Below are 142993 nucleotides of genomic sequence, written 5' to 3' on the forward strand. Positions count from 1 at the left end.
GTTTTTGTAGCAATCCAGTAATTTACAATTATTGCTACCACGACACGTATGATTGCAGATCAAAACATAAATAGAAATTTTTTTGAAAGTTTGTATCTGGTTTTATCAAACTAAACTCCTAACTGAACTTCAGAGTAAAAAATTGCAAAATCAAATTGCTAACTTAAAATAATCCTTTTTTATCAACAAGATTGGCCAATTTTTGTGCAATTAGATCAGAAAGTTCTGGGCACACAATTGACAAAACACTACTTTTCAATGTTTTTTGAATCACGACTGTAAGAGTTTTAATACAATATATCACTCGATCTATGCTGATGAAAATTTGTGTTACCTGATTTCACGTTAAGAAATCCATTTCAAAAACCAGCAAGAATATCCAGTTGATGCTGACAAAATAAAGAAAATGATTCTTTTTTCAGTCTTGTGTTTTTTATTTGTGTTACGAGAAAAACCGAACGAAATTTTTGCAAATAATTTTGATTTTCTTTAAAAAGTTTTAATATGAAGAAAGCTTAGAAAAACTTCAAAAACTCTCAATGAAATAAAACTTAGTTATCACTGCTCAATTTGAATTATAAAAAGTGGACTGTAATAGGCCTATTATGAGCGTGCTCGCTCACTTTATTTGAGCAAAATTAGAGAAAAAAAATCATGAATTCAATTCTTTTTTTTTCAACACCGAGAAATTTGCTCGTAACTTTTTCAAGTCGTTCGAACTGCAAATGTAAAGGAGTTCAAGTAAATCACTCCATAAATATGTTTATCTGATATTCTGCGTGAAAAACTAAAAATTTTGAAACACACTCGAGTAAAAAGTTCTTCCCCACTTCCAGAGATCGGAAAAAAAATAAAACCCACTCAAAGGCAAACTTTCGCCCCTTTTTCACTGGTCGGCTCATAAACACAAAGTTAAACAAGTTAAACAAAACTTTCATGTATTTTTTGTTATTCATTTTTCGAAGACAACGTTTGTCGATTCTGCCGAATTCACTAACGAACCATTTAATTTTATAGTTCTTTCTTCACACCAGACAATAAAGTGACTTTTTATGATTTTTAGGTTAGTCGAACATTCTGTGCCACTTGAGCAGCAATCGACGATCCTCGTTATCCTCTCTGTATTTGCTCACAGCAGTAAGCTCCTGATTCCGAGAAATTTTTTTTCCTCTAATTTCTTATGAAAATTCAAAACTATTACTACGTATGACCAAGAGAATTTAAAAAAAATTAGAAAAATTAGTGGTTTTTGAGTATGCAGATTAAATTTATTTTTATTAAATTACAGCTGGTAGTTAAATCAGCATGACAGACAGGAAAAAATTATATTGAAAAACTAAGTTGAGAAAGTCTACGACGAGCTCAATTTTCGGAAACTTAAATTGAAAAAGGTGCAACTTACTTCAATTTCTAAATAAATAAGATCCTCTAAATAATTTGGAGTCAAGTCATCCAAATACAGAAAAAACCGATATTAAGATCGACTGAGTTATGCAGTATCAAAAAACCGCATTTAAAATAATCACCCAGTTACATTTAAAAAACTTGTCTAAGAAAAACGCCTTAAAATCCACATAGAACTTTTGAGAAATTATCTAACCTCGGTTAATAACAAATCCACTAAAAGCTATAAATCTGAGGTAAGGATGTTGTTGACAGTTACCCTACATGCATTGATCAAAGCGTAAAATAATACCTTTGAAACCGTCTCACAGTGAAATATTTCAAGAGTTGAGCAGTTCTCAATCAATGTTTTCCATGAACAGACGGCGAAAATTCTCAAAAAAATCAATATCTTTGCATTATCCTTGTTTATTGCATGGGAACAAAAACTGCTTGTTTAAAAACGAAGACTCGAATACTCCGACTGTTATTTAACAATGAAGTTGTTTGTGGAGATTTTTTTTTCGAAAGAATAATAGTTTTAACAGTTTTATGTCAAAAAAATGGGAAAAGAACGTTGAAATAAATTACGTGTGCCAAAACTTTTGTATGTCTCGATAAAGTTCATTCTAAGCAAACATACCATGAAAAAAAACTCGCAACGGAGCAAAACCTACGAAGCTGAAACAAAATCGACTTGAGTTGAACAAAAAAGCATGATTTTGTATTAAAAAAATAAAATCCTCCTGCAACTATAATGAACAACACTCGAAATTATCAAAAAATCGTTTACAGCGAAAAAAACACTGACGTGGCAACTAAGCTGACAAAATTTCTGCGAACACCAGTTGAGCCGGAAAAAAAATTTTTTTTGAAGAAAAATAAAATAGTCAAATTCCCCTGAAACTAATAAACAATACTTGCACTTGCAACTACAATGAAAATTGCTCGCAGCAATAAAAATGTGTTATGTGGCAAACAAGCCGACAAAACTTGAAAGCTGACTAACGAATGACCGACTATTCATTTTTTTCATGGAATTTTTTTCAATTTTACACAATGAAAAAAAAACTATGTCCGACCGGGACTCGAAGCCCAGAAATCAGGAGCAACCACGTTCTAAAGCAAGTGGATTCACTTCTCCCGGAGTGATTAGCAGTTTACATGTTAAAAAAAAACGAAATACGTATAGCGTGTTCATTACTCAATCTAAAAACCGAGAAAATCAAATACGAGCGCGAATAAGCTTAGGTATTGTTCTCCCGAAAAAAAACGATGCACCGTAAATATTTGTCTTTACTTCATTCATTCAATTAAAAAGTACTAGACAAAGCGGAAAAACGCTTCAGTTTTTTTGAAAACAAAATCCACGCAACCTTAAGGCAGTTGATTTTGTTCATTGACCTGACTCTAAAATCTGTGAAGCCAGGCCTATATAAAACTTTTTTTAATCATGACTAGCCGCGTAGCCAAAACTAATTAAACCAAAAAACTACAAAATGACTATTAAAGACCTTTTGAATAAACTACGTTTATATTCTTTGAACTTCGAGAATTTTTTATGATCAACAGTTTTATCATTAAAGTAACTCAATTAGAAAAAATTGGGTCAATTTGAAAACCAGGTATTTTTTTTATTTCAAAAGAAAATCCTTAAATTCAAATCCAACTTCCAGTCACTCACGTTGTTTTTCGAGCCAATTGCACTTTCTTAATTACAAAACTTAATTTATTTTTCTTTTAGCAAATGAACTTGAATTGAACTTCAACCTAGAGTCATACTTTGAAAAATCAAACTTGAGCGTGATCAAAAGATTTTTTGTAGTAGATAAGCAACAGCTATGTATTGCATCGAGAAATTCGTCAAAAAATCGAGACACGCAGTGTCGAGATGTGAACAAATTTCCTGATGCAATATAAGCTGTTGCTTATCTAATATAAACACAGAGGTGAGGCTGCGCTTCGCAAACACTAGCGAGAATACGTTAAAAAGCAGCTCTATAAAGTTCAAAAGAAAAAATAGAAAACCTCGAATTAGTAAAAATTTGGCAACGTCTCGGATTCGATCCTACTACCTCCGACCTACACCTACCTCCGACCTAGACATTATGATTTTACGCACTAAACGCTCACGCACATGAGCCTCACGCACTAACCACGGATGCTTAATTAAAGAAAAATAACACAAGCCACAAATAAAGCAGATGACAGCTGCTATGAAATTTCTAATGCTAGTGAAACTTCCATATAAAAAACACTTTCAATGAACACTTACTAGCGAGTTAGATTAGAAAAAACAGAGAAGATTCGTACTAATACAACAACGCTCGCAAGCTCGCTAGTGTGAAAACGTAAAAAATCGAACAAAACACTCATTTGAAAAAGTTTTCACGCTAACACGCTATGTTTTCTTTGTTTGGGTTGATTGCTCTGATGTTTCAAATATTGCACTAGTTTTTCAAAAATTGAACTACTGTTTCAAATAATGCGCTATTTTTTTTCAAATATGGCACCGGAACATAGTGAACACGTCTTTTATACTGAAAAAAAAGTGTTAATTAAATGTCTACACTCCTTTCATAGACTTATAAAAACATTATTCACGCGACTGACAATTGAATACAATTTTTGAAAGAAATAAATTAAAACTGGCATAAATTATTGAACAAAACAAAAGATCAAACTCAAAGCACAATTTTAAAAACAAGTAATGAGACTTTCAAACAAGTGATTGAGTTTACTTCCCAAACAACACATAGTTTTCATGATTGAGATACTTCTTCAAAAATAGTCTATGCCTAAATGTTATCATTGAATGCCGCCAGCAACTCCTCCTTGTGTCGGTCAGAAATACCTACAAATAGGTAACTATCAATACATAATTTGCTTGTAAATTGAGTTCGTGAGGCGACCATAAAACTCATCGTGATTTTAAGTTGTTGCGTTTTTGAGGACATTTTCGAACGTCTCTCCGAATACATTTTCAAAATTCTGATTCAATAAAGTCTTAGCTTGGAAATTAAATTTGATAATTATAAACAATACGAAAAATTAATCAGTTTAAGACGCAAAACTAAAAACACGAACATTAGTTTCAATTCGGTTTTGCGTTTTTCTGAGAAACAAATCGTGAAACTTCATATTTTGTGAAATCATTTTTCATATTATCGTTTTTCAAATATACTCGAGTTATTCCCGCCACCAAAAGTTTGAATAATTATAAACTATTTTGAAAAACCTCGGCACATTGTTGCTTAAATCAAAACGTGTCTTTTTCAGGTCGATATCTGGTTTTTTTAAATGTGTTCTTTTGAAACTCGTTTTAAAACTCACTTAGATTTGACAATCTTTCGTTTCGCTTTTGACTTTGTCGCAGGTGCGACAGAGCTTATCACATTTGATCCCCACGGAAGCGTAGACTGTTTATTGTCCGCAGTTGGGGACTTCGAATGCAATTTCGATCTAATTTTAGACGGCGTAATCATATTAGAAGAGGCCTTTTTCGGTGATTTATCATCCTCGTCGTCCAAATTAACGACTTCAATAACCTTCTCGTTGGAATCTATTGAAAAACTCTTTCGTTTGATTTCTCCTGCTTCATTCAAAATTGAGGTAGACGAATTAAGAGGCGATTTGAACTGTTTATTTATTGCACTTTCATTGCTTGGACTATGGACAAATGTGTTCAGTTTATCTCCTTTATTTTCAGTGTCCGTTTTCAATTTTTCTTCGGTCATTTTCATTTTGGGTGCGTTGAAGAACTGGTCCAAACTGTACACTTTTTTGTTTGAATCCACTGACTTATCCACTATTTTTTTGGACTGAAACATTCGCCTCGATGGCGGAACGTAATCTTCATTCGACTTATTTTTCTCACAACCACTCGTCTTTTTATGCGGCGATTTTCCAACGAGAACTGAGGTCACTAGCTGTGCTGGTGATTTCGAAGCTGAGAACGGATTGTTTTTCTTTTTGGCTGAATGAATTCTATCGTGGAGTGGAGATATCGGTTCGATGTTGTCTAGACACAGTGACTTTGCCTTGCGTGGAGTTGTTTCTCCCAGTATTTCCTGAACATCGTCGTTTGCTTCTTCGTTTGCAGTTGGAACCCTATCAATAACCAAAACAAATAAAGTTATTATAACTACTAAATTTCCAGTTCAGCTACTAAGTTCATAGTTGTTCGAAACTTTCATTTAAAAAGTTGTTCGTAACTTCCATAAAAAATACTGCCTTCCGCAGTTTATAAATGAATTTGGCTTGTTTCGCCACCTCAACAGATTTCGTCCCCACCCACACATTTCGCTTCACATTCATTATGGAATTTTCAGTGTTCCCTATTAGGGGCGAAATATGCCAATAAAACTTGAAGGGGAGAAATTGCGAGGGTTAAAATGTATGCAAACCATTCAATCTCCTATGATATCTGTAATAACACACCTGTTGCTATCGCACTCGCTCAGCTGTCTCAACAGACTCTGAGTCTCCTCTCTTCGCTTCTTCACACTCGACATCTCAAACGTCTGCAGAGAAGAGTTCTCAAAAGAGGCTCGAGGTCTCTTAATCGGACCACTGCCATCTCTCCTCTTTATAGTACTCAGTATGTTCTCCTTCAAACTGCCATTGCTATCTCTTCTACTAACTATTCTCTCTCCTGTAGATTCTTCAACAAAATATAAAATTTGTCATTTTATTTTCGTTTTTAACAGCCCATTTTTTCGAAGAAGGAGCCACTTAAAGGCAACCAAGACGCCAAATGACTCGAAGTTTATGCAAATTCTAAGGAACAGTGAAAATCCTCATTTTCAGTTCCATCAGTACAATACGATCACAACTTCCATCAAAAAAAAATAAACTATTTCAAATAGACTTGTTGAAAACTATTCTTCCAACGTGTCAATCATCACCCATTTTCATTAAATACTGTGTGAGAAACTATTTGAATTGCATTGCATGTACACAAAATCATAAAATAAACAACTTAAAACTAAACGCGACACTCAATTTCTAAAAAAAAATTGACGAAGCAACGGAGTCCTATATGCCAACCATCGATTGCTTATATAAACCATGTTATCAAATTTTTGGCAAATAAAACTATTACCTGTTGAGATATTTCTTGAAGCTGATTGTGAACCTCCTGATGCTTTGTTCGATGTTGTTGTGTTTGTGGTTAGTGTTGATGTTGGTTTTAATTTTGTTGGTCGAGCGAAGTTTTCTTCCAAGTAGAGCAGAGAGAGTTCTTGGGCAGATTTCTTCTCAGTGCAATAGTCGTCTGGATTAGAAGTCAGTCTCTTCCACTCAACCGGTTCTAAAAGACATGTATTAAAAACTTCAATCAAAAACATAGCGAACAGACCAGACCGTAGGAGACTGTCAATAATTTTATTTTTAAAAATAGAATTTTTTTTAATAATCGAAAAATGTAACTGATTTTTACACACAGGCAAAGGCGAGCTTTGTATCACTTGCGATACCACAAAAATAGCATTGCAGGCTAGCAGACAGGCAAGGAAAAAAATCAATAAGTCCAATCATTAAATGTTGACAGGAATGATGTTCTATTTGCGGAAAACACGTCCAGAAATACATTCGATGGCTTTTATGAAAATTCAAAAAACAATTATCGAGCGAAACTAAAATCATTGTCATGAAAAACTTTGAACTACAAAGTCTATTCTGAGATTTTGAACGTTTTGTGCGATCAGGAGGAAAGCCTACAAACAATGGTTCCCTCGAACGACCAAAAACTAAGTAAGTAAGCCGATAAAAAAACCGCAAACACTTAGGACTAAAAACTAATTAAGCGAAAAAAAAACAACAAAAAAACTTAGAGGTGAAGGATAGTAGAATTTTTAAATTGCAGGAGTAGATTATAATATAAAAAGCAACTAGCATGAAAAAGGCATACAGAAATCACAACTACAAAATTTCAAGTTTTGTCAGCAATGCTCAATTTGAAAAAACGCCCAAAAACACAATCGCCGGCGTAACTTTAGTTTTCAGAAACATTTATCGATTTGTAAATAGGTAAACACAAGTTCTGTAAACTCAAGTTGAGTCGCAAACAAAACTTTTGCCTTTACCGTGAAAAACTTGTGAAAGTTCTGATATTCTAATTTTTACGCATCCCCCCGCCTCCCCTCAAAAACATACAAAAAAATGAAATTCTATGTTTCCCACCAAATGGGACAAATTTAGGTCACTATGCCGATAAAAAATATCTTAACTTTTGAGGACACATCAACTTTTAGCGCAGGCCTGCCAACTTTTATAAAACGAAATATGAATCTGGGACCAAATCTTGAAAAACGAACTTTATATGAACCTAAAAGAGCATTTTCTAACTTTCAGAAAAACATGGTCAATTAAACCATTTATTTCTTGACAAATATTGAGTCAATGACAACTGCAGACTGTTGATCCAATGTGACCACAGAAACAGTGCGTTGGTTATGGAGCAGTTCCTTCTTCTTTTCAAGAGCTTCAAGAGCTTTTTTAGCCTCGTCAATGCTAGAATCAACTTCGTTCAGCTGGTTCTTTAGAGCTAAAGGAGTCATTCGCTTGAAAACATGCAGTTCCTCTCGCAAATCTTCAGCATGCTTTTTTAACGTGAATTTTCTTCTACTTTCGACTCCGTGGATTTCTTATATTCAGAAGCTGGAAAAATGAACGCCTTTTCGAAATCGTCGCGGCTAAAGACTTCCTGAATGATACGCACACTGTCGTAAGTTTCTGGCAAAAAACAGTTCTGGTGTTGACTCTTAGCGAACTTCATGCGCGAGAACCCTGATTCTGTGTTCATGTTAAGTGGGCAAACTAGCAACACAAACTCACATAAAGATCCCAAAGACTTCCACTGTTGCAACAGTGTTTTCTCGAAGCACTCTCGCAAGGATATTTAGCGAAAAAAAAACAAAAAGAAATGTGGCAACTGAACTGTGATGTTTCCACTAAGTCGACAAAACAAACAGATAAAAATAGCACGACAACTGAGTTTTCAGTTTGAAAAAAAAACAGGTTCTGACAAAATTCGATCCAGTTGTTATCTCTAGACCAAGTGTGCGAGAGAAGCTGAGAAATTTTAATTCATTAGAAAATAAAATCAAATGATTCAACTGATTCTGTTACAAAAAATTGTCAGCCCAAAAAAGTCTATATTCTGATTTGATAACCCTTCCTAATCGCAAGAGTAACGAAAAAATCCTATTTTGAGAAAGCAGGGCCAAAAAGAATCTTCATATTCCGAACTATAAAGATTCACATTCTTTGCGGCAATTACGCTTTCTTAATTGAAAAGCGTGATTTGCCTTCCTTTCACCAAATGAAATTCAACATGAAAAAATCAAAAATCAAACCGCCAAAAACAAATTTGAGATGGAAATTTGAAAATTCAAGGCCTTTTCCTCGAGCCAAAAACAAAAGACTCAAATAGGTGGATTGATATGTATTAATGTACAATAGAACAAATTATACACTAGAAAAGATTAGCAATAATTAAACCAGAAAGCAATTGATTTTAAGTTTTGAAACAGAGGCGAAGTTGAACTTCGCATAAGTAAGCAAAAATATGACCGACAAGGCTACTGGGAAAAACTGAATCAGCAAAACTGAGTCTACAGAGATTCTTAAGTGACGCACGCCAATTATGAGTCTACATAATTGCTAAGTGACGCAAGCCAATTATGACGCATTAGCAGAATCAGTGAATGTGATAAAAAAAAGAAATTTACCAACTAACACTCCTCAATTTATAGAGCGGACGCATTTTACCTAGTATACGAAAAGTTCATTAACAACATCCGACTCTGCCCATGTTCGAGCCCTCTTATTTTGTTGCGAGGTCTCCTTCTCTACCTCTACGCTACAGATCCATGGAACCTTGAAGCTAAAAAGCTATTTGTAATATAAACATAGCCAATCGAAGATTGGAAACGAGTAATGAACTCAAGAAAAGAAAAAAACAATGACTTTGTTGAAAAAATCTCAACTATCGAACTTCAAAGAAAAAAATAGATGCCCTTAAAGGTCTTTGAATTTCTAGGACAATGTATGATTGGCGCTTTTTTGATAACATGAACCCAACTAGAGAAAACTGGATCAATAGGTAAACTTTTTATTCCGCCGGGAAACCTTGAAAATAAATTCCACTTTCGAAACTAGAAATTGTTTTTTCGCGCCACTTCCACGTTCGTATTTGGTCAGTGCTATTTACGTCACTTTCAGCAGATGAACTCAAAAAGTGCATTATGATTAAGTGCATCAATACTTTTTCCTCAAAAAAAAAAATCAGCAAGACCTATATAAGAGTCTTCACTAGTTTCATTACTCTTAATAGTCTGTGTTAATATCCTTAGCATTGGATGTACTAAATAGCTGGTTATTGATCAAAGTGAACACATTTTGTCACAACAATATTTGCGTTGCAACATTATTTGAGACTTAGGTTGGAACAAAAAGTCGGAACAAAAAGAGAGTTCATACTATAACACAAGCTTTGCTTGTGTAAACATGCATGTGAAACTATTGCGTTTTCTTTTTCCTTATGCTCCTAATTGATATAAAAGTATTCGTACAGGCGAATCCAAAAACTTTTTCAGAAAAAAAACATAAATGTGTCAATAATGAAGATTAACTGCTCACTTTGGGGCGATTGCGATGGAGACTTCATTTTTTCAATTGAAGCTAGAAGAGAGCTGTCTGCAAAAGAGACAACTGCTTCGTCTGTTCTTCTGCAGCCAGTAGATGGAATCGATCCACCAGTGTTCTTGACGACATTCGACGAAAAACTACTCGATTTCACTCGATCCACAAACGCGCACTCTGAAATTCGCAAATAGATCGTTTTCAAAAATAAAAAGCCAACAGACAAATTATGTTAATAAAATCAATTCCATTTTTTTTCGTCATCTGTAGGTCCTTTCTGACAGATCTGTCAAATATGAAATATTTGGCATTTTTCATATTTATGAAAACTGATAAAGTTTTTGAAGTTTCTCATTAGAAAACAGAAAAGTTTCTTAAGAGCTTCTAGATTAGATATCTACTTTTGACCAGGAAGGTTGTTCGATCATCTGAAACAAACACTTTGAATTTGCTCACTTGGGCTGTAGTTGGGACTCCATATGCTGAGTCTGTGCAGTGGAGTCAAGGGGGTGGGATTCAACACATGTCCATCATGCAACACATTCTTCTTAGCCACTATCTAAACCAATTGACAGTTGCAATTTGAAATGCTTAGGAGGTGACAATTCCGCCCTAAATTATCACGAAAAATGTCAACTATTTTTTCAGTTGAGCAGCTGGAAGCCTTAGTCGGAGGTTGAGTATAAAAGCTTAACAAAAATACGACTTACTAACAAGAAATCACCTTGCAAATCATCGCGCACGACCGACTTATCCAATTCCCCCAAACACGGGTACGAAAAAAAAAACGTGCGATATCGAACCACTTGCGGCAAGCATAACTAAAAAAGCGGAATTAGAGCTAATTTATGAGCCGCATTTACAAGCCAACTATTTAGGTTAAAATTCCATCGTTTTCAACATTTTGAGCAGGTAAAATAGATACTAACTAGATATATTCCTTTGCTTTGTAATTAAGTACAACTAACTTTTGTTCCGGGACTGTATGAGTTCACAAATTCCATGGTCCGTGTGTTGACATTTCCCAGAGCAACTTGGAAGGCTATACTCTCACTAAACATAGGCCCACACTGAGGGTAGGATTTCGAGTCAAACCCAGAAGGATATTCTGTGAGGGGTTTGAGTCGTTTTTCTAGCGGGTCAAATACCCAAGAGTATTTGAAAGTGTTCTCGGCGTTGATGAACTCTTGAACGTATTCATCACTCACTTCAATTTCCATCTTCAGGTAGGTTCCAACTCTCTTCAATATCTAAAAATCAGAATAAAATTTCAATCAATCTCAAAACTCAAGGATATCCGAGTTCTTCAATTAAAGTTATGTGAAGGTAAAAATAAAATATATTCGATTTCTACTTTCTATAAGATTTACATATTTTTGGCATTCGCTGCCTGCATTATCTGCATCTTGCTTTAAAAAGTAAAAATTGGCTGAGACACCTATAGTTACACATGAAAACCTGTTTCACCCTGAAACCTGTCACTGATTAAACTGAGTCCCTTTCTTATTAATGTCGTCAGAGCTAACTGATACATTTCAAACAGATAAACGAACTAACCCTCTCGACTTCATTGGTCAACGCACACTTGAAAACTTTCACCGCTTTCTTCAGTCCTATTCCAGGGAGTCCATCTGGCAAATAGTCACAGCCAGACAGGATGCATGCCCGGCGGAACTTCTCTTCGTCGAATCCCTCGAACACTTTGCCCCCCTTGAACACCCGTCGCAAGTCCACCTCCATCGCATTGCCACTCAAGTCCAACTTGAACAGCACCTACAAGTTAAAAAAAATAAGTTCAAATTCATGTTTAAGTAAATTAAAAAGTTCAAATAGGCCTCCACCCCTGCCGACCCAAAGGGTCCCCTCTTTGTACTATTTTGAGATATCCAATATATATTAACTTTGAGGGGGAGCGCGCGCCGAAAAAAACGCAATTTTTTTGTTAAAATTTTGCAAAAACTGCCTAAAAAAGCATTGGCTTTATGGGGCTTTATAGTGATTTAGGAGAGCTAAGAAAATCAATTTGGTCGACCTAAAAAAAGACATATTTTTTTGAAAATCCCCCCCATCTCGATAAAATCCTAAATCCGCCCCTGGGCCTCAGTACTTACATAACTCAAAAGTTTCGAAGGTAGTCTTAGAGGAGATCATCTGGTTTCGTTTTAGGTATCTATTAAAAAATTTCTGCTAAACAGGGAGATTTTCGGATTTCCGAAGAGCTCGAAAAAAAAACAAATTAACTGCCCAAAAAAGGTCGACAAAACTATGCTTACTATACTCGACACTTGAGCTAAACATTCGAGGGTTTGGTCAAATTTTATCAGCTTCGTGAAAAAAAATCGAAAAACGTTTTCATTCGGAAGTCAGTGCCTTTGTATTGAGCTTCTTACCCTTTGGCATCCGAACACGAGCAGATCGGAGTCTTCAGTGACTGCAGCATGTGCGATTCCACTCTTGACGAAGTAGGTGATCTGAGCATCGGCCTCGTAAGGCGCCACAATACAGTCCACACCTCGCTGCCGAAACGCCTGATAACATTTATGTATTTCTATATAACCTCCAAGTTCATATAGAAAGAAAGAAATAAAGAATAAAATTCTCCGGTCAATCACAAATATATATTGCGCAGTTCATCGTTAGTTGTTATTTGAAATGAGACTCGGAGAGTACAGACAACGCCTGATAACATTTTACTGTATAAACTCCAAGTTCATATGGAGCTGAAATTCGTATCAAAGCGTTGAGTGCATCTCGAATCTATAATGGCAAATTGGTTTTAAAAAACTCGAAAATCTGTCGGACACTTTATCCACAAGGGAAAGTACCAACAACAAACAAGCTATTCACATTTTTAAGTGCAACCGCTATTGTGCACCTGAATAATATATACTAGCGTGTAACGCACCTCCGGTACTCATAATAAACCGCATAGATTGGAAATAAGATCTGCATTCTTTGAGTGTACTCTGACAGCACCCAATTGTTTCGTTGGGAACAACGTTGGGAAATTCAAAATTTGAGAAACTTCACCTTAAGTTTTCTAAAAAAAAGTATTTTTTTTTGAAAACCAGAAAAAATTTCACATCACAAAAACTACCAAAATTTGAGCAGTCTTTTTTGATTGCAATATTCACAATCTTTGAAAGAAATCTGACAGCACAAAACTACAGGGTTGGGAATTTCACTTTAACAAACTATTTTGTAATTTGAGTTTTCTGAAAATTTCCAAAAAAAATCACACAAATCGTCGTATCTTCTAAGCAAAAAAAAGTTGGGCATTCTTAATTGGAGGCCGAATTTCCAACCCATGAGATTACTCTGACAGCCCCCAACTACAGGTTAGGAATTTCAAACTTCGAAAAAAAAGTTCATTTAATTTTCATGAATTTTTTTTTGAAAAAATTATAAAAAACGTCATATCTCGAAAACTGCAAGAATTTGAGCAGCCATACTCAGAGGCAAGATTCGCAACCCTCTGATAGTACCCTCACAGATTCCAATAACAGGATTGAGATCTTCAAATTTTCGGAACTTTTTAGCATCTAAGATTTTTTGAAAATTTCCGAGAAAACCATAAAAAATGTCATATCTCGAAAACTACAAAGATTTGAGCAGTCATATTTGGAGGCAAAATTCGCAACTCCTGAAAGTACCCTGACAGAGATTCACTTAAGATGGTTATTTCAAGTTTTGTGAAAATTTTTAAATCCATGTTTTCTGAAAAACTTTGCAAATCCTAAAAAACGTCATATCTCGAAAACTACACGAAATTGAGCAGCCATATTCAGAGGCAAGATTCGCAACTCTCTGATAGTACCCTCACAGATTCTAATAACAGGATTGAGATCTTCAAAGTTTTGGAAAATTTCAACATCTAAGTTTTTTTGAAAATTTGGGAGAAAATCATAAAAAAACGTCATATCTCGAAAACTACAAGGATTTGAGCAGTCATATTTGGAGGCAAAATTCGCAACGCTTGAGAGTACCCTCACAAAATCCAACAACAGGATTGAGACCTTCAACATTTTAGAATTTTCTAAAATCTAAGTTTTTGAAAAAATCATAAAAAACGTCATGTCTCGAAAATTACAAGGATTTGAGAAGTGAGAATTGGAGGCAAGATTCGCAACCGCTGAGAGTACCCTGACAACACCCAACTACAGGGTGAGAAGTTCAAAAATTGAGAAATTTTGAAAATTAAATTTTCTAGAAATTTTTGAAAAACCTCGAAAATTGCCCTGACAACACCAAACTACAGGGTGAGAATTTCTTGAAATTTATGAAAAATCTCTTAAGCTAAAAGGATTTGATAATTAATACATGGAGACCACAATCGCAAAGCCTGGGAAAACTCTGACAATATCCTCCTATTGGGTTGCTAATTTCAAACTTGATGAAATAAACACTGAATTTTAACTGGAAAATTGAAAAACCTTAACCATTGCAATAAACGATATAGCTTAAACGTGAAAAAATTCTTTTGTTAAACATGCAAACATATTACGTTAAAAAAGCTTAAACATGGCGAGATAGTGAAGCCCGTTTAGATAAATAATATAAAATAGAATAAAGTTTTAAAAAATTAGGCGACGGGTAGACAGACATAATCAAATTAATTTAAAAAGCAGGTATACTGACAGACAGACAGACAGACTTACTTTGGCTTCAAAAAAAATAACTGAAAAATTAATGACCTTGCGGAAAAATAATTGAAAAATTTTCTTAAGCATTGCAATTTATATATAGCTTAAACATGAAAAAATTCTTTCGTTAAACATGCAAAATTATTATGCTTAAACATGGGAGATAGCTGTCACTCGCAGTTAAAAATAGTATAGATAGCTATAGATAGATAGATATAGATAAATAATTTTTGCCGATTTATTTTTTTTTTGTGAAAGTAGAAAGTCAGAATTTCCACTAACGGTCATAACATTCTGCACCATATCATTTGTAATTGAAATAGATTGCACGAAGAAATTTCTGGCAGCCCCGAGATTCCCACTTTTCATTGCTTCTTTGCCTTTCAACAAATTCTCCTCGCGTTTCCTTAAAAATCATCGTCTTTAATTATTTGTCACCAAGTTGCAATAAAATAGTGCTGCAATAATACCTACGCCTCGTCTGCGTTACGGGAGATTTAGCCGGAAGATCACATCCATCGAACACAATGATTGGTTTTATGTCGTTTGAAAGTAGCATATTGACAAATTTCAGGCAGTAGGTAACATATCTAATCACAAAGTCGATCAATTTGAACACATTTTATTAAACCAACAATATTGCATGGGAACCGAAAAACATAACAAACTGCTTTATCATTTCGAAAACCTCCTAGAGTTTTTTGGTGTTGTTAGCCCCGTAAAGTATCAAAAACCGCTTCAAAAGTGATATTCTTTGCCAGCAAATAAAACTTTGTTGAGAAATTATAAACATGTTTTTCTTTGCGAATCAGTGATATAATCAGAAGCTTCGACAATTATTTCAAAACAACAAAATGATTAAGGAAAAACTTCTAAGAAAATTTTTTAAAAGTCGTCAAGCAACAGGTGACTGACACAAATTTGAAATTTTTACCTAATGCACAAAAGGTTGTTGCTGGAACACTGGTATCCTTACGAGCACGCCTAATATTTCATCAAAAACGACAAACCAGATAAAAGCAACCAAAAATATTTTTAAAAATGTGCAATGAATAGTTCCAACAATATTTGATAAAGACGGCAACGCAGAGATTACTTAAAATATACTGCTTTGTTGCACAAGACGGAAACTGCGTCCAAATCCAACCCTTAGATTTGGCGCAGAAGTGATGAAATCTTTGTACACCCCTAAATTACAATGGTTTGATGAAATACTATGGTTTGATGAAATACTATCGAACAAAAGCCTAAAACTCAAAGAAATAATGCATCTTCGATAAAAGTTTTCTTCGAAGGAAAAGAATTGAACAATGATCAAAATTATTTAAAAAAAGATTATTTTGTTTTCAAAATTATTCCCAAAAAAGCGTTAAATGAAACTTCAAAAAACGAATTGTCTAGGAGTAAAACAAAGTTTTCGCGTCTTGAATTTTCCTCCTATTAAAAGCCTGTTTGTTTGCTTTAATCGCTTGAATTTACACTAAAAATGAAAATTAGACCAGTTTTCTCGTCACTGAAAAAACCGTAATATGATACATCGCTCGACATATTCCGATATTTCTTTGTGATACCTGATTTTGGGGAAAAGTTCAACAAAACACATACTCAAATACAAAGTTCCTCCCCACTTTCACAGGAGAGGAACAAAAATTGAATTCGCAATGGGAAGCTGCAGAAAGCAAAACTAACGTGCTTGAGAATAATATAGCCGTCAATCACTTAGAAACAAGTTAACGACTCGAAAAAGCGAGAAAAATACTCATTTTACCAAGCACTGTCTGATTTTTCTAACAAAAATTGCTGTGTTTGAAGCATCATTGAAGAAGAAATATCTTTCAAAACTAGCATTTAAAAAACCAATTTTGAAGACTTTTTCATGAAAAATCTTTAACTAGACATCAGATAGCTCATTTGGTTCATCAACTCTCATAATCTTAATTCCTCGTTATAACATCCCTGCATACGCAAAAAGTACAAACTTATAATAATTATGATGATCAGAAATTCTTTGAATTTTGAGCAACTCTACATCAACCTGCATAAAACTTTTAAATTATTTATACCACAAAAACTGTACCCAGACGCGAAGCTGCGCTTCACAAACAGATACAAAAACGGCAGAAGGATGTTGGAAAATTTGGAAATGCAAAAAAAGACAAAACACCAGACATGTTTTTGAAAACAGTTAGCTGACTTCAGGATTCGATACAACCTATGATTTTTAAACAATTGGCTTTACAACTACGCCATATCGGCTCCCTGTCTGAAGTCATTTAAGTACTAATATTCAATACTATATTGAATATTTTAATTGGTGTCAGGACTATTTGCCCCAAGTCAATTGGCCCCATGCCAACTTTTCCTATACTAACTTGCCCTACATGGCAACTTGTCCTGTGCCGTTTTGTCCCATACTTAACACTTTTAATTGATTCTTTGATTTTCAAAATGAGGACCAGCAAGTGCTAATGTAGACTGGACTCGTTTTGAGATAATAAAAGACTATAGTCAAATTTATTGAAGCTGAGCCTAAAAAAACGAAAAATTTGGTAATTACACGCCAAAATTTGACAATAATCCACAATTAGCGCCTTGAAACAAAACGAAACACGGCTATTCTTTCCTTCATTTTGCTTTTTTGTTTACCGTTTTGTTCCTAAACATCCAACATAAATGCTATGAGTCAACTTACTTGGGGAATATCTCAACGAAATAAACGAATGCTCATCATTGACGGACAAGATTTCACAAAGCAAACGACAAAAACTACTGAGCACTGGAGATGCGCAAGATAAAGTTCAAACAAATGCAGCATGCTCGCCGTCACAGCAGGAGATCAACTGGTATCAACAAAAAATGAGCACAGCCACGATGTTAGACCTGTGGAAATTGTGGCAAAACAGATCATGCGTCCAATGAAAAAAGAGGCGAGGCAGCAAATTGTACCTGTCAATAGTAATATAATGGCCACTTGTCTCCAGGAAGTAACAGATGATAAAGCAGTTTAACTATCTTTGCCCAGTCGTGCAGCAATAATTAGAACTCAAAACCGTCAGAAACAGAACTTGGTCCCGTCCTTGTCAATCATTTAAGACAGGCATTTCTTAATTCCGACGAAATATTCTGATTTCTGTTTATCCGGCAGTGGAGTAATGGATCCTGAGCGAATTTATATTTTCGGTGATCGAAATAAAGTTCATGCCCTCGCTTCTGAAAGCCACCGCCTCTGCCTCTGATGACGCGCAACAATCGAGGATCCTTCTAGATTTCGAACGAGCCGTCGTAAACGCTTTTACAACTGCGTTTCCAGAGTCTTCAATCAAAGGCTGTTACTTTCACCTCTGCCAGGCCTTTTTACGTAAAGTTAACGAGCTGGGTTTTAAGAAAGCCTAAATAACTCTCAGAGAAGATATATAAAAGGCGAAACACTAAGGCAAAACAGCAGGCAACCGCTATTCCCTATGAGTCTCATGGAACCTGTAGATTCATATAGAGCTCAATTTCATACACAGAGGCGAACCTAAGCTTCGCACCAATAGCGATTCAAAACAATAAAGCCGCTAAGTCGAAAAAAAACTCGAAAACTTCTTAAAAACTAGATCTATCAAAAAGGGTAGTTTTAAACCAAAAATGAGCCAAGACAATAGAATGTGAAACTAGCATCGAAATAAAAGTTATCAAGTGGTAACAAAGCCGGAAATATTCTAGCAGAAACCCTTTAGCCTGATTTTTTAAAAAACTTATCAAGTCCCCCAAACAAACAAACAATCCCATACACGCACACACAAACTTTATTCACGCGTCAAATGAAACAACATGCGACCACTATTCCGATATAATAATGGCGAAACCTATTTACCCGAAAAAACAAATGATAATCATAATAATTTAAGACTAATAAGAAGTTATTAGGTCCCCCTCACCCTCAAAACACAGACAAGCACACACAGAGTTTTCAATCAAAGGCTGTTACTTTCACCTCTGCCAGGCCTTTTTACGCAAAGCTAACGAGCTGGCTTTAAAGAAAGCCTAAATAACTCTCAGAGAAGTTATATGAAAAGGCGAAACAATAGGGCGAAACAGCAGGCAACGGTTATTCCCCATGAGTCTCTGAAACCATTCCCAAGAAGCAGCGGAAGGCTGATACGAACGACAAACGCCGTTGAAGATAGGCATCTCAGAATGACAGCTCATTATCTTAAGGGAGCCACCCAAGCTTCTACACTTTACTGAGAAAGATTCAAATGAGCTCAACAAATCATAAAATCAACATTTTGAAGGCTATGGGGGGAACGCAGAATCAAGGGCGGAAGAAATATCGGGATATTCATAAAAACCCAAAACAATTCTAGTAATTTCAACAAAGACCATGTTGTTGATTATTTTGATGCACTAGCACATTTAACTCTTTCGTAATTTTGAAATTGCCGGTATAATTTCCACTTAATTGTCGGCATTGTATTGCATTTTTAATTGATTTTAAAAATCATCATTTTTTCAACTTATAGCCATCGTACAGGGTCCAAATTTTGAGAGGTGATAAAGGCCAATACGGCAATAGTTTTGCTCTTTCCCTCACCCCGCCCCCTAGTCTATTTTACCCAGTATAGGGGGGTTTTAGGGGCCAGGCAGTACCTGCGGTTTTCCATTTCACCAATGAGGACCAGCAAGTGAGGACCAGCAAAGTGCTAATGTAGACTGGACTCGTTTTGAGATAATAAAAGACTATAGTCAAATTTATTGAAGCTGAGCCTAAAAAAACATAAATTTTGGTAATTACACGCCAAAATTTGACAATAATCTACAATTAGCGCCTTGAAACAGAACGAAACACGGCTATTCTTTCCTTCATTTTGCTTTTTTGTTTACCGTTTTGTTCCTAAACATCCAACATAAATGCTATGAGTCAACTTACTTGGGGAATATCTCAACGAAATAAACGAATGCTCATCATTGACGGACAAGATTTCACAAAGCAAACGACAAAAACTACTGAGCACTGGAGATGCGCAAGATAAAGTTCACACAAATGCAGCATGCTCGCCGTCACAGCAGGAGATCAACTGGTATCAACAAAAAATTAGCACAGCCACGATGTTAGACCTGTGGAAATTGTGGCAAAACAGATCATGCGTCCAATGAAAAAAGAGGCGAGGCAGCAAATTGTACCTGTCAATAGTAGTATAATGGCCTCTTGTCTCCAGGAAGTAACAGATGATAAAGCAGTTCAATTATCTTTGCCCAGTCGTGCAGCAATAAACAGAACTCAAAACCGTCAGAAACAGAACTTGGTCCCGTCCTTGTCAATCATTAAAGACAGGCATTTCTTAATTCCGACGAAACATTCTGATTTCTGTTTATCCGGCAGTGGAGTAATGGATACTGAGCGAATTTATATTTTCGGTGATCGAAATAAAGTTCATGCCCTCGCTTCTGAAAGCCATCGCCTCTGATGACGCGCAACAATCGAGGATCCTTCTAGATTTGGAACGAGCCGTCGTAAACGCTTTTACAACTGCGTTTCCAGAGTCTTCAATCAAAGGCTGTTACTTTCACCTCTGCCAGGACTTTTTACGTAAAGTTAACGAGCTGGGTTTTAAGAAAGCCTAAATAACTCTCAGAGAAGATATATAAAAGGCGAAACACTAAGGCAAAACAGCAGGCAACCGCTATTCCCTATGAGTCTCATGGAACCTGTAGATTCATATAGAGCTCAATTTCATACACAGAGACGAACCTAAGCTTCGCACCACTAGCGATACAAAACAATAAAGCCGCTAAGTCGAAAACAAACTCGAAAACTTCTTAAAAACTAGATCTATCAAATAGGGTAGTTTTAAACCAAAAATGAGCCAAGACAGTAGAATGTGAAACTAGCATCGAAATAAAAGTTATCAAGTGGTAACAAAGCCGGAAATATTCTAGCAGAAACCCTTTAGCCTGATTTTTTTAAAACTTATCAAGTCCCCCAAACAAACAAACAAACCCATACACGCACACACAAACTTTATTCACGCGTCAAATGAAACAACATGCGACCACTATTCCGATATAATAATGGCGAAACCTATTTACCCGAAAAAACAAATGATAATCATAATAATTTAAGACTAATAAGAAGTTATTAGGTCCCCCTCGCCCTCAAAACACAGACACGCACACACAGAGTTTTCAATCAAAGGCTGTTACTTTCACCTCTGCCAGGCCTTTTTACGCAAAGCTAACGAGCTGGCTTTAAAGAAATCCTAAATAACTCTCAGAGAAGTTATATGAAAAGGCGAAACAATAGGGCGAAACAGCAGGCAACGGTTATTCCCTATGAGTCTCTGAAACCATTCCCAAGAAGCAGCGGAAGGCTGATACGAACGACAAACGCCGTTGAAGATAGGCATCTCAGAGTGACAGAATTATCTTAAGGGAGCCACCCAAGCCTCTACACTTTCCTGAAAAAGATTCAAATGAGCTCAACAAATCATAAAATCAACATTTTGAAGGCTATGGGGGCAACGCAGAATCAAGGGCGGAAGAAATATCGGGATATTCATAAAAACCCAAAACAATGTTGTTGATTATTTTGATGCACTAGCACATTTAACTCTTTCGTAATTTTGAAATTGCCGGTATAATTTCTACTTAATTATCGGCATTGCCTTGCATTTTTAATTGATTTTAAAAATCAACATTTTTTCAACTTATAGCCATCATACAGGGTCCAAATTTTGAGAGGTGACAAAGGCCAATACGGCAATAGTTTTGCTCTTTCCCTCACCCCGCCCCTACTCTATTTTACCCAGTATAGTGGGGTTTTAGGGGCCAGGCAGTAACTGCGGTTTTCCATTTCACCAATTTCATACTAATATTTTTCGACTTCTTCAAGTTTTTGAACTCTTGGCTTCTTGATTAAGAGTGTTGTGCACTATAAACTATGCTATAGGAGCTTACAAGATCAGCACTCAATTTTTTGAAAGGTTTAACTCGACATGAAATTGCCTTGAAATTTTGCCGCTTTCATTTTGTTCATGCATGCTTTGAACTCATTTTGATTCAGCACATGTTTTGATGATTCCCCATTTTGTTTCAAGCTTCATTGTTAACAAAATATCTTTCATCTTTATGCCAACATTATGTTCTACGAGGATAGCAAAGAATCTGGGGCAAGTTTCATTTTTTTATTATCTGGAACAAAATGGCATTGGACAAAATGTCATCTGGGGCAAGTTGGGCTGGGACAAGTTGACTTGGGGCAAAATGACATATAACCATTTAAATTGAATACGCATCAACAAAGCTGACGACATACGCGCAACTAAATCACTTAATAGCAATGAAGCACAGCAATCATACTCAAACTGAGCACAAATATTTAGCATATACTAATTAGTTCAAGTAAAGGCTGCAAAAAATCAAAACTGTACACAGAGGCGATGCCGAGCTTTTCAGCATTTACGATAGAAAAATGAATGACCATGATTTAATTCAAATGAAAAGAAAAATCAAAATCTGAAAACAGTAGCTGGCTGAATGCAAGAAATTCTACCAACTTTCGGAATGCCGAACTACCAAAAAAGTCCTTTCTGCAGGAACTAACCCGAAAAAGCAAAAAAAAAAATCTAGTTGCAAGAAAACAGGTCCCAACCGGATTCGAATCAAACGCCTTTGCCGTCACAAGCAGATGTGATACCTCTACGCCAGATGGTTGATTGAATTAATCAAACTACTGGTCAAAATTCCCAACGAAACTTGATAAAAAAGCTGAAAAAAATTCGGCATTAAAACAATACGCTGTTTCATCATCTTGAATGAAATTAAAATGAAACTGCTCAAAAAACATTGACACTAAGTTGCTTTAAGCTGACTGCGCACAACTCTCGGAACCGAAAAAAAATCGAACACCAAGCATTGATAAAAAAAATTGAATATTGAATCAAAAAATTTAAAAAAAATTGCAATAAGTTTTTAATTTTCTAACAGAAAGTAATTGGTCGGCATAAATGACCTCGAAAAACAAACAAAGAAGCATGATAAGGAAACAAAAAATAGCTTATTACTCTTGCAATATTCCTTTTAATTTTTTCCAAGCAAAAGTTAACAACAGAACTATACATTTCACACAAAGATTCCCTCTCGGCCGATGCTTCTCTTATTTATGCAGCCCAAATGGGAGTGAACAGACATATCTAATCGGATAGTTTCATTAGGAATCCATGAGGTACTTTGCTGTATCTAAGTTTTGTTTTTCACGGTTACTTATGTAGAAGTAGTAACGTGAATTACCCCCCTTCTACCCCCTCACCAATTCCTTAACAGGGGGCAGAGGGGGGAGGTGGGGAGAGAGATTCGTTACTAGGTACCAGTACCATGGGGATACCATAATATCCTACCCCTCCATAGTTAAAGAGATCTCACAAACTTACTTGAAAAACCTTGTTTTCTTATTTGGGGTACCCCCTTTCTCTACCCCCACCCACTTAGTCCCATCATTCTTCCTTCCCCTTTCCCCTCCACCCAATTACCCACCCCCCCCCCCCCCTACCCACCATGCCCGGCAAACAAAAAAAATAAACTATTAAGGGCCCCCAAACTGAGGGCCTAAATAAAGGGCCCCCAACCGAAATTATAATGACAATGCAGGGGCAGATCTAGAATTTTCTCGAGGGGGGAATGTTCAGAAAAAGAAGCCAAAAAAGCCGTTTTATTAACTTTTCGAAAAATTTTGATAACAAAAAATGCGTTTTTCAGCGTGTGCTGGTAAACCCCTTTAAAATTATTATTGAAAAATTTTAGGGTTTGTCGCCCGAAAATGGATATCATAAAAAATACCAGAGTGACCATTTGGTTGGTGAGGGGGTCGAATCCCTGTAGTAGCCGGGCTTTTTTTGTTGATTAATTCAATGAGAGTAGAAGTATTAGCCAATCATATCTCTTGAAAATGTTCGGAATTTTGTTAGCTAACAGGCTGCAAAATTTTGAGGCACTTTTTTATCCAATCAAAATGTGTCTTAATTTAGTGAAGAGTTTTCTGATTAATTAAATTAAAACCCAAGGTATTTAGTTTTTTTGGCTATCCGGGAAAGCGGCTCCGTGGGTACGCGCCCTTAAATAGCATTTTGTCCTGGTTGCTTTAACGTTGTCTGATGTTTACTGCAAAACTGCAACTACAAATTGAAGATGCTTACGAATCAGTTTTCTGGCCTTGAGCGAGTTCCATTGCACACCCATATGATCCTTTGTGTAGCCAGCATGATATGTCAACAACAAGCGTCAATCCTAAATCCGTATAACAATAAGCACCAACAACAACAACAAAAATAGGATTCTCTTTCAGTTTCAACAACCTACCTTTGTACTGGGACAATTTCACAGCCACAGTTTCTTCTTTCAGAAGTGGCAATAGACCTGAAATCCCCATGATCTAAAACAAAACAATGGTTCATCAGACAAATTACGATTTCTTGGTAATACAAAAATATCATAGTAATCGAGGTTAACGTCAGGAGTCCCTTCAACACATTATCCAGTCAAAATCCTCGGAATTCTCAAGATATGGAAGAGTAAAATATAATGTGCATAGAAAAAAAGGGTTTCAATTAAAATGGGCCCTTCCGTCATGCGACGGTCCGTGCACAGGTTGGATAGGGCCATACCAATGCTATATAAAGATATCGGCAAAATTTTATGAATCTATCAGGTCAATTTTAAAGCATCCAGAGAATTGTCAATTAAAATCTACCCTCCTCGATTATAGCACAGATGGATTTGTCTATGTTGGATGTATTTTTAAGTTTTTAGCACCCCCTGAGGCAGATGATTTTTTCTCTTTTTTGTTTTTCTTATTATTTTCAATCTAATCAGAAGGTCAAAAGTATCATAGTAACCGAGGTTACAGTCAGGAGTCCCTTCATCACGTATTCCAGTCAAAATCCTTGGAATTTTCTAGATATGGAAGTGATAATGATAAAAGGAGATGACAAGTGTTTAAGTCCTTTTCAATTAAAGGGCAGAGGATTGCACTCCTAAGAAGTGCGAAAATTATTTTTATTCATTTAAAGTTTAATGTGTCCGAGAATGATTCGTTCCGTTTTTTGCTTAGTTTCTACTGCATTGTAATCTGTGACAGTTGATCCTCTCTGTTTCTGTCTCTCAAAGTCACTGAAGTTCCCACTCACATATCCCATGAACTTCTTTCCTAGTAATGACTCCAATTCTTTTTTGGTTATCTCCGGAACTGCTGAGAACATCTTACATAGTAACTCGTAAGAATTTTCAGACTTTCTCGCCAATCTCACACACTTCGGCACTGAGAAGGCTTGATCCACGATCGTTCTTGTACTCTTCACGTCCACAGCCACGAAATGTACAGGATATCTGCTCCTGCACATTGGAGTCAACGTTGAACCCACCAAATATCGTGCTCCTGATGGTCTACAATAAGTCTCGCTGTGTCTGATGTTCATTTCTGTCTCGATTGCTTCCCTCCATTTCCCTATGTATTTCTGTTCAGTCTGCAGAACTCCTGGGAATACTTCTACACTGATGGCTGTGACCACCTCATGTTTCTGTTCCAGATTCAATAGTGACTCTAAAGAACCAAACATGCTGTAGAATCCTAGTGCAGTCACTAGATTCACATCGGTTCCTCCATGGCAATCTGCTATCAGTTCCGTTTCTGTTCTAGCTTTCATCACTACCTTTCCAAACAATACCGTCAATTGCTTGTGTTGTTTCTCCAGGGTCTTCACACAGTCCAAACCTCCACAAACGTGACCCTCCAGTCCACAGACTTCCGCCAGACAGCTACCAGGTTTGACCCAGTCTTCTGGTCCCCAGCCAGGCAACTCCACTTTATCTTCTCCGTTGCTCTTAGAAGCTGTTATCATCACATTATATATGATGTTGAGGTCACGCAGGTTACAGTCTGCATTCAGTTCCCTCTGTACGTCTTGTGTCGCCCGTAATATTGAGTCAGCGTTGGGACTAGGACACCATGATGGCCTCATCAATTCCCACCCTGTCATCAAGCTCGTTCTCAGTAATTCATCTGAGAATCCCAACCCAAACTCCACTCTTTTGTCGGATTTTGGTACTGAAGGTGCAGTCACCTCTTCTTCCAAGACCAGTCCCAATTTGGCCTGTGGGTTGTTAACGCTCTTAATCATTACAATTCTGGACGTCCAGAATCTTAGCAACACCGCCTGCTCATAATCGAAGAAGCAATCGCGTATGTCTTCACTCAGGAAAGGATTGTACGCGATCCCTATGATCCCGGATACGTAGCCATACGATTTCTTCTTGATCGGTTCACAGTATTCACTGGATTTCGGCAATGCTCCCATAGATTCTTTAGTGAGTCTCAGCTCCTTGTTTGAGAATCTCCTGATTTCGTCTATCTTTTTCATGGGTTCCAACTCTCATGTTCACCTCATCGGTTTACTTTGCTGCATATCCAGCAGTGCTAGCAAGAAAAAGGCTTTCGTTCGCTCATGGCCTTCCCTCAACATTTTAACACAAGTGCTTAATGCAGGTACTGAAATCTGCTCTATCAGGAATCGAATGAAACAGAGAGCGTCTCTCCGCTTCGCACACGCTACTGCTGCTCCCTCCTGGACTATCAGATCCCTCAGATTCGTCATAAGGAAAACCTTTTCTTCTTTTGATCTCTTCCTTTCCTCTGAGTCATATTCTTCGCGAGTCAGTCCCATCATGCACCAGGCGAACCTGAGTTGTAACTCTGTTCTTACGTAAGGTACTGCCATGAGAGCATGATTTCTTGGCATAGTCCTCATTTCTTCTTCGAAATACCTCAACACTACTGCTTTCCATGGAAGGCTCACTAACTGCTCGATCGTTTCCGCCTGTATGTCAGACGACGCCAAAGTCCCGTACGCCTTCTGCTTGAGGGTGGTGCCTTGCAACATCGTTTCCAGATAACCCTCCATGGCTTTTTCGTCTTCCAGGGCCATTACATACCCTCTAGCCGAGTTTCGGTATTCCAACATCTCCATGTATCCACCGGTGGGTTCATCTATCGACACAGTCTCCGACACTGTCAGTCGGTTGTATTCCACTGGTGTTAGTTGTCCTGCGACACTTCCCTTTCCATGATTCATGGGAGATGGCTTGAATTCTTTCATTTTGCTCCCTTCACATTGGCTGAGTATTTCCATTTCTAAGGTTGCTCCAGTCAGAGTGCGGTCACTCCTTTTGGATTTATAACCAGTTGACTTTATCTCCGCCATGAGAATGGGTGGCACCATCGCTATATCAGTTAATAATCTATCTGTGCCAGACAATTGATAATCACCTTGCCCCAAATCCATGACCTCCTCAACTCGTTTCCTTTTCGCTGAGTTACCAGCTTTCATCGATATTTCTGAATCCACCTTCGTCTTTCCAACTCTCCTCGGCATCACTCTGCTGCCTAACTTCATTTTCATCGCATTGATTTTATCAATCACCATTTTTGATCGCATCGTCCCTCTCCTGGTTCTTGACAGATACACCACCTCTCCTTCATCGTCCTGCGGTGTCATCTTGATGGGAGAGTTCGCTTCACTCTCATCAGTGGCTGAGTCGATCAACAACTCACTCAGTCTCCCTTCACACTCATCAAGCTTGTCCAGTACCTCTCTCATCAAGGGTTGGTTGAGACCCGTTTTCAGAATAGACTGGGTCCCATAGCTTTGAACCACGGTCCAGACTTCTTCCATAAACGCCACTCTGTCCAGCTTGCATCCCGTCCTACTCTCGTGGTCTCGGTGATGAACTTCCCATTCTTCTTCGGGCAGCGTTCCCAAGAAAGGTACTCTGGCTGAGGCCTCTATTCTTCTCCTCCGAGGTGATTCCATGAGGATTCTCTGGTCGTTATTACTTGAATTGCCAGGAGAGCTGCTCTCCGGCAAATTCCGTTTCATTTCCATAAAGGCTGACGGAGGCTCCAGTGTCGAGATGCCTTCATCCGCTGGCTCAGTCGTTTCCAACGTATCTGCATTGTTATCAAGATCACTGAAGATATTGAAATCCAGGCTGGATGTTCCTCCTGTCGATGCCCTGTCGTCTTCCCCACCAGCTTGATCTTGTTGCATGGGTTCTTCGGTTTGACGGCTTCCACCCTGTCCGTCATTTCCTTCAGACTTATCCTTGTTCGAGCTCGATGGTCCTTGTTCGTCATTGTCGGCTTCTCCCTGGAATCTCGGTATGAGCAATGTACCGGCCGATTCATCTTCCTCTTCTCCATGGACCACTTTGATTTCTTCAGAGCCGAAGGGTGCTAGGAAGGTTCTCGTCTGCAGTATTCCTCCCACTTTCATCTCCTGTTTTACACTAGTCAACATTAATGAGGCTTCAGGCAATTCGGTCCTGCCTCTCATTCTCATCGGAGCTAAGCCTAATCCCTTCCATTCCTCATCAAATCTTCCAGGCTTGGGAGTAGCGGCGTTGCTTATTCGCTTTCTCGTCGCTTGATCCGTGTATGCAAATCGTGTGTATTGTAACACGGCGGCATTTCTCCCTACAAAGTATGGATCCATCGTTCCCACGAAATTCCCTACTCTCCTTTCATTGGTTTCGAATGCTCTCAACCTAGGAGTTTGTACCACGGAGACTATTCCGAGCAACATCCTTCTTATCAGGGGGAATTCAGGGATTGCCTCCGGCAGCTTCTTGTAATCGCCCCAGTCCTTCGTCTCTTCTCTCACTTTGTGATATGCTGCAGTGAGACGAGGCACTCTGGTTATCTCACCATTCGTTTTATCATTGGGTCTCAGGTTCCAAAGCTTTGGAAACACCTCGATGTGTCCTCTTTCTACTTCTCCCATGCGGTCACGGAAGAGATCGTCAAAATTGATGACTGTCATCTCTGGCTCCGATATTTTCGCAAATAACAGATCTTCACTCATGAGCTCCCGCAATGTGTGCTGCTCACACCAGTTCAGTGTACTACCGTCCACTGCCGATATGAGGTTCAGGTGCAGCACCGACCTCCTATATGCTTCCACTTTAACGCCAGGGAACGCAAACGTGACTGCTGGTCCATAGATCACTGTCACGAACTCCGTGACTCCTCTGATCAGCGCCAAGGGATCGGTTCTCATAGCCAAGCTCAGATCAGTTAACAGTGGCATGCCTCCAACATGTCGTCTAACATCTTCCTCTCTTTCAATCGTCTCGTCTTCTCCCGTTCCAAAGCGATTTTGTTGTAAGAGATATTGGATAAGAGTGTGTCTCAGGTCTCTTATCTTGTTCCACGAGTCCATGGATTTCTTCATATCCAAGTTACTCACTCTCTCTTTCATCTGCTCTGGACAACGTGCCAGTTTCATTAGTCCTCCCAAGTTTCCGTGGGTAATTGCGATCAATGTCAGAAGTCCATCTAGCCGCAGGTTCTGTATTCCATCGGTGAGCAGTATCACCGGTCCTTTCACGAAACTCTCCGCTCCGAATGTCACAAACAAGGCTATTAGTTCCATTATCGATACTCTCACTACTGCTTGGAGGAATTCCTTTATCAAATAGTGCGAGACTTTCGGGTAAACTTTTGCCAAGAAGGACGCGGTCCATCCGGCTCCCAACCCTTCTAGCATGCTGTCTGTCCTTTCAAAGCCCTCCTGTTCTTTCATTTCCTGGGTCCAGAAGGTTTCCAGAGTAATCTGACACATTCTGTTTACAAACTCAGCAGTCTTTTCTCCGGCATTTTCCGCCAGGTTCACCTCCTTCAACAAGTAGGCATGCATCTTCGTGATCATCACGGGGCCTTGCTCAAAAGCATCTGCACCCAATGCCGCTACTCTAGGGTTCAGGTGTAGCCACTGGTTGGCTTCCGGCTTGGTTCTCAGAACCATCGCCTCCAGATGAGCTCTCGTCTCCAGTGAGTTTTTCCTTCTTGTGTCTTCACCTGCCACTTCCATTGCTCGGAACCATAAGTCGTTGGACATTGCCGTGATCACTCGATGGTCGTCGTCTATTCCCGGTTTCAGTTTGAGTTGTCGACTGAAATTGGACAGTTCCAACCCCAGCACTTCGTCCAACACTAACATGTGTAGCCCGTGGTCCTTGAATCCTCTCATCGCGTTTGAGATATCTGACCATACTGCAGGCAGTTCAGACTTAAGTGGCCTCAGATTCTCCATTTCTATCAGGCGATTCGGAGCTGATATGATCACATCATATTTTCCTTCCGAGAGTAAGGCCACAATTGCATACACGAATTTCAGTCCATCCGGGAGATGTGCGTATCCCGGAGACAACGCGAATACTACTCTCAATGCCACTTTATTGAATGACCCCTCCTTCGTCGCATCCACCACTTCACCCATCGACTCAAGGATGTCTTTTATCGCTGGCCATACAGCGTTATCTGCTGTTGTAGGATCTCTGAGTCTGCTCAGAAAACCTCTACTGTGTAGATGGTCATTGATGCCAGCAAACACAATCGTAATTGGATTCAGGTCCCATCGTGTTGTTAGAGGGCAGTCCCTCCAAGTCAGCAAATCTCAAGGCCGTCGTGGAGCTGAAATTTATGCTAGCGGCTATCAACCAGTCTACGCCGGTTATCGAGTACAATCTGCTGACGGATAGCATCGCTCCATTCATCATCCTCCTTGCATCTTCGATGAAGCTTACTCTCTGGAGATCCAGCTTCATTAGTTCGTCTTTGTATATATGCCAGGGAGACGGTATGGGTCTCGACCACATCAATGAGCCTCTGCTCGGTCTCTCCTCTCGACTGGTACTCGTCGTCTCCGATCTAGTGTCCGATCTAGATGTGCCTGCTGTCTCTTCGATTGGGTTGACAGGTCCTATTCTTCTCCTAGGATGAATAGTCCTCCTCATCGGTGCTTCTCCCAATCGATCCTGTACGTCTGTTCTTCGACCTGGTTCGCTGGAGCTTTGTTGCCTGTAGTTCGTGACGGCCGGGACCGTACCCAAGCGTGTTTCCAAGCTAGGAGGCACAAAGGTGGTAATCACCGCGTCACTCACTGTTCCTTCTTCCTTCAGCACTCCTGTGTCAAAGAGTTCTGCTTCCAGCTCGTCCAACCGCTCTTGGAAGACTCGATTCAACCAAGCTTGTCCTTCAATACTGTCGAAGTGGATGCCGTCTGTGGTCAGTCTGGCCTGATCCATGGCTCTCAACTCATGTTCGATGTCCATGAGGATCATTCTTCCGGCATTTCGACTTGCTAGGTTCCTCAAGATGTTGTTCCATCTTACGACTCTCTCGTTGTGCCTTCTTCCTGAGGCTGTCAGGCTTCTCGCGTTCATGGGCACAGTGCAAACGGTCAGTACCGCGCAACTGAATTTCTGCCAGAGGGTAGTAAACAAACACACCATCATTGACTCCCATAGTGCTTCCTGCTCGTCTGAACCTCTGGAGATGTCATTCGTCCCAACTAACATCATCACATTGGGATCCTCCCTGGATTCATCAGTTCCACCATCCGATATAATTGGGTATTCGTCGCTCCTCCAAAGGCCATCACCGTGGTGACCCACGAGGTCCTCAAATTTGACAGCACTCTGACCAAGCTGTCTCCCAGTATCAGATGAGATGTCCCGAGTGGTGGCTGCTGCAGGTTCACAGGTGGGCTCCAGGTAGCTCGATTGAAGCAGGCCCTCGGATCTGTCTCCGGAACTCCCGTGAAATTATATTTCAATTGATTGTTCTTCTGCACGTCTATTATGCGAGACACTTTCTTCGCTGGCATCTTTCGTACTTTCCTCTCTGGGATTCTCGAGCTCCCCATGAGTGGTGTCACGTTACTTATCCCTTGTCTGATCACGGTCTGGGAGAGTTGTACTCTGCCCGTATCGTCAATCGTTCCATAGGGTGCAGTCACCCCGGAACCTGGCGCATTCTTGTTAGCGACCAGTCGTCCAGCTGTCTCTATCAGTTTGCTCACTGTCTCTTCTACGACGGGGTCACCCAAGGTGTCACTAGGATCCGGGATCGTTACTCGATTTGTCTCTACTGGAGGTCGTGTCTCCGTTGTTTGACTCATTTCTCGAGGCTTCAAGAGCTCCATCGGGGACTGCCCACGAGGAATATCCCTTGCAGGTATCACTTTCTCCACGGCTGTTGTCAACGCCATCTGCTCCGATCGCTCTTTGTATTCCTGCCTTAAGCGCTCAATCTCTTGACCCTGCTTTTTGTTGCAGTCTTCAAACAACTTTCTCCACATGTCCCGATCTTCCTCCATCTGGAGCATGCTTCTGGTCATCTCGTCCAGCTCCTTCTTCGTACTTTTCAGTTCTTCGTTCATCTCATCCAGACCTTGCATGGTTTGGTTTGTCTGAACTTCCTGTCCTACTTTCGCCCCTTTTTGGTGGCACAGCTGCTCTCAGTGGTGAACCAGACGAGGTCGCCTCGCTGTTCATCTCCCGATGCATTCTCGTCAGCCCAGGTTTGGCTTGGAGGGCATTGGCATCTCACCTGGTTGGTAAGTCCTAGAACTTCCCAATCCAGGCTCATTCGCCAAGTCACTCCCTGAGAGAGCCCCATTTCTCCACCTCATCACTCTCATGTTCGGGCGGTCTAGTACTCCTCTTTCTCCATATGCTGCCATCAACAGGACTTCCGTGGGGTGGTCCCCACGGTTGTCGTGCCCCAAGATGTTGATCAGGGCGGTCAGCAACATGACTACCTCTGGGTCCTCCAGAGCGAAGTCTCGATCAATCAGCCGACGATAGATCGCATCTATCATCGGTCCTACATATGCCTCTGCCAGGTCCATCAATTCATCCAAGTTGAAGTTGTCCATTCTATTCTTTCAAGTTTGATTTGATTCGATTCGATATTTGACTCAAGTGAGTTATTAAATGATCAATCAGGATCTAGAAAAGAAGTCACAAATATCACACTTGTCTGTTTCACCTTAACATATATCGTTAAAATTTGCTTAAAAACAGTTCAGATAAAAAGATATTTATCCTAAAATTTATTAAAATCAATTGGTTTCTAAAATTTTGGAATTCGACCTAAGATTGGACAGTCCAAACTTTGGATCTATTCCCAAGATCGTCATTTAGTTGTTCATGGTCACTAACCCCTACTTACCCATGATCTTAATAACCTAACACATAACATAACATAACATAACACACATATCACATATTACATAAAACTTAGTCTTTGGCCTAACACTCTCTCGCACATCACTCAGCCTATACTTAAGTAATATTTCTTATGTAGATATACTTGTATGTTCGTATCAGAGAATATCACGTGTACAAGCGCGTACAATTCCCGAGGATGCAGTCTTCCTCTGTTTGGATCGTACACTGGAAGCGAGAGCTCCTTCACGTCCATTTCGACAAGGAAATCCCTCAGCCTCGTCAAAGACAAGACTAGGTTCTCTGGGTCCACGTGCTGCTTCTCCGTCGCCCTCGTTACCAAGAAGCACAAGTATTTTCCCGGTATCTGCGACGCCGCCGGAGGTAAGGCTGCCACGCCCCCTATCCCTGGTCTTTGCTTCCAAAGGAATTCCACGTTTTTGTATTCTCTCTTAAAATCTGCCGCTAATGCTGTCCTAAAACTCATGTCTGCGGTGATTGCTATCGCACATGTTCTGTTTGTGAGTATGAAATCACTGTCTGTTAGTATTATGTTACTTGAATATTCGTTTGGTAAGTTAAAATATGACTCAACTACCCTGCCTATGTCAGGTTTCTTAGGCTCTTCGCCTGTTTCTGCTTCTAAGTCTCCTGTTTCTCTTGCTATTCTTAATTTTTTTATTATCAAGTTTTCAGTGTGGGTAAGTCCTACCCCCACTCCCCGGACAAAAATATCCATCGACGTCCCCGTCGATCGCATACCGGGTATCAAGTTAAGGTTAGAAGCTGGAATGAGTAGTCGTCCTTCCTGGGCAGCCCAGGAAGGATCATCTCGTTCGGTCTTGATGTATTTCATGCTTTCACGATCTACGTCTTGAATCGTGACACTGGTCTCCTCAGGATCCGAGGTCGTTTCATTTAGCCACTCTAAGACACGCAGGTTCGTCAAGTCTTGTTCGTAAGACTGCTGTTGCTCGTCGTCGAATTCTACCTCGGTTTTTGACCAGTCGTCAACCCACTCATCGTCGTGATCTTCGACTATGTCAATGTCTTGTGACACTGTTATTTCCTCTAGACCCACTACTTCCTCCACTATCTTCTTTAGATCTATCCTATCCACTACAAAGTCGTCACCGTAAGGATTGTATTTCTTTCTTGGTCTCATCCCATCCTTCTGAAGAGTCTGTATGGTGAACGGAAGATCCGGTTCCAAGTTCTTGGGAACCTCTATCTGTTCGGGATCCTGCCAATCTTCCTCTGCGTAGGGTAAGGTTTCATCGTCCGCTTCGATCTGTTCGTTTGGATCCAGGTCCAGCGGTGTATCCGTACCTTCCTCTACGACTTCCTTTCCATCGTTCTTCTCCCTGGTGCCTTTTTCATTGACCTCACAAGCAGGATCCATCATTAGATAATCCCCTTCTTCCATGTCTGCAGGTATACACCAGTCTTCAGTCGATGGATTGTGTGGCTTTATATTCTCGTAGTGGGCGGCTCGGCCAGTACTCAGTCTATTAAAGCGTCCCTCTTGATGCACCTCTGTAATCATGAAGGGTCCCCTCCATTTTTTTAGGAGCTTTTTTGTCCCTTTCGGTGGTATAACGTTCTGGAATACCCATACGTAGTCTCCCACCGAGTAAGCCTTTGCACCAGCTGCTTTCTTGTCGAATTTTTTCCTCTGCCTTGCCTGTGCCTGCTGATTGTTTCGTCTACACAAATCGTTCAGCTCCTGTTGGCGTCTGATCATATCCCTCACGTAAACCTGTGGGGACGTTTTCTTTCCCTCATATTCTGGGTAGAAGAAGGTTAAGGGTAAAGACTTTTCGTGTCCAGTTAGCATCATGTGTGGACTGACTCCAGTGGTGGAGTGTTGCGTGCTGTTATATGCTCCCATCACCTGTGGAAGGTATCTGTCCCAATCGGTCATGTACCTGGAACAATATACTCTCAGCATCGACACTAACGTCCTGTTCTGTCTTTCCACTAAGCCATTCGTCTGAGGGTGGTATGTCGTGGAGTGAGCCTGAGCGACCTGTGAGCGTCTCATAAGCTCTTTCGTAAGCTCTCCTACGAAAGCTGTTCCATTATCCGATTGAAACGTCATCGGACAACCACGTCTTGCTATCCACGTATTGATCAGGTGGTCGCATGTCTCTTCCGCCGAGGCAGTTATGCAGGGCACGGCCTCTGCATACTTCGTGAAATGATCTATCATGACCAGCACCTGATTATAACCATTGTCTGTCATGCATATCTTTTGGTGATCTATTTGCACCACCTCGTTGAATTCAGACGACTCGATCGATTGTAAAGGAAGTCGCAACTTCCTTGGATCCTTGACCTGTTGGCATGACAGACATGCTGTTACCCATTTCTCGCATGCCTTTTTCATCCCAGGCCACTCAAAGCGCTTCAGGATCCTCTGATATACTTTGTCGATCCCCTGATGGCCCATCTGATCATGTGACCTGAATAATAGTTCTGTCTGATAGAGTTGCGGTAACACTATCGCGTTATACTTGTATAGGACTCTGTCTTCTTCTCTTCTTTTGCAAGCCACGATCCCGTCCTTGTTCAAATATAACCTCCCTTCCTTCTGCATGAAGTATTGTCTCAGGATGCGATAACTATCTTCCTCGAGGTCCCCTTTATCCGGAGAACCATTCTCGATCCACCTTTTCAGGTTGCTTGTCATGCGATCATTTCTCTGCGCTCTTAGAAGGTCCGAGAGTCTGTATCTTGCCTTCAAGTATGTCTTCATGAGCCTCATCTGACTATTCAGCTCGTTGGGCTGATGTGTGTCTTCTTCCATCTTAACGCACCAAATCTTCGCCAACGGTTGTGTTTCTTGTTCAAATGGCTGAAGATCAGTCCTGACTATCTCTTTCTGCGGCAACAGGCTTATCGAACGTTTCGATACCGCTATCGTTTCTAAGTCATCTGCTGCGTTGTCAAAGACTCTTTCGCTTGGTATTAGGTAGCGATCACTGTCAGGATCCTGGTACACCTCTCTGTCCAGGTCCCTTGCCCGAGTTTCCACTAGTAGCGTGTGTATCGCTAGTTCTGACAGTTCCGATCCCGAGCTCGAATTCCTGTCTGAATAGGTGTCCATTCCTGAGCTTCCTGAATTATCCGCCGTCGAAGAGGTTGTGCTGGAGACTGCACGCTCCTCCAGATCATGTCTGTGCTTTCTTTGCATCCATCTGAACTCCCCTGACAAAACCTTTTGCTCTAGGTCCTGTTTCTCATCAAGAATTTCCTCGTCTATCTCAGACTCCCCGGACAAATTTCCTTGTCCCGGGTGTTGATCTTGTGATCGCTGGTTCTTCTCATCATCCGTCTCCCCGGACAAATAGTCCTGCAGCAGATTTTGTTCTACCTCTTCACCCCCTTTATCCCAGTCCACAAAGGTGACGGTTTTCTTTCGCTTGCTGCTCCCCTGTTCTTTCTGTCCGTAAGATGTACTGGTTAAAATCTCTTGGGGTATTGAGGATACTAGTTGCTGAACTATTTTCCTACAATCCCTCTCGTTCTTTTCGTGCTGTCGTCTGGACGGCATGATCTTCAACTTCTCACTGACTGTTAGCGATGCCACTGCTGCTGTCCACTCGGGGTCATCTCTGGTCACTTCTCTTTCTAACAATCCACCCAGCATCCGCATCACTTGTGGTGTGACTTGCACCGTTTTATCCAATGATGAGAGGCTGTTTATATTCATGCGAGAGAGTTCTTGCTGGACCAGGTTCGAGCGCAGCAACAAATCCAAGGGGACAGGGTCCTCCTTGGACAGGATCTTTATCTCGGCTGCTTTCTCTACAGGTAACTCAGGGTGCCCTGGAATTGGATGTCCAGACTTATCCAACCATCTCGTTAAGGGAAGCGCTTCATAAGTTTCTTTGTCCAGAAACGAGAATCCCTCCTTTATTTCCGCCTGATTGGCCTGCTTCTGCTCCAATCTTTCATAGAACTCAGTTTTCTTGCTGAGGCTATCAGCATTCTGGTGTTTATCACGCATCCTATGTTCGATTATCATATGGTAGCCATCCAGTCTTACTATCCATCTACCAATATAACTCTGATCCATCGAGTAGGTCTTCAACCAGGATAACGCTCTGTTGTCCACGCGTAACTTGAAGGGAGCGCTCACCAAGTATGCACGGTACTTCTCCACGAAGGTGACTACTGCAAACATTTCTGCTTTTGGTGCGCCATATTTCATCTCTCTCTGTGTCACTCAAGACTTTGCTGCCGTATGCAATGGGACGGAGAACTGTTCTTCCGTTCCATTCTTGCTCTTGATGCAAGATTCCTGAGATGGCCACCACCGATGCGTCTGTGTCGAGAACATACATGCCCTTTTCTGTAGGCATGCCCAGCACTGACGCTTCGCACAGTTCCCGCTTTATGTTCTCGAAAGCAACCTGTGCCTCATCGTTCCATTCGAACTTTTTCCCTTTGTTGCGCATCAGCTTCTGCATCGGGTACACCTTGTCCGCATATCCTTTTATGAATTCTTGGTAGTAATTGGCAAACCCTAGGAAGCTCAGGAGCTGTGTGTCCGTTCTGGGGGCTTTCCATGTCAACACTGCTTCCACTGCTTCCGGGTCCGGCCTCACACCATGCCTATCCACCATTCTTCCTAGGTACTTAATCGAGTCCCTAAGGATTTCACATTTCGATGGTTTGCACTTTAATCCTGCTCTTTTCATGCATCCAAAGACCTCATCGAGCCTATCAATGTGGTCTTCCAGGGTCGGTGTCGCTATGACTACGTCATCCACGTAACACATCACTAGATTCCCGTACTTCTTGGTCACTCTCGTCAAAGCCTGAGCCATCAGTCTTTGGAAAGTGGCCGTTGCATTGCACAAGCCGAAGGGCATCCTCTTCCACTGGTACAATCCCAACTCGCACGCGAATCCGGTCTTCTCTCTGTCCTTCTTTCGCAGAGGGACCTGCCAGAAGGCAGAACCTAAGTCCAATGTGGTGAAGAACTTGGCATCACCAAGCTTAGATAGGCTCTCGTCTATTCGCGGTATCGGGTATGCTTTTTTTATCGTTACCGCGTTCAAGTAACGAAAGTCGCAACAAAATCTAAGCTGCCCCCCTTCCTTTTTCGCCATTACTACTCCGCAAGCCCATGGCAATTTCGAAGGTTCTATCATGTCGTATTCAAGCAACATTTCTTTTTCCGCTCGGCACGCTTCCGATTTGTGTGGCGTCATTCGCCTTGCGCCTTCCCTATGGGGAACGGCGCCCTCTTCTAGTTCGATTTCGTGTTCGACGAAATTACAGCAACCGATATCCGCCTTATGTTTTGAAAATACATCTGCGTTCCGATTTAGGAGGTCCCGCAATTTTTCGAAATCTCCCTCACCTATTTTCCCTTTTAAATGTTCTATCTCTGGCAAAACCGGTTTGTCAGATTCTAGTTCATATGACGAGGGGCGTTCCGGAAAATTCGAGCAGCTTGATAAGCCGTCGTCCGTTTCGGATTTCATTGAAAACAATTTATGAATAGATTTTAATTCATTAATCCTCTTTAAAGTTTTATCTTTATTGGCATGATAAGGACAGTCTTTCACACTATATTTCTTCAAGTTTTGTGTCTCCTCATAGTCGGTCCTCATCGGCAAAGCGTAGCCAAGCTTCTTTCCACGCTGGATTGAAACCGTGGTGTCCAGTGTGTTCAACAACACACTGACACACAGTCCGTTTCGCGTTACCGAGAAGCTCCGGCCTAAAATCACCGAACTCTGACTATTTGGATTCGGTACTAAGCAAACCTGTTTACCATCACTTAACGAGTTCAAATTTCTCATTCTAAAAATTGCTACCACAGCTTGTCCTGGTTGTAATTTTATTTTCTATCCAAGAAAATTGGTACCTTGTTTTCGTCTGTTATTATGCTATTAATTGGTCTCTTAACATAATTTCGGTCCGGGTTTCTAATCCGTATCAGACCGTTGTTCAAGTCAATCATCACGTCAAAATTCCTGACAAAATTTCTGCCCAAGATGAATTGGTCGGCGTCGTCCAGATTCTCTACCACCAGGAAGCTCATCCAAAGATCCCGTCCTCCCATGTGGAGGACCGTTATTGGTGTTCTTCCGGCCACGTAGATAGCTCCTCAATTGGCGGCGGCCAGTCGGAGATTCGTTGGAATTAGATCTTCCCGCGTGAAGCCCATTCTTTCCCAAGTTTTTATCGGCATCACACTCACTACCGCTCCTGTGTCCAGAAGCCCTGTGACTCCGAGTTTTGTTCCGTTGGTGTCGAGCAGATGTGCGGTCACATCTGCTTCATACCCAATGTGTACTGCGTCTTGTTCCATCATGGCGTCATGGCCTATCCTGCGGACCTTGAGTTCCTCTTCTCCCAAATAGATCTGCCCCATTTGGTCATCATCTGTTGTTACATAAGTCCTGGTGTAGATACTGATTCCATCCACGTTCAGCATTACTTGATACGGCCCATAGACCTCTAGGTAGCGTCCATGAAGTTTCATCATGCGAGCGCCACCCGTCGTTAGTAGTACTCGCACAGCTCTCGACTCGGTGCGTGGCTCCACCTGCCTCAGATAATCTGCATATGTGTCCAAATGCATCAAAGTGAACTCGGATGGTTCACTCAGATTTCTGATCACCTGATGTCCAGCCACTGAGATTATCGACTGTATCTTGCTTCCTTGCGGCACCATGCCGAACCTCTGACCGGAGATCACATTAGGCTTCATGCTCAAGCTGCTTGGTGCTTTAGTTTCCTCGAACTCCGTTGCTTCGAAGGTATTCAGTTGCTCCTGATGTTTTTCATTCTCCAGTTCAAGTTTCACTTTTTGTTCGATCTCTTTCGTTACTAGTTCCTGCTGCACTCTATTTAGAGCATCCCTCGCGGCTGCCTTATAATCGATCTTGAAGTCGTGAGCCGCAGTTGCTGGTTCCGGCTCACGTGCCTCCTCTGTTACCGCTTGCATTTTCTTTGCCGCCAGCTCTTGAGGTTTATCCTTTCTGCGTGCCTCTGCTTCACTCAAAAGTCGAGCCTTGCTGGCTTTCACTCCTGACAAAGCTTCTTCATGTCTTGGATGCTTAATGTCTGCCACTGCATCCCAGAATTGCGGACAATCTGATTTAAAATGACCTTCCAAGTTGCAAAAGAAACACCTCGGGCCGAATTTCGCAATTACTCCTCTCATGAAATCCTCATGGTCCAACTCTGACGCATCTTCGTCCTCGAGGCTAAAGCCTATTGCTTTCATGCCTCGTTTGTAAGCTGGGCATGCTGACACATGATGGTCCGTTGAACTGCAATTAGCACAAGAGCGTCTCTTGTCCATATCATCCCTCGGTTTGTACCAATTGTTCCCTTGGTTTGCTGGTCCGTTGTTAAAATTGCCATAATTGTTCTTGTAATATCCAGATCCCGAAGGAGGTTACAACAAAAGATACTCTTTTGATTTGAGCCTCAACTCCTCCGGTGTTGGCGCATTGGTTGATAGTGGTGTGTAATGCGTTGCTAGCATCGTACGAAGTTCATCATTCTTCACACCATCGATAAATTTCGAGGCTACGGCCAAGTTCATCCTTCGGTTTGACTCGTTCGGTTGGCTGCGTCTCCTCAGCATTTCCAAATCATCGAGAAACTTGTCTATCGTTTCATCTTCTCGTTGCCTCCGTTTCTCGAAGCGCATCATCACCTGGTGCCCCTGCACCCCTGATCCAAAACGGTTTAACAAGATTTCGAAGATTTTCTCAGCAGTGTCACGTTGATATTGCTTCTTGGCCATGACACAGTTCAGGGCTGTCCCTTCTAAGTTGCTGGTGAGCGCGCTGCATTCCTGTCTCTCCGACAAGTCCTCTTCCTCGAAATGCAGCTTCATTACCTCTATCCAGGTATCAATACAGCCATCAGATTCATCTTTGTAGCATCTTAGTTTCTTAAAGACTCTTCTGGACTTCTCACTGCGTTCATTGGTTCTGGATAACCTTGTCAGGAATGTCTCCAAAGACCTGTTTAGGGGTTCAAATGCTGTGGCTATTGCCGTAGCATCTCTTGAGTGTCCCGCTTGAGTGTCCTCACACCTCGCCAAAGGCTCTGTATGCGGTGCATCCCTGCAATCCGATTCGCCGTGAGTGTTTCCCTCTTGGCCTACATGACTCCTCCTCGGGCTTGCATGCCCCCTGTTGCCGGAATCACTTCTCCCAGTCGCATGTGTGCCTTGCGTTGGTCGTTCGTTAGAGGTTTGTCTGTTCCCCGTTCATTTTGCTCTACTGCTCGTGCCCCATGCTCCATTACCCCTTGTGGCATAGCCTGATGAACTGCCCCTGCCTCTAGTGGATCCGTACGTCTTCCTCTTTTGATGTTCATTGAAGTTCACCCTCGGTTCCCTGCTGGGACCTCCCGAGTTCGGTTCTCCTTCTTTTGGTCCACTCTTGCTGCTTAGTAGCCCGTCCAACCTATCCATGATAGCCTGAGTTCGCCTCTCCATCATCGCGTCTATCTTTGTGTCAAGAGTCCCAAGAGACTGCTCTTGTTGAATTCTTAACTTCTCCATGTCGTCTCTTAAGCGTAACTCTCGCTGTTCCGCCTCTCTTGTCATTCTCGACAAGTTCCTCGCCATATGTTCGTCCTTTCTTTCTTTCAAGCGTTTTTCGCTCCTGCCAACTTCTTGTCTGTTGCGGTTTATTTCTTCCCGCAGACTCTCTCTTTCAATGTGGACTGCCCTTTCTAGTTCACTCATCCTTATTGACATCTGCTCGTTTTGTTCTCCTAAACTGTCCACTATGTTGTTTAAGGCTTCCTCTGGTGCTGCCCCGTTATCCACGAGTGGCGTCACTAAAGGTGGTGTAACCCTGTCGGTCCCAGGTAGCTTCGTGCTGGTCGAGATCCGGGCCTTAACTCTCTGCCTCGACGTCTTTTCATTATCTATTTCAGGATCCGCTAACGCGCTGCCTAGCCCTCTGGTTCTACTCTCTCCAGTTTGTGGTTCTGAACTTGTCCTAATAGCGAAGTCTTTTGACTGGCCCGTTGTGTTTGCCTCTTTGCTTATCGTTGTCATTACACCAAATTTGTCCATGGTTCCAGTCTCTCTTCCGACGTGTGCCTCATTTTCCTGGATCGAACTATTGAGGCTGACTTGAGATCCAAAGTCCCCTTGCTCCTCTTCATCCTCTTCCTCCTGGGATTCACCGTCGTTTCCTGCTCCTCCTCCCATGCTGAATGGAAAGATGTTTCCGAAGGTGTTCTTCATTCTTTCTGAGAATGATGATGACGTTGTTTGTTTCCTAGTTCCTCCTGCCATCATAGTGTTGTCTGTCGGAGATCTTCTAGTTGCCGCTACTTCAGTTGAGATGTTGGACAGTTCCGACATCTCCTCTCGATCCAATGTCCCGGTGGAAGTGGCAAAATCATGGCCTTGTTCTACCGGAGTAGATTCACTCGCCAGCCTTCTGCCTCTCCCTTCCAGTCCATTTATTTCCTGGTTGTCGTTCATGGTATGGTCCGTATTGACCTCCACTTCTAACAGTTCTTTCCGCTCTTCTGAGGTCTTTTGACTTCTCGTTTCAACCATTCTGCCTGAAACCGTCTCCCCTTTATCGGACCGGGATCGCTTGATCCAATCCACAAAAGGATCGGTCATCGTTTTTCTTTGCTTTTCAGGTATGAATTTCCTAGAGCTATTACCTCCTTTTGGTATCCTTGACTTGTCTAGACTCATTCTCTATTTGTCACTTTTTAATGCCTATACTAAACCCGATTGCTAGAGACCTTATAGTTTTATTAACAATAATAATGACACAACACAATAATTTTCACAAGATTCTATTAAATAGTGACCACGAATCCCTGTATGTTATCAGAGTACAGTTTGTATAAAATTTATTCACACTAACCGATTATCGGTGGTAAGATTTGAAATTAGCACAATATGATGTTATCAGTCAATTTAAAAGATAGTGTACTCACTACCCAATCAAGCACAGTTTATGTTGACTTAAAATCAAAAAACAAAATATTTATATATTTAATGTCAAACTATGAATACTTCTATGAAAAAAAACGTATGTGTAATGTACTCTTAGTCGGTCGCAGTACAATAGTCGAACCTGTCTTTTAAAGAAAAAGCTTTCCCTGCTCGGTGCTGCACCAAACAGACAAAACTTTGAAGGCAGTATGGGCGTCTATTGCACCCACCAAGTACTGTGTTACCTATCTGCCTTCGGACTGCCCGAGCTAGACCTACTTAAATCCTCAGGGCAGTCACTTTTCCCAAAAACGTATTATTACAATCCACACCAATGAATCACGCTCTTTTTAATTTAGATTTAGTGTCGCGAATATCCGAGTTCGGACCTGTTTTGTTTTGGTCTGGTTCTTATTGAAAGGCAAGTTACCAGTGCAGTCACTGATCCCTAGCCTGTGTGCTAATAACCTAATACCTCTCACTTTAGTCTTTCTTTCGCCTACCTAAGTCCTTTAATAAAATAATACCCCTCCGGGTTGGCACAAGTAGGACCCTTCCGGACTGGCAGAATCTAGACTCCTCCGGATTGGGACCCCTCTGAGTTAGTTAATATAAGACCCCTCCGGATTTGGACCCCTCCGAATTAGCAACTATAAGACCCCTCCGGATTCGGACCCCTCCTAACTTTAAAAAAATTTGACCCCTCCGGATTGGGAAAAGTAGCTTTTCGGAGATTTCCTTCTTTCAACCTATACCCCTCCGGATACGTTCTCCGATGCAATTTTGCTCTTTCAGTTAACTAGGAAGGGAATGCAATACTTTCCTAGACCCTTCCGGATTGAAGTTAAGCCTCTTATTTGACAATTCACACTAACCGTGAAGGGTCTTATCGCTCGCCTAACTTCGGCTCACTTAAGCTTTTGCTGTGCCTTTAGCCTTCCCTTTTCGTCTAGAACAGCCTAAAGTTACTTTATTCAACCGCTATTACCTTTTGGTAGGGGTATAAGGGCTTTTCTAAAAAAATTTTGTAAAACGTGAAGGGTGTACCCTTCCAAATTGAAGAATTTGCTAAAACTAATCTCAAAAAATTTTCACGCTTACTTTTCCGAAAAACTTTTGTCCCTATCAGTGAGCTCAGCTAATTTCTGATCTATTGGTACCAAGATCAACTCGATATGCTCAGTAGTTCCAAAGTTATTAACCAAAACGTCTTTTTTCTAAACTCAAAAATTTTTCTCTCTTATAGGTTCTGCCTAACTTTTTCCGCAAATCAGGTCCTTTCGACCTAAAAATTATTGATCCGAGCTTAGAAGGCCTATACTCTTCTAGTTCAATGCAAAAGACTCGATCTAAAACGCTTTTGCTGAAAAAATTTGCGAAAAACTATGCTACCTGTACCCCTCCGGATTGATGAATCCACCAAATCAAACACGTTAAGTTCGATTTCTCTGCAACCCCGAAGGCTTTCTGGTAGCGGGTTTTAAAACTTGTAGATTCACTAGTGGATGTTGTCCGAACAACTATTTTTACTGTTGTAACTCAAAAATTTCAAAAAATTTTCTAAATTTATAGTGTTTCGTTTTCTCAAAAATCACCAAATTTCGGTTCTCGGTACCAAAATAGTTCCAACCACTTTCGAACTAAACTTAACCGGTTCTCTCTATTATGGTAGTGCAGTTACGATGTAACACACTAACTTAGCGCTTTTTTCCGTTTCAAAAAATATCGATATTTCAAAAATCGCGACTTGTGGGGGGATCAAAATATCGCTATTTTGACCCTAAAAACCGGTCTGTTTTCGTTGTTCTTCACTGAAAAACGATATAAGACTATTAATATAGGCTATATAATTAATAATATTAGTAGTACTATACCCCCCCCCCCCCCCCGGGTTTGTTTAATATCCGAATTAAGGTGCTTAACTCGGATATTCGCAGTTCGGTGAAGGGTCACTACAGTGCAGCACTGTCGAGCCCCCCACAGATTACTATCTTAATTTTTGTACCAAAAGGGATACAAAACTTGTTAACGATACCCAACAGTCGATTGCTGTTGTCGTTGAGCCTCTTCTTGTTACTCCTTGTACTGCTTGCCGGATCAGTCTTCTCCCAAGACCCTTCCGAATTGAGCGCAAATCTGCTGACCCTTCCGGATTGAGCGCAATTTATCATTAACGTGCTTAAATGCTCAAATAACCCTACAGTACAAGCCTCACAAACGGGCTACAAAACTGATCGTAACAATCCTGATTGATATAAATGCCTGTAACAACAATATATCTATCAACAACAAACGGGGGGGTCGGATCACATCTTGTCTGGGGGGATGATTTCTACTGATTTTTTACTTTTTTACTGTTTTTGGTTTTTTCGGTTATTTTTTTGTTTTTTTTTTGTTTTTCTTGGGTACTATGCTACTTTTTATTTGGTTTCATATATATCTTTAAGTGTTTTTGGTCACGAACCCCTCAGGGAACGACGGGACCGCGAATCCCCCCACCCTTCCTGGTTCGTGAATTTTCGGTCTTAACTAAGTTAAAAAGCTATTCACGGTAATCCGGAAGGCTTCCGCGTTCCGAACTACCCTTCCGCCCCGGCGGTTTAGGCCTATTAAGGGCGTTAATGTGAGCATCCGCTCGGCGCGGAGTGCTCTTTAACGGTTCTGCCGGTCATGATGTTTAAAAAAAAATAACACCCAGGAGCGCCATAAAAACATCTATGTAACATTCGCCCGGAAGATACATATCGACGGAAGACAAAACTAAGTCTTAAGACAACTGGCTAACGTCTAAACAGAGCTTTGCATGCTTTTCACCGTCTCTACCAAGCCAGTACTTTTCGGTGGTCTTTCTAACATCGGGTCGACAAAAACGTTACTGCTTTCGGCTTCGGTCAAAGCACTCAAATTAACTAGATTACATGCAGAAATAGTGAGCTCATGGCTGGGTCTCAGTATCCCCAGACCACGAGGTCACTCCTAAAAACAGGGCTACTACTTATTATATTACTATTGTTTTTGTTCAGTAGATAAAAATCATCATCTCCATCGAAGATGGATCAACCCTATCCCCCAACTCCTAGCTTCTCATCCTTATCAAAATGAATCTAGATGTTAATAAAATTCAAATCAGGACATGACAAGAAGCTAAAAGTCTATATAACAGGCTAAAAGTTTCAGTCCCGAAACCCTTCCGGATTCTTGAATCCACTGAATCAAGCTCGCTAATCTTGATTTCTTCTTAATCCGGAAGGCTGTCCTCCACCCTTCACCGTTGTCTGCAACGGCCTTGCAACTATTGTAGCGACACAATAGTTGCAACTCGGAGTGTTCTCTGTTACTCTGTAACTCGTTGTCGTTTTCCAATCTCGATTTCGTAGTTGTTGTTAGCGCAGCTAATGTTGTTCTGTTTTTCTTTCTTGTTTTAGCCAAAATGGCCTTTTCTGACGTTTCTCAGAAATATGACGTCATTATTCGAATTTTTGACATTTTAAAATACCAGAATATTCCAGCCCTCACTGTTTGGCCAATCGTTCCAATAACGTTCTTAATGCTTAATAATCACCAATCCGGAAGGCTCGCTGCTAAAAATTCGAATTCTGCAGAGATTGCATTTTTCACATTCTGGTCAAATGTCACAGAGCAATTTTCCATTATTTTAGCATTTTTGAGAGTATGATGTCTACTTGTTTAGAAAACAAGAGCGTCATATGGTTGGGAGTCAAGTCAAACCGATTGAGAAAACTACTACCTGCACAAAGTAAGCCGGATTTGGAAGTGTCCTAAAAAGACTGACCTGATACGAGGCTACGGATGTATCATATACTTGAAAAGAGCTGCGATTTTGTTCCCTTCGCTCTTTAAATAAAAAATCATTTTTAAGTGGTTTTTTCAATGATAGCTCTGAGTACATAGGCATCCTTCGCAGTCTGTATTGCGAAGGAGATTCTCTGCTTAAAAAAATACCTACCGTGGGTTCCTCGGTACACATGCACAAGTTTTTACAAAGCTTATTTAGAAAAATTTCTGTGCTAGGGCCGACGGCTCCGTGAACTTCAAAAGCTACTGGTTTAAATGCATATCCATAATTATCCAAATCTCAAAATTTGTCAGAATTTCGATCTGTCACCTTGGCTGTTCCGGGGTTAGAAACTGAGCCTTCATTTATTCTACTAGGGGATAAGGTGTCAACTACCGTTACATCCCAGAGGAGCTGCCTAGCAATAGCGCATGGTACGAGCGTCAAACCGAGAGACAAAATGGGCCATGCCACATGTCTTCGGTTAAATCATTTTCGCAAACGCATCTATGTTTTTCCCAAATTTTTGAAACAAGGCGGAGTCCAACTGAAATTCTCAGCTGCTGGTTTGACAATTTCAATCTCAGATGTTTACAAGTTATGACATTCAACCACTGCGATCCGAACTTATCCTCATGAGTATTGAACCGTTTTAGACCAGTAGATTCTAGTTTCAAAATTATATGATAAACCTTTCTATCAAAAATGGACTCCGTCCGTTTTTTTTGGATTTTGCATTCCGGAGCTACTTCACACTTTGCTAAATTAAACCAAGACTCTAATGCATCTGTCTTTGTGCTCCAAACCAAAAATCTCACTTAAGCTAGCTTTCGCTCCTATTTTTGAGGCTAAAAAGCAGGTAAAGGTACAAAGCGCGCGGAAGATACAACCAAGCCACCTTTGGCTGCCGGAAGCACTGCTTGCAAAAATTGACTATCATTCTTTTTTACATTTGTTAACTTGCATAAAGAGTTTCTAAAAATTGGATCGTATGTTTCCAAACAATCATTTAGCAAAAAACAAGGAATGGTACGCAAAAAAAGTTTCGGCTTGGTAAAGACAATTATTAGGAGGTAAAAAACATATTGTGCATCCAGCTTATCAACAAACTCCGAAATTTTTTCCAGCTCAGCTATTTTGTCATTTAGCAGTTTTTTTGGACAAGATTCGCCTAAAGTGGAGCCCAAGATTACATGTTCATCCTTGGATTCGATTTGTATTTTTTGACACACTTTTTGAAAATGACCTATAATTTTATTGTACTACTTACTTGTTGTCTGACCTGAAAAAAACATAGCTCACCTCTCACAGTTTTCTGCGTTTAGGCTTGAGATATAGCCTTTTCTTGATTTCAGAATGTTTTTGAGGTCGTTGGCAAGGTTTAAATCATCTAAAACCAAACGTTTGTTTTGGATTCAAGCTTTTTTACTAGCGTCTTTATTGTTTCAGCAAAAAAAGGTGGAGCCTCGTGGTCACTTTGTTGTGTTGCGTCCTCCGACATAACGACAAAATTTCTGTAAAAAAGGTAATTCGGTTTACTCTAAGCGCAATGACTATTTTTGTACAACTCCGTGCTGTTCGAAAAGACGTGAGTAGTATATGTTGGGGCTGATCAGGGGGGGGGGGGGGGGGGGCTGGTTGATGACCCCCATGTATTAAGATAGGGATTAGAGCATCCGGTCACCAACCTATGTATTAAGATAGGGAATAGATTTCCGATGTATTAAGAGAGGGAATAGGTTACTTATGTATTAAGATGGTGAGGTTTCAGATCGTAAGTTTCAGAAAAATTCTTGGCGCCCGATTTACACCAATCCAATAGGTTATAGATTTTTTCAATGTATTAAGATATGATTTTAATATTGTCTTAATCCATTTGAGTTTATATTGAATGTGTCTAAAATTATGCTGAAACCTAACTGAAGCTTCAAAGAAGAAATAAAAATTTTCAGAAAAAAAATTAAATTACTGTAAATTGTTATATTTCAGTTGAAAAAGTAAAAAACATATAAATCATTGCATCGAATGAAATTTTATAACAGTTAAAATTTGAATTTACAAATTCAATGGCTCTATTCCCTATCTTAACACATGGGGGTCACCAACCCCCACCCCCCCCCCCCCCCCCCCCCCCAACATCCAGATCTAACATATACTACTGACGTGATTCCGCATAGTTTCTCTATTAAGCGAATTAAATGCATTATTAAAATCTAATTCAAGTAGATCTGAGCTTTTCGCGTTGTCATCATGCTCTATCAAATTTCTAAAGGGGGATGAGTAGTTTCAGCTCCCCGTTTAGGACCGCTCGCTACTTGGAAACTCCAAAAAAATTGTCGCTCTGCGAGAGCCTTCCTTCCTGCGCATTTCAAAAGTCGAGCACCACACTTTCTGTTTGATTTACTAAAAAGGTCTTTAAAAACTTGGGAACAATCTTGTCCGCACCGGCTTCCGAACCAATTGGAAAAGACATAATTGCTTTGTACACCTCAAACTCTGTTACGAGAAAAACTACCGACGTTTTCCGGGTTTGTGGCATTTTAACCAGCTCTTTTTGGTTGTTTAGATACCAATTTTTTATAATTAGAAATACAAAAAAATGCGACCTTGTCAACGGAAGCGGCCAGCCTTGTTCCTCCCTTTTTATTTCCTCATCGAGCTTGATGCTGATTGGCTTTATTTTCTGCTCGAGATCTGCTGGATCAAGCTTGACGTTTGAGGAAGTGGTTTAGGCAGTGAAACAATAATAATAAGTTTTTTTTTGTTTTTTATAGAGCTCATAGCTGTCGTTTGCTTACGACAATTTTTCTTGGGTTGTTCAAGAAAAAACAAGAAAAAGTAAAGAAAAACCGGCGAATAAGTAACCTTTTCTAAATTGTAGAAAGTATCATTCATTTTATCCGAAACATTTTCTGCCAAGGGAGCACGCGATTTCAGATTAACACACATAGTACAATGAAACCATTGATTATTCTTAGAATCGCTAAGAGTTTTATTTACACAATTGGTATGATACCAAATAGAACAACAGTCACATTTTATCCAATTTCGAAATCCTAAGGGTTTATGCATTCTTTACTTGTACATTCCTTGTTTTTCCTCATCTTGACGGCGCGGCGCAAGAAAAAAAATTACTGGACACATACGGACTGAACTAACCCAAAAAACAGGGTTGGAATTTTACAGATGAAAAAATATTACAAATTTAACTTAGAGAAAAATCTATAAAACTCGCTGAAAAGGAACAATCTCACCCGATCTCAGAAGGTCCAGCGGCGCACCACCAAACTTTTCCGGCCAGAAACTCCTTTCGCCAGACCAGAAACCTACTTGAGAGACCTTTCTATTAAATCCTTAAATCTTGTCTGGGGGGATGATTTCTACTGATTTTTTACTTTTTTACTGTTTTTGGTTTTTTCGGTTATTTTTTTGTTTTTTTTTGTTTTTCTTGGGTACTATGCTACTTTTTATTTGGTTTCATATATATCTTTAAGTGTTTTTGGTCACGAACCCCTCAGGGAACGACGGGACCGCGAATCCCCCCACCCTTCCTGGTTCGTGAATTTTCGGTCTTAACTAAGTTAAAAAGCTATTCACGGTAATCCGGAAGGCTTCCGCGTTCCGAACTACCCTTCCGCCCCGGCGGTTTAGGCCTATTAAGGGCGTTAATGTGAGCATCCGCTCGGCGCGGAGTGCTCTTTAACGGTTCTGCCGGTCATGATGTTTAAAAAAAAATAACACCCAGGAGCGCCATAAAAACATCTATGTAACATTCGCCCGGAAGATACATATCGACGGAAGACAAAACTAAGTCTTAAGACAACTGGCTAACGTCTAAACAGAGCTTTGCATGCTTTTCACCGTCTCTACCAAGCCAGTATTTTTCGGTGGTCTTTCTAACATCGGGTCGACAAAAACGTTACTGCTTTCGGCTTCGGTCAAAGCACTCAAATTAACTAGATTACATGCAGAAATAGTGAGCTCATGGCTGGGTCTCAGTATCCCCAGACCACGAGGTCACTCCTAAAAACAGGGCTACTACTTATTATATTACTATTGTTTTTGTTCAGTAGATAAAAATCATCATCTCCATCGAAGATGGATCAACCCTATCCCCCAACTCCTAGCTTCTCATCCTTATCAAAATGAATCTAGATGTTAATAAAATTCAAATCAGGACATGACAAGAAGCTAAAAGTCTATATAACAGGCTAAAAGTTTCAGTCCCGAAACCCTTCCGGATTCTTGAATCCACTGAATCAAGCTCGCTAATCTTGATTTCTTCTTAATCCGGAAGGCTGTCCTCCACCCTTCACCGTTGTCTGCAACGGCCTTGCAACTATTGTAGCGACACAATAGTTGCAACTCGGAGTGTTCTCTGTTACTCTGTAACTCGTTGTCGTTTTCCAATCTCGATTTCGTAGTTGTTGTTAGCGCAGCTAATGTTGTTCTGTTTTTCTTTCTTGTTTTAGCCAAAATGGCCTTTTCTGACGTTTCTCAGAAATATGACGTCATTATTCGAATTTTTGACATTTTAAAATACCAGAATATTCCAGCCCTCACTGTTTGGCCAATCGTTCCAATAACGTTCTTAATGCTTAATAATCACCAATCCGGAAGGCTCGCTGCTAAAAATTCGAATTCTGCAGAGATTGCATTTTTCACATTCTGGTCAAATGTCACAGAGCAATTTTCCATTATTTTAGCATTTTTGAGAGTATGATGTCTACTTGTTTAGAAAACAAGAGCGTCATATGGTTGGGAGTCAAGTCAAACCGATTGAGAAAACTACTACCTGCACAAAGTAAGCCGGATTTGGAAGTGTCCTAAAAAGACTGACCTGATACGAGGCTACGGATGTATCATATACTTGAAAAGAGCTGCGATTTTGTTCCCTTCGCTCTTTAAATAAAAAATCATTTTTAAGTGGTTTTTTCAATGATAGCTCTGAGTACATAGGCATCCTTCGCAGTCTGTATTGCGAAGGAGATTCTCTGCTTAAAAAAATACCTACCGTGGGTTCCTCGGTACACATGCACAAGTTTTTACAAAGCTTATTTAGAAAAATTTCTGTGCTAGGGCCGACGGCTCCGTGAACTTCAAAAGCTACTGGTTTAAATGCATATGCATACTGGTTTAAATGCGTAAAAAACATATAAATCATTGCATCGAATGAAATTTTATAACAGTTAAAGTTTGAATTTACAAATTCAATGGCTCTATTCCCTATCTTAATACATGGGGGTCACCAACCCCCACCCCCCCCCCCAACATCCAGATCTAACATATACTACTGACGTGATTCCGCATAGTTTCTCTATTAAGCGAATTAAATGCATTATTAAAATCTAATTCAAGTAGATCTGAGCTTTTCGCGTTGTCATCATGCTCTATCAAATTTCTAAAGGGGGATGAGTAGTTTCAGCTCCCCGTTTAGGACCGCTCGCTACTTGGAAACTCCAAAAAAATTGTCGCTCTGCGAGAGCCTTCCTTCCTGCGCATTTCAAAAGTCGAGCACCACACTTTCTGTTTGATTTACTAAAAAGGTCTTTAAAAACTTGGGAACAATCTTGTCCGCACCGGCTTCCGAACCAATTGGAAAAGACATAATTGCTTTGTACACCTCAAACTCTGTTACGAGAAAAACTACCGACGTTTTTCGGGTTTGTGGCATTTTAACCAGCTCTTTTTGGTTGTTTAGATACCAATTTTTTATAATTAGAAATACAAAAAAATGCGACCTTGTCAACGGAAGCGGCCAGCCTTGTTCCTCCCTTTTTATTTCCTCATCGAGCTTGATGCTGATTGGCTTTATTTTCTGCTCGAGATCTGCTGGATCAAGCTTGACGTTTGAGGAAGTGGTTTAGGCAGTGAAACAATAATAATAAGTTTTTTTTTGTTTTTTATAGAGCTCATAGCTGTCGTTTGCTTACGACAATTTTTCTTGGGTTGTTCAAGAAAAAACAAGAAAAAGTAAAGAAAAACCGGCGAATAAGTAACCTTTTCTAAATTGTAGAAAGTATCATTCATTTTATCCGAAACATTTTCTGCCAAGGGAGCACGCGATTTCAGATTAACACACATAGTACAATGAAACCATTGATTATTCTTAGAATCGCTAAGAGTTTTATTTACACAATTGGTATGATACCAAATAGAACAACAGTCACATTTTATCCAATTTCGAAATCCTAAGGGTTTATGCATTCTTTACTTGTACATTCCTTGTTTTTCCTCATCTTGACGGCGCGGCGCAAGAAAAAAAATTACTGGACACATACGGACTGAACTAACCCAAAAAACAGGGTTGGAATTTTACAGATGAAAAAATATTACAAATTTAACTTAGAGAAAAATCTATAAAACTCGCTGAAAAGGAACAATCTCACCCGATCTCAGAAGGTCCAGCGGCGCACCACCAAACTTTTCCGGCCAGAAACTCCTTTCGCCAGACCAGAAACCTACTTGAGAGACCTTTCTATTAAATCCTTAAAAAAGCGCTCGGCAAACAGCCACAAACAGCAAAGATATCCCATCTATTTAATAGGTTTATCACGACAATTAGACCGTAATATAGTTTTTGAAATTAATCGTTTTTGAAATTCGAGATTTAAGTAACTTAAGTAGAAACAACGGCATGCGGTGGCCGGAAAATAAGCATAGACGCAAAATTTACACTTTTGCCATAGTGTATTGCAAAGCAGGATCTTCACAATTTACCCTAGTGGACAAAATTGAGCGCAAGTTAAGGTTTCTACTCTCTTAAAATACTCAAAATTTATCCTCTCTATTATTAATTAAACATCACACTCAAAAGAAAAAAAACCAGCAGGGAGAAGAAAAAGTAATAGAAAAGAGGGGGAAAAGGAGCACCAGAAGAAGGAACGTAAAGAAAAAAGGAAGAGACAATCAATTTTCATAAGAGTGTATGGCTCGACTGGCGATCATAGGGGCGTTTTCCCTCATGAGGCTCACGGAGAGGAACAACGATTTCTCGCGTCAGCGAGAACAGCGACAGTTTTGAGTGTTTTGATAGCCAAAGCGGTCCAAGCAAAGTGACTCCTTGCTCCTCGCAACTTTTTTCGTGCTTCGAAAACTTACGATCCTCAGCAGCTTCAAGTGAATATCCGGGGAGTCTTTGCCCTATGTGAGACAAGAGATAACTGCAGAGTGTGTGTCACAGTGAAGTCGAAAGCAGCTGGACGGCCAGCTCTTCAAGTAAGAACGAAAACGTCGTCTGATTTGGACCGATCTCCAGGAACGAGGTTCCGTTGATAGTTGATAGTAGCGGGTATGGTAGAGAGGAAACAAACATCCCTTTGTCTGTCGAGACGGGAGATCCAATCGACACCTCCATCGCAAGGGATAGAAATATCCCATGGACGTCCGGAAGGTCAGAAGGACACACGCTGGGCAACTGCAAGCAGACGCGAACACGGGGAGGCTACGCCGATATTTGACGGCAATCTGGAACTCAGCTGCAAGTAGGTGCAAGCCATTACTTTCGATGGAGACACTTGTCAGTCAAAAACCGACTTAGGGCAGAGAGAGTTAGGCGTTTGTATTTGGCCTTACTGAAATTGTTTTGAAAAATTATTAGAGCAAAAGCGGAAAGCTATTCTGAAATGATCACGGACATAATTAGTGGCAAGATGGAACTCCGGGTTATCGGTTAGGTGCCATCCGAGACCAAATGAGTTGATTAAAACGAACAATCAAGGAAAGCGAGGATGCCATGGTGTCAAGCTTGCCGAACGCCAGACCCACAACCCTTGATAGGCAGGTAAGACTGAGACCTGTCGAGATCAGGAACGGGTCAGCCAACCTTGGCAGAAGAAGTATCGCGGAGCAGTTCATCGAATACTTGCCAGGAAGTTGTGACAGGATGAGAAGGTGCTCCGAGAGTACGTCAGCTTGAGAGCAGCGAGTGAGGCGAAACTGATGCCAAGATGGTTTTTGGTCACCCAGAATAAGCATTTGATGGTTTTTGAGATTGGCTTGTTCAGAAATTTAATTGAGAAATCAGTATTACCAATGGAAGCTTCAAAATAACTTGAACCCAGCGGACGTGACTCTAGGCTAGGAGGCAAGAATTGTCAAAAACTCCACAAAAGACAATAACTTGCATAGTTCTGGTTTTTCAGAACGAGGCGCAAGCCGTGGGAGGTTATGTTTTCAAGATCTTTTAACAGAAAATCTTCCTTGCCGGTACAAATACCATCATCAAGGTACCAGCAGATGAGGGTGAGACCAGAGGCTTTTGACATTGAGATTCTTGACAAGAGTGTGCAAGATGACCGCGATAATGACAGGCCCTAGCAATTCCCTCTGTTGATTTCATCTGTGGCCGCCGCATAGAGTTATATTCTCGACGAACAGAAGAAGACTGTGACGCCCGTAATCAAACGGTCTAGCATCTTAAAAGCATTCTAAAAGACTATTTTCTTGGTGACGTTAGGCACTTTTATAGTGTTATATTTGTAGCGTGAACAATGGCTTCTGAAACACATTTGTTAGCTACCCCACGATTCTGAGGACAAAAAAAATCAATTGCTTTGGCAATGGCCGCGTTAGGCAGATTTTAGCAGTGATTCGTCAGAAAACTTTCCGGCCACAATAGGCCGGACATTAAATTTGAGTTTAGTAGCGCCATTGAGATTCACACTCCACAACCACGGAGAGAGACTAAAAAGAGCATACCCGGTTGCGAAGATGTTTACAACTCGGTTGAGAACCTAACGTTCTGACAGCAGTCTGAGGAGTAAGGGCATTCAACGGCGTGAACAAAGTTCTCAGGAAACCAACACAAAAGACCAGCTACGGTGCCGCTCGGAAAACTTTTGAGAGGATTATGAGTGAACTCAGACTCAAACTGAGAGGAATCATTATCACTGTGGAGGCAAGAAGAGATTCATCGTGACAAGGGAGTACTGAAGAGTTGGCATGAGTGTGAAGACTGCAAAGTTTGTGAAGCGATTCTTCCTTTTTGGACACTATGCCTTCAGAGCGCATGGCTTTAACTGCTCTGTCGAACTGTCCAAGACCTGCTAGCTCTCTAGATCTACTACATTAAAGTCGGAAAAAGGTTCACTATACTTTGTCATTTGCTCTTCAGATCACGTAATAGAGTTAGACTAGAGGTCCGAGATGTTATCCTCCTTCCAGGTTGAGTTTTCGGCCAATACGTGCAGTTTTTTGCGTCGTGAGACCTGCCTCCGCCCCGAAGAGCTTTCAAGATCAACTTAAAGGGCCTGAACAGACGAGTCCAATTTTTCAGGTTGTCCAGTGCTAAGGTCTAGCGCATGACCAACGTCCTCGGAGCACTCTTTACGAAAAGAACTCAGGACGAACCAGATCGTGTCAACTCTGGAAGACATGACATGAAGAAAGATCCGGAATGGTGCCTAAACTGAAATCAGTGGGATTAAACGATCTTGTCACTGGATATCGCCTGAAATATTCCAGAGCTAACAAGAGCATGCGGCGGAGGAGAACTCGCTATAGTATTAGAGATATGGCTGGAGACAGAAAATGCATGTGGGCATATTGACCTGCAAGAATTCCGTCCTAGGGGAGCATATCCATAAAAAGAAATCCCAGCCGATATGTCAGAACTCGAAAATTTAATCAAGGTTAACCCTCGGCAATCTGACGAAATCAGTGAGCTCAAAAGATATTGTCATAATGAAAGAGACAAAAAGAAGCGTTATATTTGGCCTTCTCGAGTTTTTTTTTGTAAATTTTTTGAGAAAAAGCAGAAAGATTAGTTTTTCGGAACTGATCACGAGCTTCATTAGAGGCACGAAGGAATTCCGGGTTATCGGTTTGGTCACAATCGATGAGAAACGAAAAAAAATGAGCTGATTGAAATGAACAACCAAGAAAAGCAAGGATTCGTTGGTCGCGAGCTTGCCGAACGCCAGACCCACAATCCTTGATAGGAAGGTGAGACTGAGACCAGTCAAGATCAGGAACGGGTCAGCCAATTATGGCAGAAAGAGTATCGCGGAGGAGCTCATCAAATAATTGCAGAAAGTTGTGACAGGATGAAGGCGACAGAGTGCGCATTGGAATAAACGTCAGCTGGGAGGAGCGTCAGCTGGGAGGAGCGATGCGAGTGCAACTGTTGCAAAAAGAGTTGTGGTTCAGCCAGAAGATGTAATTTTTCAAGACATTTGGTGGCTATTGAGATGCGCTTGTCCGGAATATTATTTGAGAACTCAATTAACATGCACCCATCGGACGCGGCTCTCTGCATGGAAGCAGCAATTGTCAAAAACTCTACCAGCGACCAGAACTCGCACTAACTGAGCTAGACTTTCAGGCCAAGAAGCAAGCCATCGCAGGTAAAAACTTCAAGGGCCTTGAGCAACGAATCTTCATCGCGGCTCAAATATCGACTGAGGCACCGAAAATTTGATTGAAGTTAGAAAGTGAGAGTTCTTATTCCAACCGCAAAGTGAGCAGAGACACGCGATTGCTATCAAGTCTGGGGAAAAGCATCATAGATACTGGCGGTCAAATCCTTAGAATACAACAGACGAGCCACCACAGACATCCGCAGCTGTAAAATTGTTAAAAACTCATGAAAGATTGAAAAAATAAGGTTATAAAGCGACAGGTTTGGTTTGATTGTAAGCTGTTGAGACCGCTGTTGTTGTTGCGATTGTGGATCAGAAGATGAAAAGATCCAAATGAGATTTTTTCATCCTGCCCTCGATGGTATGCTAAAACTACAGCACTGTCAAAAAGGGAGAGGCAAACATTTGCATGCCTAACGTGGGATAGGTCTTACACAGAAAAGATAAGAAGGGCTGAAGAGAAACGCCAGAGTAGAGCCCAGAGCGGTTTTCACACCAGGAGAAAAGAGAACCATTATGGATTCGAAACCAGTAAGGGGCACGCAGCGAGGAAACCAGTGGTCGAGTGCAACTGGGAAGAGCGATGTGAGTGCAACTGTTGCAAAAAGAGTTGTGGGTCAACCAGAAAGACATGCCAGGAAGTGCAGAGCGACAAGCCCGGTGATCAACAGCACATAGCCATTTCGAAATAATTCGATAAAACTATCAAAACAATTATTGCCAATCTCTGGCAACCTTGTTCCAGTTTCTTTTTTTTGAAATCACCTATTTCGATATCCAGCAAAATTTTCAAACAGATCAAGAGCAAATCATCCCAGCCACCATCAAAAAATTAACAGTATCTGGTTTCAAACACTTACCAAGGTGATTTGGGTCTAAGAAGGCGAGACAAAATTTTTCAATACGCATGAAAGACTAAGATATACCCAAGTTTAAAGAAATTTTCACACATATTAATTCAATTTTTTCGCTGTGAATGTTTCACGCCGCATGAACAACTTTTCATTCTATTTATTCGAAAGAGTTTACTACGATGCAAAACTTAAAACAGATGAGAGAATTTGGCATTTTCCGACCTGGAATAATTTGGTAATCTATCGAAATCAAACATTGATAGTTTCAAAGTTGGTAGTTTTTGAAAATTCGCATTTGATCTATTTTAAAACATGTCGAAAATCAAAGCGAGTGTTGTCCGAAATTAGAAATGAAAACAGGCTTTTTGAGAAATAAAATTATGAATTTGCGCTTAATTTTGTCCACTACTGTAAAACGAACATTAAGTTGAAGCTTTTTAAACACCCTGAAAGTACTCAAAATCTTGCCACAAAAGAACTGAGGGGTGAAGTTCTTTGGAAAAATGCCCTAGAGCCATAATTTTTACTACTAAGTAAATATTTACTGTTTTATGGTTGGATTTCAAGGTTTTTCTGCAGGGTTTACGCCTAAAATACAGTTAGACAAAACTCTTTGCCCAAGTTTTTGATTGGCTGGCGTCTTTTACGATTTTTTGTAGAAAAACCTAATAGAAGAGCTCAAAAAACCTGACCGCCATCAGTTCTAAAATTTTAAAAGCTTTATAACTACCAAAACCCCTTCACCCCTTCACCAAGCCTTCCTGAATCAGATCTCGCGCAGAGTATCAAACTAACTAGTAGCAAGCTCGATATAGTAAACATTAGATTTGGAATCAGGCTTGTCGCTTCTGATGATGAAATTCATGCCAGTACGTCATAATGCAAGAGTTTTTTGTTGTGGATCGAAAATTTGAAAAATCGAATTGAGCCTAAATTGCACAATTTCTTCGAAGCAACCTAAGCTAAGAAGTCGAAAAAACACAACAGCCGAAAAAACAATAAGGCGAAGGGCGGGCATTTTTGATCGAGTTCAGTTGCTATTCACAACTGACCTATTCATAGGGAAAACGATAGGGAATTGTCTGGTTTCTGATAGAGAACAAGAAGAATGGTTCCAGAGTTAAGTCCGAACTTGAAGTGCGTTCCTGTGAACATTCGAACAACTAGACTCGAGACCCTTTCCATTGAAGGAAACTTCTTATTCAAAAATTTATCGAAACATGTCAAACATTATGAGTTAGTTAATTACCTGCGTTTTGTATAGTTTTTCTTATTAGAATCATTTCCAGAGTTATTTTAACGTACTAAGCTCCTGAATTTCGATACCAGAGATTGTTTTATCTGATTATGTTGAGATAAGGTGAAATTTAGGTTGACACATTTGAAATGGATCAAACACACTTTGTTGCTAAATAGGGCTTGCATCACTGAGCGAGCGTCTATGCAACTTCTAGGTCGGAGGTAAGCAACTTTGAATTTCTAAGTTTTTTTTTCTTTTTTCATAGTCAGTGAAACTATAAGAACTGTTTGTTGCATTTAGAGAGGTTCAGTTTGGTTCACAAAATATTTAGGGTTAGCTTCAGTTACCCTTAGTTTTATAGGGTGGCCACCAACTGATTATGGAAGGTTCTATGTTTTTATGATTGTCCAGGGTTTCCTCCTAAATATCTTTTTTAATAACTGAGCAAGAGTATTGATCTTCTCAGCTTTGTCTATATGCTTGTCAAAAAATCTCTAAATATGCATACAACGACTTTTTGCCACCTGACAAAATGTTTCTATTGATGCCGTTTTCAGAAACTGTTGATGTCAGTTCTCATACATCTTGGTTTATTGACTTATTTCAAGTTTTATCTTTCAAAACAATTCGAAATTGCCAGGCTGTCGAAAACGTATAAACCACAATAGATTTCCGTACTTTTCAATGGTGTTTTAGTTCTTTGGAGGCCTTATCATGGGGCGTTATGTTTAGTTCTCAGAGTGGTGTAGGGGTTTATTTTGGTAGTAGCTTTTAAGATGTAATGACCCCGAAGTTCCTTTTCTATTGGAACCACAATTTGGCTCCGACCATTTGATGAGGAGGAACACAAGAGATAGTGTTTTGGGCCCCTGAGTCAAGGGTTACAGAGACCATCAGGTATTTATGTATTTTAAGTATTAAGAGACAATGCAATGTTGGCGTTCTATTCAAATTCTAGAGGGGAAAAGTTAATTTGGTTTTTGCCTTTAAGTTAAAGTTACCCGGAAGTTCCGTGTCTAATGAACCACAAATTGGCTCCGACCGATAGACATAGAAAAGCAGAACAGATAATTTTTCTGGCCTTTGAGCCACTCTTTGGTGAGGTGAAATCAGAGTATTTTCGGGGGTTGCAAATTTTGACTTCAATTTTTGCAACCCTTGAAAATACCCAGACAGCACCCATTATACGATTCGTATTCTCAATTAAATCTTTAAAAACTTTTCATAGAATTCCAAGATATGTCATATCTCGGAAGCCATTAGGAGCCGAGTAGACAATCTTCGAGGCAAAATTTTCTCAGAAAAAATTGTCAAATCTTGCAAGCTGCAATGATTTCAGCAGTCATTTTCAGAAGGAAAAATTGCTAATCCTGAGAAAGTTCTGACAGTACCCCATCATAACGTTGCTAATTTCAAACTTTGTTAGGATTTTGATTTTCAAAATTTTTCAGAAGTTCTTGAAAAGTGTCATGTCTCGGAAGTTAAAAGAATTTTAGCAATCATATTTGCAAGCAAGATTTACAACCCGTTTAAGTATCCTGACAGCATCTCACTATAAGAATTCTATCTCTAATTTTGGGAAAAGTTCTAAATTTTAACATAGAAAAATTTTCAAAACGTTGAATCTTGAAGCTGCCTTAGTTTCAGCAGTTATATGTGAAAACAAGATTTGCAAACCCTGAAAAACCTCTGAGAGCACCCCCCATAGGGTTACTAATTTCAAAATTTGGAAAAAAATTTTAATGTATTTTTTGCAAAGTTTTCATAAAATCATAATAAACACCATTTCTCGGATGCTAAAAAGATTGAATATGTTCTGATAATAAAACCCTCTCGATATTCCGATTTCAAATCATAGCCAACCGAAAATTTGAAAAGTCTCAAGAAACTCAAGTTAACATATACAAAATTAATGGCTATGTTTGAGCACTATTCAAACACTGATATCACCTTATTTGCTTGAGTTTCTGCGATCTTAGTTTAATGAAAATTTTCAAAAAAAGCACGTAATTAGAAAGAAATTAAATTTCTAGGTAACTCTTATATTTTGCTAGGTGTTCTGATATTTATAATTAATGTTTGAAACAGTAAATCAATCACGTTTTTCCAAATTTCATTTTTGATATTAGAGATCAAAATGGGCTTTCCGTTTACCAAATGATGTCGCATTGAAATTGTAAAAAAATCAAAATGCAAAAAGCAAAGGAAAACAAATATTTTTGTGCCTGGACAATTTTAAAAATTTATCCTGAAAAAAACTACATGACCTAAATAAGTGTATTGACTTCGTTCACGGACAGTGAAAAATACTGACACTCTCATCAGGGGCAGCTTTAGGATTTTCTCGAGGGGGGGCAGATTTTCCAAAAAATTTTGAAAATTTTGACTTTTTTTTAGGTCGACCAAATTGATTTTGGTAGCTCTCCTAAAGCAGTGAAAAGACGCTGTTTTGGCCAAGTTTTCTGCCCCGCAGACAAATTTTTGAACAAAAAACAGGTCAAAAAAGCCGTTTTTAGGCGCTTTTTGGAAAATTTTGGCAAAAAAATCGCGTTTTTTGGCGCGCGCTCCCCCTCAAATTTATTATATAGTGGTGCCAAAGGCGCCTTTAGAAAAAATTCAGTGTCGGTCGGCCCAAAATGGATTTCTTAAAAAGTACTAAAAGGGGGACCCTTTGGGTCGGCAGAGGGTCGAATCCCTGAGAGAGGGGCGTCCGCCCCTCCCCCTAATTCCGCCCGCCCCTGACTTTCATGTTAAAACGAATATCTGGTTTGAGTGTTTTTTTTAACTTATTTTAGATAACCACAGGCAGTGGATTGGGCATGTTTAATATCACTGACTTACAATTTGTTCCTAAATTTGTTTGTGTTTATCATAATTGGAACATTAGTATCTAAATCGGAAACGGTTCAAATCAATTTATTCGCGCCACATAAAAATGGCCGAAATTTTCCAAAAACAAAAGATAATTTTTGGGTTAAAAAGATCAAATGAGATTTTTAAACGTTTATCGTTTATCGTTGTCACAAATTTTAGATCTTAAACGAAGTTTGAAAGACTGAAAAATTTTATTAGAATTAAACAAAAATTAATATCAACATTGGCGTTAGTGTTACGAATTAAGTTTTCTACCATATTAAAGATTTCAAGAACAAATAGTTTTTTCGAGTTTTCAATAGTAACTACTGGTGTATCCAATTGCGGCGACAAATCTATTATGTCATCAATTAAATCATTGACTGCTGATTTATCGTAGTTTCATACAGTTACGTATAAGCTATTGCGTAATATTTCGTTAGACGACTCGCGCGCCCAGTTCGGCTTCGACGAAGTGAGCCAGGTCGTGTTTGTTCATGGATTTGATTGCACAGATCAGTTCTCGTACGGCCGAGTCTTGTCGGTTTCTCGCCTCCCACAAGTCCAAAATATGAGAAGTAGGCGAGTTTTTGCTGGCAAAATAGTTGATGTACCTGAAACAAATGCCAATATTAATGGATATCAGCAAAAAATTCTACAATTATTACAACCAACTTCTGTGAACATTGCATGAAATTGGGAGCAGATATACTGCGTGCTCAATTAGTATCCATTTTATCGCCAGCCAAATTTTAAAGAAAAAAAGTTACCTGAGTTTTATAATTGATTCTAATACATCTAATAAAAAACAGCTTTCATTTATTTTACTTAGTATTTACGAATCAATGATTTGAAAAAAAAACGATTTTTTTTTCATAATTTTACTTTTTTTGAGTGATCAATACCTCCATAAATATGATTCACAAGGTTGGGGCTATAAATTTGTCTATTTAAACGCCCAGAATTTCCTATGGCATTTCGCTTAAAAATAGCTGGCTACATATGAATAATTCAGTCAATTCTTTCATTCTGAAACTAATTTGTCAGTTTTATTGCAACTTTTGGTTTCCACTTTCTTTGCAGAATCTGGCGCATAGTTTCACGCAATTGAAATTATTTTGCAGGAGTTATAAGTATACATCAAGTAATCGTTAAACTACCAACCACCCATTCTTTCGGTGCTTTGAATGATTTCAAAACTGCAAAACACGAGCTTTAAAAAACCTTCAACCTTTTTATCCCCATGAATTGATTTACGTTCAACTGCCTGAAAAAAATCAAATCTTATACTTTGGTGATGAAAATTTTTTTCACAATTTCAAACGTGGAAATAAAAATTTCCTCGTAACCTGGTCACAAATAAGTTATATGAAGACACTTTTACTTCTTAGTGAATTTCTTCTACCCTTAAGATAACTTTGTTCAACTGTCTCAACCCAGTTATTGATTGGAGAAACAGCATTAAGTTTAATTCAATAAAGAAGAAGTTGACTATTTTGAAGCTCACACGCAACGCCTGAGTAGTTGATAGTCAATTCATTCTCTTATAAAGAAGACTGTCTTTTTTTTATTTGTTTCAAAAAATATGGTCACTGTCATTCCAACATAGAATTGGCGAAAACTTCAATGCATCCGCACAAAAGTGATCATTTGAACTAAAAATTTTTGAAAATTATAATAATTTTAGAATGTTAACCTTTAAGGGGTTTTGTAGTTAACCCCTTAAACTGGAGCCCTCTCTCGCGCCAAACACCCCTCCCCCCTCCCCCGGGGGAGGGAGGGGGATATTTGGCGCGAGGGTAACTTTTCAAGTACACTCGCATGTGTTTATACTAAAACACAATATGTCAAATTCTCTATACATGTATCGACGGAGCGTAGCGCGATGCTGAGGTGACCCCAGGAGACTTTTTTAATTCAATTTTGAAGACCTCTCTGACCTAATCTACCCGCGGCTTCTAATCCAGAGGAAAAGACCCGCAGAGACACGGGCTGCACGTGAGTATTTGATTTGGACTGCTTGTTCAAAACCAGCCCTTGGGTGCGGGCAAAGATAGGCTAGTTGATAAGCTCATTTGATGAACGCATTCTTTGATGCGAATCGCGGCTACCAAAGAACCCAAAATGCAAAACTCATCGGATAAGTTTTAATCATTCTAAGTGATGCGCAATGTTCTTGAACAATTATCGAACATTTGAAAAACCATTACCAAAATTTCAAGTTCAAAGACAAAAAATGGTCTTTTATTTCATTTTTTAATTCAATGGTCTTTTATTTCACATGCTTACATTTTGAATCAACATTTTACTATTTTTGAAATAAGCAAAGTGGTATGCATGTTTAGCAGTTGGTAAAAATAACTTTTCCTTTTCATTTTCTGTAGAAATTCTCTTACTTTTGCCGCGGTAATAAATTGTAAAATGTAAATTGTGAAAGATGGCTCAACTTAGGTGTTCCTAACAATAAATTTTCAAATGGGCTGCTCTGTTTTGAGATTACTTGGGCATTTGGTTGCTGTTTGTGTTTTAAGAAAATTCATGTGGCTTGTTTTTTCTTCAGGTGGATGATGATACGCTCCAGTGAATGCTAATCAGGAGTTGACGATGATCATGGAGTGTCAAAGGAACTTTTCTCATAAATCATTCAGTTTTACCGCCCAGGCCAGACCAAATTTTTAAACCCGTGGGATGCGTTTTCCCACTAACGATGCCAAACAACTTCATTGCACGATCGTAGGAATAAAATATTGTTTCCATTTGAGTGGTTCCGTTTGTTTCCGCAGTTATAGGGGAAAATACAGATAGACTAGACTGTTAAGTTTTACTTCAAAATACAGAATGGTATTTGAGTATCAAAAAAATATTCAAGGTTTTGAATATGTATGTCATTTTAACATAAATAGCACCAAGTTCAACTCACAGAACTTTAAGTTATAAAGTGACATGACCATGCTGGTTGCCGAAAGCAGTTGCTGAGCCCTTAACCATCTTGATGTCTAAACCCATGACTCTTCAAATCATGTCAACTAAGCTCATGGCTCCTATTATCATGGTTCCTAAAACCATGACTCTTCAAATCATGTCCACTAAGCTCATGGCTCCTATTATCATGGTTCCTAAAACCATGACTCTTCAAATCATGTCCACTAAGCTCATGGCTCCTATTATCAGGGTTCCTAAAACCATGACCTTCAAATCATGTCCACTAAGCTCATGGCTCCTATTATCATGGTTTCTAGGCTCTTGTCTTCAAAGTGCATGAATCTTATGGTCAAGGTTGCTATGCTAGGGATTCTATTTTAACTTTCATTGGCCGACAACTCACCGGTCGAAGTTGAGTTTCTTAGCGAGGAACACCCAGTCGTGCTGTGAGTAGGAGGGGGAGTCCATCACCTGGCAGATCCTAACTCTAACGTGGGAGGAGAGTCTGAACACTAGTCCTGGGGGGTCATACACGCCAGTGGGGGTCAAGTCAACCACGCCACGCTTCAACAGGGCCGCGTCATTCTTCAAACAGGGCAAAAAGCGGTCAATCATTGATAAAAAACGTGAGGACAATATAAAGTAGAAAAACTATTGTAAATGTTTAGTATTTTTAAACTTACGAAATTCTCAATATTAATTCTCTTTAGACGCTCAAATAAAAATTTGTCGATAAAAACATTTGGTCTGCAAACGTTCAAAATTTCAATTAATTAATGATCATTTATACATCTTCTAAATCAATCAAAAGCCATTTAGTCAATCTTAACTTGAAATTTGAAATCATTGTTATGATTGAGAGCGAAGAAGTAAAGAGTTACTCACGGCAGACAGACGGATTGTGAAGCTGTGTATATCATATGAGGACATCTGGAACGCCTCTATCTTCGTCTCCAGCCACTGGTGCCCCCCTCCCCCACTAGCCCTGTTGTTGTTGTTGCCCCCCTTGGGCTGTTCGAGGGAGAAGGAGGCGTGGAGACTGCTCTGGATCGCACACCAGATATGGTTGAATGGCACGCTCTTAAAAACAAAAAAAAAATCATACTTAAAAAGTTAAGGTTAAAAAAATGGAGACAAAATTGTGAGAAAAATGCTGGTTAGAAAAAAGGGCATGCTCAAATTACTCAACATACGATATACAAATCTATCAAAATGAAGATACAAATTCAAAACTTCGAGACAGTCTAGCACTTAAACAATGTTTTTTTTTCATAAAATTGAAATTTTCTGCATTTGTGGTAAGTTGACAGTAATTTTTTTTGAAAACGTTGTCTGCATAAAATGTACTCAAAGAGACTGTAAATGATTAGTCACTAACTGCAGACAATTTTTCGATTTTTAAAATTCATCAACTGAGAAGATAGTTTAGAAATCAGCTGACCTGTTGGTGGTTGGACACTTTGCATCTCCAGCCCATGGACAACTCTGTCAGGGCCAGATGCAGCCCACTGTCCGGACTGTCTCTGAAATGCATCAGCTTGCAGCAGTCCATCATCACTCCCCCACTCTTCTTCTCGAAGTCGATCACGTTCTCCAGGGCGTCCTGGGTGTCGTCCACGCAGTAGATGCGGATGTTGTAGTCCTGCAGACGAAGGGCAGCCGGGGCGAAAGCGGAGAGAAGGAGGCGCTTTGTGGCAGTTTTTCCCACTTTGCTCTTTCCAACCAGGCAGTACCTAAAAGAAACACCGAACTGCTACAAAATTAGTTTAAATTTTAAAAAAAACTAACTGCTAAAAAATAACTCCAAAAATTTGAAATTTCTGTGCTAGAAAGAATAAATGCTAACATATAATTACTGAACTTTATTTTTCAAATAAATAAACATTCAATCAAATAAAAAAAAATTTTTTTTTGAGGTCAAAATATGGAATTAAGTTCAAAATATTGAAATAAGTAGAGAAACAATTTTTTCTTAAGGCAAAGTTTGGAACTTTATAATTTGCCTTCACAGTGGTTTAAAATTGCATGTTATTGGATGTTTGAAATTTTTATACACTTTGCTTCGAAGACAAACTGATCAAGACATTACTCACTTGTCGTGTATGCTCTCAATCAAAATGTGGCATCTATCTTCGTCCATTTGACAAAAAGCAGCCGAGTTCAGATTCTCCTCCCCCAAAATCAACAAATTCTGCCAGGCACTCCTAGTCACCACAGTACCATGTAACACACTCAGGGTCCAATCACTCATCGGGTTCAAAGCTGAGTGGGCGAAACTTAGCACTACAGGACGCAAAAACTGAGCATTTGAAGGTCCACAGACAATTATTGGACTTAGAATTGTGCCTCCGTCAGGTAATTTAGGTCTTTCTCTATCTTCATTTGAGATCGCGAGATAGACTTCTTGACTCTTCCCAGGAGCAATGGCTCCTTCTGGAACCAAAAGCGAGACTCCGGATCTTGGCAGGCAGAGACGTCCGCCAGAAGAGGTGAAAGTAGCGATGACAAATTTCTCGTCGATGACAGATTGGAGTATTTCGTTTTGGGCTTCGTAGAATCTCTTTGAAGCGACTAGACATCGACCTCCGAGGCCTTGGTCTAAAGCTCCGTTTGAGGTAGGGTCTTCACAACCACTGTCGTTTGAAAGTCTAGAAAAATATTTTATTTCAGAATACAATACTTCTTAACGATCGACACAAACTATTTTGAAAAATTTCGACGATGATCGAACTAAAATGTTCTCTACGCAAAACGCTTGCATAAACTTTCATAGAAAAGAAGCTGCAAAACTGCAACATATTGTCTTATGCACACACCGCACATACATACCGTTCATATTTCTTGCGGCCTGATGACGATCCACTTTGCTCCGTTTTATTGCAGCTCTCTGATTGGTCGGCTTCTTCGTCCAGTTGATACTCTCCCTCGTTGAAAGTAGTGACGTCATTGGCTATTGACGAGTAATGGTCACCTACCATGCCATTACTCATGGACTGCGGTGATCCCATGTGTGGCATTGTATGGCTCCCTCCGTCCATACTTTTCATGGGTATCATAGGAACCATGACTTCACCTGATCCAGGAGAAAGGCCATTAGGGGTCATTATGGTTCCATTGGGGTACATGGTTTGCTGATGTTTGTAGACACCGTTCGGTTCCACGAAGTACATCGGTTGTCCCGGTGAGGTGTTGTAGCCTCCGGATGACATCATTGATTGACTGCAAGGAGGCATGGCGATGATCTCGGCTGAAAAAAGTCAAGTCATTTTTTTTGAAATTCAAGTCATTTTTTTAATCGAGAAGCGCATTTTCCTAAAATTATTAATCATTAAAACAGGGGCGAATTTAGGGGGGGCGGACGCCCCCCCCCCCCCCTCAGGGATTCGACCCCTGCCGATCCAAAGGGTCCCCCCTTTGTACTATCTTGAGATCTCCATATTTGGTGACGGACTCTAAAAATTTTCTAAAGGCGCCTCCTTACTTTAAAAGGGGAGCGCGCGCCAAAAAAACGATTTTTTGTCAAAATTTTCTAAAAAGTGCCTAAAAACGACTTTTTTGGCCTGTTTTTCAAAATTTTGCCTGCAGCGCAGAAAATTTGACTAAAACAAGGTCTTTTTAGTGCTTTGAGAGAGCTCGGAAAATCAATTCGGTCGACCTAAAAAAAAAGCCGACAAAATTTTCGAAATTTGTTGAAAATCCGCCCCCCCCCCCTCGAGAAAATCCTAGATCCGCCCCTGCATTAAAACTTTCTTTTGATAATCGGAAATCTTTCAAACTATCGTCTCTTTAAGGATTGTCAAACTATCTCTAGGAAACAATCATTTCGCCAATTCTTACTTAGGACGTGCATAAAGCTTGGAATTGACTTGCAATGCTGAAATCATTCAAAAACTATAATCTGGTTCACCATTTTTTGAAGTTTTACTCAATAATTCAATTGAACTGCAACCAAAATACATGTAAAAAAGACAAAAACTAAACCATTTAAATGCTGTATTTCCAAGACACTTTGTGGAAACTTTTTGACATTGACCCCAAAAATGGTGTTTCAGTTTTGAGCAGTTTTTAATGAGAACTTAATATCTTGTCATGTTTTATTTTTGCGACTGACTCACAGCATGGTACAAGTTTCGCAGGCATATCGTACACTTTTTGGGGGTTCATTTTGGGCAAAATGACATGAAAAATGACACTAGATACTTTAACTGTCTTATTCAATTACCCATTCCATGCTAAAGAATTATTTTCCCAAACTTGAAAGCGCAAAATACCCCGGTTAATAAAGTTGGGATTTTGAATTTTAGTGAGTCAAATTCTTTCAATTTAGACTGTTCTTTAAATTGAAGTTAGAAGTCGCAACGGCTAAATTAAACACATATTCTGGAATTAACTTTTCCAGAAATACTGTCACACGCAATTACCCCGAAACACGCCAGAATTCGGGTTTGAGACTCAAACTAGAGCGAAGAAGAGTTTAAAATAACTCATGTCCGTCCATTTCCAATTTGGGTATTAAATTAAAGCGAGTTGGGAATTAAGGCAACTGTATATGCCCATGGCCAATAATACCCTCAAAAGGCCGCAAGTGAAACTCCTAAATTGCTTCTACTCTGCGTTTTATTTCAAAATTGTCTTTATTTTTCAGGTCAGAAAATAAGTCTGGATCTTGCCAATTTCAAAACGAAGCGAATTAATTTTTCTGGAGAATACCGACCAATTATTTCTTTAGACAAATCCAAAAAATACAATTAAACTGAACAAATTTTTCGGGGCGAACTAATACTTCTCCGCCGTTTCGAGATATTTAGTTTATCGATGAGTCAAAATATTTTGAGTATCGAAGAGCTCTGTCATAAATTTAGACATTTGAAAACAGAGAAAATTCGGTGCTGATCCACGTCAAAAAAAAATGATTTCAACCTGCGCAAAAATATTCCTGGCTTAAACAGTCTCGCTATTTTCTCGCTGCCGGCAAACTTGGCATGGTTGTTTATTGTGTTTGGCAAATGGTAATAAATAGCCCACTGAAGAATAAACAACGCAATAAGCGAGAAATAATGCCGAGTCCAACTTCATAATGCAAAAAGCTGGGTAAAAAACAAGTTTGCAGCAATAAAATATTATTTCGGAAGTCGAGTGCGGTGATGCCTTTAGAAATAGACAACTATTCAGTAAAACCACCCAGAAATCCGAATTCGCGATCATAAATTTTATTGAATTAGGGCCCTAATATAGCCTCAAACTGTACCAACCTTCAAACTTGAACTTTAAGCTTAAACTATTGAATTTGAGTTGGTTCGTTTCCGTAAAAACTTCTAAAAAGATTTGTCATTTGATGAATATCCTAAGCTGCAAATAAAACTCAAATTAACGCAATGATACTTAAACTGGTATCAATTTGTACTTATACTTGTATAAAAAAGACTACATCATGCACCGCAAACTCAAGATTTTAGAATTAAAAATTAAAACAAACAAAAACATTGAAATTTTCAGTTTTGAACATTCGATACTTTTCAAAAGCAGCAAAAAGAAGGATGCAGATAAAATTTTGTGCAATTTGTTGCTTGAATTACTGACTGATTTGTACAAATAGCAAACAGGTAGTTTGTTTGACATACGCGAAGTGTTATAGTGGTAAATGTCGTCGAGAAGTCGGGCGACTTGTGCTGAAAAGGAACCCAGTCAATGAGTATTTCAACAACTCACAAGTGAACAAAATGAAGACGACCAGCAACAGATGAACAAAAAATGGTGATATCATTTGCATTGTAGCAAAATTTGGAAAAAACCTACAGATATAATATGTAGACCCAATCACGTTGGCATCTGAAATTGTTATTTATAAATAAAACAAATGCTATTAGAAGCAAGGACACTTTTATGGAGAAAAAAAGTCGCTCAACGAAATAACAATCTAAACTTAACACAACGAGGAAACTTTTTTGGCAGTTTGATTTTTAAATGACAATGCTAGCCAAATATACGCAATAAATATTGAGATTTGGTCTAAATTCGGAAAAAAAATCAAAATGAAATTGCAACTCACTTTCTCCGTGTTTTGAAACCACAATGCTGTTAGGGGAGTAGACAGAGGCTATATGGTTATGTGAAGATCCCACTCTCCCGCTCGGATAGGCTTTATGAAGGGCGACACTTCTGCTCTTCCGGTACAGCACCAGGACGACAACAAGGGCGACAACTACGAACATGATTACGGAAGAGATTACTCCGACCATCACTGCTTGGTCTCGCTTTCTCTGCTCGCTGTGGAGATCCGCGTTGTTTCTTGGCCGCGGGTCGATATTCATAGTGACGCTGTTTGCGAATTGGGATCCTAAACATTTTTAAAGCAAACTCAGACTGATAGAAGTTGTAGGAAAAATTTAAGCAAAGTCTATCATTTCCTATTCTAAAGTATGATTTCAACTTTTTCTATGATTTCGCCTTTTGATCATTTTTTACTCATTTTGATCACTTCACTTGGAAAATATTACGCATTTAAGAGCAGCTATTGTTAAATTACGCGACACAAATTTCACAAAAGAATGTTTCAAGCAAGTCGACAAACTGTCAAACAATAAATGTCGATAAATTAATAGGATCAATTGAGCTATCTAGGATCAAATTTTTTTACAAATTTTGTTTGGGCGACCTTTGCCTCTTATCGAGAGAATGGGGGGGGGATTGCTCAATTGATCCAATCATCACTTGAGCTTATTTATTTATTTATTTATTTATAATATTCATCCATTTAATATTCATCATCATCTTTAGTGGAATAATAATAAACTTAGAAACCATTATCTTCACACTTACCGCCCCCGTTCGATGTTCCACTTCCGAATGCATCCGCTCCCCCTCCCCCTCCCCCTCCCCCTCTGATTCTCCCGATATCCCCGTCACAAGAGCCCTGGCATTTTTCAGACTCAGTGGACAGAGCGAAGCAGCCAGTGCCTTCCTTCTGCAAGTCTTCATTCCAGCACATCCTGTATTTCACCCTTCTACCCATTTCCCCACAGGCTGCTTTGCACTCACTCCAGCCTTGCCACTCCAGCCACGTCTCGTGGTCTGAAAAAAACCCCAAAAAATTCAAACTTGGCTCCAAAAAATTTTTTATTTTAAACGAAAGCTCTTTCCCAGTTTTCAAATTTTAACAGCAAAATTTCTGTTTTCAGAACTGTTTTACGTGTTACTGAGGCTAATTAGGCGATTTTAAGATGTAAAGCTTCGAGAACAAATCTGTTCAAAACAGTTCGTTTGTTCATCATAAAATTTCGCTGCATTTAGACAATGATAACATAGTTTCTCAAAGTTGAATTTCAAATGCACCAGTGGGTGAAAAAGAACTATAATCACAAAGTTGTCGATCTGCTGCAAAACTTTTGGATCTAAGATGATTTTCCTTGATTCAGGTACGCAGTTCTGCGTATCAGGCATTACAACGTTTTCACATCAAAATACTTGTTTTACAACAGCTAGTGATCAAAATCCTTGTCTTTGAAACAGGTCTGAAGGTTATTCACTTCCAATTTTGTTAATCATTATTTTCCAGAAAAAAACATCAAGAAATCTGATCACTTCAATTTTGTTCTTCCATTTTAATATTCGCATCTTCAGCTGCACTTTTGTTCACAAATTTTTCATCACGGCTTGACAAACATCAAAGGGAAACATAGCTTTTTTCTCAAAAAATGAAGAGCGTTTCCGTCTCGCTCAGATCTGAAACGTGAATTTCACCTTGAGAGGCGGAACTTCCTTTTCATCACCCGTTAATCAACATGGCAACCTCGCATCCACTCGACCGCAGAAAGAGTCTTACTGAGATCGCCCCCTTTTCCTCTCATTTTGCGGGTGAAGAGGAAAAACCCGCGGATGCACTTACAGAAAAATCTTTTTTTTTTTTCGATTTTGTTTTAAGAAATAATATAAATAATATGTACTTCTCTATCCAATTCAAAAATACGAAAATTTCTTAATTTAGTTGTAAGAGAAAGGAGAGTACATCATTTTTTCGAAAATATCAAGCAATAATTATTTCTGAAGAACCAAATCATCTTTTTGTACCATAAGAAGAATCACTTGTAGAAAAAAAAACACTTTCCAAAGGACATTTGAAAGACGCTTTGCATTTTGATTAAGATCATTCCTCTCAAAATAATTGGAATAATTCTATGCAAATAACAACTCATTTTTCCCTATTTTTCAGTGCATAATACACATTAGTTATCAGTTTAAAATAATCCTAGAAAACCGTAAAAGAAAAAATTAGAGGATTTGAATAAAACTTCCCGTTTTAAATAAGATTTAGCTCATTTCCTGTCCTTTCTAAACAGTTTCCTGAATTTTTGCAACCCCTTTTACCTAATTTAATTGCTTCAGTAGGAAACTGCAAAAAGCTTCAATTTTCAGATGCTACCAACTGAAATACTAGAAAGCTGAACGGTAACAAAAAAAATAAAGGTATTAATTTTTCACATAGGGGTAAATTAATATTTTATGATTTGATTTTTCAACAAGATTGCTTCAAAACCGCCTTTTATTTATCTTTTCTCGCGTTTTTGCTCGATTTTTCCATTAATTTTCATATTTAGGCAGATTTCCATTGTTGTGTTATGGAGCCAAAATACTCGTCACAATCAATTTGGCACTTGAGGGGCTGTGAAGATAGATGGAGGAAATATAGTAATGGAAAAATGATTCAGTCTCCCCTAAAATGACACATTTGTCAAGATTAGAAAAGACACTCGATGAGACAAAAGGTGAAAGAAGATATATAATGTAATCTGATCTTCTCCTTGATTGCGCAAACTCGACCCAAAATTTCAATTTCCCTTTTATTAACTTCAAAACTCAGGGTTTACCCCAGATTCAATTTCTTTTCAAAGCTAATGTAAGTATTATTTATATATTTTGATAATGGCGAGTCTTACCTACAATCAAATTAACATCTGAGGCTAAAATTCATCTTCAGCTATCAAACAAAGACTTTCATTAAATCTTTTACAATGCAATTTTCAAGAAATAATTTAAAAGTCTTGCAAAACTTTTTCTGGGTAGTTTTTATCTAGAAAAAAAAACAATATAAATGTCTTGGATTGATTTGCGTAAAATTTCTGGTTTCTGCAAATTTTTTCTGGAGCACAATTACTATGCGCGCGGTACTAATTACCATGCACGGTATTAGCAAAAAAACTTACAAGCGATGTCCAGCTTTGCGGCCTTGCTTCTCCGAGGTTGCTTGAGCACATTGAAAGCGATGCAGGAGTAGTTTCCTACATCCTCTTCCCGGAAGTTGAGCACTTCCAAACTGGTCGTACCTAAAACAGAAAAATTATTTGAGAAAAAAAGGATCACCGTCTTCCATAATACAAAGCAATAATAACTTTTTGACTTACTTTGATGTCATTTCAGAGAAAAAAGGTTAAATAGGTAAACATAACTTAGCACCAGGTTTTTTTTTAAAAAAGAATAAAGAAGACAACAATCGACGCAGTCGCAGTACAACAAAGCCGAAAAAATGTTGTTCAAAAGTGCCGAAAACCAATTTTCGGCATTGTTGGACAATTTTTAGTTTCGGCACTGTTGCACTTCAGAACTTTTGAACGACACTCAAAAAATCTTCAGATTTTCTTTCTATTTTTCAGATTTCTTTTGGAAAGATTTCGCCCTTTATTTCATTAAATCTAATGAAGATATTACTGGGCTTATGAAATGAGTCATAATTTCCATGTAGTACCCTTCATTCAAGTTGTACAGATGAAGAAGAGAACTCAAGTTGAACTTGATTGCAAATTGACACAATGGCAATCAAAAGCTCAGCTCAATCTTCATTCACGCAGTGAACATTGAATAATTTTACAATTTCCTTTCATGATTTTGCATTTCCAGTGGAGATTTTCACACTTTCCATGGAACCCGTTCACACTTTTGCTTCATTTAATGGTGAAATGTCCCTGCTAAGCTGATTAGATTCACAAAAGATTGGCGCTTCGATAAGGACAAAGGAGAAAATTAGCCTTTTAAAATGTCCGCGGGAGCTAAAAACTAAATCGTTTAACAGAGTTAGAAAGGATGAAAGAAGCTCGTGCAATTAGCTTTCCTTTTTTCTACGAAAAAAAGAGAGTTAGGCGAATTAGAAAAAAAAGGCTCAAAAATATTAACAGATTTCAAGCGAAAATGCATTAAAGGTTTTTTAGATTGAAAAAATAACTTGATTTTATTGAACATTTTTTATTACATTCCCATTTTTGACTTGGAGTGAAAACATAATTGACAAAGGGGGGAATTACTTTCCATTTAGATTATGTAATTAAGCCTTGACAACTCCCGTTATGTCAGAAAAGCAATTTGGTTGAAACTGTTTCGGGAGTCATTCATAGTGTCACCCAGGTACGTCACAACTATTCAACAAAAATGTCAAATTTTTCAATTAACTCTAAAATTCCTCATCATTTTAATCAACCATACCAGGCAACTTTCATCAGCGTTTTGATTGTAACGCTAAAAAAGTTACAAAGAGTTTCATATAAGAAGGTGTTAGTGTTAAATGACATGACTAAGACTTTTTAAATTAATTTTTCTACATTTCTCCACCAATTTTATGCAACAAATATAAAGTTTTTAGTCCAAAAGGCCGTACTCAAATTTCAGGAAAAATGCGCAGCTATAAGATAACTATTTCTATCAAGGAAAATTAGTTTCCATGTGTAAAATTAGAACAAAATGTCGTGATACTCAAATTGCACGCATGAAATCAATGAAAAAGTTATTATCCCCTAAAATCGTGGCATAATTAGAACTTACTGCAGGTGTCGCTACACGCATAGTTACTTAAGAGTCAATAGCATGAATAATTTATCAAACACGGCACACACGTTTAATGATGCTTATCACAAGGAAAACAAAACTTCTTAAGCACAAAAATTCAATTTTTATCGATTATTTACTTTAGTCTTATGGTATATTCTCAAATTTCATCATTTATTCATCTTTTTTCCCAACATGAGTTTATTTTTGATTATTAAATAAAAACCCTCATTGATAAGAGGGTGAATCATTTTCGCCCCAAGATTTAGGTGAAATATTCTCTAAGGATAAGGAGAAAATATCTAGTCTTAGTCATAACAAGGATGAAAACTTATAACTTTTTCTGATCTTTTGAGCCCTAATTTAATAAGTTGTCAGTCTACAAGGATTCGAATTTCAGCTCCCTAGGTGTTGGCTTGTTATCTAAGGAGGTGAAATTGATAATATAAATTACGTAAAATTAAAAGGAGACAGGAAAAGATTATCTCATTTCATAACGGCGAAAACTCAGGAAAGTCCACTGAACCTAAAAAAGTCTTGAAAATAATCCCAAGTTGGGTATTTCTGGATTATTGAGATTAACTGTTAAAAAGTCCAGAAGATGAAGAGGAAAATTCTGATTAAAGCTCAATTTATACTGCATTGAAAAATTTTATATCTGTATAAATTACTTTCACCGAATTTTAGACACAAAACAAGATTAATCATTTCTGAATAAATTGTTACAGGGTCTATTCTATATCAAGGTCAAACAAGAAACTTGTTTATGCTATCTATTTACATAAAACCGTTTTTGTTTATTTAAAAAAAAAGTGTATCCGGGTTGCATCTACAAATTAGCCGGATGATGATTCGTAAACAACGGCGCCAGTTTGCCTCACAGTTTGAGAAACTAAACCAAACGAGAGCAGATTGTGAATATACAAACGGTTAGCTGAATTGAGTTAGTCTGACTCAAAAGTGAGCTTGTAGTTGCAGATGGTGAGGGGATTAGCACACTGGTATGCATCCCCTTTTTAAGAGGGGACTTCATAACAAGTAGATTAGTCGAGGGCCATTTTTCATTCAGTCATATTATTTCCAAGATATTGGATTAATTTAGTTAAATAAAATAATTGAATGCTTAAACTCCAGAATTTTTTGATTTGCCTATTTTCCACCCTTGCCTAATTTCCACCCTTTCGGGTCAAATATTGCTATTCAATTTCAGATTTTATTTAATTCAAAGTTGTTTTCTGACAAAAAAATCAGTAAGTTGCTAGTGACCATTACATTTCTAGAAGTATTATGATCTACTTGCATAGCATATCCACGATTTTTTCAGAAATATAATAACCAAAACACGCTCATCATTTTTTGCCGACTTAATTTTGACTCATTAATTTTTTTTGGTTGGTAGTTTTAGTATGTTACGCCGGCAGACGACAGATTTCCTCAGTAACCGGAAACAACAGTCTCCGAAAATCAAATTTTTCCTCTTCGCTTTCCAAAACAGCGGAACTATTTCAATATAATTACCGACCCTATGACCGGATTTTCTCATACAAAACAGCGCATTATATGCATTATTCAAATTAGCTATTTAAAAACTTCGATCAGGCGCTCTTGTTAGTTCACTGACATCTAAATCCAATAGCAGCGATTAACTTCATAATTGGATTTATATTACTTTTTTGAAAAAAAAAGTTATGAAAATTGATAAAATGAAAAACGTAGGAAATAACAACTAGTAATTTTGTGTCATGCTTGAATAAGATTTAACTATCAACGATACATATGAGCCAAAAATTCCATCGGGCAATTTTTGCTTGTTTTTTTTTCAGTTTCTCATTGACTTTTTAATACAAAATACTCAAAAAATGAAAAAGCGAAATCATGTGTAAAGTTTTAATGAACTACGAAAGAATATGATACTTCTTGAGTACAAATCAAAACAAATAAGAGCAAATTTCAAATTCAAAAACACTTGCTTTGCTACTGAAAAACACACCAAGATAAAAACGGCACTTGAAATTGTTCGGTTCACGTGATCATTAAAACATGAAAGTGCTTCTTCAGGAAGAGGGGTGGTATTTGTTGTATAGTAGTAGGGGTTAAGACACCTCTTTGGGTGGGCAGATGATCAGATAGATCAACTGCGACTGCATTTCGACAGGTGGGGAAGATACCAATCTTAACAACCCGCGAAAATCAAACCAGCTTACGGCTGGCAATAACTTTTCCCCCATTGGTACTACTGGTGAAAAACACTACAAAAGCGCCAGGCTATGTCTATCTATCACTTATTGGTTATTACACCCGCGAAATTCAACCTTGTTTTTGTTTCTAGCTCCCGCTGATCATGGAAATTTTGGGAAGGGACTTGTAATTTGGCACCAGTTTTGTAAAAACAAAGTAGAAAATAAATCACGCCAGCATAACATAATATTTACAAAAAGCGCGGGAATAGAATCGCATATTGGAACATGCTTATAAAAAAATTCATTTCTTTTTTTTTTCAAAGACCAGCTCATGTGAATTTGATCTTTGTCTTCTTATGGCTTTAGATGAATAGAAATTTTATTTATTTTTCGCTACCAATTGTGCCAAAATGGTGTTTTTTCATTGGAATTTGACAATAAAAACGTCAATCCGAAATGTCCTCTTAAAATCAATCAATCACATTTAAATAAGCTCACAAAACTCAGTTTCTAGTTGAAATTGAATTTCTTTTAAATTTGACAAATATGAAAAAAGGCATAAAAAATCAAATCGATCGATAAATAATTTTTACCGAGATGTTTTGCAACAACTGTTTAAATATACGGACATAAGTCCAATATTTACAGACAATGTCAGTTGTCAATATACGCATTAGCACTGTTTGACTTTTGCGAACACGAGACCAGAGAAAAGAAATAATGGTGCCAAAACCGCCTGAAGAATCGTGAACAAACAGACTGTTCACACCAAAATCGACAACCTGGCTGATAACAAGGTGAAAACTTCTCTTGGAAGTGTCAAAATGTCTTTTCATGATTGACGTCTGATCGACTGAATGTGAGAACAAAGCAAAGAAACCTCGAGCTACGCTTATGTTTAAGCATTACCAAAGCGGGCACAATAGAAAAACATGAGTTGTTTAGGACGCCATTGGGAAAAACAGGTTTAGACGCAAAACAAACTGGGAGGTGCGAAATGGGTAGTCAAAACACGTCCAGCAGAGTTCATTGCTTCTTAAACACTTCACCGAGAAAATCAAAAGAAAGAGGAAGACTAGTTTGAAAGCAGTTTGTTTTAGCACCTTCTTGGAAATTAGTTCTTTTTGAGGTGTCGTTACTTTTCTAAAAACTTCAATTTTATTGGGATTTCTCTTTTTTTTTCATGATTTTTGAATTTCAAAGAATTGAAACTCTTTTGAAGTTTTAGGTAACCCGAAATTTAAATTGTTGAATCTTTTTGTGAGATTCCGCAAAAATCGTGCAGTTTTAGAAAAATATAGCGTTCAGTCTTCGTTCATTTTGCGGAATCTCAGCTGCCCATTCTTGGTTCAATACATACTAAGTCATAAATGATTGTAGGCTGACCTTTTTCGTCGCTGAAGCGGTACTTGTTCTTCTCTGGCTTCAACTCCCGGCCATTCCTCTCCCACGTCATTCGGGGGGCGGGGTCTCCGGTGGGGGGCACACACCTCAAAGTCACACTCTCCCCCCTCAATACTGCCTGGCTCTTGGGCTCGAAGAAAAAGTGTGAGTCCAGTGCTGAAACAGATACAGAGAAATTTTAATGCTGCAGAAGCAGGCGCACACAACTTTAAACTTGCTTATATAACTCTATCATGAAAGTCATTCATACAAAAAAAATCAAGTAATTTTTTCATTGGAAATTTTTTTTCTTTCGTTTCAGGAAAAAAAAACTATTTTTTTTTTCAGTTTGGGTGTGTTTTATTTTTTCGTTTTTTTTATACGATGACAATAACAATCATGATAATGAGTCAAGTGGTACATCATATTCAAGCCTTTTCAGCTGTGTTTTGAACGAGATTAAAAATATCAAAAAAATTGTCCCAGTGTCGAGAAAAACCGGTTAGAAATCAAAGACCTACTCGCTCGCTTTACACGCTCAAATTTAGACTGAAATTTTTCATTCGAGTAATGGAAAACTTAGTTTTAATCCGGTAAAACTAGTCTAGAAAGCTTCATTTAGAGCTTTCTTTGCAATAAATTCAAGATAAAAAAAATTACTCACAAAAATCAGAAATTTTTGATATAAAAAATATTCAAATTTATCCCCATTTTTTGTTCTTAATTCATTTTTCGAAGCCAACTGTTGTCGATTATATGTAATTCACTAAATTACACGTATCTAAATTATTGTCTCATCACACAACGCTCAAAACGACACAACTTGACAAAAAAATGAATGAGGCGGAAACTTTTTGCCCTACTTGCACAGCACTCGGTCACCCTTGTTTTATTTGCTGTTTGTAAAAAAAAATGTGTTCTTGTTGTTCCGAACTCTAGCAAGGGGGAAACTTTGTCTTCGGTTGTGTGTTTTAGGTTTTTTCTTTTCTTTTCTACTCAAAATCAGGTACCGCGATAAATCATCGGATTGGGTTGCCCGATATATCATATTCAACCACTTTCAGTCGTGATTCGAACATTAAAAATTTTTGAGTAGTAGTCTAAATTCCAACAAATACAGCGAGCGAATAGGCCTTAAAAGAAATATTTAAGTAGTGAAAAACTTGTTTTTACTCCAGTTTTACTTGAATGGCGATAAAAAGCTTTTCACATCAAAAACTAGAATTCATTTTTGAAATTTTTCAGTTTTGTTACTATTTTTTTTGAGTTTTCTAATTTAGAAGATTTCTGTGTCGAGAAAAACCGGTTTGAAAAATTTGCTTTTATCTCATTTCGAGCAAGTAGAGCGAGCATATTTTAATATCAACCTAATTTCAACGTTAATCAACTTGTTTTTTATTCTCATTCTTGATGTTTTCACCTAATTCAGTCAGGTTTTTCAAAAATACATTAAAATGAGCAAAAAATAAAAAAGTCACCATTTCTTTTTCGTTTGTTTTCCGTTTTCATAGGAAAATCTTCGCCGTGATTCTGTAAATTTTGATATTTGGATTGTTTTTTAAATGAGATTTGCACATTATTTTTTGCTATTTTTTAGTCGGAAAGATTCCTGTTAACAGTTTTTGCTCAGCATTTAAGTTCCATTGAAATTTGAATCGCTGCCGGTACTTGGAAGAGCGACTGCTCTTGGAGAAAATATCTTTAAAATCAACTGTTTTGATACAACTGTGCAAAAACGGAATATTGTTTCGACAAATACCCATCCATCACAACTTCCTGTTCCCTCATGCAACTTTACTCATAGCCTTGTCTGAGCCTAATATCAGCATGTAAGGTCGTCAATCAACCTTCGACCTATTTCAGCCTCTATTGAGCTAATTTGTTAACACTCTATTCACACAATTCACCTTCATTTTCAATTTTACAAAAATATATAAATCACCACTTAGCTCAGATTCTGGTTGCATGAAAATGATGCCAATAAGTTAATCGATTTACTCATTTGCTGATTAATCTGTTTAATAGTTATTACTCTTTCGCTAATTCAACATTTGAACTCGTTCTTGTGTAAAAACCACACCCAAGGGATGTTCTGATGATTTGACCCGTCTCAGATATGAGTCATTGATTGTGAAAAGTAGTTGGTAGTCTCATCATTAGCGTGTTTACGAATTGGGCTGTTTGAACAGATCAAAGATAAGCAGCGAGGCGGTTTCAAATAACTGATAAACCCCTCATACAAATAACAGACTTGGTCAACTTGCTCAAAACAGAGGAATATAAGTTAGACGGTAATGGTTTGTCTCTTAAAATAAGTTCAAAGAAGATTTAAATTTTGGAAATTATAGAATTTGGGTCTTAAAATTATAATATTTTTGTCATTCATTTGTGTGCTGTAGTCGATAACATATACTGATTACTTCCACAATGAATAAGCGCAATAATGGAGAGTATACTAACTGGCTTTTCGGATTTCCGCTGGCTCGCTAGTGGTTTCTCGCCCAGACCGACTGAAAATCCTGCACACACATTTCATAGAATCACCAGTGCCCCCTTTGGAGGCAGAGAGTTCCATAGTCTCACGAACAAAACTGTTCTCGAACTCTGAAAAATACAACAGAAGTGAACGATTTTTGGAAACAGCTAAATTGCCTTCGTCTCTTAATCTGAATGTCGGTAGTTCGAGGCCACGATTATCTTTGTACTCAAATCTTGACAGCGAGGCAATATATTCATGATAAATATTTCAACTGCTACCGTAAATTAGTATTTTATTGCACGCAGCACAGAAACTGTTTCGTTTTTTTTCCGATCGTTACTTTCGGAAAAACTCAGAAAAATTTTATTTCGGAAACTTTGAAAAGTAGGGGGCACGCAATTAGTTATATTCCTTCTTTTTTCAAGTTTGTCTCATACTTTCAAAATTTCCTCGATATCATGAGTTCAATTCAAATCTTAAGGACGCCAAAGGAGTAAACTAACTCATTTTGAACGACTTCGAGTCCGGCCCCTGCTCATCTGGCTTATCCAAATCATCTATAGGGTAGTGTCTTTCTCCACACTGGAAAGACAAGTGGACAGGTGCGGGGTCAGAGGTCACGGTACACGTCAAGGTCACTGAATTCTGCTCATCCAGGTACATCAAGTCTGACATCGAGATGATTCTGGGCTCGCCGGCTGAAACATTAGAAATTAACTTCAACATTGAGTTTTTGTTTCAAAAAATCACTGAACGTTTCAGATTATTTCAAGATGTTTTCCACGACTGTATGTGAAAAATCAAAATCAATTTATGTCTTTAAGACGCCAAAACTAACTTAAATTGTAAGCTTAAATCAAAAACCATTCAAACAGGTATCCTTATACAACGCTATTCTATTTTTTTAAAGTAAACAATAAAACGCACATTTAACAGAATTCGGTGGCGAAACTTCTTTTTCAATTAAATATTTACCGAATTTCTTTTTTTATTCCATACCACGAGAAACCTTAGATTACAAATTAAATTAACTTTGCGGTAGCGTAGCCTTATAAGCGAGAATTAGAATGTCGAAAACCTAGATTAACAGACTAATTTTTTTTATTTTTCCTCGGTGTAAAGGAAATAAAAAACCATTAGAGAGAAAGTATATCAAACCGCTTTTATAAAATATTTAACAGCCTTGTATCATTCCTGCAAATTAAAAACGAATGATTCATTAATAAGGAAACAACCGATGAAAAAGCTATAGCTCAAGACAAAATGTTATCAGGAAACACTCCGATTTAAGAATTCCACGTAACTTTCCATTGATGTGTAAACAAAACTTCCAGGAGATTGCATTTTACAATAAAAGTAACGGTCAAAAATTATAGATTTTTCTCAAAAACGCGATAAGACAGAAGTCTCGCCCATTTTCGATCTTAAATGGCAATTAGGCCGTTCTAATTAGATAAAATTTCCGAAAAATAACAATAACTTCTGCATTTAAATGTTCACACGGAAACGGCCTTCAATTTGAATTTTTTTGTCAGTGAAAAAGGAAAATAGGCGGGAAACGTGAGTCATCCTTATACACAAAAAAAACCAAATAAAAATGTCATCTTCAACTCTCCCTGAATAGTTTTGAAATCTGTTAACTGAAGTATAGCTAACTAAACATATTAAGTGATAAATGAAAACTCGTTCAGTTTGTTGAAATCATTTCCAAAACTGCACAAAAAATTTTAAAAATGCCCTGCTGGTCTGGATTTGTTTGAATAACAAAAAAGATCATAAAAAATAAATAATTTTATTAGTGCCGCTAATAAAATTAAAGTTTACATTATGATTTTTTTGTCATTCCTTCATATTGGCGTCAAAAGAAAAAATCTCGGATTTAAGAGAAAATCGCTCTTCACTCGAGGCTTGTTTGACAAAAAGAGCCAGCTGAGTGCATCATCAATCTACAATCTATAAAGCCAGTTTCAAGATCTAAAGCTCTTCATTTTCAAGTGGTGTCAATGGTCGAGCAATGGTAATTTATTAAACAGATTATGGCATTATGGACTAACAAGCATTACGGTACAAATAAAACAACCTATATACAAATCCAGCGCGAGCAAGAACTGTGAGCAACGGTCATCACTTAATTTGGTCAAAAAATTTTGACAAAAAAGGACAAAATTTTGCTCTATATCCAGTTTTTTTAATTTTGATTGGAGTTCAGTATGAAATATTTCGCTTAATAAATCTGCGGACTGCATTTTTACTGTTTGTAAATAAACTCAAGATAGGAAATTCAGAAAATGAACACACTGCTAATAAAAATACCAACAGATTTATTATACCAATCAATGTTACTACACATGAAATGACGCAATATTATACTAAATGCACTGCGTTGTAGGATAATAGGGTAAGGGGTTATAAAACATTTGTGGGAATATGACGGTGAGGAGGAAACTTCCAGCTACCAAGTTCGATTCCCGTCCCCCCTTGGGAGAGTTAGATTTAGATTTGGACTACTGATGTAACCTAACCACAGATTATTGCGTGCAAAAGAAAATTGAACTTAGTCTTTTTGTATAATGCCACTTAACGTTTTTCAGGAACAAAATTGCATTCGAGTTCTTCATAAGTTTGATTGAAGAGGAAAGATGGCAACATTTGCTATTTTTCTACAATTAAAAAACTTTCTGCCAATTTTTGTAGTCTGTTCCGCTAGAGAAAATTGTAGTCTGTTCCACTGGGTTTGAGAAAAATGAAAACAAAATATATCTAATCTAATTTTAAAAAAAGTAAAAATACAGTCGAATTTACCTTGGACTAAAAAAGTTTTGACGTCCAGAAGTCGCAAGCGGAACTAATAAACATCAATCAATTCAGGATTTTGAATTTCAAGGTCTTATTATGTTTCCCTTTTACCAATGACTCATCCTAAACAGGTTGCTGAAAACACTGTCAAATTGACTGAAAAAATAGTGCACATAATCCAGATATTCAATAAACTGGAAATTATTTCAGTACCTTCCGCATCGACTGACCTAAATTTGTACAATCGATGGAAGAAGAAAAACCTGGTTAATGGGTTAAATCATCAATCTGCTAAAATGAGAGCCAAGTAAAGATGTCACCAGTTAAAAATGTGACCCTTTTAATTTCTGGTAATTCAGCACAACCCGGTGCCATTTTTAGGCACTTAAGTAGCATTAAATGAGTCATGATTTTATTCTCAAGAACAAACCTATCTTTATTTTATGCAAAAATTGTTTTTTAAGGTCTTTTGTGGTCGCGTATTCATCGTTGTATTTGATTGTACCGAAGCGTGCAACTGGCATCTTTTGAAAAATCCCACCCTTTCCCCGTTCACCCTCCCTAAATCCCATTGCCCTTCCCCCGTTTTAACTTAAGTCTTTTCCTTGTTTACAATCGATACAGAAACACAACATCAATAATGAGGTGGAAAATTGGGTGAAAATGCGCAGTGATGAATTGCACTTAAAAAGGGTTTTTTATGTTCTGATTATTATACTATTCACACTTTATTCACACTTTGTTCCCACTTTTATATGCTCATTCAACCCCGCGTCCTTAGTAGTTCACATTTTATTTTCCCTATTTCCGAAATTTTAAGTCACCAAGGAAGTAAAATGCGCCCTGTGTTAACATTAAACACAGCTCATCTTCTTTTTTTTTCTCTTATTTATTTTCGCTAAGAAGAAAATCGAGGCTTGTATTTGCGTTTAATGTAAGTGTATTGATAAGTGGTAGTAATGGTTGTAGTATTAGGCATGGATGATTGACCATTTTTGCCCAAATTTCACCCCTGTGGATTTGGAATTAGTTCGATCGATTGACATTTGAACAAACAATCACACTCGAATTTTCTTTGGAAATCTAAATAAAAGATTTTTAAGCCATTCTAGTCACATAATTTTCCATAGGTGATAAATATATTGTCAAAGGAAAGATTTTTTTCATGATATTTAACAATTTCCGGAATTTTAAAAAATACATCCAATATTTGAGAAACCCCCTTTTTCGCAAAAAAATGGGGTTTCATCTGACAAGTAAAATCGGATCAACTTCAGATGCCTTGAGAGCTTAGCGTGTACAAATTAGACAGGTAATCCGTTTGAAATGACGCAAAATTAGATGGCAATTACAGCTTGTCAAAGCTGATTGAGTTTTAATTACTTTTCCATATTCTTTTTAAGGTTTTTCCAGGTTCTAATTCTTCATATATATAGAACTGCTTGAAATAGTAGTTTTTAATACTTCAAGAAAAAACTTTAATTTGAAGCATTATTTTCAGAATCAAAATGAAACTCAATTACTTTTTTAGGTTATACAAATTCTTGACACTCTGACTTTTCCCATTGCAAATAGAAGGTCTTAAAAATTGACCTGTGTCAGGAAATTAACTTCATTTGCGTGGCATGCTATTTGGTAACAACTACACGCTTACCAGCCACCATTTTTAAATCGGTCCATCGCTGCTCATTCTTTCACTGTAACAATTCAGCCTTAGGGCGGTGGTAAGAATTTAAAAAACAGATGCCAGCTAGTCGATGCATCAGTAAGACTAATCTATCTAACTGCCAGTTGCAACAGCTTAGAAACAGAAATTTAAAATTACATTAAGACTTTTGTGATACTACAACACAGCAGCAGCACAAAACATGTCAAAACTTTTTTGCTCAAATCTGCCAAACAAACATTGGAAACCACTTTTTAGCGCATAAAATAAACAAAAATATATATTTTTACCACCAATTGTTGAGCTATAATTGAAGAGTTTCAAAAAAATGTTATCAAATCTGCTCATCGGTAGTTCGAACCTTTGATCATAAGCTCGATAAAATCCACTCGAAGCATCAGTGTAGTGATTAATATTCACTCTCTTTATAGCACGGTGTGCTCAAACGGAGCACTGGGGAAAACAACACGCAGTGGGGGATTGTCAAAACTGAAAACAAGTCACATTTTCTAATTCGTGTTTTTGTCCCATTTTACGTATATAACATAAACGTGATGGTATGATTAGTGAAGATGGTATTATCGATTTAGGACTTTTTGGACTATTTTTCTTTTTCAGGCTAAATTTTTATTATTTCAAGTTGAGATTTGTATGCTCGATTGATTAAAGCTTTAAAATCAAACGAGACTTAAAGAAATTATTTAAGAAAAAACTACGCAGTACAGCATAAGCCGAAAGGCAACAGTGCCAAAAAATCATCAATCTTCTCGGCACTGTTGAATACTTTTTCAGTTTCGGCACTGTTGTACTTCGGCATTGTTGAATGCCCCCTCCCCCATAAAAACAAATGACTTTCCATGCATTATTTTTGTCAAAAACTGAGAACAAAAGATTAAAACATGTCCCGCAAGCTGTTCAAAAATGCGCAATAAATGAGGACCGTTCCTCCTTTGAAGTCTTTTGTTTTTCTACTGAAACCGTTTTCTTTTGTGTTGGGAGTCAATGGAGTGAAAAGAAATCAAAGGGAGAGTTTCTCGGAGCGTACTAAGCCGGAGCAGATCGGAACTCATCAAACTGAACAAAATCATCCATCACCCATCTATCACTATCACCAATCGGTAAACATTTTGTTTTCTTTCCCCCAGGTCAGAGTGTTAGAAAAGCTATTTTGAAAAAAAAATTCAAAAAGGCTGTTACGAAAGACTGCTGGACAAAAAAAAATGTGAAAGCAATTTTTTGACTTCCGACTTTTTGATGAGTCATAACAGCACGCAATTTTTGTGCAATCACATCATATTTTCTGCTTTTAGTCGTAATAGCAAGTTAAACTACAATGAGAATAGAAAGTGCAAAATGATTGAGAGAAATACCTTAATAATTATTTTATTCGATTTTTAAGTAAGAATTTTTTGGTGAACTTGATTAATAACTATAGTAGAAGAAACCTTTATTCCATTTCTGATTAAAAATCAGAGCAAAAATCGAACTGCACAATAGAAGTTTCATTGTTAGCATCTCAGTCACGTGCACGTCACTTTTCAATCATTAAATTCCTTTTCTCTACTAAATTTCACCCCTCTTTCCTATTCAAATCAAGTTTGGAGTCTTTATCTCCCCTATTTTCTCACACTAATTGGCCTCGTTTAGACTCCATAACACCACCTTAAGCCGATTTTTTTAGAAAGTGTATGTGTGGAGGGGGGGGGGGGAGCTGCAATGCCATTGAATATCAACCCTAATGAGGGATTTGTATATGGATGAAGAATGGGAGAGAGAGGGGGATATAAGATGTCTGTTCGTCCTCGGGGCGTGAACAAATGAGAAGGGGAATGGGGGAGAGAGAGATGTCACAAAATCCATCAATTGTATCACGTCGCCACAATAAGTTCACCTTGGATTCAAATCAACCTCCCATTGTGACTGGCACTCTGTTACACGTCAGTGGTTTGAAAATTTTGAACATTTGTGACAATTTTTTCAGGCTAGGAGAAAAATTGAGCAATGACAGATCTTGGGCCGAAATAGAGAATATTACAAGAAGTTAATGAAGCGCAAAAATGCTGATCATATTAAATAAAGAGTATTACTAATTTTCAGAAAAGCTTCAAAAATTTAAACAATTTGAGAATCAGTTTTAATCTTAGAGAATCAAAAAAATTTTGTGTCAAAATCTCTAAAGTATATATTTCTACAAATTTTTCTAGTTTCTTGTTAAAAATACTTGAAATGTTTTGCTTTTTGATGTTCAAGAGAAACATAAACCAATTGATTAGTAGACTAATAAACCTCTCTTTTGATCGAACCATTAACAGGGAAAACTCGAGATAAAATTTATATTTATCCCGTATAGATAAAACTCTGACAAGTTAAAAAGAATCTTCTAAATTGTTTGTTTCCGATTTAAACTCCCCCTTTGGGCTAGTTTTTCTCAAAAGTGTTAGTTTCGGAGTCTAAATTGGCAATAAAATCAGGATAAAAAATTAAATGTTCGGAGCCTGCAGGAAAATTTACATTTGAGTGCTAATTCTCAACCTTCCGTGGAGTGTTAACTTAAACACGCCAATAAACTATAAAGCGATTCGTTTTATGCTTTTCACACTCTTAAGGCATACTGGGTTTTTCCGGAGGAGCTTCCAAGATAAATCTTACCCTCCATAAATCGAGACTAAAATAAGGTGCGCTTTGGGAAAGACGGCAGTGGTAAAGTAAACTATTTTCTTCGTGATTAGCTACATTTAACGCCTTTCCAATCTAAAACTAAACAACTTTCCTTAGCGGCAGCTAACTCCGCTAAGGTAAATTAAATAAACACTACACTTCTCACCATAAACGTGACAAACTATCTCGCGTGAACAGACGAACATTTCAACCAAGTATCTTCTTGAATATGTAACAGATCACGCTACCGTAAACAACACCAGTTCATGGTAGTTATAGCATTTATGAAGATCAGAAGCGTTTCTGGCTCGGGTTCCTGGAAACACCGGAGGCCTTTTCGATTCTTCTCGATTTAACCGAAGCGTTGAGGTAAACAGGTTTTACGGCCTATTGACTTCTGCCCGTCAGGTTATGACAAACAATCGCGGTTTTTTATATTGAACAGTTTTGGCTTTTTTTAGACATTTTTAAATAATTTTAAAAAACATAAATTCATGAGAAAAAGGAACTATTTTTTTCCTCGTTTTATCAAGGTTAAAAGTAAATTTATCAAGGTTTACAGAGGTTAAAAGTAAATTACGCAAAACACCTCCATGTTTAGAAGTCATTTATGGACCATAAACTGTCACATTTCTTCTGCTCGCAGCCAGTTGTCAATTTTTGATGACAAAATTTCGATTCGCCTCTGGTAAAAAAAAAGAATTCGAAAAAACAGCGGTTTACGTTTCAGTCAATCAAGCAGCATCATTTAACATGTATTATATCTCATAAAACTTCATCTGGATTTGATCATTTTAAAATGGTTTTCTACGTTGTTCGAGATATGGTCAATTAAAGAGCGACTGCTCTTTAAAGTGGCTTAATAAAACGAAGTCACTTTGAAAAAAGACTATAATAAAAGTCAGTGGATAAAAAAGCAAGTACATGACTTGATAGATATGATCCTCTAAATGTGTACCAAGTTATATTGAAAAATTAATCAATCATTTTAAACATACTTGATAAAAGCAAGAAAAAATCATTAAGAAACAATAAAAATTGGCGGCATTGTTTTAAAATTGTATTCACAGCACTTTGTTTTTACCATCGCTCATAAGTGGTTTATGAGCAGAAAAATCTTCACTTTTCGCTGTTTGTTACCAAGTTTTCGTCCCGAGGCGTCGAGAATATACGAACGTAATTTATGTCACAATTATACTGAAGTGGTTGAATGGTATAAGAAGAGCTCAAATACAATCGAGATAGCACGAGTGTCAATTTGGTAATTAATCTAAAGTTAGATTGTAAGCAAGGATAGCCGGTTACTGTGCAAGTAGCACAGAATGTTCCGACCAAAGTCTCAAGAAAACTACGGTTGAAAAATTTTCCAAATTAGTTTAGTTTTTTCTGCTTGGTGTGATAAAAGGATCTGATGTAAAAATATAACTTAGGCATATTAGAGAAAATTTTTTTGAATTTTTAGAAGTTTTTGGTTCACAAAAAGAAGCTAAAAAAACTCCAAAAACTAGTCTTAAGGTCTTAAATTAGGCATAATTCAGCTATTGTAAGCCTGCTCGCTTGCTTTATTCGCTCGAATTAAGACGAAAAATCAAAAATTTCTAACCGGTTTTTCTCGACACTAGGAAAAAATTTTCACTGGGAAAACAAAAAAGGAAAAAACTCAAAACTCTAGTTTTTGATTTAAAAATTTTTCTAGTGCCATTCAAGTAAAACTGGAGTAAAACATTTAGTTTTTCATTTCTTTTATGTTTCTTATATCGCTCGCTCTACTTGTTGGAATTTAGACTAATACTCAGAAATCAATTATAATCACTCAACCCAATCCGATGATTATTTGTGGTACCGGACTTTGCGTGAAAGAAAGAAAACTAAAACAACCGAATTCAAAGTTCCTTCCCGTTTTCAGTGGCTGGAACAATTAGCAGTGGCTCGACAAGTCGCTTGAAAATCAGTTTTGAGATGTTTAGTGAAAACCTTTCACTCTAAAAGATAGATATATCAGAAATAAAGACTCACCACTGATGGTGGTTACCTGCGATTTCTGAGAAGCTCTTTATCATGGTGTAGTTTTTTTCATCAAACCAAAAAAAATGAGGGTTAAATTTTATTTGCTAAAAATGAAAAAAAAATTGAGGCACAGAGATTTTTTACGAAACTTGGGGTTAATAGATTTAAATTTATGTAATTTGATAAAAATCTGAGATATTGTTTGATATTAAGAATTGTTTTCAGGTAAAAGTTGACTTCCTAGTAATATAGCTAGCATCCTACTTAAATTTGGTAATGATTATTGTCAGTTTTATCCAAATCACATGGATGAGACTTCGAGTATTGCAGATGTTTTAAGATATCATGACTAAGTTTCCTTTATACCAGGATTAATGAGGTGACACTTTAATGGACAGGTGATTGACAACACCTTAGCTAATTAACTCTGCCAATCACCAATTACTCGATTAATGAACTGACCGTGATATAATTAATGGAAAACTTTAAGACTGGTGTAAACATGCCATTGAGATTTTGTTTCGTTTAGACAAAAAAATCAAACACTTAAATTTAAACACTCTAACACAGTCACAATTTGAATTAAGCAATATTTCAGGTGATGTTATCTGAAAACACTTTCCCTTTCTTGTGAATATTTTTCATAACGGCAAAATTTTCTTGGCAAAACTATTTTGCTTCCAAGTAACAGAAAATTTTGAATTTTCTGTTACTTGGCGCTATTCTTATATGTAGTTGAATTCACTGCGGCAAGTGTAGTTTACAATTAGTTTGGTTCAAACAACTATGGTTCCAAAAATTTTCAAAAAATATAGGTTTCTGTACAGGCTTTGAATATAAACAAGGTCAAACATTTAATGACAACCACAACATTTGACAGGAACTTAATTTACGCTATTTTGAGATTTCTTGAGAAACCTTTATCTCTCAAAAATACTTTTAGCATCTCCGCTATCATAGAATTAAACTCAAAACAGAAGTTTCCGAAATCAATTAGGTCGCGATCTAGAATAGGGTTTTGTAAAGCAAAGAACGAGATCTTACAGAGCCGAAATTGAATGAAAAATGAAGCAGAGAGACGATAAAACCGAGAAAAATGGGTCATTCAAACAAAATTCAATCTCTTATCCACTAAGATCCATAATTAAAATGAGGTCTAGTCATGCTTAAACTATTTTATATTGTCGAGGTAAATATAACGCACGACAAATTTGACAGGATTGCCGTATTTGGTGTATTTGGGAAAAAACCATTGTCAAAACAAGATTTTTTACCCTTATTGCTAAAATAGCCCGCGAATAATTCAGAACAAATATATATTTATGAGAAAATATTTTATCAGTGTGACTTCTATTGATTGCGCTTATGTCAAGTTTTGAAATTCTTGACATACATGTAAAATTATAAGGACAGAACTTATAACTTAATCTTGAACCGTAAATTTTAATCCGGCTTTTGTTTGTGAAAGAAAGCGTGTTTTGAGAGATACCATTTTTATCGGCGTGAAAATAGACTTAAGCTGAATGAGTTTCTGAAATTGATCCTATGATTTTTGCGCTGAATATGAACTATATTAGAGTTGGTTAACAATTCACGGGTACTTCTCTAGTATTCAATATACTCCCCGTGGTTGAACAAATAAATTATTCAGCCGACAATACCGCACAAAATGGTAATACTTTCTTACAAATATGAATCAAAATGCGCCAACATATGTTAAGTTCACTGGCTAATTTGTATGAGTTCTATGGATACACTTAAATTTGCCAACAAATAAAATAAGGAAAAAATCAGTTTTTCCGAAAAAAAATCAATTTTTCCAAAAAACTTGAAAATTTAGCAAAACTTTTAAATTATGAAAATTTTGAATTCAAGAAAATTATATGAAATGTAGAAATTAGTTGAAATAATCAGTTGAAAAGGTTAGTCATAAGATCTAGCCTCCCAAAAAAATTGAAGCGGATTAGAACCAAATCTCATCTTTTCATTTTCCATCAAAGCAGCTTTTCAGTCCTCGTTCGTTTTAATTCCTAGCTAAGAGACCCCAGGTTCAAAGAAATTTTCAGAACTAGCTCACAGCTCGAAAAAATTTCAGGAATCAATTACAAGGAAAATCCAGATCAATTTGAGGGATTTGCACAAGCGAAGACGTCTTGATAAGCGAAAATTTTGAAGTCCCACCTCAAGCGTGGATAAATTTGCGGGAGAACAAATCGACTAATTCTAAGCCTGAGGGATTTGGTTTTCAGGGTGAACCTTTTAGTGTGAAAGGTCAATTGACCTGTAATTAACTCAGAATCGATGCTAGTGATGATAGTTAATTGACTGGATTTGCATGATTTAATTTTATTTCAAACGTCAGCAAATCAGCGATGGCTGAATAAATTTGACAAAAAATTCCATTTTAGAAAATTGTCGTTGAAAATTATTCACATTTAGAGAGAAACCGTAAATGTTTTTTTCCGCTTTTCCAAGTATTTTTATTCAACCAGTTAAATAAACAAGTTTGAATTAATTTTTAGGAAAAAACCTCATTGAATCAAAACCTCGTTTAGAGAAATTGTACATTCGTGGGAACTTTTTAACTCATCTGATTGAGCGATTCCGGTTTTTCTTCCGGAAATGCATTAAACGTTGATTAGATAGACACAGAAGAGCTTTGGAAGGATTTTAACTATTCGTTAATAGGTGTGTTGGGGTAATTGACCCCTGTGGCTTGTATATGTTACACACATGTGGCAATGATGGCATTTTGAATCGAAGCGTGACTTATTAATTGCAGTAGCAAATGAATCAATTATTGACAATGGGGGATGGGAGAGGAAACAGACGAAAAAGATGTATGGGGCGGGAGTGGGGGGGGGGGGGGGGTACAGGAACGCGAACAACAACTGCGGAGGCTTTAAACAAATATAACTAATTAATCTGACAGATGGCAGGCTAAATGGTTTTTAAAAAGTTTGACTTATCCAAAAAATTGAAATTAAATAACCAAATATAAATTAAACTTTACCTAGTTGAACATTTGAAATGCATTTAAAGTTTGCCGACAATTGAAAAAAAAATCTTGTTTACAAAATAAAATAATCAAAACATTCGACGTTTACCGAAACTAGAAAAAAATCAATTTATTTAAAAAATCAAAATTACCAAAACTAAAATCAATTATGTGTCACGTGAGCTGAAATTGAATACTTCGTATCATATAATGATTATGGTATTTCTTGTTGATAAAATAGTCAAATTTCGGTAGCTGTGCTACCTTAACTAATAAATGGGAGCTTGATCTGTCGTCAATTTGTGCAAATCAATAAAAAGTCTCCCGATTTTATTGTTTTTCCCTAATAAACCAGCGCATCTAATCTGGCTGATGCCGTAAACTGGGGAGACAATTCAGAGTACAGCCATTACGACAACAGCTCAATTAGGAACCAAACTGAAATCGAATCGGGGGTGAAAAAGTCTTTCAAAGTGCAATTATTGCTAAATTGCACTTATTAATGCCTTTTTGCAACCTTAATGCATCTAAATGAATGCAACCTTTATCATCGTCATTTAAGAGTTGAATACACTTTTCGTTGATTTCAGACAATAATTCTGTAATTTGAAATGACGGCATGTTTTTTGTTAATATCAATTTTTTGCGGTAAATTTTCACACGACTTTTTGTAGATAAGCGATTTTCCCATTTTTCGATATAGAAGAAAAAGCAGCATAAGGATCTATAAAAAATCTTATCTCTAGAACACCCATGTTGCTACCTTGGAATACTTTATGTACTTAGTCTGGTATCTAATTTATGCAAACTCACTTCTGAGAGTCTCATACTAACGCCGCCATCCGGACTTGTTTTGGGTTTCCAGACAAGCAATGAGTCATCGCAAATGAGGAAAATTTATGGAAATTAAACCCCTTAGGTTAAGGAGGGCGTGAAAATAGATTAGATTTATGAACAAAATAATAAAAACCTGAAAAAAACAATGCCGCAATTGGAAAAATACGGAGCAAATCATATTATTTCCACTATTAATTACAAAACAAGCCTCTAGGGAAACAGAAATAAATATCGGTTGACGCGTTGAAATAGCCCCAAAACTTGGCAATAAATGGTTCAAATTGGATTAGTTTTACGGGAAGCACTGCATGACTCACAAAGAACAGAGATGAATATTTGCATAAATCCTTGAGCGCTCTTCGTTTTCATGTCTCGGGGTTATGTTTTTCCTATTTTTTTCTTCGAAAAACAAACAAAAAGTGAAATTGTCGTTTAATTCGAGTGACAAACGAGGCTAAAAAATATTAGTTTCGTTTTCAATACATTGATAAATATTGACCTCAGCTCCAGCAGATTAAACGCAGGTGGAAAGTTTTTTAAAAAGTAAATCCCTTAAAAATTAGTGGAAGCGGAAATATGGTTTTGTATCGTACTATGATTGTTGATAAAATTTCTGAACATGGGATACAAATTTCACAATGGCGCAAAATCTGCTTAATTCCTACTATCGAGGATTATAGCATTCATGTATCTAAAACGTAACAAAAACTCGAATAACCGAACACAATGTTATCGATTTTCTCGATTAAGTTACTCTCAAAAACTCGTTTCCAAAAAAATTTTCCTATAACTAGTGAGGTTTGAAAATATTTTGAAAAAAAAGGGTTTTTGAAAACAAAGTATATCTAGTTTAAGTTGAAAACAAATCATGATTCGTTCTATTTCCTCAAAAAAATAAAGATTTCTGGAAAAAAACGGACGAAAAAAATGAACACCTGCTCTCAGCGGTTTCCGAAAACGTCTGCTTTTTGAGCAATAAAATGCCTTGTAAGACTCAATCCTAATTTTGCAAAGCTCCACATCACAATAAAAAACTAATTAATTATTCAAAATTTCAGTAATAAATTAATGACCATATTCTTTTCAACCTTTTTATCTTCTTTTATGTGAAAGAAATATCTGGATACTCGAATCCACAGCTTTTTTATCAATCCAGGTTGATTTTCTTAAAAAGTCTTCTAAAAAGTGACTGTTTTATTACTCTTAGTTTAAATAGCAGGATCACTTTTAAGTCACGAAACACCTGTCGTGGGAATAAGGACTTCGGCTCTTGTTACAGGTCGAAGATCGAACCGCTTTTTTGGTCAAAATGACAGCGAAGCAAACATTGAAAAACATTATCCTATTTTTTATATGCTACCTTTTAATCACGTTAACACCGATTTTAAAGAACCTCAAAGCATAAAACATAGCAAAAAACCCAACAATTATTTTTACGCAGGCACTTCTTTAAAAAAAACAGGCATAAAACACCTCATTTGAGCACTTTTGAAAATGTTGAAAAAATTTGGCTTTTTTTGGCTAGCGCCCTCTAAGTTACTACATTGTGGCGCCGAAGGGTTGGCCGGCTGAGATGGATGTCATGAAACAGTTCGAACCAAAGGGGGGACTTTGGGTGGTGGATGTCGAATCCGTAAGGGGTTGAGGCCCCCCCCCCTAGAGCCGCTATTGGCTACTAGTATAATGGGTACTACTGGGTTCCTGAAAAAAAAACATGGAAAGACGGGTCTTGCGGTTTTCGGGAAAAGTTCAAAAATACAACTAATTAAATGCTCACAAGATTTTTCAGAAAAAATTATAAAAACAAACGAATTTTTTTCCGGAAACCATCTAAATTTCATGTCATGGACCCAGTCACTAAACTACCATACTTGTGCCCGCTATTGTGAGCTGCTAGTTGTGCAATTTTCGAAATTGGAAACCAAAAAATGCTAATCAAACCTGTCGTTGGTCTCTTGTTAATGGTCGCGTCTGCATCTCCGCCCAGTCCAATCACGGCAACAAAACGCACCGCCGAACTTAGGAGTAGGAACAATCGGGAGCACATATTCTCGGGAAAACGCACGTCGTGGAATCAACGTGCAAAATTATATTTTCGGCAGTCTTTTTCGAACAGAATAATTCAAAAAAAAAAGCAATAAGCTGTCAAATTTCATAAACTTGTTGATGTAAATTTGTCAATTCTTCATTTTTTGGTAAATCTTGTCTCCTTTCTTTTACAATCTTTCGATGAATTTAGTTGCGAATTTTGAATTTGGGACGGATATTGATATTGATAATATATAGAATTTGAGAAAATCACAATTACATTGGAAATTGTAATAATTATATATTGAAAATAATCAACAGGTTCAAAAAAAGAATAAATTGTTTGTAACTTTTAAAGCAAGCTGTTCTAAAAAAAATGTCGCGCCAATAAATTTAAAAAAGCGCCTTTCGAATTTACTTTTCAGTCTTTAAGACGGCAAAATTCATTCTTTCTTTGCTCTAGAAAGAACGCTAGACTGTATTATTTATAGAGCTCTTTTTTAGCCAATCACAGAGCAGGACCGTAATTCCTGTGTTTAAAGATAGCAAAAGAAGAGCGACCAATGCCGACAAAATTGCACAATTGACTGATATTTTGTCTATTTTTAGACTACAATCATAACTATCGTATTATTTAAGCTCATTTTAAAAGTTATAAGAATTCAGTAAATAATATTTTATTTCTGTAGATCTGAGCAAATTTAATCATAGTTGGCAATTAGTGGAAACAATCGCTCGTTACTAGAAAAGTTAATAGGGGCGATTCGGGGCCTAGGAAATTATGACGATAAGCAAATTAGACGGATGCTACAAAAACGAAATTTTGAAAGTTTGATCATAATGCTCAAATCTGATGGGTTGAATTTGAAATTAATATCAGCGAAAAGAAATCTGTGTTTTCGATGAAAACAGAGGATGAATTGAGCAATCCCCCCGCTTAATGGCCAAATAAGCTATCGTCAAACTAGCTACCACTCTCTCACCCATTCCATGCAAAAACGGTAAATACGCTTCTCAAGACGCGATAAAACGCAAGCAGATTATTGACCTGATGGTAGCACACAATCAATTGAGTGACCGAAGGTTTTTATGTGTCGAGAAAAAATTTGGATCGCTTTAACTAACTATAACCCCCTTTTTATCAAAAGGGGGGAGATTCGTTACTAGGTGTTAAATTCTCATATACTTATCCGTTGATATATTTCTTTATAGGGGGATATTCGTTAATGAGGGGATGGGGGGTATTCGTAACTAGGTAACCGAGGGGGGATATAGTTAAGGAGATCCACAATTTTGAAAAAATCGAAAATAAAAATGCGAATTTTTGTTTGGGCGACCATTGCCTCGAGGAAAACAAGTTACCAGGCTTGGTGCTCTAACTTTATATCTGAATGCTGAAAATTTTTGTCAGCAGCACCTTAGTAATATACGCAATAACATTCTTTTACTTCAAGATAGAAAAAAGTCGGCTCAATATGATCAGTTTTTGTGTTTTTTTCACTCTGAAAGTGGTTTTTGAGTTTTGATAAAGCAAATTTTGGTGTTCCACATTCGTTGAAGAATCTAGTTCATTGTCTCCTATCATTCAAACTATTTTCAAGCGGTTGTACACACGCCTCATGATGAAGGGACCGAACGCTGGAAATTTATTTTTGGTAATTTTCAGCCAATCAGAATTGAGTATTCAAAAATCTAAAAGAAATCGCAAAAAACTCATCGTGAGCAAATTAATCCAGGCCATAAACATTAATACTGACCGATTACAGAATTAGCAGATTGCAGTCAAATGAAATTTCAAACATTGCCAAATCCAAGACAAATTAGAAAAAACTTTTTACAGATAAAGATTTTAGAAACATTGAAAAATAAAACGCCCAATTTGTTGTCTCTGAAAAGATAGCGCATGCTTTATTTCATTTTATGCTAATTTTGACCTCGGTTCAATGCAAAAACCATCCAGCGAAGAAGAAATACTAATGATTATGATTGCTTGGAAAATTTCCATCATTCGCTCCCACAATCATGAGAATAGCCCCGTGCCGCATGATGGAAGGGCCGACTGTTGGAAGTTTATTTTCAGTTTGTTTTTCAACCAATCTGAAGTAAGTTTCAAAAATTCAGAGAAATGTGAAAACTTCAATTGAAACAAATAAACTCAGGCCATTGAAACTAAAATCGACCGATTGCAAATTGAGCTGAAACATGCATTTTCAGTTAGTATCAGATCTGTCTCGCATTGTAAAAAAAACATACTTTTATAAGTATACCAATTTTAAAAAAAATGAAAATGTAGAATTGGTGATTCCGTTCTAAGTTTGACTGGTCGCAAAGTCGTCGAGGACAGCATCAACTTTTGTTAATAGAGATTTAGAATTCTACGCTACGATTAGTTTCTGGGCCAGTCGAGCGATTTGTACCCTAAGGTGAACGATTCAGGACAATCAAAATCTGGAAAAAATTCAGGTTTTAATTTCATCATTGATAATTTATCAAAAAAAATTAGTTCTTCATTATACAAGTCGCAAAAGCCTCGACCCTTATAGTCCCCTTCATAGCACTAATAAGGAGCAGCAAGAAATCGATCCACTAGGAGGGAACAACTTCACGAGATCTCGAAAAACCCTTCTGTTGCACATATTTTAAGATCGGCTATAAAAAATTGTAACTACCCCCAACAACAGAGAGGTCGAATGTGAAAAATTTTGATGTCATCATCCTACAGAACCCGAATAGTGAAACTGCAAGAAGTCGCCCTTAGAGGGTAGCAACTGCACGAGATCTCAAAAAAACCACCTGTTTCTCATATACTAAGATTGAATATAAAAAAGTTTACGTTTCCCGCCAACACTGTGAAGGGATTTGGTTCAGAACTGTTAAGGCTGACGATCCATATGGCTCTATTAAGCAACACATTGATTCTTAGAAGACCAAGAGATAAAAAAAGTTCCAGATCTACAGCGCTGAAAAAAAATCCTCATCCCGGATTTCCGGAAACTATTTCTCGGTTCCCACGAAAAGCAGCGAGCCAAAACTGTGATATATGATAGACAAACGCAAGATGCGTCGTATGTCATACTTTGAACCAAATCTGACGTTTCGGCCGAAAATTATTAGTGGCTTGGTACCTTTCACACCTTCGGGGACAATTTTCGCAAAATAACAACGGGGTGCATTATGACTTTTTGGCGGTAATAGACTTTAAAACCCAGCCCTGAACAAAGCCCCAGTGATCCGAACCTCCTCGACGTCCCCTTCCTGTGTTAGAAGCGCTCCCACGGGAAAAGAGATAGTGAACTTAAGAATTCGAATAACTTGAGAAGTATTAATGGGATACGGATGAAGCTCACTGGGTAGGACCACCTTGGATTCTGAACCCGAAAATGAAAGATTGACCCTATGTAATTTTTAGGCGTTTATGACCAAAATTGCCATGAAAAACTCAATATTAACAACGGAAATTGGCGTATTTCCCATCCCCAACTCTTTGGAAACAAGAATCGATTACCCAACTTCTATTTAGAATACCTATCTATTGGGAACTGAAGCAGAAGCTGAAAAGATATAGCTTTTAAAAAGTAACACAGACGTAGTGGAGCAAATTAAAATGAAATTGGCAAACCTTGGGTTCAGCTTAGCTTGGCGGATGAGCTATTGAAAGAATTTCAGTCAAACTAAAGAATAGTAGTCTCAGTGGATATTGTGATTAATAGAAGCGTGACATGGGGAGTAGGTCTCCTAAAAACAAAAACAGACAAGTAGTTTTTTTAGTGCCCCGGAGGTTTAAAAGGTCGGGAATGGAATTGAGTGTAAAGGGAATTTTAGATGATTGAATTGAATATGCTTACCCATGAGAAGGGTCTTTTTCCTCCTCCGAGAGACCGGAACGTTAACGGGACAATTGAAAAAACTTTGTGAGACTGGTGAATTATGTTTAGTTTGGCTTAGAAGTGAAAGTGGACTTGATGATTGCACAACTTATTTCAATAAATTGAGGATATTAAGGTGATCTTGGATTCGTAACTTTTTTAAGTTCTTGGATTCGTAACTTTGTTCTTCTAATTTTTTAAAATCGAGAAAATTTTTTGCAGGCTTGAGGCTTGGATGTGTTATTGCAAAATTACCTTATTAATTTTTACTTAAAACGTTTTTGGTGGAAGTAGGGTCGTTGAATTATTGGTTGATAATTTCCCCTGATTGATTTTTTTTGTAGTTTATCATTTTTTAGTTAAAATTTTTGGTAAAAACCGTACATATATCTTGACTATAGTTTTTTGAATGGTTCTTATGAAAAGTAAAAAATTCGAAAAAATTTTTGACTGGGGATAAAATAATTCGTCCCCAGTCAGCCAAACTGACATTTTTTAAACCGCCATAACTTGTAAGAAGATATATATAGCTTCAATAATATTTGGATGGAATTCAAAGAAAAAATTACTGGAAAATAAAATTAGCTGAAAAAGCTAATTTGTGACAAAAGCGACTTCGAGTTCAAATAACCTAACTTTTTTTGCTATTTCGAACCACAAGACTGCTATTTTATCAGGATGAGGTCCAATATTTTACGACTGCCCTTCTTGTAGTCTCGATATGTTTTTAGTGAATAGAGCTTTAACAAAAAGCTAAAAGAAAATAACATGTGTCAAAATGTCATTCGTTCTAGGGAACGTAGTAGATGTTTGAAGTCAGCAGGGGTTGGCTGCTGACCCCCATGTTTTAAGATAGGTTATGGACATCCGGTCACTATGCTAAGTTTTTTGATAGGGAAATTAATTTCTCGCGAAATAAGATAGATTTCAGGTTTTCCATGTATTAAGACAAGCTTCCAGATGGTAGGATGGTAAGTTTCCAAAAAAGTTTTGCCGCCCTATCTTCTTGATACTACGATGTATCAGATTCTCTAAGGCAATGCATAAGTCCCAGGTATTGGATTTTTCTAACTGCACCCGAGTTATCACTGATTCAATTCCGAACGAAGCTAGAAATCGATTTTCTCCTAGGGCGTTTATACTCTCGCTCTCGATTGCATACGTTTTCAATTAGAAACCCATATTATTTTCACAAACTTTTTTTTAATGGGAGAAAATTGCAAGTTTCGATTGGGATTTTTCTGGAACAATTCTAAAAACTCTGGAAAACACTGAAAAAATCAATTTGGCTTTTGAAGAATCTGTTGAAAAAAGACTTTGTTGGGAAACTGCGTTCTGACAATATTTTTGACCAAATAATGGGTTTTGTGTTTTTCACACCTTGTCACAATCTTTCATTTTTTTCAATTTTTTTTTCATTCTCATCATTGTATTCTCTTTTGGATGTCATTCATTTCTTTTTTCTTGTTTCCTCGTTCATTGTCTTGATCCTTCAAGGAGAGTGGAGCTTCTTGACAGAAACACAAGTGATAGTAGCATCGCATAGCTTCAATTCCGCTTCAACCACAACAACTATCAACGTTAAGCCATTCAAAACACTTCTGTTTTTTAGGTTAAAAAAATTCTCAATTTTTCATTTCAGTTACCGATAAACATATAAACAATTTCTCAAACGCAAGTTCTATTGTTTATTTTGCATATCGACCTCGCTTTCTCATCTCGTATACAGTTGTGTTGGCATTTCTTGACACATTGACTTTGGTTAGAATAGGCTTGCGTCTCTTCCAAAAATTGATTTGCAGATGTTTGGGGCTTTTTTGAAAAATATGTCTGCTATAGCATTCCGAATCAATACAAAAGATGTACCTTCAGTAGTGTCTCCCCGTTTTTTTCGAACAAATCTTTGTCATGTTTGCAAAAAGAATGAAACGTGTAATGTGTAGTTTTGTGTAGACACATGTTTGCTAACATTGGAAGTTTACATTCTAATTTTACCAAATTAGTTCCCCTGTTGTGATAAGTATTAATCAATTTTTGCCTTTTTTGATGATTAGAACTTTATCTTCGTTGTTTTGCAATGCAAGAAGCCACTGAACACAGGCATTACGTTTTTCTTTCAAGTCTTTCGTAAGTAATTGTAATTATTTAAGCCAGATAGTGGCTTTGTTTTGATATGAAGCTTCTTCAGTGCGTGTTGTTCCTTTTTCAACCTTTCTCAGTTTTTCCTTGTCGTTAAATTCTTTATCCGGCGGATTGTTGTTTCTCATTTTACTGAAAATGCTTTACATGATGTTATTCTTAAAAGTCAAGATTTTCTTGCTTTTCAGTTTTTTTATATTAAAACAAATTTCGGTTTCGCTGGCTTTATAGGTTTTTAGAAAAGAGTCTGAGAATGTTTTTCTACCCAAAAATTTTCATTTGATCGAAAAAAGTTTATCTTTAAGCTTGATGTCTCGCGTTTTTGATATCTGATATTTCCCCTTCTTTCTTTCTCGTAAATCAAATAAAAGATCAAGTGCGACTTGATTGATTTCAAGTCATATCGAACGCTTTTCAAACTTAAAAAACTCGAAGTTTATACGTTATTTTCCCGATTTTTTTTTCAAATAGATCAGTTGAATTTTCCTAAACTTTCTCAATTTGAGAAGACATGTCGTTTGCTTCCGTGTTTTCAATGCATATGTCTTCATACTCATATTTATCACAAAAAACATAAATCTTTTCTTGATCACGCAATTGATCGATTATCTTTTTTATTCGTTCATTGATAGCTACTTCCATGTGTTAAAAGTTTGTTCTCATCTCCAGCTTACTTTTGCAGACAACAGTTCGAGGTTGCTCACAAATTCAATTATCAAATTGTTTGGACCAGAACTTGGACAAGAGATCACCATGGCAACTTTGTTCAAATCATTCGTTCATAAAAAAAGTCGATTAAGTATAGACTGAAATTTAAACATATTTTTCTATCAATGGAGTAGTTTGTGTCTTTTTAGTGTTTACTTAGAAACCCAAATCGACTCTAAAAAAGTCATTGCTAAATTATTGAAGAGTTTGTTATTTTTAATAACCGAAGTTTGAATCTTTAGCTTTTTGGAGAAAGTTCCGCGAAGTTCAAAACCTATCACGAATAAACAAATATCACTCGTTTTTTCTACATATACATTTTTTGCTATTAAATCCAGATAATTTGAAAATTGCACCGAAAACATTTAAAGAAGTTGTCAATACTGTTTTTTTGATGGATATTTTTGTTGAACCTCAATGATTTAATTGTTTTGTCAAATCTTCCGAGATTTTGTCTTGCCATTTTTCCAGGATATTTTCGAACTCTTATATCGAGATTGCAAAGGAAGTTGTTGCGTTCAATTTTTTCTATCATTTGAGGTAATTTTTAAAAAGAAAACTCTATAAAAAAGGTAAGATCATGACCAGACTTTGATATCAAATCAGTAATTCTAGAACTGTGAGAGTCGAGATCGTCTGTCCGTTGATATATCCAGCGTTCATGAAGCTTCTATGTTAAAGTTGAACATTGTATCAGTTCTACCCTTTTTCTCAAGTTTTTTTTTCTGTATTTTTATCACCCTTTATCTCAAGTGTTGATCAGCTCGCAATGCCTTCTTCACTTTTTCCATTTTCTCTTTCCTCCATCACAACTTTTCGATTTCAAGTACACTTTTTGCTTGGTTTGCGATGTTTTGCTCCATGTTTTTTCTCTTATGTTGTTGAAGAGAAGAGTTGTTTCAACGTTCTTTTTCACAAGAAAAACAAATTAATGTTTTTTGGAACTTGATAGAGCAAGCTTCATTGCAACGTGATAGATCATTTCTTGTCGGTTGTAAATAAAACTTTTTTAACCAGGACAGGAAAGCATCCTTGTAGAACATACTTTTCGGTTTCAAGTTGCATCAATTCACCTGTACTCTTCGCCACAAGCCCCAGACCTCATTCTCAAAATTCTACTCAGCAAAGAGATCTGAAGAGTGCGAGGTTGAACTGTTGCAAATATCAAAAACTTGAACTTAATGATTATCAAATTTGGAGTTTTGAAAAACGGAAAGCAAAGGTGACTATTTTTCAAACCATTATACAAGTAAAGGAACAGTTTTCTTTAAAAAAAAGAAAATTAGAATGAATTTTTCTATAAATGTTGTTGCTCAAAGGAAGTCTCGTTTCAAAACACCTGAACTTCTCAATCTACTGAGCAAGAGAAAAGCAAAACTTCTTATTGGTTGCCTTTTTGATGGATTAGAGCTTGACACCTACTTTTGTCTGAAGCTTTCGACGATCTTGAAGTACAAAACAAGGTTGTTGATTAAGCAAAGGTTCATGTAGAGCATGCTAGTCGCAAAAATTTAATTCAATTATTCAATAACAAAACTTCAAATTTACGACTGAACCGCATCTGACAAGAAGAAAATCTGTTTTTTTTTTCTTGAAAACTTGAAAATAAAAAAAAACAATTCGATTGAAATGATATCAAAGGATGTTTTATTCCACAACCGCAGCCCAAAAGTGTCAAAACACGCAAGCAAATTCGATTTTAACCCGAATTTTTCTTGACTAGGTTCAATGTAAGCTGGTTTCAAAAAATAATCAAATTCAAACTTCGCTAAAATCTGCATCGAAATTAAAAACTTGACAACCTTCTTCAGAATCAGCATTTTTTCATTGATTGAACTCAAAAAACTCTAATTGAACTCTAATAAGCTGAACCTACCTAATTCAATTGAATATATCTGTAAACCGTTAATACAAAGGATTATATTTTTTTAACTACAATTTAAGCACCTAATCTCAGCTTTCATTTATTCATAAGTCATGTCTGTTTTCAATTCTCAGTCTACTTTTTTTCATTTTCAACTTGGTGCTCGCAAGGAGTTTTTCTGTTCAATCTTGTGTATTCAGTCGATTTTCACCGGAACTGATGTGGGCGTTCAGGTGCTCGAGTCAATTTTGGAGAGTTGCTGGCTCGAATGGATGATTTTATATAGCAAGCTTGACACATGGTAGCTGGACACAAATAGTTAAAACGTTGGGAATGGAATTGAGTGTAAAGGGAACTTTAGATGATTGAATTGAATAAGCTACCCATGAGAAGGGTCTTTTTCCTCCTCCGAAAGGCCGGAACGTTAACGGGACAATTGAAAAAACTTTGTGAGACTGGTGAATTATGTTTAGTTTGGCTTAGAAGTGAAATTGGACTTGATGATGGCACATTTTATTTCAATAAATTGAGGATAATAGGGTGATCTTGGATTCGTAACTTTTTTAAGTTCTTGGATTCGTAACTTTGTTCTTCTAATTGTTTAAAATCGAGAAAACTTTTTGCAGGCTTGAGGCTTGGATGTGTTATTGCAAAATTACCTTATTAATTTTTACTTAAAACGTTTTTGGTGGAAAAAGGGTCGTTGAATTATTGGTTGATAATTTCCCCTGATTGATTTTTTTTGTAGTTTATCATTTTTTAGTTAAAATTTTTGGTAAAAACCGTACATATATTTTGACTATAGTTTTTTGAATGGTTCTTATGAAAAGTAAAAAGTTCGAAAAAATTTTTGACTGGGGATAAAATAATTCGTCCCCAGTCAGCCAAACTGACATTTTTTAAACCGCCATAACTTGTAAGAAGATATATATAGCTTCAATAATATTTGGATGGAATTCAAAGAAAAAATTACTGGAAAATAAAATTAGCTGAAAAAGCTAATTTATGACAAAAGCGACTTCGAGTTCAAATAACCTAACTTTTTTTGCTATTTCGAACCACAAGACTGCTATTTTATCAGGATGAGGTCCAATATTTTACGACTGCCCTTCTTGTAGTCTCGATATGTTTTTAGTGAATAGAGCTTTAACAAAAAGCTAAAAGAAAATAACATGTGTCAAAATGTCATTCGTTCTAGGGAACGTAGTAGATGTTTGAAGTCAGCAGGGGTTGGCTGCTGACCCCCATGTTTTAAGATAGGTTATGGACATCCGGTCACTATGCTAAGTTTTTTGATAGGGAAATTAATTTCTCGCGAAATAAGATAGATTTCAGGTTTTCCATGTATTAAGACAAGCTTCCAGATGGTAGGATGGTAAGTTTCCAAAAAAGTTTTGCCGCCCTATCTTCTTGATACTACGATGTATCAGATCGTCTAAGGCAATGCATAAGTCCTAGGTATTGGATTTTTCTAAATGCACCCGAGTTATCACTGATTCACTTCCTAGATTGAAGCTAGAAATTGATTTTCTCCTAGGGTGTTTATACTCTCGCTCTCGATTAGAAACCCATATTATTTCCACAAACTTTTTTTTAATGGGAGAAAATTGCAAAATTCGATTGTGATTTTTCTGGAACAATTCTAAAAACTCTGAAAAACACTGAAAAAAATGATTTGGGTTTTGAAGAATCTGTTGAAAAAAGACTTTGTTGGGAAACTACGTTCTGACATCATTTTTGACCAAAGAATGGGTTTTGAGTTTTTCACACCTTGTCAGACTCTCACATTTTTTTTCAATTTTTTAATTCATTCTCATCAATGTATTCTCTTCTGGATGTCATTCATTTCTTTTTTCTTGTTTCCTCGTTCAATGTCTTGATCCTTCAAGGAGAGTCGAGCTTCTTGACAGAAACACAAGTGATAGTAGCATCGCATGGCTTCAATTCCGCTTAACCACAACAAATATCAACGTTAAGCCATTCAAAACAGTTCTGTTTTCTAGGTTAAGAAAATTTTCAATTTTTCATTTCAGTTACCGAAAAACATATAAACATTTTCTCAGACGCAAGTTCTATTATATATTTTGCATATCGACCTCGGTGTTGGCATTTCTTGACACATTGAGTTGGTTAGAATAGGCTTGCGTCTCTACCAAAAATTGATTTGCAGATGTTTGGGGCTTTTTTTTCGAAAATTATGTCTACTATAGCATTCCGAATCAATACAAAAGATGTACCTTCAGTAGTGTCTCCCCGTTTTTTTTCGAACAAACCTTTGTCATGTTTGCAAAAAAAATGAAACGTGTAATTTGTAGTTTTGTGTAGACACATGTTTGCTAACATTGGAATGGTATATTCTAATTTACCAAATTAGTTCCTCTGTTATGATAAGTATTAACCACTTTTTGCCTTATTTGATGATAAGAAATTTATCTTCGTTGTTTTGCAATGCAAGAAGCCACTGAACACAGGCATTACGTTTTTCGTTCAAGTCTTTTGTAAGTAATTGTAATTATTTAAACCAGATAGTGGCTTTGTTTTGATATGAAACTTCTTCAGTGCGTGTTGTTCATTTTTCAACCTTTCTCAGTTTGTCCTTGTCGTTAAATTCTTTATCCGGCGGATTGTTGTTTCTCAGTTTACTGAAAATGTTTTATATGATGTAATTCTTAAAAGTCAAGATTTTCTTGCTTTTAAGTTTTTTTATATTAAAACAAATTTCGGTTTCGCTGGCATTATAGGTTTTTAGAAAAGAGTCTGAGAATGTTTTTCTACCCAAAAGTTTCATTTGATCGAAAAAAATTTATCTTTAAGTTTGATTTCTCGCGTTTTTGATATTTGATGTTTCCCTTTCTTTCTCGTAAATCAAATAAAGGATCAAGTGCGACTTGATCAATTTCAAGTCATACCAAACGCTTTTCAAACTTAAAAAACTCGAAGTTTTTACGTAATTTTCCCAATTTTTTTTCAAATCGATCAGTTGATTTTTCCCAAACTTTCTCAATTTGAGAAGACATGTCGTTTGCTTCCGTTTTTTCAATGAATATGTCTTCATACTCAAATTTATCACAAAAAAATAATTCTGTTCTTGCTCACGCAATTGATCGAATATTTTTTTTATTCGTTCATTGATAGCTACTTCCATGTGTTAAAATTTTGTTCTCATCTCCAGTTTACTTTTGCAGGCAACAATTAGAGGTTGCTCACAAATTCAATTATCAAATTGTTTGGACCAGAATTTGGACAAAAGATCAACATGGCAACTTTGTTCAAATCATTTGTTCATAAAAAAAGTCGATTATGTAGAGACTGAACTTTAAACATATTTTTCTATCAAAGGAGTAGTTTGTGTCTTTTTAGTGTTTACTTAGAAACACAAATCGACTCTAAAAAGTCATTGCTAAATTACTGAAGAGTTTGTTCTTTTTAATAACCGAAGTTTGAATCTTTCAATCTTTTTGGAGAAAGTTCCGCGAAGTTCAAAACATATCACGAATAAACAAATTTCACTCGTTTTTTCTATCTATAAATTTTTTGCCATTAAATCCAGATGATTTGAAAAGTGCACCGAAAGCATTTAAAGAAGCTGTCAATACTGTTTATTTGATGGATATTTTTGTTGAACCTCAATGATTTAATTGTTTCGTCAAATCTTCCGAGATTTCGTCTTGCCATTTTTCCAGGATAGTTTCGAACTCTTATATCGAGATTGCAAAGGAAGTTGTTGCGTTCAATTTTTTCTATCACTTGAGGTAATTTTTAAAAAGAAAACTCTATAAAAAAGGTAAGATCATGACCAGACTTTGATATCAAATCAGTAAGTCTAGAACTGTGAGAGTCGAGATCGTCTGTCCGTTGATATATCCAGCGTTCATGAAGCTTCTATTTTAAAGTTGAACATTGTATCAGTTCTATTCTTTATCTCAAGTTTTTTTTTCTGTTTTTTTATCACCCTTTATCTCAAATGCTGATCAGCTCGCAAAGTCTTCTTCACTTTTTTCATTTTCTCTTTCCTCCATCACAACTTTTCGAATTCAAGTACAATTTTTGCTTGGTTTGCGATGTTTTGCTCCATGTTTTTTCTCTTATGATGGTGAAGAGAAGAGTTGTTTCAACGTTCTTTTTCACAAAAAAAAAACAAATAATGTTTTTTGGAACTTGATAGAGCAAGCTTCATTGCAACGTGATAGATAATTTCTTGTCGGTTGTAAATAAAACTTTTTTGACCAGGACAGGAAAGCATCCTGGTAGAACATACTTTTCGGTTTCAAGTTGCATCAATTCACCTGTACTCTTCGCCACAAGCCCCAGACCTCATTCTCAAAATTCTACTCAGCAAAGAGATCTGAAGAGTGCGAGGTTGAACTGTTGCAAAAATCAAAAACTTGTACTTAATGATTATCAAAGTTGGAGTTTTGAAAAACGGAAAGCAAAGATGACTATTTTTCAAACCATTATACAAGTAAAGGAACAATTTTCTTTTAAAAAAAAAGAAAATTAGAAAGAATTTTTCTATAAATGTTGTTGCTCAAAGGAAGTCTCCCTTTAAAACACCTGAACTTCTCAATCTACTGAGCAAGAGAAAAGCAAAACTTCTAATTGGTTGCCTTTTTGATGGATTAGAGCTTGACACTTACTTTTGTCTTAAGCTTTCGACGATCCTAAAGTACGAAACTAGGTTGTTGATTGAGAAAAATTCATGTAGAGCATACTAGACGGAAAAATTTTTATCCAATTATTCAATAACAAAACTTCAATTTCATGGCTGAGCCGCATCTGTTTTTTTTTGAAAACTTGAAAATGATAAAAAAAATTCGATTGAAATGATATCAAAGGATGTTTTTATTCCACAACCGCAGCCCAAAAGTGTCAAAACAACCAAGCAAATTCGATTTTAACTCGAATTTTTCTTGACTAGTTTCAATGTAAGCTGGTTTCAAAAAATAATCAAATTCAAGCTTCGCTAAAATCTCCATCGAAATTAAAAACTTGACAACCTTCTCCAGAATCAGCTTTTTTTCCGTGCTTGAACAAAAAAAATTCAACTAACTGAATAAAAAAGTTTACAGAATTTTCACTTGTTTCAATTTTTTTTATTTATTTTTGTTTCAAACGGCATTTTTTGTTCTTTTTACTGCGCACAACTAATGGTTAATTTTTACGTTTGCTTTTGCTTATGTAAATTTTTCTTCTTATTCGATTGAACATCTACGAAATTCCTGAAAGGTTCGTTGTTTATAAAAAACGATATTTTTTGGCGGTAGCAGCAAACTTAAAACTAAAATTGAATACATTCATTTTAAGAAGAAAATTTCATACAAAACCTAAAAAAATTTTGTTCATTTTTCAACCTTTCTCAATTTGTCCTTGTCGTTAAATTCTTTATCCGGCGGATTGTTGTTTCTCATTTTACTGAAAATGCTTTATATGATGTAATTCTTAAAGTCAAAAATTTTCTTGCTTTTCAGTTTTTTATATTAAAACAAATTTCGGTTTCGCTGGCATTATAGGTTTTTAGAAAAGAGTCTGAGAATGTTTTTCTACCCAAAAGTTTCATTTGATCAAAAAAAGTTTATCTTTAAGTTTGATGTCTCGCGTTTTTGATATCTGATGTTTCCCCTTCTTTCTCGTAAATCAAATAAAGGATCAAGTTCATGTCATATCGAACGCTTTTCAAACTTAAAAAACTCGAAGTTTTTACGTTTTTTCAATTTTCCCATTTTTTTTTCAAATCGATCAGTTGATTTTTCCTAAACTTTCTCAATTTGAGAAGACATGTCGTTTGCTTCCGTGTTTTCAATGAATATGTCTTCATACTCATATTTATCACAAAGAAAAAAAAAATTTTTCTTCCTCTCACGCAATTGATCGAATATCTTTTTTATTCGTTCATTGATAGCTACTTCCATGTGTTAAAATTTTGTTCTCATCTCAAGCTTACTTTTGCAGACAACAGTTCGAGGTTGCTCAAAAATTCAATTATCAAATTGTTTGGACCAGAACTTGGACAAGAGATCACCATGGCAACTTTGTTCAAATCATTTGTTCATTAAAAAAGTCGATTATGTAGAGAATGAAATTTAAACATACTTTTCTATCAATGGAGTAGTTTGTGTCTTTTTAGTGTTTACTTAAAAACACAAATAGACTCTAAAAAAGTCATTGCTAAATTATTGAAGAGTTTGTTATTTTTAATAACCGAAGTTTGAATCTTTCAATCTTTTTGGAGAAAGTTCCGCGAAGTTCAAAACATATCACGAATAAACAAATTTCACTCGTTTTTTCTATCTATAAATTTTTTGCTATTAGATCCAGATGATTTGAAAAGTGCACCGAAAGCATTTAAAGAAGCTGTCAATACTGTTTATTTGATGGATATTTTTGTTGAACCTCAATGATTTAATTGTTTTGTCAAATCTTCCGAGATTTCGTCTTGCCATTTTTCCAGGATATCTTAGAACTCTTATATCGAGATTGCAAAGGAAGTTGTTGCGTTCAATTTTTTCTATCACTTGAAGTAATTTTTAAAAAGAAAACTCTATAAAAAAGGTAAGATCATGACCACGATATAAAATCAGCAAATCTTGAACAGTGAGAGTCGAGATCGTCTGTCCGTTGATATATCCAGCGTTCATGAAGCTTCTATATTAAAGTTGAACATTGTATCAGTTCTACCCTTTATCTCAAGTTTTTTTTCTGTTTTTTTACCACCCTTTATCTCAAGTGCTGATCAGCTCGCAATGCCTTCTTCACTTTTTCCATTTTCTCTTTCCTCCATCACAATTTTTCGAATTCAAGTACACTTTTTGCTTGGTTTGCGATGTTGTGCTCCATGTTTTTTTTCTTATGATGGTGAAGAGAAGAGTTGTTCCAACGTTCTTTTTCACAAGAAAAACAAATTAATGTTTTTTGGAACTTGATAGAGCAAGCTTCATTGCAACGTGATAGATCATTTCTTGTCGGTTGTAAATAAAACTTTTTTGACCAGGACAGGAAAGCATCCTTGTAGAACATACTTTTCGGTTTCAAGTTGCATCAATTCACCTGTACTCTTCGCCACAAGCCCCAGACCTCATTCTCAAAATTCTACTCAGCAAAAAGATCTGAAGAGTGCGAGGTTGAACTGTTGCAAAAATCAAAAACTTGTACTTTATGATTATCAAAGTTGGAGTTTTGAAAAACGGAAAGCAAAGATGACTATTTTTCAAACCATTATACAAGTAAAGGAAAAATTTTCTTTAAAAAAAAAGAAAATTAGAATGAATTTTTCTATAAATGTTGTTGCTCAAAGGAAGTCTCCTTTCAAAACACCTGAACTTCTCAATCTACTGAGCAAGAGAAAAGCAAAACTTCTTATTGGTTGCCTTTTTGATAGATTAGAGCTTGACACCTACTTTTGTCTTAAGCTTTCGACGATCCTAATGTACGAAACAAGGTTGTTGATTAAGAATGGTTCAAGTAGAGCACACTTGACGGAAAAATTTTTTTCCAATTATCCAATAACAAAACTTCAAATTTATGGCTGAGCCGCATCTGACAAGAAGAAAATCTGTTTTTTTTTGAAAACTTGAAAAGGATAAAAAAAAATTCGATTGAAATGATATCAAAGGGTGTTTTTATTCCTAAACCGCAGCCCAAAAGTGTCAAAACACGCAAGCAAATTCGACTTTAACCCGAATTTTTCTTGACTAGGTTCAATGTAAGCTGGTTTCAAAAAATAATCAAATTCAAGCTTCGCTAAAATCTGCATCGAAATTAAAAACTTAACAACCTTCTCCAGAATCAGCATTTTTTCCTTGATTGATCTCAAAAAACTCAACTAACTGAGTGAAAAAGTTTCCAGAGATTTTTTTTATTTTTTTTTTGTTTCAAACGGCATTTTTTGTTTCATTTTACTGCGCACAACTAATGGTTAATTTTTACGTTTGCTTTTGCTTTTGTAATTTTTTCTTCTTATTCGATTGAAAATCTACAAAATTCCTGAAAGTTTTTGTTGTGTATAAAAAACGATCTTTTTCGGCTGTAGCAAAAAAACTTAAAACTAAAACTGAATACATTCATATTAAGAAGAAAATTTCATAAAAAAACTCAAAAAAAAGGAAGTTAAATTTTGATTGATCACGACTACAGTCTACACGAGGAGACTCTAATCTAATTAGCTGAACCTACACGTTTCAATTGAAGATATCAGTAAACCATTAATACAAAGGATTATATTTTTATTTTGACTACAATTTAAGTACCTACTCTCAGCTTTCAATTTATCATAAGTCTTGTCTGTCTTCAATTCTCAATCTATTTTCAATTTAATCTTCAACTTAGTGCTCGCAATAGGTTTTTCTGTTTAAAATCAAACTTGTGCACTCAGACGATTTTCACCGGAACTGATGTGGGCGTTCAGGTGCTCGAGTCAATTTCGGAGAGTTGCTGGCTCGAGTGGATGATTTTATAAAGCAAGCTTGACACATGGTAGCTAGACACTAATAGTTAAAACGTCGGGAATGGAATTGAGTGTAACGGGAATTGTAAATGATTGAATTCAATAAGCTACCCATGAGAAGGGTCTTTTTCCTCCTCCAAGAGGCCGGAACATCAACGGGACAATTGAAAAATCTTTGTGAGACTGGTGAAATATTTTTAGTTTGGTTTAGAAGTGAAATTGGACTTAATGATTGCACAATGTAGTTGAATAACTGGAGAATAATAGGGTGATCTTGGATTCGTAACTTTTTTAAGTTCTTGGATTCGTAACTTTGTTCTTCTAATTTTTTAAAATCAAGAAATTTTTTTGCAGGCTTGAGGCTTGGATGTGTTTGCAAGATTACCGTGTTAAATTTTACTTAAAAAGTTTTTTGTGAGTGTAGGGTCGATAAATTATTGACTGATATTTTCCCCTGATTGATTTTTTTTATAGTTTATCATTTTTTAGTTAAAGTTTTTGGTAAAAACCGTACATATATTTTGACTATAGTTTTTTGAATGGTTTTTATGAAAAATAAAAAGATCGAAAAATGTTTTGACTGGGGATAAAATAGGTCGTCCCCAGTCAGCCAAATTGACAATTTTTAAACCGCTATAACTTCTAAAAAGATTTATATAGCTTCAATAATATTTGGATGGAATTCAAAGAAAAAGTTACTGGAAAATAAAATAAGCTGAAAAAGCTAGTTTATAACAGAAGCGACTTCAAGTTCAAAAAGAACCTCTTTTTTTCTGCTATTTCGAACCACAAGACTGCTATTTTATCAGGATGAGCTCCAATATTTTACGACTGCCCTTCTTGTAGTCTCGATGTGTTTTTAGTGAATAGAGCTTTAACAAAACGGTAATAGAAAATAACAAGTCTTAAGTTGTCATTCGTTCTAGTGAACGTTGTAGATGTTTGAAGTCATCCTGTCACCATGCTAAATTTCTTGATAGAAAAAACAATTTCTCACGAAAAAAGATAGATATTAGGTTTTCCATGTACTAAGACAAACTTCGAGATGATAGGATGGTAAGTTTCCAAAAAAGTTTTGCCGCCCTATCTTTTCGATACTACGATGTTTCAGATCCTCTACAGCAATTCATAAGTTCTATGTATTGGATTTTTCTAACTGCACCCCAATTATAACTGCTTCACTTCCTAGATTGAAGCTAGAAATCGATTTTCTCTTAGGGTGATTATACTCTCGTTCTCGATTGCATACGTTTTCAATTAGACACCCATATTATTTCCTCAAATTGTTTTTTAATGGAAAAAAATTGCAAATTTCGATTGCGATTTTTCTGCAACAATTCTGAAATTTCTGGAAAACACTGAAAATAGCCAAAAAAAGATCCATTTTTCAATTTGGCTATTGAAGAATCTGTTGAAAAAAGACTTTGTTGGGAAACTGCGTTCTGACATCAATTTTGACCAAATAATTGGTTTTGATTTTTCACACCTTGTCGCACTCCCACATTTTTTTTTCAATTTTTTTTTTCATTCGCTTCATTGTATTTTCTTCTGGATGACATTCATTTCTTTTTTCTTGTTTCCTCGTTCAATGTCTTGATCCTTCAAGGAGAGTGGAGCTTCTTGACAGAAACACAAGTGATAGTAGCATCGCATAGCTTCAATTCCGCTTTAACCACAACAACCATCAACATAAAGCCATTCAAAACTCTTCTGTTTTCTAGATAAAAAAGTATCAATTTTTCATTTTAGTTACCGATAAAACATAAACATAATCTCAAACGCAAGTTCTCTATTTTCTTTGATCGACCTCGGAGACTCATCTCGTATACAGTAGTATTGGCATTTTCTGACACATTGAGTTTGGTTAGATAAGGCTTGCGTCTCTTCCAAAAATTGATTTGCAGATGTTTGGGGCTTTTTTTTTGAAAATTATGTCTACTATAGCATTCCAAATCATTACAAAAGATGTACCTTCACTAGTGTCTTCCCGTTTTTTTTTCGAACAAATTTTTGTCATAAAAAGATGAAACGTGTAATTTGTAGATTTGTGTAGACACATTTTTGCTAACATTGGAAGTGTACATTCTAATATTAGCAAATTAGTTCCCCTGTTATGATAAAAGTCAATCACTTTTTGCATTTTTTGATGACTAGAACTTTATCTGCGTTGTTTTGCAATGCAAGAAGCCTTTGAACACAGGCATTACGTTTTTCTTTTGCAAGTATTTGTAATTATTTGAACCAAATATGAGCTTTGTTTTGATATGAAGCTTCTTCAGAGCGTGTTGTTCATCACTCACTCTTTCTCAATTTGTCCTTTTCGTTAAAATCTTTATCCGGCGGATTGTTGTTTCTCAGTTTACTGAAAATGCTTTATATGATGCAATTCTTAGAAATCAAGATTTTCTTGCTTTTCAGTCTTTTCATATTAAAACGAATTTCTGTTTCGCTGGCCTTATAGGTTTCTAGAAAAGAGTCTGAGAATGTTTTTCTACCCAAAAATTTCATATGATCGAAAAAATTTTATCTTTAAGTTTGATATCTCGCGTTTTTGATATCTGATGTTTTCTCTTCTTTCTCGTGTGACTTGATCAATTTCAAGTCATATCGAACGCTTTTCAAACTTAAAAAACTTGAAGTTTTTACGTAGTTTTCCCAAATTTTTTCAAATCTGTCAGTTAATTTTTCCTAAACTTTCTCAATTTGAGAAGACATGTCGTTGGCTTCCGGGTTTTCAATACACTTGTCCTCATACTCATATTTATCACAAAAAATATTTCTTTCCTTGCTCACTCAATTGATTGAATAACTTTTTTATTTGTTCAATGATAGCTACTTTCATGTGTTAAAATTTTGATCTCATCTCCTGCTTAATTTCGCAGACAACAAATTCAATTATCAAATTGTTTGAATCAGACCTTGGACAAAAAATCAGCATGGATGACTTTGCTCAAATATTTTGTTCATAAAAAAATTCGATGATGTAGAGACTGAAATTAAAATATATTTTTGTATGTAGTATTTCAATGTAGTATTTTGTGTCTTTTTAGTATTTACTTAGAAACCCAAATCGACTCTAAAAAAAATCATTGCTGAGTTTGTTATTTTTACCAACCAAAGTTTGACTCTTTCAATCTTTTTGGAGACATTTCCGCGAAGTTCAAAGCATATCACGAAAAAACAAATTTCACTCGATTCTTCTATCTAAACATTTTTTGCTATTAAATCCAGATGATTTGAAAAGTGCACCGAAAGCATTTAAAGAAGTTGTCAATAATGTTTATTTGATTGATTTTTTTGTTGAACCTCAGTGATTTCATTGTTTTGTCAAATCTTGCGAGATTTCGTCCAGCCATTTTCCCCGGATATTTTCAAACTCTCATATCGAGATTGCAAAGGACGTTGTTGCGTTCAATTTTTTCTTTCACAAGAAAAAATTTTTTAACAGAAAACTCTCAAATAAGATCATGACCACACTTTGATAAAAAAAAATCAGCAAATCTAGAACTGTGAGACTCGAGAAGCTTTGATATCAAACTTGAACATTGTATCAGTTCTATACTTTATCTCAAATTTTTTTCTGTATTTTTATCACCCTTTATCTCAAGTGCTGATCAGCTCGCAATGCCTTCTTCACTTTTTCCATTTTCTCTTTCCTCCGTCACAACTTTTTTATTTGAAGTACTTTTTTTGCTTGGTTTGCGATGTTTTGCTCCATGTTTTGTCTCTCATGATGGTGAAGCAAAGAGTAGTTTCAACGTTTTTTTTTCACAAGAAAAACAAATTATTGGTAGCTTGGAACTTGATAGAGCAAGCTTCTTTGCAACGTCATAGTTCATTTCTTGTCGGTTGTAAGTAAAACATTTTTAACCAGTACAGGAAAGCATCCTTGCAGAACAGATTTTTCGGTTTCAAGTTGCATCGAGTCACCTGTACTCTTTGCCACAACCCCCATACCTCATTCTCAAAATTCTACTCAACAAAGACATCTGAAGAGTGCAAGGTTGAACTGTTGCAAAAACCAAAAACTTGTACTTAATGATTATCAAAAATGGAGATTTGAAAAATGGAAAGCAAAGATGACTATCTTTCAAACCATTATACAACAAAAGGAACTATTTTCTTATAAAAAAAAGGAAATTAGAATGAATTTTCCCATAAAAATTGTTGCATAAGGGAATTATTCTTTCAAAACACCTGAACTTCTCAATCTACTGAGTAAGAGAAAAGCAAAACTTCTTATTGGTTGCCTTTTTGATGGATTAGAGCTTGACACCTACTTTTGTCTGAAGCTTTCGACGATCTTGAAGTACAAAACAAGGTTGTTGATTAAGCAAAAGTTTATGTAGAGCATGCTAGTCGCAAAAATTTAATTCAATTATTCAACAACAAAACTTCAAATTTACGACTGAACCGCATCTGACAAGAAGAAATTCTGTTTTTTTTTTCTTGAAAACTTGAAAATAAAAAAAACAATTCGATTGAAATGATATCAAAGCATGTTTTATTCCACAACCGCAGCCCAAAAGTGTCAAAACACCCGAGCAAATTTGGTTTAACTCCAAACTTTTCCCGACTAGGTTCCGTGTAAGCTGGTTTCAAAAATTAATCAAATTCAAGCTTCGCATCGAAATCAAATCTGCATCGAAATTAAAAACTTGACAACCTTCTCCAGAATCAGCATTTTCTCATTAATTGAACTCAAAAAAATCAACTAACTGGAAGAAAAAGTTTGCAGAGATCCCACTTGTTTTAATTTTTTTAATTATTTTTTGTTTCAAACGGCATCTTTTGTTCTTTTTACAGCGCACAACTTATGGTTTTTTTTACCTTTTGCTTTTGCTTTTGTAACTTTTCCTACTTATTTGACTGAAAATCTACCAAATTCCTGAAAGTTTTTGTCAGGTATAAAAAACGATCTTTTTTGGTTGTAGCAAAAAAACTTAAAACTAAAACTGAAAACATTCATTTTGAGAAGAAAATTTCATAAAAAACCTCAAAAAAAAGGAAGTTAAATTTTGATTGATCACGACTACAGTCTACACGAGGAGACTCTAATCTAATTAGCTGAACCTACACGTTTCAATTGAAGATATCTGTAAACCATTAATACAAAGGACTTTTTTTTTGTTTTGACTACAATTTAAGTACTAATATCAGCTTTCAATTTATCATAAATCATGTCTGTCTTCAATTCTCAGTCTATTTTCAACTTAGTGCTCGCAATAATGCTAGCTATTTTCAAATTAATCTTCAACATAGTGCTCGCAATAACTTTCTCTGTTTAAAATCAATCTTGTGCACTCAGTCGATTTTCATCGGAACTGATGTGGGCGTTCAGGTGCTCGAGTCAATTTCGGAGAGTTGCTGGCTCGAATGGATGATTTTATAAAGCAAGCTTGACACATGGTAGCTAGACACTAATAGTTAAAACGTCGGGAATGGAATTGATTGTAAAGGGAACTTTAGATGATTGAATTGAATAAGCTACCCATGGGAAGGGTCTTTTTCCTCCTCCAAGAGGCCGGAACATTAACGGGACAATTGAAAAAACTTTGTGAGACTGGAAAATTATATTTAGTTTGGTTTAGAAGTGAATTTAGAATTGGATTTGATGATTGCACATTTAGTTCAATAACTGGAGGATATTAGGGTGATCTTGAATTCGTAATTTTTTTATGTTCTTGGATTCGTAACTTTGTTCTTCTAATTTTTTAAAATCAAGAAATTTTTTTGCAGGCTTGAGGCTTGGATTTGTTTGCAAGATTACCGTGTTAAATTTTATTTAAAACGTTTTTGGTGAGTGTAGGGTCGATGAATTATTGGTTGATATTTTCCCCTGATTGATTTTTTTTATAGTTTATTATTTTTTTGTGAAAGTTTTTGGAAAAAACCGTACATATATTTTGAATATAGTTTTTTGAATGGTTTTTATGAAAAAAAAAGTTCGAAAAACGTTTTTGACTGGGGATAAAATAAATCGTCCCCAGTCAGCCAAATTGACAGTTTTTAAACCGCCATAACTTCTAAAAAGATATATATAGCTTCAATAATATTTGGATGGAATTCAAAGAAAAAATCACAGGAAAAATAAAATAAACTGAAAAAGCTAGTTGATATCAAATGCGACTTCAAGTTCAAATAGCCTAACTTTTTCTGCTATTTTGAACCACAATACTGCTATTTTATCAGGATGAGGTCCAATACTTTACGACTGCCTTTCTTGTAGTCTCGATGCGTTTTTAGTGAATAGAGCTTTAACAAAATGCTAATAGAAAATAACAAGTCTTAAGTTGTCATTTGTTCTAGGGAACGTAGTAGATGTTTGAAGTCATCCGGTCACCATGCTAAGTTTTTTGATAGAAAAAAATATTTCTCGCGAAAAAAGATAGATATTAGGTTTTCCATGTATTAAGACAAGCTTCGAGATGATAGGATGGTAAGTTTCAAAAAAAGTTTTGCCGCCCTATCTTTTCGATACTACGATGTTTCAGATCCTCTACAGCAAGGCATAATTTCTATGTATTGGATTTTTCTAACTGCACCCCAGTTATAACTGATTTACTTCCTAGATTGAAGCTAGAAATCGATTTTCTCCTAGGGTGATTATACTCTCGCTCTCGATTGCATAAGTTTTCAATTAGACACCCATATTATTTCCTCAAATTTTTTTTAATGGAAAAAAAATTGCAAATTTCGATTGCGATTTTTCTGCAACAATTCTGAAATTTCTGGAAAACACTGAAAATAGCCAAAAAAAATCCATTTTTCAATTTGGCTATTGAAAAATCTGTTGAAAAAAGACTTTGTTGGAAAACTGCGTTCTGACATCAATTTGACCAAATAATTGGTTTCGAGTTTTTCACTACTTGTCGCACTCCCACATTTTTTTCAATTTTTTATTCATTCGCTTCATTGTATTCTCTTCTGGATGTCATTCATTTCTTTTTTCTTGTTTCCTCGTTCAATGTCTTGATCCTTCAAGGAGTGGAGCTTCTTGACAGAAACACAAGTGATAGTAGCATCGCATAGCTTCAATTCCGCTTTAACCACAACAACCATCAATGTTAAGCCATTCAAAACTCCTCTGTTTTCTAGTCTTAAAAAATTCTCAATTTTTCATTTTAGTTACCGATAAAACACAAAAACATAATCTCAAACGCAAGTTCCCTATATTCTTTGATCGACCTCGGAGTCTCATCTCGTATACAGTTGTGTCGGCACTTTTTGACACATTGAGTTTGTTTAGAATAGGCTTGGGTCTCTTCGAAAAACTGATTTGCAGATGTTTGGGGCTTTTTTTGAAAATTATGTCTACTATAGCATTCCGAATCAATACAAAAAATGTACCTTCAGTAGTGTCTTCCCGTTTTTTTTGAACAAATCTTTGTCATTTTTGCAAAAAAAATTGAAACGTGTAATTTGTAGATTTGTGTAGACCCATGTTTGCTAATATTGGAATTGTACAATCTAATATTAGCAAATTAGTTCCCCTGTTATGATAAAATTCAATAATTTTTGCATTTTTTGATGACTTGAATTTTATCTGCGTTGTTTTGCAATTCAAGAAGCCTTTGAAAACAAGCAATACGTTTTTCTTTCAAGTTTTTTGTAAGTATTTGTAATTTTTTAAACCAGATATGGGCTTTGTTTTGATTTGAAGCTTCTTCAGTGCGTGTTGTTCATTTTTCAACCTTTCTCAGTTTGTCCTTGTCGTTAAATTCTTTATCCGGCGGATTGTTGTTTCTCAGTTTACTGAAAATGCTTTATTTGATGTAATTCTTAAAAATCAAGACTTTCTTGCTTTTCAATTTTTTTATATTAAAACAAATTTCGGTTTCGCTGGCATTATAGGTTTTTAGAAAAGAGTCTGAGAATGTTTTTCTACCCAAAAGTTTCATTTGATCGAAAACAGTTTATCTTCAAGTTTGATGTCTCGCGTTTTTGATATCTGATGTTTCCCTTTCTTTCTCGTAAATCAAATAAAGGATCAAGTGTGACTTGATCAATTTCAAGTCATATCGAACGCTTTTCAAACTTAAAAAACTTGAAGTTTTCACGTAATTTTCCCAATTTTTTTCAAACCGATCAGATGATTTTTCCTAAACTTTCTCAATTTGAGAAGACATGTCGTTGGCTTCCGTGTTTTCAATACAATGGTCTTCATACTCATATTTATCACAAAAATATTTCTTTCCTTGCTCACTCAATTGATTGAAGAACTTTTTTATTCGTTCATTGATAGCTATTTTCATGTGTTAAAACTTTGATCTCATCTCCTGCTTAATTTCGCAGGCAACAAATTCAATTATCAAATGGTTTGGATCAGAACTTGGACAAAAGATCACCATGAACGACTTTGTTCAAATATTTTATTCATAAAAAAATTCGATGATGTAGAGACTGAAATAAAAACATATTTTTCTATCAATGTAGCAGTTTGTGTCTTTTTAGTATTTACTTAGAAACCCAAATCGACTCTAAAAAAAATTATTGCTGAGTTTGTTATTTTTACCAACCGAAGTTTGACTCTTTCTATCTTTTTGGAGACATTTCCGCGAAGTTCAAAGCATGTCACGAAAAAACAAATTTCACTCGATTCTTCTATCTAAATATTTTTTGCTATTAAATCCAGATGATTTGAAAAGTGCACCTAAAGCATTTAGAGAAGTTGTCAATACTGTTTATTTGATTGGTTTTTTGTTGAAACTCAGTGATTTAATTGTTATGTCAAATCTTGCGAGAATTCATCCAGCCATTTTCCCCGGATATTTTCAAACTCTTATATCGAGATTGCAAAGGACGTTGTTGCGTTCAATTTTTTCTTTCACAAGAAAAATTTTTTTAACAGAAAACTCTGTAAAAAATATAAGATCATGACCACACTTTGATATAAAATCAGCAAATCTAGAACTGTGAGACTCGAGATCGCCTGTCCATTCATATATCTAGTGTTCAAGAAGCTTCGATATCAGACTTGAACATTGTATCAGTTCTATACTTTATATCAAGTTTTTTTTCTGTATTTTTATCACCTTTTAGCTCAAGTGCTGATCAGCTGGCAATGCCTTCTTAACTTTTTCCGTTTTCTCTTTCCTCCGTCACAACTTTTTTATTTGAAGTACACTTTTTGCTTGGTTTGCGATGTTTTGATCCATTTTCTTTCTCTTATGATAGTGAAGCAAAGAGTAGTTTCAACGTTCTTTTTCACAAGACAAACAAATTATTGGTTGCTTGGAACTTGATAGAGCAAGCTTCATTGCAATGTCATAGTTCATTTCTTGTCAGTTGTAAGTAAACCAGTACAGGAAAGCATCCTTGTAGAACAGTTTTTTCGGTTTCAAGTTGCATCGAGTCACCTGTACTCTCTGCCACAACCCCCATACCTCATTCTCAAAATTCTACTCAACAAAGAAATCTGAAGAGTGCCAGGTTGAACTGTTGCAAAAACCAAAAACGTGTACTTAATGATTATCAAAATTAAAGATTTGAAAAATGGAAAGCAAAGATGACTATATTTCAAACCATTATACAACAAAAGGAACTATTTTCTTTAAAAAAGAAGAAAATTAGAATGAATTTTCCAATAAAAATTGTTGCATAAAGGATTTATCCTTTCAAAACACCTGAACTTCTCAATCTACTGAGCAAGAGAAAAGCAAAACTTCTTATTGGTTGCCTTTTTGATGGATTAGAGCTTGACACCGACTTTTGTCTTAAGCTTTCGACGATCCTTAAGTACGAAACAAGGTTGTTGATTAAGAATGGTTCAAGTAGAGCACACTAGACGGAAAAATTTAATCCAATAATTCAATAACAAAACTTCAAATTTACGGCTGAACCGCATCTGACAAGAAGAAAATTTGTTTTTTTTTCTCGAAAACTTGAAAATAATAAAAAACATTTCGATTGAAATGATATCAAAGCATGTTTTATTCCACAACCGCAGGCCAAAAGTGTCAAAACACCCGAGCAAATTTGGTTTAACTCCAAACTTTTCCCGACTAGGTTCCGTGTAAGCTGGTTTCAAAAATTAATCAAATTCAAGCTTCGCTAAAATCTGCATTGAAATTAAAAACTTGACAACCTTCTCCAGAATAAGCATTTTCTCATTAATTGAACTCAAAAAAATCAACTAACTTGAAGAAAAAGTTTGCAGAGATTCCACTTGTTTCAATTTTTTTTTATTTCTTTTTGTTTCAAACGGCATTTTTGGTTCTTTTTACTGCGCACAACTAATGGTTAATTTTTCCGTTTGCTTTTACTTTTGTAAATTTTTCTTCTTAATCGATTGAAAATCTACGAAATTCCTGAAAGTTTTTGTCATGTATAAAAAACAATCTTTTTTGGCTGTAAAAGTTCGAAAAATGTTTTTGACTGGGGATAAAATAAGTCATCCCCAGTCAGCCAAATTGACAATTTGTAAACCGCCATAACTTCTAAAAAGATATATATATATAGCTTCAATAATATTTGGATGGAATTCAAAGAAAAAATCACTGGAAAATAAAATAAGCTGAAAAAGCTAGTTTATAACAAAAGCGACTTCAAGTTCAAATAGCCTAACTTTTTCTGCTATTTTGAACCACAAGACTGCTGTTTTATCAGGATGAGGTCCAATACTTTACGACTGCCCTTCTTGTAGTCTCGATGTGTTTTTAGTGAATAGAGCTTTAACAAAACGCTAATAGAAAATAACAAGTCTTAAGTTGTCATTCGTTCTAGGAAACGTAGTAGATGTTTGAAGTCATCCGGTCACCATGCTAAGTTTTTCGATAGACAAAACAATTTCTCGCGAAAAAAGATAGATATTAGGTATTCCATGTATTAAGACAAGCTTCGAGATGATAGGATGATAAGTTTGCAAAAAAGTTTTGCCGCCCTATCTTTTCGATACTACGATGTTTCAGATCCTCTACAGCAATGCATAAGTTCCATGTATTGGATTTTTCTAACTGCACCCCAGTTATAACTGATTCACTTCCTAGATTGAAGCTAGAAATCGATTTTCTCCTAGGGTGATTATACTCTCGCTCTCGATTGCATACGTTTTCAATTAGACACCCATATTATTTCCTCAAATTGTTTTTTAATGGAAAAAAATTGCAAATTTCGATTGCGATTTTTCTGCAACAATTCTGAAATTTTTGGAAAACACTGAAAATAGCAAAAAAAAATCCATTTTTCAATTTGGCTATTAAAGAATCTGTTGAAAAAAGACTTTGTTGGGAAACTGCGTTCTGACATCAATTTTGACCAAATAAATGGTTTTGAGTTTTTCACACCTTGTCGCACTCCCACATTTTTTTTTCAATTTTTTATTCATTTGCTTCCATGTATTGTCTTCTGGATGACATTCATTTCTTTTTTCTTGTTTCCTCGTTCAATGTCTTGATCCTTCAAGGAGAGTGGAGCTTCTTGACAGAAACACAAGTGATAGTAGCATCGCATAGCTTCAATTCCGCTTTAACCACAACAACCATCAACATAAAGCCATTCAAAACTCTTCTGTTTTCTAGATAAAAAAGTATCAATTTTTCATTTTAGTTACCGATAAAACAGAAACATAATCTCAAACGCAAGTTCTCTATTTTCTTTGATCGACCTCGGAGACTCATCTCGTATACAGTAGTATTGGCATTTTCTGACACATTGAGTTTGGTTAGATAAGGCTTGCGTCTCTTCCAAAAATTGATTTGCAGATGTTTGGGGCTTTTTTTTGAAAATTATGTCTTATAGCATTCCGAATCAATACGAAAAATGTACCTTCAGTAGTGTCTTCCCGTTTTTTTTTTCGAACAAATCTTTGTCATTTTTGCAAAAAAGTTGAAACGTGTAATTTGTAGATTTGTGTAGACCCATGTTTGCTAACATTGGAAGTGTACATTCTAATATTAGCAAATTAGTTCCCCTGTTATGATAAAAGTCAATCATTTGTTGCATTTTTGATGACTAGAACTTTATCTGCGTTGTTTTGCAATGCAAGAAGCCTTTGAACACAGGCAATACGTTTTTCTTTCAAATTTTTTGTAAGTATTTGTAATTATTTAAACCAGATATGGGCTTTGTTTTGATATGAAGCTTCTTCAGAGCGTGTTGTTCATCACTCACCCTTTTTCAGTTTGGCCTTGTCGTTAAAATTTTCATCCGGCGGATTGTTGTTTCTCAGTTTACTGAAAATGCTTTATATGATGCAATTCTTAAAAATCGAGGATTTCTTGCTTTTCTTTTTTTCATATTAAAACGAATTTCTGTTTCGCTGGCATTATAGGTTTTTAGAAAAGAGTCTGAGAATGTTTTTCTACCCAAAAGTTTCATTTGATTGAAAAAAGTTTATCTTCAAGTTTGATGTCTCGCGTTTTTGATATCTGATGTTTCCCTACCTTTCTCGTAAATCAAATGAAGGATCAAGTGTGACTTGATCAATTTCAAGTCATATCGAACGCTTTTCAAACTTGAAAAACTTGAAGTTTTCACGTAAATTTCCCAATTTTTTTCAAATCGATCAGATGATTTTTCCTAAACTTTCTCAATTTGAGAAGACATGTCGTTGGCTTCCTTGTTTCAATACAATAGTCTTCATACTCATTTTTATCACAAAAAATATTTCTTTCCTTGCTCACTCAATTGATTGAATAACTTTTTTATTTGTTCATTGATAGCTATTTTCATGTGTTAAAATTTTGATCTCATCTCCTGCTTAATTTCGCAGGCAACAAATTCAATTATCAAATGGTTTGGATCAGAACTTGGACACCATGAACGACTTTGTTCAAATATTTTGTTCAAAAAAAAATTCGATGATGTAGAGACTGAAATTAAAACATATTTTTCTATCAATGTAGTAGTTTGTGTCTTTTTAGTGTTTACTTAGAAACCCAAATCGACTCTTAAAAAAATCATTGCTGAGTTTGTTAATTTTACCAACCAAAGTTGGACTCTTTCAATCTTTTTGGAGACATTTCCGCGAAGTTCAAAGCATATCTCGAATAAACAAATTTCACTCGATTCTTCTATCTAAACATTTTTTGCTATTAAATCCAGATGATTTGAAAAGTGCACCGAAAGCATTTAGAGAAGTTGTCAATACTGTTTATTTGATTCATTTTTTGTTGAACCTCAGTGATTTAATTGTTTTGTCAAATCTTGCGAGATTTCGTCCGGCCATTTTCCCCGGATATTATCAAACTCTTATATCGAGATTGCAAAGGACGTTGTTGCATTCAATTTTTTCCTTCACAAGAAGTAATTTGTTTACAAAAATTCTGTAAAAAATGTAAGATCATGACCACCCTTTGATATAAAATCAACAAATTTAGAACTGTGAGACTCGAGATCGTCTGTCCGTTTATATATCCAGCGTTCAAGAAGCTTCGATATCAAACTTGAACATTGTATCAGTTCTATATTTTATCTCAAGTTTTTTTTGTAGTTTTATCACCCTTTATCTCAAGTGCTGATCAACTGGCAATACCTTCTTCGCTTTTTCCATTTTCTCTTTCCTCCGTCACAACTTTTTTATTTGAAGTACACTTTTTGCTTGGTTTGCACTGTTTTGCTCCATATTTTTTCTCTTATGATGGTGAAGCAAATAGTAGTTTCAACGTTCTTTTTCACAAGAAAAACAAATTATTGGTTGCTTGGAATTTGATAGAGCAAGCTTCATTGCAACGTCATAGTTCATTTCTTGTCGGTTGTAAGTAAAACATTTTTAACCAGTACAGGAAAGCATCCTTGTAGAACAGATTTTTCGGTTTCAAGTTGCATCGAGTCACCTGTACTCTTTGCCACAACCCCCATACCTCATTCTCAAAATTCTACTCAACAAAGACATCAGAAGAGTGCGAGGTTGAACTGTTGCAAAAACCAAAAACTTGTACTTAATGATTATCAAAAATGGAGAATTGAAAAATGGAAAGCAAAGATGACCATCTTTCAAAACATTATACAACAAAAGGAACTATTTTCTTTTTAAAAAAAGAAAATTAGAATGGATTTTCCTATAAAAATTGGTGCATAAGGGAATTATCCTTTCAAACACCTGAAATTCTCAATCTACTGAGCAAGAGAAAAGCAAAACTTTTTATTGGTTGCCTTTTTGATGGATTAGAGCTTGACACCTACTTTTCTCTCAAGCTTTCGACGATCTTGAAGTACAAAACAAGGTTGTTGATTAAGCAAAGGTTCATCATGTAGAGCATACTAGTCGAAAAATTTAATCCAATTATTCAATAACAAAACTTCAAATTTACGGCTGAACCGCATCTGACAAGAAGAAAATCAGTTTATTTTTTCTTGAAAACTTGAAAATAATAAAAAACAATTCGATTGAAATGATATCAAAGGATGTTTTATTCCACAACCGCAGCCCAAAAGTGTCAAAACACCCGAGCAACTTTGATTTTAACTCTGAATTTTTCTTGACTAGGTTCAGTGTAAGCTGGTTTCAAAAAATTATCAAATTCAAGCTTCGCTAAAGTCTGCATCGAAATTAAAAACTTGACAACCTTCTCCAGAATCAGCATTTTCTCATTAATTGAACTCAAAAAATCAACAAACTGGAAGAAAAAGTTTGCAGATATCCCACTTGTTTCAATTTTTTTTATTATTTTTTGTTCCAAACGGCATTTTTTGTTCTTTTTACAGCGCAGAACTTATGGTTTTTTTTTTACCTTTTGCTTTTGCTTTTGTAACGTTTCCTACTTATTTGACTGAAAATCTACTGAAATCCTGAAAGTATTTGTCGTGAATAGAGGAACGATCTCTTTTGGCTGTAGCAAAAAACTTAAAACTTAAACTGAATACTTTCATATTATACTTTCATTTCATAAAAAACTCTCTTTCATTTCATATTATATACTTTCATTTCATATTATTATATTTCATACTTTAATTTCAAATTATACTTTCATTTCATAAAAAAAAATGAAGCTGAAACCTGATTAAACATGACTACAGTCTACACTAGGAGACTCTAATCTAATTGGCTGAACCTACACATCTCAATTGAAGATATCTGTAAACCGTTAAAAAAAGGAAAGTATTTTTTATTTTAACTACAATTTAAGTAACTAATCTCAGCTTTCAATTATTCATAAGTCATATCTGTCCTCAATTTTTAGTCTATTTTTTAAACTTCAATTTAGTGCTCGCAATAGGGTTCTCTGTGTAAAATCAAACTCGTGCCGAAATCCCTGATTCTGAATAATTGGCTCAACTAGTAAATGATTTCCGCTTCTCTCGGGAGGAAGAGGGTTCTGCGATTTACACCATCTACATCGATGAAGACAAAAGGTTCTCCGATCCATGGGCTCCACTGAGAAAACCAACAGAAGAGCTATCAACATTTCAATCTTTTTAGAGACAATTGCGCAAAGTTCAAAACATATCACGAATAAACAAATTTCACTCGATCCCTCTATCTAAAGATTTCTTGCTAATAAATCCAGATGATTTGAAAAGGGTGCCGAAAGCATTTGAAGAAGTTGTCAATACTTTTTATTTGGTTGATCTTTTTGTTGAACCTCAGTGATTTAACTGTTTTGTCAAATATTCCGAGATGTCGTCCAGCCATTTTTCCAGGATACTTTTAAACTCTTATGTATAAATGTAAAGGAGGTTGTTGCGTTCAATTTTTTCTTTCACATCAGGCAATTTTTTAACAGAAAACTCTATAAAAAATGTAAGATCATGAACAGACTTTGATATAAAATCAGCAAATCTAGAACTGTGAGATTCGAGATCGTCGGTTTCTTCATATATCCAGCGTTCATGAAGCTTCGATATCAAATTTGGACATTGTATCAGTTAAACCCACGTTTAATCTCACGTTTTTTACTTCTCAGGAAGTGCTGACCAGCGCGCAATCCCGTCTTCAACTTTTTTCCATCTTTTATTTCCTCCATCACAACTTTTTTCAATTCAAGTACCTTATTGGTTGGTTTGCGATGTTTTGCTTCATGTTCTTTTTCAACGTTCTTCTTCAACGTTCTTTTTCGCAAGACGAACAAATCATTGATTGCTTGGAAATTGATAGAGCAAGCTTCATCGCAACGTGATAGTTCATTTCCTGTTGATTGTAAGTAAAACATTTTTAACCAGGACAGGAAAGCATCCTTGTAGAACAGGTTTTTCGGTTTCAAGTTGCATCAATTCACCTGTAGTCTTTGCCACAACCGCACACCTTATTTTAAAAATTCTACTCAACAAAGACGTCTGCAAAGGGCGAAGTCGAACTGTTGCAAGAAAAAAAAAACTTGTTCTTGATGCTTATCAAAATTGGAGATTTTTTTCTCACAGAATTTTTGTTTGGCAATTTATACTGAATTTGAAAAACAGAGAGCAAAGATGACTAATTTTCAAACCATATTACAACAAAAGGAACTATTTACTTTGAAAAAAAAGAAAATCAGAATGAAATTTCTTTTAATTGTTGTTGCTAAAGGAAAAAAAATAAAGTAGCTTTTGTAGCAACTTTTGTTCAGAATCAACCGGTCAAAATCAGTTTTTTTTAGATGGGAACTGTTTTTTGTTATTTAAAGATCTTTATAGTATTTGGGGAAGTCTCCTTTCAAAATTTGATTCAAATGATATCAAAATTTGTTTTTATTCTACAACCGCAGCCCAAAAAAGTCAAAACACCCGAGTAAATTTGATTTTAACTCCGAATTTTTCTTGTTCAGGTTCAGTGTAAGCTGGTTTTAAAAAAAAACCAAATTCAAGCGTCGCTAAAATCTGCATCAAAATTAAAAACTTGACAACCTTCTCCAGAATCAGCATTTTTTCATTGATTGAACTCAAAAAACTCAACTAACTGAATGAAAAAGTTTACAGAGATTCCAATTGTTTCAATTTTTTTTATTATTTTTGGTTCAAACGGCATTTTTTGTTCTTAATACTGCGCACAACTTATGGTTAATTTTTACGTTTGCTTTTGCTTTTGTAATTTTTTTATTTATTTGATTGAAAATCTACGAAGTTCCTGAAAATTTTTGTCTTGCATAAAAACGATCTTTTTTGGCTGTAGCAATAAACTTAAAACTAAAACTGAAAACATTCATTTTATGAAGAAAATTTCATAAAAAACTTCAAAAAAATGAAGCTGAATTTTGATTGATCACGACTACAGTCTACACGAGGAGACTCTAATCTAATTAGCTGAACCTACAAGTTTCAATTGAAGATATCTGTAAACCGTTAATAAAAAGGATTATGTTTTTTTTATAACTACAATTTAAGTACCTAATCTCAGCTTTCATTTATTCATAAGTCATGTCTGTCTTCAATTTTCAGTGTATTGTTTTTCATCTTCAACTTAGTGCTCGCAATGAATTTCTCTGTTTAAAATCAATCTTGTGTATTCAGCCGATATTCACCGTAACTGATGTGGGCATTCAGGTGCTCGAGATAATTTCGGAGATTTGCTGGCTCGAATGGAGTTTTTTACAAAGCAAGCTTGACGCATGGTTGAGATCCTGGGAGAAAATTCAACAAACACCACCAGATGCAAGTAACCATCACAGAAAACCAGGTGGGGTCTATGCAGATGGCGAATGACGGGTGAACTAGGTATTCACGTGGAGATATAATGCTCCAGAAATCCCTGATTTTGAATAATTGGCTCCACTAGTGAATGAATTCCGCTTCTCTTGGGAGGATGAGAGTTCAGCAATTTACATCATCTACGTGGATGAAGACAAAAGGTTCTCTGATCCGAGGGCTCCACTGAGAAAACCAACAGAAGCGCCACCAACAACGGACTCAAGACCAGCATTGCGATCAATTTAGATCTCGACGGCTGCTAAATAGCTCTCTGATTTACGATTGTAATTAGTTGTTGTTTTGTGTTTTTTTTTCATACTTTGAAATTACCATGTTTTTTAAAACTTCATTTTCAACAAAAAATGATTGAAACAATTTGATTTTTACGAAACCTTGGTTCCTAAAGAAATATCATAACAATTTCCGCAACGTAATGAAAATATGAAGCAATCTCAAAATCTTGTTAAAGAAATTGAACATATTTAACTGTTTGAAAAAATGAATTGATTTTCTCATCCTGATGGAGAGAATTGAAACATGCTTTACATCTTATCAAAAAAATTGAAACAATCTGTTCATCTTGCCGAAGAAAACGGAAATATCTAAAGCAATTAGCAAGGGAAAATGCAAACGTTTTTGAGTCTCTTTCAATTTGTTAAATACAACATAACATGATCACGATTTATAAAACCAAATCCATGAACAGAAATCTCATTAATTTCAACAAAAAAGGTTCACTTTACGACTTTGGTACTCGATGCACTCTTTCTAGAAGTGCCGAAACAATCATTGGCGTGGATGCCAATTTCTTGTAAGAATGCAGATTAAGTAATTTCTTTTTCCAACGCAACAACCTTTTCATTGAAATAAATGTTTTTTCAAGATCGATTCTAATGCAAATTGCGATGAATAATGCAATTAAATAAATTGAAAACTTGGCCACTTGATGAAATAGTTTTCAAATAAAATCTGATTTGTTGAAAAAGTAAAAAGATTTGATAATTTGGTATGTGATATGGCATTTACTCAATTTTTGTAAGACTTGATTACAAAACTAATCCATATGAAAAATATGCAGCTTACAACTAAACAAAGATCAATGAGAACTGAGAGTTGACAGTAAGAACTGAGGGTTGACATGCAACAGACTTGAGTGACTAATTTGTTTTGTGAAAAGCACTGGAAAAAGTAATTAAAGGAATTTGTCACTATAGTCAACATAACAATTGATTTTCATTTTAATCTAAGTAATAGCTGGGGAGAGCTTGACACATAGCAGCAGCCATCTGGAACAAAGTTTTAAGCTTAGAATTGCGGTTTTCTATAGCTGCACTAACGCATTATCAATTTCCATTTTTAGAATTTTCACACTTAAACTCCATTAACATTTATCTTTCTTTTTATGGTTTATTGAATGGCTCATACTGTTTATTTCCACTTCCATTTCAACCCAAAATCATATCTCTCAAATCGAATACTCTGATCAGCTTATTTTTCTATTAAAAAGTGTACTCAAGAAAAGACACTAGTCCCAAAAAGATTGAATTTTGAAAAAAAAAATTAATCAAGAATTGAGAAATTTGATTGTTCCCAAAAACTCCAAAAAGGGAAACTTTTACGTTGAATCGTGCTTCCAGTAGTTAAAAAAAAGATTTGGGACAAATCCTAAGGCAACAACAAATCTATCTTGCCGAAAGAATGAGAAGCAATCTCTGCACTTAGAAACACTGTTCTTCACGATGGATTACGATTTTGTCATCTGTAAAAAAACTTTGACATAGCAAATTTATTTGGAAGACAAGGTTCTGTCACAATTACGAAACACAATAACAACAAGTCTGTCTACAACCAGATTTCACTCTTCACTGCAAATTAAAATGCAGCAAAAAGAGAGGTTGCCGTCAGAAACTATACTTTGAACAAAATTAAATTGTATCTAATGCAAAAAGTAAAAAAACACAAAACAGTTTTTTTTTCCTACTATTGTCTTGTAATTCAAAAAGGTATCCTCTAAATTTATTTACAGTCTGTTAGTAAACGAATTGAAATATTTCTTTGGATGTTTGGATTTTCAAGAGTTTTCAGAAAAAGTCACAACATATTGAGATTGTTGAGAGGACTCTACATAACAGTAGAAAAAAAATACAAAAAACACCGGGCCGATAACAGAAAAAAATCTCTTAGAAAAACCTTCGAAAAAGATTTAATGGAATATAATCTTTACTTAAAATTACAAAGAAAACCATATGATAAATAGCGTAAAATGCATTCATTACTAGCTTATGAGAAATTTCCAAAAAATAAGAGAAAAAAAGTCAAAATGGATTAAGAATAATCATTAAATGAGTAAAATTTGCTGATTTTTTGAAAGTATTTCGCAGAATTTACCTGTATGGTTTTGGGACCGGAACGAAATTTCAAGAAGAAAGACAAAAAACTTCTTTTTGGTGGTCTAAGTGGACATGGAAAATCTTGCATGAATTTTTGCAATTCAAAAAATTAAACTTTGTGCATTTCTGCATATTTCTGTTGGTTTTGTGAAACCGAAAGCACAAAACGACAAAACCAACCTAGATATTGTTATGTTGCACCTAGAGAGTGCAAGTTTTCTTGATCACGTGACTGGTTTAGTTTTCTGTGATTTCTGCTGAATAATTGCTTCAACAGTACAAGCACTGATTAGCTTTTGGTCACTCTAATAGTTCCAGAGAAAATTGTTTTGGATTTTAAAAACCATTTTCTTGTTCTTGATTTTGACTAAATTGTGTTGGTATTTTGATGACTAGTCATAGATTCATTTGCCATTGAGTTTGTTCCTGCTACTTCTTTCTAATTTTTTCCCGACAACATTTTTACAGGAACAAATGAATCCTAATGTTGAATTGAAGAAAGCTATTTCAGAACAATCGTAACATTCTTTAAACCAAATTTTTAGACATCTGCAATTGTACAGGGAATTTCCAGGGAGAAAAAGAAGATTAAATTTAGCCATATTCAACCGGGGTTGCTTCGAAGTATTGTTGATACAGTTGTAGCCATGAGCGAGGACATTAAGTATTGTTTTGGTACAATAATACTTGATTATATATAGGAAAATTTGTCTCACTTGATGCAACTACACAGAAGGAAATCGCTTAGTTTCCTCAGGACTGAACAAAGGTTTTCTTTTGAACTTTGGACTTGATTATTGATTTTTGTTGAGATATACAGCATAATTAATAAAGTAAAAAAAGTCTTCACTTGCATCACTGTTGGTACACATTAAAAAGAACACAATCGTTGATAGTGCTCAGAGCATAGCAAAATCCCAGAAATGGGAATTTCGAATACTGTTTTTCAATCCCCAGTTGAAAGGTAAAACTCACAGTTGAAAAGTAAAACATATGAATTAACACCGTTATCAACGCAGAAACCAGCAATATATATCTTCAAAGATCTCAAAAACGAGAAAATACCAGGAAAGGTCATACAAAAGAGCTGAGCAAGGTTTCTTTTACAATTGAGATTGTTTCTGATGCTTGTTTCCAATCAGATGAAACCAAAGTTCAATCGACCGCGGTTGCTTCTCAGTACGGTTGATACAGTTGGAGCCATGAACAAGGAAATTGAATAATGTGTCGGTTTATCAGTATTTGAACATAATGGATTTTTTGTATCAGTAAATAAGATTACTCAAAAGGATTCCACTCTTTTTCTCGGACACGCAAGACAGCATGGAAGAGGATTTGACGCACCAGCGCAAACTCCAGGGGGAACGGTTATCCCTTCCATTAAAGTTTTTAACGTCCAAAAAAATAGCTGCAAAAACAAATCGGAGCATATTAGTTTGAAAATGCCGCTCCAGAGATTAGAAAAATGGTTGTTGGACGCAACTTACTTTTAAAATGGCAAAAAATGTTGAAATTAAAACGGCTCAAAGCATTTGGGAGATGAGAACGAAATATACGAAAAATTAGAATTGTTTCTCGAAAACGTAGATTAAAAAAGAGTCGCTCTCGCAAAGGCATTCTGATAATTTTTAATGAAAATAAACAAAAGTGATCCTTTGAAAAAAACAGGACTTAGAGCAAATTCAGCAAAATACTAAATTTAAGAGCCGAAAACTTACTTAACTTTTCTCTCCTCTATAAGTTTTTTTAACCAAAATTGATGGATTATCTGCTCATAAACCTCAAACATACAAAAAAATCAACTATTCGGCAGGCAGTGAGTAATAAAGACTATCTTGCATGTCATGGATACAATTTCGAACATTTTCCAGAAGAAATGGAAGCGCGTGCACTTCAGACAAATGCGTGCAAAATATGACATTAGCTTGTTTGTTTTTGCGTTTTTCATCATAACTTATTTATATGAACGCGCATGAAACCATCCAAACGTTCGACCAAAAGATCAAAAATTCAATGAACCCTAACTTTAGCAAAATTGATAACGGTCAAAAATCATCTCTTCCAATAGTTAAATTCAAGGAGTCAAACTGAACCATCCAAAAAAGCCTCGAGAATTAAATAAGTCCATCGGGAACTGGAAAATGATATGACAAAAGTGAATTTTCTTACTTTCATAATTTAAAAAGTTTTTGTTCCGACTATTTGAAAAATGAGGAGTAACTTTGTATTCGGGCGTGTTTTACTTTTTTTCCACGCGATATCAAGTACCAAAAATATTTATCGGATTAATCGAGTAATCAATCATATTCAATCGGGTAATCAAATATATTAAAGCCTTTTTAGTCAAGATTCGAACAACCAAGAAATTTTTTTTCCGATTTGAGTTTTCACAGTTTTCGTCTAATTTCGATCAAGTAAAACGAGCCAGCTTGCTCATTTATACTTATTTATAATATTTGTTTATGCTTATTTTCAGTTTTACTCGGAATAATCAATTTTTGAGTTTTATCAACGCCATTATTAGATGCAAAAATTCAAAAGCTTAAAAAATTTTTACAAATTTTTATGATTTTTTGTTTTTCTCTTCATTTTTGTTGTTCAAAAACTGTTGACCAGTTTGATTGTTTCACTACGGCTGTTGAATTTGCTTAAATTGTAGTTTTTTGTTCTTTGCTTTTCTCACACCACGCAAAAAAACTCCGCTAATTTGAAAGAAAAAACTTTCGTTTTTTAAGACCATGGTCGGAATATTTTGCACAGTAATCGGCTATCCTTGTTCTAATTGAGTAAAAGTATTGCGCAAAAGTTACCTGTATAGTTTTGGGACCGGACCGAAATTTGAAGAAGAAAGACCAAAAACTTTTTCTTGTTGGTCTAAGTGGACATGGAAAATCTTGCATGAATTTTTTGCAATTCAAAAAAATTAAACTTTGTGCATTTCTGCATATTTCTGTTGGTTTTGTGAAACCTAATGCACAAAACGACAAAACGAAACTAGATTTGGTTATGTTGTACCTAGAGAGCTCATGTTTTTTTGGTCACGTGACTGGTTTAATTTTCTGTGATTTTTGCTGAACATTTGCCTCGACAGTACATGCACTGATTAACTTTTGGTCACTTTATTAGTTTCAGAGAAAATTGTTTTGGATTTTAAAAGCCTTGAGAACATAGTAATCAAAGATATAGGATTTTATAAATGGACAAGATGTTGTTTTTTTCTTTCTTCCTCACAAACAATTTGAACCATTGTCTCAATCTGCTGGGTGTACAAGGCATACTCTCGGACTCATATGGAGCAACGTTAACGAAAATTTTACTGATTTTGAAAAAAAAATGAAGCACCTACAAATTGCAAAAAAGGAGTTTTTATTGCAAAAGATTTAGTAATTTGTAAGTTTTTCCCAGAAGTAATCAAAACATAAGCAACCACTTTGGATGATTACGCTGAAAAACAGTTTTTGCGTACGGAAAAATGGCCCGATAATTTGATACAAATTGGAAATCTTATACATTTTAATTCACTATCCTTAAAACAAATAAACCCATAAAAATTGTTTCTTTTTTTTCATAAATTGTGATGGTTGACCATTGCAATAAGGCCGTGTATATAAAAAATAATCTTTTTGACGAAGAAATTCATAAGCGAATATGACTAAAAGTGTTCGGACCTATGTGTAATTTGTTTCCTTTCGGTTTTTTTCTGCCAGTTTTTGGTATAGTTTTCACGCTCGAATGTGCAATTGGTCGAATAATGCCATTTGCTACATATGAACAAACATCATAATAAGTAGCTAGTTTTACCTTCTCCAAAGCTATAAATTCAGAAATATAAACCGTTTTTCACCTAGTTGGTCCAAAAGGTTTCAAAAATTCTCATCCGATTGTTTATTAATCAAAAATGGTTACATCCCAAACAAAATTTTACAAAGTTTTTCTTTTTTTTCCATTATCAACATCAAAACCATCATAGTAAAATGAAAGAAAATTTCAAATTTATGCACTGAGTAGACTTTGACTTGATTCGGAACATTTCAATAACAGAACTAAGTATCTGTTTGTATTTGATAAAAAAGACACAAAAACTAAAAAACTAGTATACAATATTACAAACAGATCTTGTTCAAGTAACCCAGAAGTGTTTAACAAATCAAAGTTTTAAGTCAACATTTAAGTATTGCATTTCAATCGCAAGAGTGGTATCAAGTTGCGACGCCTATTCAATGTGGGCTTTTCCCTATCTATTCAACCCCATTTTCGGTTCATTTCGAGAAAATTGTTTTTTATTGGCTGGAACAGAATGGAATCTTTGGACGATTACTATAAAAACCATCCCGAAATTTCAAAATGGTTCCCTAAGGCTTCAAAAACCATTCATTCCAGGACGCCCATAAAATTTGATTCAATTGCTGCTCGAGGATCTGGTAAAAGTTATGAAAATTAGAGTTTCGAGTTTTTGAAAAAAAACGTACTATATGAAGAATAAAAACTGGAACTAACTCAAACAAGACCTTGTTTACACACAAAAAAAAAACATTTTATTTTCAACTAAACTGTTACAATTTATATCTATCATCACTCTATATGTCATAAGCCGAGTTCATATTATATGGAACATTTGTATTCATCCTGATTTTATTTAACAAGCAAAAAACATTAAAAATTGAAAAAGTGAATTGAAGTTTGAAAACAGAGCAAGCCTTACCAAACTTTTTTGATCCCAATTACGCAGCTGTAAATGAAATATTAACAAAAAATTAAAGGATGCTTGAACTCTGCCAAAACAAGATTGAGCCAATTAGACAACCTTAGATGAAAGAGCTACACAGACACAGATAGCACTTCTAAAATCTTACGAGAAAAACACCAACTTTCTAGATAATTACTTTACAGTTTCGGAAGCAACTCAAAATTTTATCGAAATTTGTCCTCAATAAGAAATCTACTAAATCCTTTGTGAGAGAAAAAATTTGGAGTTTGATCATAAATTAGTGCAACAAAATGCGGCTTCACGGAAAAATTCAATCAATCCTTGAAGACTTAAGGTTAGAGCTATATTAATAATCATGGGAAAAAAATTTTACCTTAATCAGCAGGTGTTTTTACGTGTTATTCCCAATACAATTACAAGTATTTATCGCAAAAAAAATCTAATAGAAAATCTCCCAGAGATTTGAAAACAGATGAAAACATTTTATCAAGCTTGTATAACCAAATGCCAAAAAACAGCCAAGCTGCAATCAAGTTAAAAAGAGAATTATAAATACTGATATTCTGTTCTGGGAAGTATAGAAACCACAATTTACAGGTAAAAAAACGAATTACCATCAAATTCAACGAACAAACCCGCAACACAATTCTTCAAAGATCTCCAAAAAGCAACAATTTTGGGTAAACTTTAGAAAAATGAGCTGAGGAAGTGTTCAGCTAAAAGTCAAACAATTTTCTTGTTTTGAATTTGACTAAATTGTGTTGGTATTTTGATTACTAGTCAAGGTTCATTTACCATTGAGTATTGAGTTGTTTCTGCTACTTCTTTCTAATTGTTTCCCGACAAATTTTTTACAGGAACAAATGAATCCTAATGTTGAATTGAAGAAATCTATTTCAGAACTATCGTAACATTCTTTAAATCAAATTTTTAGACATCTGCAATCGTACAGGGAATTTCCAGGGAGAAAAGGAAGATTAAATCTAGACATATTCAACCGGGGTTGCTTCGAAGTATTGTTGATACAGTTGTAGCCATGAGCGAGGACATTAATTATTGTTTTGGTACAAAAGTACTTGATTATGTATTGAAAAATTTGTCTCACTTGATGCAGCTACACAGAAGGAAATCACTTAGTTTCCTCAGGACCGAACAAAGGTTTTCTTTCGAAACTTGGACTTGATTATTGATTTTTATTGAGATATAGAGCATAGTGAATAAGTTAAAAAAAAATCTTCAGCTGCGTCACTGTTGCCACACATTAAAAAGAATACAATTGTCGATAGTGCTCATAGCATAGCAAAAACCCAGAAATGGGAATTTCAAATATTGTTTTCCATTCCGGAAAGTATAAAACCTACAGTTGACAGGTATAACCTATGAATTAACATCATTATCAACGCAGAAACCAGCAATATATATCTTCAAAGATCTCAAAAAAGAGCAATTCTAGGAAAGGTCATACAAAAGAGCTGAGCAAGGTTTCTTTTACAATTGAGATTGTTTCTGATGCTTCTTTCCAATCAGATGGAACCAATGTTCAATCGATCGCGGTTGCTTCTAAGTACCGTTGATACAGTTGGCGCCATGAACAAGGAAATTGAATAATGTGTCGGTACATAAGTATTTGAACATAATGGAATTTTTTCTCAGTAAACAAGATTACTCAAAAGGAATCCGCTCTTTTTCCTGGACATGCAAGATAGCATGGAAGAGGATTTGATCACCAGGGCAAACTCCAGGGGAAAGTTATCCCTTCCATTAAAGTTTTTAATGTCCCAGCTGCAAAAAAAATTTGGAGGATATTTGTTTGAAAATTCCGCTCCAGAGATTAGAAAAATGGTTGTTGGACGCAACTAACTTTTAAAATGGCAAAAAATGTTGAAATTAAAACGGCTCAAAGCATTTGGGAGATGAGAACAAAAAATATAAGCGTAGGACTATTAGAATTGTTTCTCGAAAACGTAGATTGAAAAAGAGTCGCTCTCGCAAAGACTTTCTGATAACTTTTAATAAAAATAAATAAAAGTAATCCTTTTTGGTACGAGGCTTAATTTTTCAAAGAAAAATTGTTTGATGCTTTCAAAAACAACAGGATTTAGAGCGAATTCAGCGAGTTACTTAATTTAAGAGCCAAAAACTTACTTAACTTTTCTCTCCTCTATAAGTTTTTTCAAACAAAACTGATGAATTATCTGCTCATAAGCACAAACATACAACAAAATCAACTATTCGGCAGGCAGTGAGTAATAAAGAAAATCTTGCTTGTCATGGATACAATTTCGAACATTTTTCAGAAGAAATGGAAGCGCGTGCAATTCAGACAAATGCGTGCAAAATATGGCATTAGCTTGTGTGTTTTTGCGTTTTTCATCATAACTTATTTATGTGAACGCGCATGAAACCATCCAAACGTTCGACCAAAAGATCAAAAATTTAATGAACCCTAACTTTAGCAAAGTTGATAACGGTCAAAAATCATCTCTTCCAATAGTTAAATTCAAGGAGTCAAACTGAACCATCCACAAAAGCCTCGAGAATTAAATAAGTCCATCGGGAACTGGAAAATGATATGACAAAAGTGAATTTTCTTACTTTCATAATTTAAAAAGTTTTTGTTCCGACTATTTGAAAAATGAGGAGTAACTTTGTATTCGGGCGTGTTTTACTTTTTTCATATTTTCCACGCAAAATCAGGTACCGAAAATAATAATCGGAATTAATCGAGTTAGCAATCATATTCAATCGAGTAATCAAATATATTAAAGCCTTTTTAGTCAAGATTCGAACAACCAAGAAAGAATTCCGATTTTGTTTTTACAGTTTTCGTCTAATTTCGATCAAGTAAAACGAGCGAGCTTGCTCATTTATGCTTAATATTTGTTTATGCCTATTTTCAATTTTACTCGCAATAATCAATTTTTTGAGTTTTATCAACGCCATTATTAGATGCAAAAATTCAGAAACTCAAAAAAACTTTTACAAAATTTTATGATTTTTTGTTTTTCTATTCATTTTTGTTGTTCAAAAACTGTTGATCAGTTTGATTGTTTCACTACGACTGTTGAATTTGCTTAAATTGTAGTTTTTTGTTCTTTCTTTTATCACACCACGCAAAAAAAACTACACTAATTTGAACGAAAAAAACTTTCGTTTTTCAAGACCATGGTCGGAACATTTTGAACAGTAATCGGCTATCCTTGTTCTAATTTCATTTCCGATAATATTTAGGGACAACGTTTGCCACAAAACTCGGTGGCAAACTCAAATCTGAAAACAGTACCTCATTGGCAAGCAGCTATTTTGTCCGTGACACGACAACTTGTTGAAAGCGACTTTTAACCGGATGCGACGATTTCAATTGTTTCAAAAAAATTTGAAAACTCGCACCCAATTTAATTTTGAACAGGGTGGCCAGGTGAAGTATAGCAAGCGGTCGGTAATTGGAATGATGCCACTTTACGAATTGTCACTCACGAAGTTGTTTCGCATTCTACGAATCGTCGCTCACAAAATACCGCACTTGTCGTTTTGACCAGTTGTCATTATCGTCGACGAACTGTCGCCTTGCTTTTTTGTACCCAGTATGTGAAATGTGGATTCCAAAACTTGCCGAAAATTAGTTTATGTAAAATATGAAAAAAAAAACAATTTCCATTAAGCTTTTAGTTTAGTGTGACTTTAGTTTATTATTCCCCGCTCAACCGCAATTGTTATATATTTCGTTGTCTATCGCTGCTGCTCTAATTCTTAAAGTTGAACTAACAAGACTCTAGTATTTATTCAAACTTGAACGCCAATGTAAATAAATTGGAAAAGACTGGGATCTAGCGGCCGGCAAATAAAGTTTTGACGGCTCTTAAATCTATTTTCTAACATTTCAATTTACAACTCTTTTCTTAAATCTCCTTCAATTCGGGTACAGATTACGAAGATTACAAATCGGGGATGAAATCACGCGACGTGGATTCAAAATTGCCCGTTTTATTGCACGCGCCCACTAAAGGTATAACTTTTGAGTCTGATTTTGCTGAGTGTCTGTCTAAGACGGATATTGGACTGGCCGGATAAAATCTGGAATTTATTGTTTCTCGCTTTGGATCTCTTGGCGAAAGGGGATTCTATTCCCCTGTATGTTATCTGATTCGAAAGACTTTTGAACTTGCGAGCCAATTTTGATGGTGTTTTGTATACTTCGAATCATAATTGAGATTAAGATCAACGAACAAACTCAGGTGTGAATTAAATATTGACGGTCTAGATCGGATCTCAAACAAGTCATAAAACGCTTTCCAATGAAGAAAATCAAAGCTGAGTTTTATTTGTTTTTAAAAGAAATTTTTGTTACTTTCAAGAAAAAAGACATGCGGATTTTTAAAAGTTTGCCTAGCTTTGCTTAGGTCGACGAAAACATTTTCTGTTCTCTTTTAAAAGACTATGAGAAGACGCAATTTTGCTTCTTTTTCACAGTTTTTGCTCAGCCAAATTTTTGAGAAAGCTTTTTTAAATGGCCACTTTAGAAACATTTTTCATCGTCGCAACCGTAGCTTTCAAAAAGTTGAGGTCCGTCAAAGCCAGATGCTATAAAATATTAACATTGAGTTTAGGTCCCCTACTTTAAATCCCCTATTCATTGTTAGAAGTAGGGCTTGCAGGATTTTTTCGAATTGAGATTTTGAAAAGTTTTTGGAAAATTTTGTCGACTTTTTCTACATTTTATTAATTGAGCAGTTTTTAGAAAGTTTTGACCAGAATAAATTGTTTTTTTTTTTAGATTCTTTAGCCAGAAATGACT

At 36.4% G+C, this 142993-nt stretch overlaps 2 protein-coding genes across 4 annotated transcripts; both read right to left on the reverse strand.

The window, feature by feature from the left end:
• Nucleotides 1–4037: 4037 nt before the first annotated feature.
• On the reverse strand, nucleotides 4038–75883 carry LOC134845185 (exonuclease 1-like). 2 transcript variants are annotated; one of them, XM_063862078.1, is made up of 14 exons: nucleotides 75872–75883; nucleotides 24012–24086; nucleotides 23849–23939; nucleotides 15143–15262; nucleotides 14955–15078; nucleotides 12420–12557; nucleotides 11587–11802; nucleotides 10998–11279; nucleotides 10486–10588; nucleotides 10027–10206; nucleotides 6488–6694; nucleotides 5824–6046; nucleotides 4717–5493; nucleotides 4038–4237 (listed from the first exon to the last, which is right to left on the reverse strand). In XM_063862078.1, the coding sequence occupies exons 2-14, from the start codon at nucleotides 24079–24081 to the stop codon at nucleotides 4228–4230; spliced, it is 2541 nt and encodes an 846-aa protein (XP_063718148.1). In that variant the 5' UTR covers nucleotides 24082–24086; nucleotides 75872–75883; the 3' UTR covers nucleotides 4038–4227. The 2 variants fall into 2 exon arrangements, with proteins under 2 accessions (XP_063718148.1, XP_063718149.1); XM_063862079.1 differs by lacking the exons at nucleotides 23849–23939; nucleotides 24012–24086; nucleotides 75872–75883 and having other exon boundaries at nucleotides 15147–15262.
• LOC134845183 (netrin receptor UNC5C-like) lies at nucleotides 62001–97018 on the reverse strand. 2 transcript variants are annotated; one of them, XM_063862076.1, is made up of 14 exons: nucleotides 96456–97018; nucleotides 82056–82250; nucleotides 81534–81677; nucleotides 79077–79250; nucleotides 73902–74021; nucleotides 71521–71772; nucleotides 70751–71038; nucleotides 70323–70370; nucleotides 67531–67948; nucleotides 66795–67349; nucleotides 66143–66434; nucleotides 65587–65781; nucleotides 65105–65286; nucleotides 62001–62393 (listed from the first exon to the last, which is right to left on the reverse strand). In XM_063862076.1, exons 1-14 carry the CDS (start codon nucleotides 96559–96561, stop codon nucleotides 62219–62221), a joined length of 3144 nt encoding a protein of 1047 aa, XP_063718146.1. In that variant the 5' UTR covers nucleotides 96562–97018; the 3' UTR covers nucleotides 62001–62218. The 2 variants fall into 2 exon arrangements, with proteins under 2 accessions (XP_063718146.1, XP_063718147.1); XM_063862077.1 differs by lacking the exon at nucleotides 70323–70370 and having other exon boundaries at nucleotides 96456–97017.
• Nucleotides 97019–142993: the final 45975 nt, after the last annotated feature.

Source organism: Symsagittifera roscoffensis, chromosome 4, assembly GCF_963678635.1.
Source record: "Symsagittifera roscoffensis chromosome 4, txSymRosc1.1, whole genome shotgun sequence".
NCBI lineage: Eukaryota > Metazoa > Xenacoelomorpha > Acoela > Convolutidae > Symsagittifera > Symsagittifera roscoffensis.

Coding starts and splice junctions, on each gene's coding strand:
- LOC134845185 (XM_063862078.1), bottom strand. CDS start 24,081: ATGGGGATTTCAGGTCTATTGCCACTTCTGAAAGAAGAAACTGTGGCT. Junction 23,940..24,011: donor GAAATTGTCCCAGTACAAAG/GTAGGTTGTTGA, acceptor ATACGGATTTAG/GATTGACGCTTGTTGTTGAC. Junction 6,047..6,487: donor TTCAAGAAATATCTCAACAG/GTAATAGTTTTA, acceptor ATTTTGTTGAAG/AATCTACAGGAGAGAGAATA.
- LOC134845183 (XM_063862076.1), bottom strand. CDS start 96,561: ATGTGCTCCCGATTGTTCCTACTCCTAAGTTCGGCGGTGCGTTTTGTT. Junction 79,251..81,533: donor AGCGGAAATCCGAAAAGCCA/GTTAGTATACTC, acceptor TATCTGTTTCAG/CACTGGACTCACACTTTTTC. Junction 67,949..70,322: donor TTACCACTATAACACTTCGC/GTATGTCAAACA, acceptor GACTTTTTTCAG/CCGAGATCATCGCCATGCCT.